The 144,179-nt window shown below is 41.3% G+C and overlaps 1 protein-coding gene across 1 annotated transcript; it reads left to right on the forward strand.

Annotated features, from left to right (window-relative positions):
• Positions 1-32,709: 32,709 nt before the first annotated feature.
• On the forward strand, positions 32,710-98,565 carry LOC148021304 (cystathionine gamma-synthase 1, chloroplastic-like). The gene is made up of 11 exons (XM_087699170.1): positions 32,710-33,521; positions 33,822-33,925; positions 34,587-34,660; positions 34,757-34,925; positions 57,413-57,472; positions 97,149-97,352; positions 97,436-97,522; positions 97,685-97,792; positions 97,912-98,007; positions 98,086-98,204; positions 98,291-98,565. Exons 1-11 carry the CDS (start codon positions 33,044-33,046, stop codon positions 98,412-98,414), a joined length of 1,623 nt encoding a protein of 540 aa, XP_087555296.1. The 5' UTR covers positions 32,710-33,043; the 3' UTR covers positions 98,415-98,565.
• The last annotated feature ends 45,614 nt before the right edge of the window (positions 98,566-144,179 follow it).

The following is a 144,179-nucleotide window of genomic DNA, read 5'->3' on the forward strand; positions in this document are numbered from 1 at the left end:
TTCAACCTATGAAAATCCTTTTGCAACTAATCTAGCTTTGTACTTTTCTAAGATGCCACACCATAAATACCCTTGTATTTTACCTTCTAGACCCACTTAGCGCCAATAATCCCCTCTTTTTTTGCCAATCCACTAGCTCCCAAGTGTCATTTTTCATGATGTTGTCCCAATTTATGCCAAAGGACACTGAGATTGATCCATTGTTTATTGATAAACACCATCTAGCTGAAATCCAAAAGCAAGAGAGTGCTAAAAGAGCTAGGCAATGTGCCGAGAGAGGGATTCCTCTCAACATAGTAGTCTAATATGCCTACAAGGGAGTGGATCTAATGATCCTAAAGCCACAAGTAGTCCATTGGGAGGAGGAAGCTCTAGTGCTCCCCTTCCCCCAGTAAGTCAGCCTACATTAAGTGCGGGTGTAAACGCACCTTCACCAAATCCTATTGCAAATCCAATCGTCGTTATGGCATAGCCTATCGCAATTCCTACTAGAACGGTGGATTTGGCAGCCTTAGGTTTCCCCCTACCCATCTTTAATGGGTTAGTGGAGGAAGACGCGGAGCTCCACATTAGGGAGTTTCAAAAGTTGATGTTCAACTATTGTATCCAAGATGAAGGACATTTAATGATATTCTTTAACATGACTCTCAAGGGAAGAGCTATAGTGTGGTATCATGGCCTAGAGGTCGGAACCATAATCACTATTGATTTATTTAATGCAACCTTTCAAAGGGAATTTTCCCCTGAAAGGGGTGGTCAATATTGGCTACATGTACTAAATGTGACATGTCAAGAGCCACATGAGGATATCCAAGCATATGGTCTTTCGTAAATTGCAAGCCTCTATCCCTATCCCAGCAACTGCCCACAACTGCAATATTTTTTGCATGGTTTGAACTTCAATATTCACATGTAGTTGAGTAGTGTCACCTTGCTAGATATAGACACTACTATTAGACAAACAAAGGAAGTAGAACCTCGACTACAAGTGGCCTACGTCTCTAGAACCAATCTTAATGCGGGTCTAGTTCTTGGAAATAGTTTGGCATTGACCAATGGAAGTCAAGGGATAGCTATGGCTAACCCGAATGGGGAAGAAAGCATAATACAAAATGTGGCATTGCTACCAGCTCCTCAGTGTGACCATGCCAATGGTTAGTCAGATGGTTTCACTAAATAATGGAAGTCAAATGATAAACCCTAATGTGGTTCCAATTAATCAGCAACAGCCAATTCCTAATCAAGTGGTTAGGCGGCCGATGGAACAGCAAGTAGATGATCGTGGTGGCTGAGTCTAGTGCATCAAATGTCCTTAGCAAAGTTAAGGATATGATGAAGCACAATACCAACATGATCACCGAACAATATAGGCAAATAGATGTTGATGTCAATTTTCCTAAAAAATAGCAGAATTTGATAGAAAGTCAATGCCATGAAGACGGTGCCCCCTCAAGATTCAATTGTAAGTAGTGTGGTGGTCAACATTTCCTCAAGAATTTTCCTAATGTTAAATGTGACATATGTGGGAAGTCTGGCCATCTAGCTAGTACCTCTTGGAGTAAGATTAGTTCTCTCCAAAAAGGGAGTAGGCAACCAAGTCCAATAAATCATCAAACGCAAGGGAATAATCTCCATCAAGATGATGGACCAAAGCAAATAGTGCAAAGAGGAAAAGATAATGTAGAAGATCTCTAGTGGTAGTGGTGTCAACCTTATTGAAGTTGTGAGTGTCAACAACATTGAAGCTTCTAATTTGCAAGCCATTACAAGAGGGAAAAAGGCTAAAGATGTAATAGGGATCATGTAAAACCTGCTAAGGTAAACCCTAAATAGGATGATAAAGGGACGTAAGTCCTTAACCCTAATGTAGAATCCCGGTCCTCTAAAAGTTGTTGATGGCAAAGCTGACCCTCAAAACAAGTTGCCAATGAAGGTAAAAGACAAGAAGGAGGCATCAAAGCCAATTCAAAGGCCAAAGGAGAGAATGGTCTGGAGGGAGATGAGAATCGTTGCTAAGTATCATGATTTTGATTTAGTGAGTTCTCTTTGTGATGTAAAACCTAATGTGAACCTCCTACAATTGATCAAGTTATCTCCAGGAGTGCGTAAAGAATTTAAAAAGATTCTTCGCACTTGAGCCCTTGGCAACAGCTCATGTGGGAGAGGATTGGTTTGAGCATGTTGAAAAGCGTTGCCCAAGGATAGCAGCGTTGTTGATGGAATATTAGTGGATCATGCTATTGTAGACATGGGATCCTCCGTCAACACCATGAGTTCAGAATTGATGGAAAGGCTAGGAATAGAAATTCGAAAGGATGCCTCCACAATTCTTCGAATGGGTGATGATAGTTTAAGACAACCTAAAGGCTGCATTACCAATGTCCATGTGACTGTTGCGAGTGTGGAATGCACTATAGACTTTAGGGTTATTCAGTTTGCAGGACAACCAAGCTATCAAGTATTGTTAGGAAGGCCATGGATCTTGCGATCCTATTGTCAAGTGGATATACCTACTGGTTGTTTGATTTTTAGCAGAGGTGCCAATCAGTCTACTCAAAGTGAGAGAGCTCCTTTATCCTTGTCAGAATTAGATGCATTAGAAGAACCATCTGGCAATGAGACTTCATCAAGTGATGAATCAAAAGAGGGATCCACTATAGAGGATATATACCGACTGACTCTAAATGAGCCAATTGAAGCTCAAGATAGAATAAGAGGTGCAGATGTGATTGAGCTAGATCTCAAAACGTTGAATGATCCACGACCTATTAAATTAGAGGCTATGCTCAATCTAGAAGGGAGGATGGACTGTGTGTCCCTAATCCAAGAATTACGTGACATCTGTGCTTAAGTGAGGGGTATTCCTCCCAGTTTGGCTGTGCATACTATTCCTTTGAAGAAAGGTAGCTGTCCTATGCGACAAAAAGTTAGGCGTATGCCTTTTGAGCTAAGGGACGGACTGTTTAAGGAGTTACAAAAATTGTGTAAGGCTAGCTTGATATTTCCTGTACAACACATGGTGGTGTTTGCCAATGGTTATCAGGAAAAAGAAGAATAATCAAATCCATGAAAGCTGAAAAGGATCGAAGCTTGCTTGCAAGAGGTATGGTGGGAGAGCAAGAGCAAGAAAGAGAGAGAGAGACCAAATGGAAACTCCAACAGTCACAATGTGTGACCGGGCCTTCCTTTATTCAAAATGGTCACTGAAAGAATAAAGAATAAAGTGATGCTGACGGGCACACGCCACCTGCAGTGTCCTGGCGGGTACTGTCAGTGTAGTAATACACAAGCGGCTAGGCAGAGCACCTTTACCCCCAACAACCTCCCACTTAAAGATGAATTAAACGTCATCTCATCCAACGCCCGTCAATCTCCTAAGGAAGGAAAAGTGCTCAATAGTGAGGCTTTTCCTGAGCAGATCTGAAGGATTTTCATTGGTGGAGATCTTGACAGGGTCAACAGACCTATCCTCCATGACCCCACGTATAAAGTGATACCTTACCTCAATGTGTTTCCTCTTCACATGGAAGACCGGATTCTTGGCTAGCTAAATAGCGCTCATAGAGTCTGAATGCAATGTAGGTATAGCATCAATCCCAAGGTCATGAATCAAATAGCCTAACCTTATGCCCTCCTTACAGGCCTCACTGGCTGCAACATACTCGGCCTCAGTGGTAGAGAGAGTCGTACACTTCTGAACCCTGGACATCCAAGAGACATTACCTCTAGCATAGGTGAATACATAGCCAGAAGTGGATTCCCTACTATCTACATGTCCTGCATAATCAGAGTCTATGTACCCCACAACTCCTGTATCCTAGCTACCATAGCAAATACACATGTCTGTTGTGCCCTTCAGGTATCTCATGATACCCTTTATGGCATCCCAATGCTTCTTGCTAGGTGTAGCCATATAGGGTGCCACAACACCAACTGCAAAGGCAATATCGAGTCGAGTGGCTATCATGGCATACATCAAACTACCCACGGCTAATGCATAAGGGGGATCTTGGCCATCTTGGCCCTCTACTCATCTGTCTACAGACTAATCGACCTATGAAACCTTCACATAAGAAGGTAATTGATAGCCAATAGGCTTCACGTCCTGCATGTGGAAACACTCAAGGACTTTATGAATGTAGTCCCTCTGTGACAGGTAGAGTAGTCCCTTATGCCTATCGTGCTTAATGCACATACCAAGAATGTGAGAGGCATGTCCCAAATCCTTCATCTCAAAGCTCTTTTTCTGCTAAGATTTAAGAGCATACAGCTCATCCTGAGCTTTCCTTGCTATCAGCATATCATCCACCTAAATTACAAAAATAATCAATGAGCCATCACAGGCTTTTTTCGTGTAAAGACACGAATCCATAGCACTCCTGATGTAGCCCTGTGACTGCATAAAGGCATCAAATTTACGATACCACTCCCTAGGTGCCTGCTTCAAGCCATAAAGACTTTTCTTCAACTTGCACACTAGGTCCCTCCAGGTTCAACAAAGCCCTTAGGCTGGTCCATGTAAATCTCATCATGCAAGAATGCAGTCTTGACATCCATCTGATACATGTCCAAGTCAAGCTCCGCGACTAAGGATAAAACCAATTGTAGTGTGGTCATCTTGACCACATGCGAAAAGACTTCATCAAAGTCAACTCCATGCTCTTGTTTAAAACCCTTAGCAACAAGTCTTTCCTTGTAAGCCAGCTTGGGGTACCCAGGGGTACTTTTCAGCTTGTACACCCACTTGCATGGCAAAGCTTTCTTGCCGTCGTTAGGCAATGCAACCAAATCACAAGTCATATTCTTATGTATGGAGTCCATCTCAAACTACATAGTCGTCTCTCCCAGGAGTGACTATCACCCCTACGCATAGCCTCATCATAGGTGAGAGGCTCTCATGCATCTATAACCAAGACATAATGCATTGAGGGCTCAAATTTGTCAGGTGGACGTCCTAGCTCTAGTAGACTATCTCGTTACAGGCTTTGCTGCATGTCTAGCACCCTGGCCATGTATACCAACTCCTACTGTAGGCTGACCATTTGGCTGTGCAGGAGCATGTGGCTCCTCTTGGAATACAACCTTGTGTATCTTTACCACCTTCTCAGGGTGCCTATGCATCTTGTCTTCATGGAAGACTACATCATGGTTGCGGATGACTTTCCACACTTGCGAATCCCACAGGCGGTAACCAATCTCGCTTGCATCTCCATAGCCAAGGAAAATGCATTTTACACTCTTAGGATCAACTTAGTCTACTTGTCCTTGGGCACATGGCAAAATGCCTCACATCCAAAGACATGTAGATGCATATAAGACAGAGGTTTTCCAGTCCATACCTCCTCTACAACCTGAAAATCCAAACCACTGGAAGGTGATCTATTGATGACATGCACAGATGTACTAACTACCTCAACCCAAAAGCTCTGTGGTAGGCCTGCATGGCTAAGCATACTACGTACACGCTCCTAGATGGTTCTATTCATCCGCTCAACCAAACCATTTTGGGGTGGGATATAGGGGCGGTCAACTGACACTTAATACCCCTCTCGTCACATAGCTGCTCAAAGGCACATGACACATATTCTCCCCCATTATTAGTCCTAAGGCATTTCACAGTCTAGTTCTCAACCAATGTAAGCCATCTCTGAAACATGACCAAGACATTTGACTTAAGTTTAATGGGGTAAGCCCAAACTTTACGTGAAAAATCATCAATAAACATCACAAAATACTTTGCACCACCCATAAATTGACAAGGCATGGGCCCATAGACATCCGAATGTACTAATGCTGCCAATGGCTCACCCATGCATGTCCGATTAGACTTCTTATGCATATTCCTAGTTTGTCTGCCATAAGGACAATGCTCACATGAATCAAAATGTGAATAGTCAAGGGGCAGTAAGTACTACAAACCAGAAAGAATTTTCATTCCCTTCAAAGACATGTGGCCCAAACAGGCATGCCAAAGAGGTACATGTGGGATGGAACCCACTAACAAAACATGGTCAATAGAGGACCCATCAACTACAAGAGGATATAGGCTGCCAGCCTTGGCACATCTAACAAGCACAAGTCTGCCACGGTAATCTTCCAGGCAGAATCCCCAAATGAAACATGAAATCCAACATCATCAAGCTATCATGTGGACATAAGACTACGTGTAAGCATAGGTACATGACGTACATCCTATAATAGAAAAGTAATGCTAGTAAAGAATCCCAACCGTATATCCTCAATGCCAACAATAGCAAGTGACCTATCATCACCCAAGCGAATTGAACCAGAGACAATGTGGTAGGAATGAAACCACTCATGGCATGGTGTAACATGAAATGAAGCACAAGAATCTAAAAGCCAGCACTTTGCATACATAGAATGAACCTCGGTCAACGGCGTAGCATCACAAGAACTAACTTCAAGTATGTACTCCCATCGAAATCATCAATCTCTGCATGACATTTATCTCCTTGATTTTCACACTGGATTTTGCAGGCATAATGCTGCAATCAGAGGACTTTCCCTGTACTTTGTCTTTCCCCTTCTCTCTTCTTTTCTCATTGTGCAACTCATGACACTGGGCATATATGACTCTTCTTGCCGCAATGATGACATGTCACATTAGCATTTCTCCCACAAGACTTGATGCGTGACTTACCACGTGACTTAGACCTAGAATTTTGCAGGTCTTTGCCACGTCCAAACCCACAGCCATTCTTTCCATTACCATCTCTGCCTCTAATAGTCAAAGCATACGACACACGAGAGGCATCCAAGTTCTTACGATTGATCTCTTCCTGCAAAAGAGCACTCTCTACATCAAGCAAGTTCAAAATAGTAGTAGGAGCACGTAAGGCAATGTGGAATACATCCCATGACTCACTCAAAGTCCCAAGCAAAAACAATGGAGTAACCTCATCATTAAAGGTAATGCCCTATGAATTCAAGTTCTTGAGAATAGCATGGAACTGGCTCAAATGAGCAGACATTGTCATATTCTCCTTCATGCGCAGGTCCATAAGCTCCTTCATCTAATACATCTGACTTGCTGGACTTTTCTTGTCATAGAGGTTCTTAATTTTATCCCAAAGCTGCCAAGCACTCTGTGCTTCCTCAACCACATTGTAATGCACATGTTCAGTGAGAGACAAGATGAGGGTGGACTTGCATAACTCATCAAGCTCATCCCATTTGTCATCAGTCATAGTTTCAAGCTACTCGTCATGCATCCTTAATGGCTTTACCTGCAATTTTTGCACCAATACCTACCAAACTTGGCTCTTCCAATAGACATAATTTGTACCATCAAGCTTAATGATGTTGAAGACAGCATTGTCAATGAAAGAAGATGCCATACTATAGTCCAAAATAGTGCATACAGTTCAAAACTGCTTTCTGTTTTCTGTTGTAAACAGTCAAAATTCCACCAAAACCAAGGCAAAAGACCATGAACTGATAGCTAATGATGCTACACACCAAGTACCATCAAAAGCACATAAAATCAAGATGATTCAACATGAAAATTCCACGTCAGTCCGTGCATAATTGCTTGCTATAATAAATTACAGCCAGGTACAATGAGAGCAAATTGTAGACAAAATGAATGCACCAAGTCAACCACTAACTGTCAAAGCATAACCAGCATCAAGTGGGCATAAATCAGCATGTGGCAGTCATACAGACATTGAGAAAAAATACCCAAGTATGTCAAATGAATTCGTTAGTAAGCCGGCACACCCCTTATGTAATAGGGCAAAGTGTACACAACACTAGCAAGACCTGACACAAAGAGGTGTATGCTCAGGGAGTGCAAAGCCCAAATCAGCCCAAGTACATCTATGAGGACCACCGCATATCAACCATGCAACATCCAAGTGAGGATCCCAATCTCAAGTATCCAAATGCTCAAGTAGCATAAATCGCCTGCTCAATGTCTATCAAGCATATCAAGATGCTCCCACTGGGATAAAAGTTGTAAATATCAAGCAAAGGAGCTCAACAAGGGCATACGATAGCACCATGCCAGAGGATCCAAGATCAAGCATCAATAAGACCTCATGAGCATATAGGCCATGTAGCATCCATACATAGCATCCATAGACATCAAGTACATCCAAACTGTAACTCTGGCAAGCCTAGAAATATCCAAAGTAAGCTTCGGGCAATCAAATGTCAAGTTAAAGTAAGGCTCAGTAGCATCCAACTCCAAACAATTTAACGGCCATGTAGTAGTAGCATAGGCCAAGCATGTCAAGACCGATCAGACATAAGCAAAATACATGCCATAAGTACATCAGAGATGAATATCCCAATACTATATGAAGCGAGCTCAAGCTCAAGCAATGAGTCGAGAGCAAATCCAAGCTCTATGTCGATCCCAGAGAGTCACTACATCAATGTATACATCCAAGACATAGCCCGAATGCAATAGGCATATCCAAACATAAGCAAAAGAGCTCCATCCCTGAATATTCCAACAGTAAATAAATGTCCAAAACTGAGTAAACAATGGCTCAATCCAAGCTCAAATCCATAGACAAACCATTGGCATACTTTCCCATATGTATAGGCACCAACTAGCCATAATCGGGCATCAAGTGACTATGTAGCATCAGCATAAAGTGTAATGACAGAGGGCCCCACCCTATTTTGGGTTGCCTATGGACTATGTAAAACAATCAATGACTAAGTAAATTCATCCCCAAAAACATCTCACATCATAGGCATACATTCCCCTAGCATTCCAAGCGCATTCAGGACCAACCGAGCAACCAATGTCAATGCCAACCAAGCAGAAACATAAAGTGCTGATGTAACACTGTTTGTGATTGCCTATGGACAGGAAGCTGAGGAGTGATTAGAGCTCAAGGAGTCAGATATGGCTGCCAGGAAGGAGACCCAATGAGTGTAGGTAATCAATAGGAAGCTGAAGATCCCACGAACCAAGCTCGAGTAGTCATGAATCCATGCTCTGATACCAGTTGAAAGGTGAGAAGGATCGAAGCTTGCTTGAAAGAGCTATGGTGGAAGAGCAAGAGCAAGAAAGAGAGAGAGACTAAATGGGAACTCCAACAATCACAATATGTGACCGTCGGGCCTTCCTTTATTCAAATTGTCACTAAAAGAATAAGGAATAAAGTGACGATGACGGGTGCCCGCCACCTGTAATGTGCAATGGCGGGTACTATCAGTGTAGTAATATATGGGCGGCTAGGCAGAGGCACCTTTACCCCCAACAATTTCGATTTGGGTAGATTTTAGGGATCTCAATAAACAGACGGTTAAAGATTACTATATGTTGCCATTCATTGATTAGATTCTAGATCAATTAGCAAGTAGGGATGTCTATTCATTTATGGACTGCTTTGCTAGATATAACAAAATGGCTATTACAGAGGAAGATCAGTTGAAAATGACATTTACTACTATATTTGGTACCTTTGCATATCATGTGATGGCATTTGGATTATGCAATGTGCTGGGTTCTTAGCAACATACTGCTGATAAGACTTTTGGTGATATTTCCCCCGAGGAGCTAAAAATCTTTATCGACAATCTGGGGGGCAGCCACCATAAGGGAAAGAATACTGATTATTTTAAGGAAGTGTTTTGAGAATTGCAAGCAGTTTTGCATTGCTCTTAACCCAAGAAAGTGGGTCTTTGGAGTGCCATTGGACTGCTATTGGGTCATGTGGTTAATTCAACCGGTATTGCAACTGATCCTAAAAAGATAAAGGTTATTGTCAGTATGAGTCCGCTACGTACTCCTAAAGAAGTGCATAGCTTTCTATCACATCAGTGGGATATCATCAATGATTTATTAATGCACTGGCAGAAAGAAGGTTGCCATTGATGAATCTATTATCTTTTAACTGTTTATTTGTTTGGAGTGATCCTTGTCAAGTATCCTTTGAGCATGTGAAGTAGGAATTGGTTGGCAAAAGTGCCAGTCCTGAAAGCACCCAAAAGGGATGAGGTTTTTTATATATTTTCAGCAGTCATAATGCATAACATTAGCTATTGTTTGGCCCAGATCTGGGAGAAGAAATGGTATAATCCAATATCATTTACTAGTCGTAAATTGGGGATATATGAACTTAATTACACATACATAGAGAAATTGAGCATTGGGATGGTGTTTGCGACCAAAAATTTCAGGCATTATATTCTCTATGAAAAGGTAGTATTTTATATTAAGACCGAAGGACTCAGATTATTGCTAAACAAGTTACAACCGCCTGATCGCCTAGCGAAATGGATGATCACTTTACAAGAGTTTGATTATGAAATTAGGAGTAAGCCACCAAAGTTACAAGGCATCATTGAATGTCTTGTGGATTTCGAGGAACCAAAGGAAATATTGGCTGAAGTTAGTGATATTGAGGGATTGTTTAAAATTGATACGGCTTTCATTCCATCTTGGTATGCTACTAACACACTATTTATCCACAAGAGAGACCGGAGTTGCTTTATCAAAATCAAAGAAGAGAAAAATTAAACAGCAGGCTTTGAAATTTGCCTTGATTGTAGGCATACTATATCGACAGGGGGTTGATGATGTTTATTGCCGATGTGTTATGCATGATGAGGTTCCATTTATCTTGGACGAGTGACATGACTCTACTTGTGGAGGGCACTTTGCTAGATGGTTGACTGCACAAAAAGCTTTAAGAGCTGGATATTGGTGGCCGTCCATTTTCTAAGATTCATTTAAGCTCATTAGGCCAAGAGGGCCATGTGATTATTTGGTGCGGGTGCTTTTAATTGGTTTCTATTTTAGTGTTGTACCAAACAGGTTCGATGGAGTGCTTGGAGAGAGCCTTTGTTGCATGGGAGCTTCTAGTACCCAATCCAGGTAGTGTCATTGCCTTTCTAAGCTTTTTCCCTTAAGTTGCTTATATATGTGTGTGTGTGTGTGTGTGTGTGTGTGTGTGTTGGGGGGGGGGGGGATTTTATTTTATTTTATTAGGGGCCACCAAGCCATGACATGAAGTCCCAGGGTTTAGTTAGGTATGTCTGGGGGGGACGTTCGAGTAGTTGGCCACCTCTTGTATGAAGCCATTGTCTAGCATTAAAAGAGCCATTTTGAGGAGTCCTGAGTGACCCTATCAGGAGCTTCTATTAGTGGTGAGGTAACTAGGAAAACCTACCCAAAACTATATGATCAAGAAAGAAAGATCTTAAGAAAAACCTATATACAAAGGTGTGTCAAAAAAAAAAGCTTATAAGAAAAAATCCTAGCAAATAAAAGCTAAAATAAAAAGGGGAAAAAAAATCCTAGAGCAGTTGTCTATCACCTTGCAAAGGCCTAGTAAGTTCCTAGGGATAAGTCAAGCTAGGATCGATGCCTTGCCCTTCCTTTTTGGGGTGACATCTTGCCCAAAAGAAAAGAAAAAGGAAGGTTGGAGCAAAAATAAAAGTGAGCGTTAAAAAAGATTAAGTGTCTCCTTACGAGGGCTTGGTAGATTCTTGGGTGCCAAGATAGGACCCAAGGTCGATGCTTTGTTCTCTTTGAGTCACTATGCTCAACTCCCTTCTTTTTACATGCTCGAGCATCAAGTTCTGAAGGAAAAGAAAGCTAAAAAGAAAGAATAATAATAATAAATAAATGAGATCAGGCTATAGGAGTCCTCCCCTAGTGGGAGCTCCTGGTTTTGGTATCCGCGGTTAGGTACGTAGGTCAGACAACCACTTAGGATGATCTCTTTGATAGTTCTTTTTAGCTATGCTATGTTGGAGCAATTGATTGAACAACTAACTCTTGATCTCTTGATCAGATACTACTTAGCTTCTCCCTCGTGGATTTTATGCCGTGATTTTTATCAAGGGGAAGGGCAAAAGCTGTGATATGTGTTGTTGTTTCTTTCTTACATTGCAATTGTATTCATGCATATGACCTACATTTGAGTATGTGATATATCCTAAGCTATAGGTTTAGACGATCAGTTTCCTTGGGGACTATTTAGTGAGGAAAATATCTATATCTCCTGGAATGTTTGAAGACAAGAGTGGAGTTTGTGACGTAAGTGCTATTTGTGTTAGTGGTCCATCGAGGGGCCAATCCTCGAGGTGTAGGAGAGCCGCAATGGGGCCATGGCATTCAGTCAAGAGGTGCCTCCTCTATATGTGCTTACATGGTGTTTTACACTGATATGTGTAGGGACTCCCTCTAAGGAGTGTGGGGAAGGCTTAACCATTGGATACAAACCAAAACAAACATGAAATTTACGATAGAAGTTAGGGCAGTGTGTCCCTTAGATGTGCCTGGCCACGAGGTCGAGAGGGTGTAAACTTTGAGTGTAGAGAGGCTCGACTAGTGCATAGAGAGTCAGTGTAGGGCCCATTTTGGGTCCTGACACTCGAACAACAATTGGCGGCCCAATACAGCATCACCATTTTGTTTGTTGGTTAGTGCTAAGCCTTTATAGCCTTAGTCTAAGGCATTGTAATGAACGATTGTTGCAGTGGGGGAGACATTATGAACGTTGAGAGATGGTTAAATAATGATTTCAAGGCTCATTTTTGACATAAGATTTTTAGAATTTGAGTTATCATTATATGGATGATTTCAATAATAATGACGGCGACAAGTTCAAGGAGATGATTGTGTTTGTTGGTCCCGATAACTAGTTGGTTTATTTTTCTTCTTTTATTTTATTAAAGTTTAAAAACCTTATTAATACCCCCTTTAACCTCCTCTTCATGTGCGATTTTTGGATCCTCACATCCTTCTCCCCTTAGAGGAATCGAGATGTCCTCATCTTGAGGGAACTTAGGGGTCATTGGTTTTAGCATAAGTGGGTATCATAGAGTTTGTGGGTTAGGACCCATCGATGCTTCTACTACACTATTCTGATTACATCTCACGAAGTTCTTTCTAAGATTTCTAGTCACATTCAAGATGTCATTGGGCTCTAGTTCTTCATTACGAAAGAAACTGGGGATATTGTTTATGTAGAATATCTTCATCTATCCAAGTAGCATCCTCTTCAGGATAGTCTTTCCACTAGATGAGATATTCCCTGATGGTTTTGCTTTGGAGGGTACATTCTTTTACATCAAGTATTCTGTCAAGTTGAAGCTCAAGGACTCCTTGGTTGGGCATTACAACTTGTTGATCATCAAGAACATGATCAAGATAAGGTACATAACCTTTTAGAAGGCTAGCATGAAATACATTGTGAAATTTCAAGTGTTCAAGAAGTCACAACTTGTAAGCATTGAGTCCCAGACAATTGAGAATCTCGTATGGCCCACAATATCTAGGGCTTAGCTTCTTGAATTGTGCCAAGGTTAAAGAACTCTTTTTAGGAAGGACACGAATGAAAACCGTGTCTCCTTCCTTGAAGATCCATTCTTATCTTCCTAGATCATCATATGCTTTCTTGGCAACATGGATATCTTGTATGATAGCCTTAACTTGTTCATCCATTTCCTCTAACATCTTCTTGGAAGCTTCCTCCTTTAAGGTAGGCTTAGAAAAGCTTAGTGAAGTTAAACATTCTTGTCTATATAAAGCTTGGAATGGGGCCATCTCGATGCTTTGATGATAGGATGCATTGTAAGCAAACTCCATCAAAGGTAGGTATTATATCAACCACTTAGGTTTCTTGTAGTAGTAAGCTCTAAGTATGTATTCAATGGCTTGGTTAACCCATTTAGTGTGCCATCAGTTTGTGGGTGATAGGTGGTTGGGTATCAATGGCCTCAAATAAGCTCTTTTAAATATCTCTTTCACAAATATCCTTGCAATATCTGAAGCTTTGTAGTTGGTTTTAACTAGCATAAGATGAGCAACCTTAGTTAGCATGTCCACAATAACTAGGATTGAATTGTATCCTCCTTGGGCATAGGGTAATATAACTATAAAATCCATGTTGATAAATTCTCACTTCATTTGCAATGTGTCAAAGTGGTTGTAGATTTCTTGGCATTTTAATGCACTTAGTTTTTACTCATTGGCAGCTTAGGCACTCGGGTGATATATTTAAGCGTATCTCCTTTGAGCATAATTCTTCTCATGAATTTTCAATTTCCTATAAGAATAGGCTATGGGATGGCCTTCTTGCATGAGTATACATCCTAATACAAGAGAACTTGCATCATGGCAACTTCAAATTTTTAGCTCAAGCTAGATAGTTTCAAAATAGGAGCTATGATCAAGCTTTGTTTAAGCTTCTCAAAGCTAGACTATTCAATGGGAGTCCACACAATACCAACCTGCTTCTGGAGTAAATCAGTCAAGGATGCGACTAACTAGGCATAGTCTTTGATAAAAATCCTATACCATCCTATCAAGCCTAAAAAAACTTCAAACTTCCTTAACTATTGTTGGGCGTCCCCATTCTTGCACATCTTTAAACTTGGTAGGATCTATCGAGATCCCTTTATCAGACACTATTCTTCTTCTTGGCATAAAGCTTGTGTGTCCTCATTCTTTCAAGGACAACTTGGAGTTGTGGTTCATGATCTTCATCCTTCTTTGAATAGGTTAGGATGTCATCAAAGAATACAAGGAAAAAGTCATCAAGATAGGGCTAAAAGATGTCTTACTATTAACCCCAGTGTAAGGCAAAGAAAAAAAAGGCACTATAAAACACAATAAAAATCTAAAACTATGGACACAATGGAAGAAATGGTGAAGAAGTGTAAGGACAGCCCCCAAAAATCCACGCAAGTGCAAAAGGCGAAAGGTGCATGTTTAAATGCAAGGCATCCCTGCATAGGTGAAGGGATAGGGTAGAATAGAAGGGAATAGGAAAAGAGGACCTTTGCAAGATGCCCAGTCATGTAAAAAGGGGATGGGTGCCCAAAAGTTTTAGGGCATGTATATAAACCCGAAAAGTGAATCAGAGGCTCATTCTTTAGTGTGTGGCTAAAGTGGTCTCTTATTCTCCTCTTGTCTTCTCTTCTTCTTGCTTGCTTGTGCTTGTGCTTGAGAGAAGGAGTGTGAGAGGGTGAGGGAGTGAGTGAGTGAGGGTGAGGGACCATGGTGGAGAAGCTCTCCATCTTCTTCTCTCTTCTTCTATTCTTCTCTTCTCTCATCTTGCATGTGCGACTATGGAGAATGGAGCAAGGTGGAGGATTGAGGATGCTTGAGCTTGCATCTCAAATCGTGGAGCTATCGGAGGGCTTGAGGGAGGAGGCTACTCCATCGAGCATCAAGGTAAGCTCACTACACTTGTAGGATCAAAGGCGTATCGGTTAGGTGAGAGATAGCCATTTGTGCTCACTTGAAATGCTTGAAAGAATAAGCAGTCCGTGGGTCTTGGTAGTTGAGCTTGAGCGTCGTCTCTACATTTTGGTTCTGTTGTTGGGACCAAGGGATTCAAGCTTGAGCACTTGCGCACTTCAAATGCAGCGTCAAAGTAGGGTTCATCCCCGAACCAGTGCTCTTTGTAGGTAGAATATTTGGGAGTTTAATCTTTGAAGCAAGTAAGTATTTTGTGTTTTAAATTATTTGGGAAGTAGGAGGAATCATTTCAATACTTTGATTGTGATTTTGTTGCATTTAGAGTAGCCTAGGATTTGGAAATCAAAGCATACTATTATAGGGTTGTGCTACTATAAATATGTCCAAAACAGGGGCAAAAGGTGGGTAAAAAATGAGCAAAAATATGCCGAAAAAGTAAGAGCAAGGACTGGGCAACCCTCAAGTGTTGGCCCAGGTGTATAAGACCCAAGAAAGGGGGGAGGAAGGCTCATTTTTAGTACAGTAGTGAGAGAGAGAGAGAGTGTGTGTGTGTGTGTGTCAGGTTTTGTGACAGGGCAGTATGGGAGTCGACTTCTTGATCCTCACATACGGGCATTTCCATCATCCCAGGTGAGCTAGACTTTTGACCCCTTGCCATCGTTTAACGTTCCTGTGAGGTTAAACAACAGGTGCTTGCTGCCTTGGATCAAATCAAATAAATTTATGCCTTGTCAATGAACTCATTTGGCCCATCTGATTCCCAGAATTGGACAATCGGCTCGGCTAATTGCCTTGGGGGCTAATCGGTTGTCTGATTGCCTTGGGGCACATTGGCCCATCCGATTCAAATGACTGAAAATTAGATGAGAAAATCGAACCATTCAATTGGCGAAATCGGCCTACCAAAAATCGACCATCAGCCCAAGAGAATCGGCCCGTCCGATTTGGCTGGTTCGATTATTCTGAGAATTGTACGAACCAGAATCGACCGAAGCCTCGAATCGACCGAGACTGTATCCAAAAAAACAAAAAATAAATAAATAATCACAACTAATTGACCCTGCCAAATCAACGCATTGACCATAGCCCAATCAAGTAGGATGATGTAGCAAAAATTCTAGCAGACCCAAGAGTGGCCAATAATCACACTTAGAGCCAAACTAGTTTAGGATGAAGAGAGCAGAGTGAAAGCGATAACTATTTCTTTGCATTCGCACACCACTCTGATATGAACACTTGAAGAGCACCGAAATGCATTGTGCATAGAAAAGACACCACACATGCAGTGAGTGAATATAAGTTGAGGATTGGTTGCAATAAAAAGGAATACACTCGGAGATAATAACAAAACGAACCCACCAATAGGAGACAACCCCAAACATAGAACGGAACCTCGGACCACAAGACCACCAAGAAGAGCAAGAAGCGAGTACCATTGGAACCACAACTGTCCCCAACCTGCTCAACCTCATAGGCAGCCTAGTGGACCAAGAAATGGCATGGTAGGAACAGGCACGAACTTCAAAAACGATGAGCGAGATCCAATAAACAATAGGGCAATATGACTTGCAAGCGAAGGTAGACCGTCAAGGTAGGCCAGCCCCCCAAGAGATCATTTCCGACCTTGAGGAAGAGAGAAAGCTAGCACGATAGGCGTTGAAGCACATGACAGCATAGAATCAAGAACATGAGTTAGGAACTTGCAGCAAGATGACATGGAGATCTAGCCAATAGGAACCAAACAGGACCAAACACAGAGAGGGAGAGAGCACTAGAAGTAGATCTTACATTGAGCGAGCTTCTCACGAAGCGACTCCTAGACAACACTGCTACAGAGCAAAGTGGAGCAGCTTTGGAAACCTCATTGCTAGCAAGATTAGGAATCAACCAAGGCTCTAGGAGACAGTCAAAAATCCATGTAGTCGCAAAGCAGCTAGATAAGTATCAGCCTAGTGACGACCCATATAGCTTTGTAGAGTAGTTCGAGCAAGTCTACGAGGCAAATGGCCTCACTGACCTCACTCAACACGCACAAACTTTTGGCTTATGCCTAGGCGATAAGGGTAGAATGCGGTATACTAGCTTAGACGCGGCGGATAGGACCAACTTCAACGACCTTAAGAGTCTCTTCATCAAGAGATTCTCTAAGGCGGGATATTCCGACAACCTCATAGTCAAACTGATGAATGTCAAGCAGAGGGACAAGGAGGACATTAGGGACTACGTTACTCACGTGCAGAGTCTCTTTAAGTGGATCCTGACCAATGAATGACCAAGAAAGAGAGATGTATCCACAGTGTTTAATTATCAATGGAATCCACAATGAAGAGCTCTATAAGGCCCTAGCAAGCAACTCAAGTTTGCATAGAGATGCGCTAGTTGCTAGAGTCTTTCAAGAAGCTATACGAGTGGATGATCAGCTACTAAAGCAGAGAAGCTCTAGGAGTACGAATCCAGATGAGGATAGATCTAGAACTTTAGAGAGAGCCACTATGTTTAGCAAATGATCAAGCTAGACCACGCAAATCAAGGGAAAGGCCATTGGCTAGAGCCAAGAGCTGGCTGAGATGAAAATGGAGCTAGCTAGGTTGCAAGAATTAGTGAGAAGGCCTACACGGCCTCATGTCCAGTGTGTGTATTGTGGTAGAAACTACCTTTCAGTTGAGTGTCAGGAACCTAGGTCTCGACCTTGTGCTAATTGCAGTAGGTTCGACCATGATGCCATGCATTGTAGAAGGCTACCAAGGAGAATCCCATACCCACAAGCCTACAACCAACCATACCTAGGGAACCAGTTGCTAAACTTCTTCAGGAGGGGAGTCCCATTGGCTCTTCCGACACCTAATGATGCTAAACCAGCCATTCCTAGGATGGAGATCAATCCCACAGGTATACCTAGGCCACCATGACCCTTCGTAACCCATCCACCCAATCCACTATGTGGAGGAGCCAAGTGAAGAGGAAGCCTACGTGAACCCTTACGTCTCATACAACTAAGAGGGCAACCCAATCCTTATGGATTATAGACAGGTGCCGGTGATGACATTAGGAAGAGCTAGGGGTAAAGGCTTGGGTTAGCAATCCCAAGACCCGCAATTACCTGTTGGACATGCGTACACCCAGGCCACATCTCTTCACGCTGCCCCGAGAGGGAGCCAGCTAACCTAGAAAAGGCAAACCTTAGGTGAGCGAAGTGTAAAATCATTCACTTGTTTGTAGATTTCCCTAAGCGAAGACCAACCACTAGCTCAACAATCATACCATCAGTACCATTGGGGTTGCTTGGAATCAAAACACTCGATGGGGAGGCTACGCCCATCCCATTGCATGTGATGACCCGAGCACAAACAAAATAGGCTGGCATATCCCTACCAGGACCACTCATGATATCCTTCATGGCATCTCAGTGTTTATTGCCAAGTATATCCATAAAACGTGCCACGACTCTCATTGCAAATGCTATGTTAGGGTGAGTGGCTATCATGGCATACATTAAAATTCCCCTTGTAGATACATACAAAACCTTGGCTATCTTTGCCTTCTCGTTATTTACGTACAAAAATCCACCTAACTAACCTTCACATGAGAAGGTAAAGGATAGCCTATAGGCTTATCATCCTAAATATGGAATTTCTCAAGTACTTCATGTATGTACTCTTTTTGGGACAACTAGAGAAGTTTCTTAGAGTGATTGTGTATAATGCGCATACCAAATATGTGTGAGACTTGTCCCATGTCCTTCATCTCAAAGGTCTCCTTGAGCTGAGTCTTTAAAGTATTCAGGTCAGCATGAGCACTCCTAACTATAAGCATATCATCAACACAAGGTACCAATATAATAAGGCTACCATCATGGGTCTTCTTTGTGTATACACATAGATCCATATTAGTGTAGGAATATCCCTATGAATACATGAAAGCATCAAACTTATGGTATCACTCTCTAGGTGTCTGGTTAAGCCCATAAAGACTCTTCTTCAATATATACACTAGGTGCAATGTCTAATGTGCAAAATGTTTATTGTTAAGATGAGGGCAACAATGTATCTCATAATTCTAATGGCTATTAGCAAATTATCAAATAAAATAAAGCACATGAATAAAAGGATTCAACAACTTAATCAGAGTATGGACTCAAAGCTTAACAAGCTACATTTACATTGCTTAATGACAAGTTTACTCCTACAATAGTTCCTAATTATTCTAATTCAGTTCCCATTGAGCATATTGTGCTAAGACAAACAAATGAGCATCATAAACCAAATTTTGAGATAGATGAGTAATCAAGGTTGATAAATTCTTATCAGCCACCTCAAATTCAAGCCAAGTATAAGGCAAGAGCTCAATTTACTCCAAGGAATGATTGTGCATGAAGGGGTTCACTTCAACTCTAAGTAAGATAATGATTACCAAAGATGTGATCCATTTTACAAATCTCTCTATCCAGACCCCTCATGTATGCCTAAGAGAGTTGAAGGCAACAATGAACCCATTCCTAAAGATAAGCACAATGAGAGAGGATCATCTCATGGTCAAGAAAATGTGAAGCATCACTCTTATGGACAATCATTAGCCCATGGAAATGGCCATAATCATATTGGATAGGAAACACATAGGCAACATTCATGAAATCAAGAACCACCTATGCAACCCTCTTTTGGATAACAAATCGATAGCTGACAGTCATATCACTTTGATAATAAGTACAAAGAGAAAATAAATACCCAAATTTCAAGGGTGATAACCCATCCCCTATCAAGTTGGAGGAGTGAGTCAACAAGCTAGAAATGTACTTCATCGTGTATCCCCATATGGAGAAGGCTAAAATTTGTTACACTGCACTTTATCTTGAGGGGCATGCATAAAGGGAGTGAGCCCGAAGTGGAAGCACATGAGCAAAAGCAAGAGCTATGGTGAAAGGAGCAAGAGAGAGAGAGAGAGAGAGAGAGAGAGAGAGAGAGAGAGAGAGAGAGAGAGAGAGAGAGAGAGAGAGAGAGAGAGAGAGAGAGAGAGAGAGAAGATATGGGAACTCCAACAGTCATAGTGTGTGGCTGGACTTTCCTTTATTCAAATGTCACTAAAAGAATAAAGAATGATGTGACAGTGATGGGCGCTTGCCACCTACAATGTATAGGACTATGGGGTATTGTTAGTGTAGTAATACATGGGCAGTAAGCGTCTTTAGCCCCAATAACCTCCCACTTAAAGGCAAATGTGTCCCTAGTGAGGAGAAAATAAGGAAAAAAAGTGACAAAGTACAAATGTACATAAGTACAATAAGATGTAGAAATATGTCATCTCAAACAACACCCATTGATGTCCTAAGGAAGGCAAAACACTCTGTTGAGAGACTTTTCATAAGTAGATCTGTAGGATTTTGATCGATTGAGATTTTAACAAGGTCAATAGACCTATCCTCAATGACCTCTTTGATGAAGACCGGATTCTTAGCTAACTAGATAGCATTCATAATTCATTCTCTTCCATTCTTTTTACTTTGGTTGGACTTCGTCAAAGGTTCCACCTCCTACATCTTCTTTCCCACCATCTCCATCTCCTACATCATCTTCAAATAGATCCCATAGGTCTTTGCGCATGAGATGATACATGGTCTTCTCTTTCCATGCATGGAAACCTTCGCCATTAAACTTGACTATTTGCTCAAGATCTGTCATTTTTAGATAAGGAGGTCTTATCGCAAATTTATGGTACACTCGGGTAGTGTTTATACTTTTACAACTAAGTTGAGAGTTTACAAAGGTTTAATCAATGGAGCATTCCACACATAAAAGGTTTCCACAAGAATGTGAATCGCTTTTGGGATCAAGATCAGTTACATGCAATTTGCGAGGAGGAAGAGAATTTAATTGGCAATGTGAACAAGGTTTTGAGTGTGAGGGAAAGAGTGTGAATGGGGTTTAAGCTGAATTGGATTGAGAAGTGAGTAAGTGTGAAAGAGGCTTGAATGAAAGGCTCAATTAGATAAGGCTTTGCCTTAGCTTAGGTAAAGAAACTCTTTTAGATATTTTCATGAGCTGAAAGGTGTGAACTTGATAGCACAAATTTCTGTCTCTTGGTATGAACTCATTGTACTTGATCCATGCAAGGACGTCCTCTTGGCAGCATGCAATGGATTTGTGGAGGCTACACAGGCTGATCAAACTCTCTTTCTTTCTCTCTATCTTTGTGTGTTTGAAACAAAAGCACACCCCTTGCTTAGCGCCTCCAATCTACAAGCTTTGAACCAAGCTTCTAGATTGAACTAGAAATCACTACATGTAGCTTGGGATATTGACATGGGGAGTAGATGTTTTAATGATTTGAGTAGAGAAGAGGATAAGAGAGGGAATGGTTGAGAGATTATGACCAATAGCTACGTAGCTCAGCTGGCTTTAATACCATGTTAAGAAACATGAATCTAAAGCTAGATTGCCTATGGTGGACAGAAGTCATAAATACGATATGTGATTGGAATGAGAGATTGTAACTCAAGTGAATTAGGTTCCAATATTGATTAGCTTGGACTCATAAACATAGTCTTGAGTTGACACAAAAGAGAAGTACGATATATTGCTTTGAAATGAGAGCCAAGTACATGTTTTTATAGCCTTTGGGTAGTTCCACTTTCCTCACTATGCTTATGGGATTCTGAGCCTTTCTCCTAGAGCATACATCATTTGTTCTATCTTCTAACATCTCACTACTCTAGTTGATCATACCACTACCAAGGCTAAAAGCATATCCACTAGTAGACCTTCTGTCATATGGACAACCTACCCAATTTGCATTAGTATGCCCCATGAGCTTTAAGTGCTTATCACTCTCATGGAAGAGTCCATAGTCTATTATAGCCTTGAGATAACACATAATTCTTCTCACTACATCCAAGTGATGTTTTCTAGGCTTCTGCATGAACTGACTAATAAGTCCAATTAAGTAGCTAAGATCAACCCTAGTAATGGTAAGGTAGATGAGACTTCCTACCATTTGCATGGGCATAGTAATATATAAAACTTCAGCTCCAATGTTAATGTTCCACTGAGTATCCAAAGGTTTGCAATCTGTCATACCATATTTCTTCAAAATCTCAAGTGCATGTTGTCTTTGCATCAATCAAAGTCCATGAGCTGAATTCACAACCTCAATGCCTAGAAATAATAACTCTCCCAAATCCTTGATATCAATTTCAGTTTTTAGCATGGCCATAACATTATGTATCTCAGTGTTATCATCCCTTGTAATGATTAGATCATCTACATAGATGACTAGTACCACAAGACCTACATTTGTTTTCTTAGTAAATAGACTATGATCAACCTTTCCAACTAAAAATCCAAGGCTCTACAAATAAGTACTAATTTGTGCATGTCATGCTCGTGGAGCCCATTTCAGCCCATAAAGTGTCTTTTTCTGTTTGCATACATTGTGCAGATACTGAGGGTGCACATATCCTTTCGACTGATCCATAAACACCTCTTCTACCAAGTCTCCATTCAAAAAAGCATTCTTAGCATCCATTTGCTGTAATTTCTAGCCCTTTGTTGTAGTCAATGCAATAACTGTGCTGATGGTTGCCATTTTGGCACTGAGGTTGAATGTCTCTTCATAATCTAGGCCATACTATTGTGCAAATTCTTTTGCCACTAACCTGGCTTTACACCTTTCAATGGTGCCATTTGACTTAGACTTAACCTTATAGACCCATTTATAGCTTATTGACTTATTACCATCAGGCAGTGCTACTAATTCCTAAGTCTCATTTTCAGCTAATGCATTCATCTCCGCATCCATTGCCTTACACCAATTTTTGTCCATGACAACTTCACTGAATGTAGCAAGCTCTCCGTGTTCCATGATTTTTGTCATATATGCATAATGCTTTGCTAAAAATCCATTATATGTAAGCCTGTTCAATAGGGTATCTCACCCGCTGTGACCTTCTGAATTGAGGTGAATTGCTTGACTCCCTCTTTGATGAGGCAGTACATATCTAATTTTCTTAACTCTAGGAGTATAAATGGATGGAATCCCAAATTCACTTTCCAAGTTGTCAGGTGAGTCATATCCTAAAGTCAACATCCCAAGAGCATCATCAAGAACTTTCTCGTTGCCTTTGCCTTATGCTTCATTTCTCCCCCTCATTGACATAGCATTCTCAGTGGATGGTAATGTTGCATGATTGCATAACCTACCAATCCAAAGAGAAACACTTGGATATACATCACATATAGGTCCAGACATAGTAGTACTATGATGCAGAATAACAATAGATACATGATCTAAAGACTGATCATCAGGAACAACAGATGAGAAACCATACCATGAAGCCAGCTCATCAAAGATGACATCTTTGCTAATCACAATTTCATATTGGGATCCACCAAGAGAAGCATTATGAGTTGGTCCCCAAGTATCTGAATGAACCAACTGCAATGGTTTATAGCTATTTTGAACATGCTTTATGGACAAAAATTGAGACTACTTGCCACAAACATGACCTAAATTCAAGTAGGCACAAGCTTGCAACCAATTGCTTCTTTCATATAGTATGCAACCTTTGGACATTGACATGTCGAATGCGCTTATGCCATATCTCAAGTTGTCTAATTATACCCTCTCTCCATGTTCAAACATAGCTGATTTTAGTTGTGCAATACTAGCATCCAAGGTGAATGTACAACCATGTCTTTTGCCTCTAGTGCTATCAGCTTACAACCACTTCCAAACTCCTCAATAAAACATCCATGTTTATTGAACTGAACTTGTAGATTCTACTCTACCATTCACCTAGCTAATAGCAGATTCTTAGTAATGGAGGGAACATGTAAGACATCATGCAAATTCTTCTTCTGACCACCATCATGTATAATCAAATGAACTACACCCTTATGCTCAATGTTATGCTATGCATCATTACCTGTCCACACATAACCAGGCTTGTTAGGAATCATCTCAATAAACATTCTCCATGCGGAGTCATGTGATTGGAGGCCCCTAAGTCAATGTATAATACATCATCTAACTTATAGTCCTTAGTGGCATTATTTTGAACATAGGTCATAGCAAATAACTTGTTAGCACTATCATCATCAACATGGCTAGATGAAGCATAATGACAATGTAGCTTGCCTTTAGTTTTCTGATTCTATTGTTTCTTCTAGCAATCCTTAGCAATATGCCCATATTACCACAATTGTGATAGTTCTTGTCCTTATTGCCCTACTCATGCATATTCTGAGATTGCCATGAACCTTTGCCTCTAAAGTTGGATCTTTCCCTTGCTCGCAAGTATCCACCACCACCTCTAGTATTCTACATGTACTGATTATTCACATTCTAATATGCATTTTGGTTAGTCCCTCAACCATGAGAGAACCCTCTACCATGGCTACCACGGCCTCTTTGATTTGAATAGAAGATTGTATCTCTACCCTTTGAGCTACTCAAGCCACTAGCTAATCCAAGTTTGATCTCTTCATGAACACGCAATAACACCAACTCATTGAAATCAAGCATCTCCTATCGCACTAATATAGATGTATCAAACAACTTATACTCAAGTCCAAGACTATTCAGAGCAATTGCAACCAAGTCTTCATCCTTTACTTTAGCTTTGATCAAAGCTAACTGAGTGGCAATGGTCTTGATCTCCGTGACATAGTCATGTATTGATTATCTTTTTCTATCCATAATATTAAACTTTTGTTTCAGCTAAATTTTTTGTGCACTAGTAGTAGTGCCATAATAACACATCAAGATGTCCCATGCATCTTTCAGCGGCTTGTAGTTCACGATCTACATGACCATTGCATCTGAAAGACACAGTGAGAGTCAATGCAAGAGGCTTAGCAAGCTCATTCAAGCCAAGCATGATGTGCTCTCTGCTGCTCAGCAATGGGATTTATTGGAAGTTTTGGTTCAGCCTCATCACCTGTAATAAGATCCCAATATCCTTTCCTAATCAAGAAATTCTCCATACAAAATTTCCATATTGCATAGTTGTTGTTATCTAGCTTATCACTAACAATTTTAGTGATGTTGTTTGACCCTCCTACATTAGCCATGTTTGCACCTATAAGTATTTACTATAGTATCCAAGTTGTTTGGGCTATCAATGGCATGACCCCCCTATAAACCAAGATGTATTTTTACTGACAAAATGCTTGCATAGCATTCAAATAACACATGTGCATTAACTAGCTACTTTGCATCTAGCTCAGTTCAGTCAAATAACATACATCAGTACTTTAATTAGAGTCCCCAAAATTTGAGTCACGTAATGAAAGGTGAGAAGGATCGAAGCTTGCACTCGAGAGCTATGGCGGGAGAGCAAGAGCAAGAAAGAGAGAGACAAGAAATAGGAACCCCAACAATCACAATGTGTGACCGGGCCTTCCTTTATTCAAACTGTCACTAAAAGAATAAAGAATAAAGTGATAGTGACGGGCATTTGCCACCTGCAGTGTGCAGTGGCAGTGACTGTCAGTGTAGTAATACACGGACGGCTAGGCGGAGGCACCTTTACCCCCAACAACCTCCCACTTAAAGGTGAATTTGCCCTAGTGAGGAGTGAAAAGAAAAAGAAAAAGTTAGTACAACATGTACACATGTACAACAGGATGAGGAAAGACGTCATCTCATCCCACACCCATCAACCTCCTAAGGAAGGCAAACCGCTCTGTAGAGAGGCTTTTCGTGAGCATATCTGCAGGATTCTGGTCAGTCGAGATCTTGACAAGATCAATAGACTTGTCCTCAACAACCCCATGTATGAAGTAATACCTCACCTCAATGTGTTTCGTCTTCGCATGGAAGACCGGATTCTTGGCTAACTGAATAGCACTCATAGAATCCAAATGCAGTGTAGGGATAGCATCAATACCAAGGTCAACAACCAAATGACCCAACCAAATGGCCTCCTTGCAAGCCTCAGTGGTGGCTGCAACATACTCGGCCTTTGTAGTAGAAAGGGCCGTGCATTTCTGCACCCTGGACATCCAAGAAACAGCACCTTCAGCATAGGTGAATACATAGCCGGAAGTGGACTTCCTACTATATGCATGTCCTACATAATCAGAGTCAGTGTACCCCATGACTCATGTATCCTGGCTGCCATAGCATATGCACATAACTGCAGTGCCCTTTAGGTACCTCATGATACCCTTCACGGCATCCCAATGCTTCTTGCCAGGTGTAGCCATATAGCGTGCCACAACACCAACTGCAAAGGCAATATCTGGACGAGTGGCGATCATGGCATACATAAGACTGCCCACTGCGGATGCATAGGGAATCTTGGCCATCTCGGCCCTCTGCTCATCTATCTGTGGACAATCAGCCTGTGATACCTTCACATAAGAAGGCAATGGACAGCCAATAGGCTTTACGTCCTGCACGCGAAAGCGCTCAAGGACTTTATGAATGTACTTCCTCTGTGACAAGTACAGGAGTCCCTGATTCCTGTTGCATCTAATGCGCATAACAAGTATGTGAGAGGCATGTCCCAGATCTTTCATCTCAAGGCTCTTCTTGAGCTGAGCCTTAAGAGCATCTAGCTCATCATGAGCTTTCCCTGCTATCAGCATATCATCCATATAGAGTACCAAAATCAATAAAGAACCATCATGGGCTTTCTTCGTGTAAAGACACGGATCCATAGCACTCCTGCTGTAGCCCTGTGATTGCATAAAGGCATCAAACTTATGATACCACTCCCTAGGTGCTTGCTTCAAGCCATAAAGACTTTTCTTCAATTTGCACACTAAGTGCTCCGTGCCAGGTTCTGCAAAGCCCTTAGGCTGCTCCATATAAATGTCATCATGCAAGTCCCCATGTAAGAAAGCCGTCTTGACATCCATCTGGTATAAATCCAAGTTAAGTTGAGCAACCAAAGCCAAGACTAAATGCAGGGTGGTCATCTTAACCACAGGAGAAAAGACCTCATCAAAGTCCACACCATGCTCCTGCTTAAAACCCTTTGCTACCAATCTAGCCTTGTATGCCGGCTTGGGGTGTCCAGGGGTACTTTTCAGCTTGTACACCCACTTGCATGGCAAAGCCTTCTTGCCCGTAGGCAAGGAAACCAAATCCCAAGTGTCATTCTTATGCAAGGAGTCTATCTCAGACTGCATAGCCCTCTCCCAGGAGTGACTATCACCCCTGCGCATAGCCTCATTATAAGTGAAAGGCTCTCCTGCATCTGTAACCAAGACATAATGCATCGAGGGCTGAAATCTATCAAGTGGATGTCTGTTTCTAGTAGACCGCCAAGCTCTGTTGCCTGCCCAGTTGCAGGCTGTCCAACTGGCTGTGCGGGAGCTCTCAGCTCCTTCTGAAATATGACCCTGCGGATCTCAACAACTCTCTCAGGCTACCGATGCATCTTGTCTTCATGGAAGCATGACTCTTGATGACTTTCCACGCCTGCGGATCCCAAAGATGGTAACCCATCTCGCCTGCATCCCCATAACCAAGGAAAATGCATTTGACACTTTTAGGATCCAGCTTACTTCTCTTGTCCCTCGGCACATGGCAAAATGCCTCACATCCAAAGATGCAAAGATGCACATAAGAGGGAGGTTTTCCAGTCCATACCTCCTCTACAACCTGAAAATCCAAACCACTAGAAGATGATCTGTTTATGACATGCATAGATGTACTAACTACCTCATCCCAAAAGCTCTGAGGTAGGCCTGCATGGCTAAGCATACTGCGTACACGCTCCTGGATGGTTCTATTCATCCGCTCAGCCAAACCATTCTGGGGAGGTGTAGGGGGCGGTCAACTGATGCTTAATACCCCTCTCATCACATAACTGCTCAAAAGCGTGTGAGACATACTCACTCCCATTATTTGTCCTTAGGCATTTTAGCCTATACCCAGACTAGTTCTCAACCAATGCAAGCCATCTCTAAAACACATCCAAGACATCGGATTTCAGCTTAATGGGATAAGCCCAAACTTTTCGTAAAAAATCATCTATGAAAGTAACAAAATACTTGGCACTACCCATAGACTGACAAGGCATGGGCCCACAGACATCCGAATGTACGAATGCCAAGGGCTCACTCATGTGTGGCCTACCAAACTTCTTATGCGTAGACCTAGTCTGCCTGCCATAAAGACAATGCTCACATGAATCAAAACATGCATAATCAAGGGACGGTAAGTACTACAAACCAGAAAGCATTTTCATTCCCTTCAAAGACATATGGCCCAAACGGGCATGCCAAAGAGATACATGTGGGATAGAACCCACAGACAAAACATGATCAAAGGAAGAAGCGGATACAATCAAGGGATAGAGGCTGCCAGTCTTGGCACCTCTTGCAATCACAAGTCTGCCACGAGTGATCTTCCATGCAGAGTCTCCAAAAGATACATGATAACCTGCCTCATCAAGCTATCCAGAGCTGACATGAGACTGCGTGTCAAAGCAGGTACATGACGTACATCCTGCATAACAAAACTGCTGCCAGAAGGAACTGGAGCCTAACATTACCAATGCCCACAATATCAAGAGAGTTGTCATCACCCAAGCACACAAAACCCGAAATAGTACGGTATGAATGAAACCACTCTCGGCAAGGTGTCACATGAAAGGATGCACCTGAGTCTAAGAGCCAACACTGTGCATACATAGAATGTATCTCTGTCATCTACGAAGCACTAGAAGAAGCTGCAAGGATATAATCATCATCAACATCCTCAGGCTGCATAACATTGATCTCTTCAATTTTAACACTGGACTTTGCAGGCACTATGCTGTGATCAAAAGACTTATCTTGCACTTTGTCTTTCCCCTTATCTTTGCACCTTTCATTGCGTAGTTCATGGCATTGTGGCCTAATATGGCCCTTTTCCCCACAATGGTGACAAGTAACATCTGCATTCTTGCCACGGGATTCGCTACGTGACTTCCCACGAGACTTGGACCGAGATTTCTGAGAATCCCGTCTACGGCCATTGCCACTGCCATGCTTTCCATATCCATCATTCCTGCTAACTGTCATACCATGCGACACACGAGAGGCATCCAAATTCTTACAGTTAACCTCTTCCTGCAGAAGAGCATTCTCAACATCAAATAATTTCAAGGTAGTAGTAGAGGCACATAATGCAATGCGGAATACATCCCATGACTCATTAAGAGTACCAATCAAGAAAAGAGGAGTGACATCCTCTGCAAAAGTGATGTCCTGCGAAGTCAAGTTCTTGAGTATAGCATGGAACTGGATCAAGTGAGCAGACATAGTCACATTCTCCTTCATGCGTAGATCCATAAGCTACTTCAGCCAATACATCTGACTCGCTGGACTTTTCTTGTCATAGAGATTCTTGATTTTATCCCACAACTGCCATGCACTCTATTCTTCCTCAAATACATTGTCATGAACCTGTTCTGTGAGAGATAATACAATAGTGGACTTGCATAACTCATCAAGCTCAAGCCATTCCTCATATGGCATAGTTGCAGGCGGATGCCTGCTCAACCTCAAAGGTTTGATCTGCGATTTCTGCATCAACACCTGCAAAGTCTCAAGTATCTGCAAAATGCTCAAAATAGCATAAACTTCCTGCTTAATGTCGGTCAAGCATACAAGATGCTCCCATTGGCACGAAAGGTGAATAAACGAGCTCAATAGCTCAATCAAACCAAGTCAGAGTACCAAAGATAGGTAACCAAGACAATGCCTCAATAGCATCCCAAGAGCATGACAGCTACAAAGCAACTATAGGTAGCATCCATGAGCAAGACATACATCCCAATAAATATATTTGACAACCAAAGTGACATCCAATACAAAATTCCGGAATAGCAAATGAGAATCCAAGCCAAGTCTTCAGAGAGCACTGAAGCTCAACAAGTACATGGTACACTATGCCAAGACAAATGCATCAAGTCGTAGGCATCGGGTAAGCATGTACCCAAAGAGCATGTAACTGTCAAAGCACTGACCACTGTCAAGCATAAACCAATGTCAATAAGTGCGGGCTGAAATAAGCTCAAGATTTCAAAAGCATCCGGATCCAATGATAAGCTCGAAGTCATCCGTCGATGATCAATATATCATAGCATAACCCAAGACATACATCCGGAACCAATAGGCATATGTCAAAGCATGAAAGATAGCTTTAGCCCATGAGTATTTAGCATGTATTTACTATTATAAACTAAGTATTTCCAGCCCACAATCAGGCCAAAATCATAGCATTACATGTAGCTTCAATCCCCCAATCAATCGACATCAGTAGAAGCATCACATAAACCATAGGCATACAAATACATGCTGTCTTAGACCTGAAATCTGTTGCAGAATATTCTGTCATCAGAATTTAGCAAATCTAACATCACCATCGCATCCAGAGTGTGCCAAAACCCTAACTTAGACTCTTACCTTGCCTGAATCGGGTTTCGAATGTTCGAGATATGACAAAAAGAGTGATTTTTGGGCTAGATTTTGAAACAGGCGCAAAAAAAACGTGAGCTGGCTGGGAGGGTCTGCTGTCCCACGTGTCAACAATGGGGCCCATAGGGGGCACAAATGGGGGCCAAAGAAGGCCTGCACCAAGCCTCAGCAAGCCTTGATAGGCTGGAAGCAAGATCCAGGTGAAGGAATCTCCAAGAGGTGTGAGCTATGGCTGCCCACAACCTGTGAAAACCCTGTTTACCTAGACCTATGGACTGAAGTAAAACTCTGAAATAATGAAGCAATACCTCAATGTCAATTCCCTGATGGTGCCTCAATAGGCTGTGAAGAAGCTCGGGAAGCGGGGGAGTGACGGGAGCTCAAGAGAATGAGCTATGGCTGCCGGGAAGGAGACCCAATGCAAGTGGAGAGTCGATGGGAAGCTGAGAATGCCACGAGCCAAGCTCAGAGTCACTGATACCGGTTGAAAGGTGAGAAGGATCAAAGCTTGCACTCGAGAGCTATGGCGGGAGAGCAAGAGCAAGAAAGAGAGAGACAAAAATGGGAATTCCAACAGTCACAATGTGTGACCGGGCCTTTCTTTATTCAAATTGTCACTAAAAGAATAAAGAATAAAGTGATGGGTGACGGGCGCCCACCACCTGTAGTGTGCAGTGGCGGTGACTGTCAGTGTAGTACTACACAAGCGGTTAGGCAGAGGCGCCTTTACCCCCAACAAGTAACATAGACATGCACCTTACCAGACATGATAGTTTTAGTTCTATAGTGAATAGTAGTAATATCTATGCAATAACCAAGGTATTTCAAGTCAACAACTTCTCAAAACATCTTAGAACATTTGCCATATCATATGGGAGTCAAAGCATATCCTTATAGGCATCATTGATTGCACGTACATCAAGTAACAATGAAGATGAGTCATTACACAAGTAGTCACTAGCCTACAGACCTGTTATACCAATAGTATGAGAGCTATGAGCTAAGCATTCAATGTTGTAAACGTCTCAAACCTAAGTTACTCAAATTATTATAGAAGCATGGTATTACATTACACATGGTTTCTTCTCATAGCTTTTGTGTGATCTAGAGTACTACTTTAAAACTGATTTAGCGTGTGAGCCATTATACCAAAATATGGTGCTTACGTGGGAACCCTCTTGCCATAGGAAGTGTATCTTGAATCACACCAGTGTGAAGGATCAAGAGTGCCTGGGTGTATAGTGCCTAGTAGGAATTAAAAACTACTTGAGATATAAAAAAAGCATTTGCAAGTAAGTAAAATCAAGCTTCTCCATTACAAGGGGAAAACAAGGGCATTGTTCTTGCATGCTATAGTGTACCCTTGTTACAAGGGGAAAAAAAAGGGCATTGTTCTCCATTACAAGGGGAAATAAAGGGCATTGTTCTTGCATACTATAGTGTACCCTTGTTACACTTAGTGCCAGTGTAATAATACATATGTGATGGGTGGTAAGTAGAGAGTCCTTTGAACTACAAATGAACTTACCATACTCCACTTTTTATTAGAAGTGGATGTATTATTTTGTCTTATTTAGTCGGTATTGCTCACTAGTAGCACATGTAATGGAGAGGTTCTTTTTTGAAATCTAATGAAGTAAGGGGTTCTTATTTATGTCAATGTCTTGACAATTCATGGTCTCTTGTCTACCAAATACATGATCATGGTGGCCTAATACTTAGATCAAGCCAATGAAGTCTATTTGGTTAAACATTTGACCTTCAATTGGATCCTTTCCCCTTCATGCTCCAATAATAATTTCACAAACTTTGGCTAGGATGACATGCCAAAGTTGGAGTCACTACTAGCATGGGCCCATAGTAGTGAGAAGTACACAAGAACAACTCTAGAAAGGATCATACCTAGGGACCTATCCAAAAAAGGCACAACTTGCAAAAGATATTTTGGGGGAATGATGTGTGTGAATATGCCTTCTGATAATCATCAAGGTTGGGTGTTGCTTGTGACGAGATTCCCCATATTTTTTTGAACTACAGTGTATATCTTTATTGTGGATGCTTTCCTTTTTCTGCATGATCCTTTGCCCTTTGGGGACACACAAGATTCAAGACGATCGACGGAGAGAGAGAGAGAGAGAGAGAGAGAGAGAGAGAGAGAGAGTGTGTGTGTGTGTGTGTGTGTGGGTGGGAGAGTGATAATTGTTCCTGCTTTTACCTGGGTCCATCTCTATCTGCCATGGCACACCCCAAATTAGGGCTTTGATCTTGTCATGCAAGGGAGGAGAGAATCATATTTCACGCTGATAGCATAGTCCCATCATCGCTTGATCGAGGTCTTGCATCTGATCGAGGATCGTCAGATCGTCTCCCAGAGAGAGAGAGAGAGAGAGAGAGAGTGTGTGTGTGTGTGTGTGTGTGATCTTCGAATTTCGTGGCTATGGCGGCCTCCCTCTGCACCTTCTGCTCTTCTGCCTCCAACATTCTCCCTCCCCAGCCCGGATGCGGTCGCTCAGAGCCCTTCTCCTCATGCCACCCCTTGCCCGACCCCTCCTCCCCTCCCCCGAGGCCCTCCCTTCCTGCACTAGGTGCTGTGCGCACATTTTCCTGGTCCTCGCCACCGCTCATTCTTCGGTTCCCTCCGAACTTCGTCCGGCAGCTTAGCATCAAGGCGCGGCGCAACTGCAGCAATATTGGAGTCGCCCAGGTGGTAGCGGCTTCTGCGACGAATTCTTCTGCTGTCGTGCCTGACAATGCAGCCGTGAAGGCTGCTGTGGGAGGTGCACCGGTGGTTGCCACAACCATCACAGAAGTTTTGTCTTCACCACCTCCCCCCTGTAACACTACTGTAAATGGGTTTCCTCAGACTCCTGCTGCTCAGAAGCCTCACTCTTCTTCTACTATAGCTGTCCATGCAGGTACCATTGCATTGGTTTTCTTAAGTTTTCACTAACCAGGATAGCCAGGGAGTGTATCAGTTTTTCTTGGTTCATAGAGCCAATACCATGCTATTGCTCCTATTTTAATTGTTGGAATGAGAAGCTCAGTCTGGATAAATTACGGTGTGCTGAACAGCTTCAGGAATGCATCAGCCTGCTTAGTGCTGAATAGTTTTTTGTCATTCGTACACCTCTTAATACTTCAATTGGCTGCAAATGGATAGGCTGAACAAACAATCATACTACAGTGTTTAAAGCATTTTGGAATTCACTTGGCAGGTGAACGGACGGGGCGGCCTAAAGTCTCCGATGCTTTAACAACTCCCATTGTTCAAACTTCAACGTATACGTTCACAAACACAGCAGAATTGATTGCATTCCAGGTGTGCTGAACCTTCAGAGTACATGACAGCTTACTTACTTCCAATTGCTGGCATTACACTTTATGTTTCTGGTTGCACCTCTTTGCAAGATGTGCACATATTCATAGTTTTTTGATCCTATGGATTAGGGGTTGTCCATTTATTGAAATTTGACTCTCACCTTGATTATGTTGATCACACATTTAAAGTCATGATCAAAATCTCTCTGTTAGTTCCCCTTATGTATCCTGATCTTCCATGCACGTATGGTTGTTATTTATGTAGTCACCATTAGTTGGTAGATGTTTTCTCAGCTACAAAAAATGATCCTCGAAATTTAATCATCTACCATAAGTGCTCATAGCTATTCTTGTTGTTTGCCTGAGTATCTTTCCTGAAATTTTACCATGGGCGCAGATGATTTTGCCATGGTCATGTTGTCATGCATGCATGCCGATTTTTTAAATATTGTGCATTATATGTGCTCATCAACTATGATCGTGGACTCTGTTAGGCAAGCTGCTTGTTTGTGTTCAGCTTGAAACAGGTTGCTTAGATGCATGGGTTAACTGTTACTAAGTGTAGGTGTCATGCATGCCTAATTTACTCGATTTGAATATTTTAACATCTTATCCATGTTGTAGATGCCAGTTATTAAGTCACTCTTGGTTTCCTGTAACAGGAAGGAAAGTACACCAGTTTTGAATATGGTCGATATGGAAATCCAACAACACACACTGCTGAGGAGAAAATAAGGTTTAAATTATATTGTTTCGGCACTAACCTCATTCATGCTGAGGTTTAAGAACCATGATGAAAATTTTGATTGTGTAAGTTATTTGTCTGGCGCAGTGCACTTGAGGGGGCAGAAGCTACTTTGCTGACGTCTTCAGGAATGAATGCAGCTACAACGATGTTACTGGCTTTGGTGCCTAGTGGTGGCCATATAGTTACTACGACTGATTGCTATCGCAGAACCCGACAGTTCATCCAAACTGTACTTCCAAAGATGGGTATTACGGTTAGTTTTCAAGCTATATATCACCTGTGTAAACAGACATTCTGAGTTGCTATAATATATTCTGATGATGTTGATGTTATGGAATTTTTGTTGCTGGGTCTGAATTAATTTCTCCTGCTTCCATTTATGCAGCCTGAATTAGGGGTTTGCAGGTTTCTGCAGTCAGTTCTTGTTATTGGAAGGAGATCACTGTTAAAGAAGCTTGGGAAATCTACCTTTAACTTGTGCTATTCAGCACTTTGAAATAGCTTTAGATTTGAAGTGGGTGTTCTGTGCATATAAACAACTAATGCAAGATCCTTTATACATGGGGGCAATCCTTTTTAGTCTTTGCTAAAGTAGATGCAGTCAAGTTTGGCATATCAGGCACTTGACATGGACACTTTGATATCAAACACTGGGATGTGATAACTGTAGTACGGTATCACAAACACTAGGAATGTGCTGTGAACAGCGACGCAAATGATGCTGGAGGAGCAAGTTGGGTAGATCTTCTAGGTCCCTCAAGAGTGGAATCCGGTGGTAAGATCCCCAAATCCCACATGGTTTGCTGGTACCAGCGAGGTAACGGGTCTCGCGGAGGGGGCCTAGGAGCTGAAGAATCTGTAGGAATGTTAGGAGCGGGAAGTAGACAAGGCTCAGTATGCACAATCTCCGATGATGTGGAAGGAGGAATCGGATTATAATGTGGTACAGAGGACTGCACGATATCCCTCTCGTAAAAAATGACGTCCCTTTAAACGATGACTTATTTGTCCGAGGATCAAACAAAGGATAAGCTTTCGCTTTAGAGGAATATCCAACAAAAATAAGGAGATCAGATCAGGGAGTGAGCTTTCCTATCTTATCATCAGGTGTGTGTGTGTGTGTAGGCATGACACCCGAAGACTCTGAAGTGGGAAATAACAGGCTGAGAACCATAGAATGCCTCATACGGGGTCTTTTGAGGAAGAGCTGCAGTCGGGCACCGGTTAAGGATGCATACCACAGTGTTAACAACCTTGACCCAAAGGCGCTCAGGGAGCTCTGCTGTAAACATCATAGAGCGTGCCATTTCCATGACTGTCTGGCTCCTACGCTCTACGACTCCATTTTGAGAGGGGGAGCCGGTAGAGGTGAGCTTGAGAGAGATGCCATGCTATTGTAGAAACTCGGAAAACTCGTGGGAGATAAACTCACCACTGCTATCACTCCTCATGCAACCAACATGACGTCCAGTCTAGTTATGAACCAATAGAACCAAGCAGAAAAATATATGAAAGCATCTCACTTATGCTTGAGGAAGTACATCCATATGTATCTAGAACGATCATCCACTATAAAAAAGAAGTACAACGTGCTGTTTAAGGTGGCAGTGGATGTCGGCCCACAAAGATCAACATGAATCAATCTAAGAGGCACCTCAGCATGATGTGTGGACTGTTGAGGGAAAGGGGTATGGTGTTGCTTCCCGAGTTGACAGGCTTTATAGACATCGCGAGCTAGCTGCAGGTGGGAAAGACCCTCAACCAACTCACGACGCGACAACTCATAAAGAGTCATAACCAAGATGCCTAAGTGAAAATGCCAAAGATGCTCATTGTTTGTAGGCTCCCGAGATGTGGCAAATGCGTGGAAGCTACGGAACACGGAGCCCTCAACTGTCGGCTTGGTCAAAAAGTGTATCATGTGGTATAGCCCATTAGGCTGTGCCTCACTGCGAGCAATCACTAAACTAGTCTGAGAGTCAAGGACCTGAAGTGTGGTGGTTGTAGAGAAAACTACTCACCCCAACCGGCAAAGCTACTGAATAGATACCAAGTTCACCCCAAGTTGAGAAACATGATATACATTGTCGAGTGAAGCTAGATTCAGACCCTTGTTAGTAGCAAAACTGATGCAACCTTGAGTTTGAATCTCGACCGAGGAGTTGTTTCCTACGCGGACCTGCCTGGTTGTAGGGGCTTGTATACGGAAGATGTCCTTTATAGGAGTCATGTGATGTGCAACTCCACTGTCCACAATCCAAAGAGGAGTTCAAGTGCTTGGCTATGACGAGTGGCCTCTGTGGAAACCTCGTCAGGAGGCAACTCACAGATATGGATGAGACTTGCATCTGATATCTCTACGGAGACGATGTGGGCCGTTGTAGACCAGTCAGACAAGCCCTCTGGAGTTGAAAACGTTGTCGATTGAGATGGCTGACCGGTGGTAGTGTGAGTCTTAGCTTTAAAATGCCTCTTGCCATCACCTTGCCTCTCCTGCTGGGGGTTGCTCGACTGAGGGGCTGGGTTCTTAGACTTAGGTTTTGGTGCTATGCCTCTTGCCTTTGATTGAGTTTCGTCGTTAAAGTGGCCAGCCTTTTGACAATGTTGACAATACCTATTTTTTTTAGGTACATTCTGCAACCCTGGTTTGAGTTGTGACTGGGAGTTTCCTTGTGATTCCCCAGATTGATTTTGTTTTTGATTTTGATTGGAAGTTCAAGTTTGTTTTCCTTTCTGTGCTACCCCTTCTGAGAATGAGCAACAAGAGCCCCCTTTGAGGGATTATTCATGTGAAATTGATCGAACAACTGTGCATAACACAACAACTGACACTCAAATTCATAGAAAGTAGGTATGGTAGGCTTTGAAACTATACCTTCCACAAAATTGAAGTATTTCTTGGGTAGTTTGTTTAGAAATAGTGTGACTTGATCATGAGAGGGCTTGGGAATCCCCGTAGTGGAGAATTTGGTAAGAAGACGCTAATACTCAGCCAACTTGACTTTCAAGTCATCCTGGTCAGAGATTTTGAAATTTTGAAGCTCATGGCTAAGATTGATATGGCGGGTCCTATCCCGAGCCGGATAGCGGTTAGTCAAGTGTGCCCATTGCTTTGATGCTAAGTCAAAATGATGAAGTTGAGAATGAAACTCAGCAATAAGCCTTGCATCAACTCGACAATAGTGAAGGCATTTCTAACCTTCCATGAGCGGTTGACCTCGTATGGAACAAGTGTGGGATCGGGTTGGGTTTCCAACCCTTGCACAAGATCCCATAGGTCCTGTGAGTAAATGACATGTCTCATTAAGTTCGATCAAGTGGTACAGTGTGACCCGTTGAAACGAGTCTTGTCATTGAATGCATGTTTGATTGAAGATGAGGTAGAACCATGAGATGTTGGGAAAGTGGGGTAAGATGGATGGGTGGAATAAAATGGTGGTGGTGGTGGAGGGGTCTAATAAGGAGGGGAAATAGGTGGATAGACAGAAATGGGCTGTGAATATCCAATGAGTGTCGATTGAGATGGAGGCACTGAAACATAATGTTTCCATAATGTGCCGGTGTAGGTGGAGGCACTGGGACAAAGAAGCCCTATCCAAAGTTCGGCTGGGGCATAGTAGGATGACCAGAAAGTCCACTAGGTAAGGCCATGGAGGCAAACTGTGGTACCAATTGATCCAAACTCCGGAGAAATTGGGAGGGATACCCAGGCTGTAATGATCCCGAAAGTGTATGAGAAGAAGGTGGAACACCACCTGGATGAGGCAAGGATGAGGTCCTAAAAGGTGTGCTTATGTTTTCATAAACCCCCGGTGTGATGTGCAGTGCAACATGAGGCGTTTGAAATGGAAATGTGAATGGTGTGAATGGAAGTGGAAAAGCAGGGAAGAAGATGGTGGGATGGGTGGGTTTTGAATTTGTGGAGTGAAAGGTGAAGATGCATTTTGTTTATTTTTTCCATTTAATGATTGAAAATGAAAAGATGATGATGAAGATGTACCATGTAATGAAGGAATAGGAGCACCAAATTCATTCTGATTTTGAGATATTAAGTGAAAAGAAGGGTAGAAAAAGAAGTACCTGACTTTTTCTTATAATCCCCATGGCGTGTGCTATCATATAAGAATTGATTCTCAAGATAACCTTTTCTGTAGTCAATAGACTATACTCTTTCTTCCTCATGATTTCTACCAGTATATTGCAAAATAGAAGAGGCAAAAGACGAAGGAACAAAAGACAAATCTAAAGTACCATGCACCGGAGTAGATGGAAGAGGATGAAATAATGGAATATACTCTAGATCTCTTTCTCCAATAGGGGGCCCCATTCCTGATGGAGGTCTCGATGGCCTTGCAACATCATTAGACTTACACACAAAATTTGAAGAGAGAATCATGTATACCTTCATTGAGTAGCTTTTCTTGAAGGGAAATCCTTCGGTCAAGCTCCTCAACCTTCTTTTGTCTGTAAGCCATGATCATGTGATATTCTTCATTGGACAATTTACGTAACTTTGTTTCTTCCTTGTGGTCAGAAGTGTCCTCTACCATGTCGGAACTTTGTGTAGCAAGCTGATCTGCTCACTCTTGCTCAATTCTCGACATAGATGTTTTTGGAGACTAAACTGGTGGTGTTGTTTTCGAAGTCATATGAACCTACTATTGTTCTTGCTTCTACGGAAAGCTTTCAGATCAAGGTGTAGGTTTCTATCAGAGAACCTTGCTTTGATACCATGTAAAGAAATACTCTAACATAGAAACACAAACAGAAACCGTATGACAGAGCTCAGACTGATAAAAGAACACAATTAGGGTTAGGGTAACTCAGAGACAATGAACACAAAATAAATAAAGTGATATGATTGCGGAATATACAATGCTCATGCAGCAAACACGCTATGCAATGAATGAATATTGAACTTTGAACTCCTGAATCTAAAGGATTAGGGCAGGGGTAATGAGTTGGAGAGTGTGTTGTACGTAGCAAGGCAGCCTCCCGATGTTGAACACTAGCAAACATAGCCAAGGAAGGCTGGATCTGATGCAGATGGCAATGAAGGAGAGAGAGAGAGACTAAAAACGCAGGTGAGGAGAGAGAAAATCTGTTGTGATAGGTTGAGGAGAGAGAAAAACAGTAGTGACAGTAGGGAGGAGAGAGAAAACTGAGCAAGCGGCAGCTAGAGAGTGATTAGCTATAGTCACTCTTCTGTATACACTTGCAAACTGTGGATGGAAGGTTGGAAACAGGCGCTAGACTGTAGATGACAACAAGGGACAGCTGAGACTGCAATGTCTTCCGCGAAAGGGGTGTGGGCAGCAAGCTGAAAACACTTGAAACCTGCAAAAACGAGATTATTAACTGAATGGAGGGTAGGATACCTATTTGTAGAAAGTTTGGGCCCTCCCAAGTGGGTTTGTGCTTATGGGACACAGACACTCTCTAGGAACACATTTCTTTTAAATAAACAAGGTTATTTCATTAATTAAGCATGTTTTGGGGCTGTTTAAGTAAAGCTAATGCATTTTTAGCTCAACATCTAGTATCCAACATTTTACATCACAAATTGGTACAACTCTCTTGTCAATATGTTGTGATGCTTCTTGAAGCTTGCTAGTGGAAGGTTGTCTTATTTTGTTTCATTATACATATCTTTTGCATGCTCTTTTGTTCTTTAATATTTATAGTAACGCCATTTTGTTTTTTAGTTGGTGGTGGTGATTGCACCCCTAGTTATTGCTTCTTTGTTAAGTCTCAATACACAGCTTTAGATTTCTCACATGGGTACTATGCTTGTGGTAGTGTACGCTTTATTGCGTAGTGTGGTGGAATCTAGCATAATTGAATTCTATAAATCTCAATTTGTAGGAGATGTCGAAGCTTGAGGGGGGTCAATAGTTCATATGTTCAAACGAGGTATTCAAAGTTCATGGGGGGAGCTATCTTGGATAGGTTGAAGATAGCTCCTTCATAGAAACATGGTATGGGGATGGGGATGGGGATGGCCAAAACCAGAGAACGGGGATGGGGGGGGAGGGGGAAACGACACATGAAAAAAAATACATTTTTACACATAAAACAATTTTGAGCTTATCATATTGGACTTTACTATACTAAAATACGTAAAGAAGCATAATTTAAGCTTTAAAAACACAAGTTTTCATTGTACTTATTAGCATGTTGCATAATGAACACAAGATGAGCAAATGACAAATGACAGACTGTATGGATAAACTTTGAAGTTCGATGTATTACAAAGGAGCATCCGTCCATTGACATGATTCATGTGACATGAAAACTCAAGAGTCCAAACTAAAAACAAAATTTAAAGGACAAATGTCAGAAAGACTAAACAGTAAACGCTACTATTGACAATAGATCATGACATTTGATATCAAAAGGCATTTGGTCATGAGGTTACAACCAACCATAAATCAACATACAAACAGAAACATCAACAAGGATCAAGACCAAATCTAGAGGGCATCATCATCATTAGTAGCAAAATGAGCATTTGTAGCTCTTGAAGTGCTAGCCTCATTATCATGGGTGCCAAGTATAGTCTTCATAAAATGAGCATGCTCCTCCTCCTGCTCCATCTCCCACTGGCATAGAAACAGGGAACGCCCGTTCCGGGCCTTAGGAACGGATTAACGCGTTCCCACTTGTGTCTACCAGCAAAACGCCCATGGAACGTTCCTGCCCATTCCCAGGCCTGTTCCTGCTCGTTCCGCACCGTTCCGGGCCTTTCCAACAGCCGTTCCCTGTTTGGAACGGCTGTTCCCTGGAACCCGCATGCTCCCGCCAGCTCCCACCTCTATCGCCTGCTCCGTCTCCCTCGCCCGCCTGCTCCCGCCTACCTCGCCTAGGCCCTACCGGCTCCTGCCTCTCCTGCCCGTCTGAGTGAGTGAGTGGGCGTGGTCCATTAGGTCACTAAATTGGCACGTCGAACATGACATTTTCAATGCCTACCATACTACTACCCATAATCTAGTTGTCCCATATTGTACCTAGCATATCATGCCACCCTTCTCACTTCCACCATACTACTAGATAAACCAATTTGCAATCTTCCAACTAACTTAATCTATGAGCTCTGTGTGTGTGTATTTATATATATATGCCGTTCCCTCCGTTCCCGTTAGCTAACTTTAGGCGTTCCCTCCGTTTCGGGGGGTCCCGTTTCCGTTCCCGTTCCCCGTTCCTGGTAACTATGCCCACTGGTCAAATAGGTTAGCTTGTGATGTAACACTTTTGCAAAGCATCCTCCATTTAGCACTAGCGAAGACTAAGTCATTTGCCTTTTCCACTCCAAGATGATTCCTCTTCTTTTAGGCAATATGATTGTAGGTGCTCCATAATTGCTCCAAGCAAGAGGAGCTCGTTGCTTGACTCAAGATGCGGATAACCAACTTTTGCAACTCTGGCCCGTTTGATCCAAAGTCCTTTCACCACAAAGGTGTCCCAATCTTGCATTGGTGCAATTGAGCATCATCACAACTATAAGAGTCTCGTCTTCTCCTGTACATAGTAAGTTGATCTTTGATCTTACGCTTGGTATCTACATCAGGCACCATGCGCTCTAGAATAAGCCTCTAGTGTAGATTCGCCTCAACATCATTTTCTTGATCTTTATCCTAAAACTCAGGGTCCACAACGAAAGCAACTGAATGGAAAGGTAAACTATATGCATTTCACCTCCCAATACATAGGTCATGTATCTCGTCATATTTCTCTGCGTAAGATACCGGATCTTTTAACTTCTTGATCATCCTATCCAATGCCTCATACACTTTGCTAATACATGGTTGCATGCCATCAATAAGTCTCACGAGTGTATGATAGGATGTACCATTGCATCAATTATTTCTACATCCTCCCAAAAGTCAATCCTGTTTGCCTTTTCCTTGCATAATATACTTATGGTAGTGGTGTGAAGACTTGCTAGGGTTTGCACTGAGAAAACACAACATGTACAATCAAGACTAAAACACAAAGACTTAGACAGAGACAAGCAAAAGTCAAACCCTAAACACAAAATGCAAAACATAAATGCAAAACTCAAAACTCAAATATAGAGACAAATACAAAGAGAAGAAAGTTTGAAGTGAATGAATGTTGTAAATGAATGTAAGAGTGTACAGAATGTCCAAGGGCAGAGCAATGGAGTGTTGGAGAGTGATGTCCATTGGAGATTGATCCCAAGTGCCATGACCACTAGTCGGAGTGCGGAAGTCGAGGAAAACACCAAATTTTGATCATCAGAGTGTCAGGGAACTAAGGTGATTGCTGAGGATGATGCTTGATGATGAGGGTGGCAATAGAAAGTTGCAAATGCAGCAATAGAAGGGCTAGTTGGAGGAGGAAGAACACAACTAGCTATCGCTTGTAGAAGGAAAGGCCAAAGTCAAGCTCCAGAAGGGCACTTGATGCTGAGGAAGGGCATTGCGAATTGTCGCCTGGTTGATGAGGGTCAAACGCAAGCAATAGGAGGTAGTCTAATTGCTGGCGATGGCTGATAGGACCAAACGTAGCAGGAGAGAAGGTGCCAAACAGTGGGCGACAGTTGTGGAAGAAGGCGCTAATAGGCATTGGCAGAGCTATGGAAAGAGTAAGGCTGAATGGTGGGCAGCCTATTTATTTATAGATGTTGAAGGGTTCCCCTAGAAAAGCAGGGTTTTGGGGGACCATTGAAACTCTCTTGAACCGTGCACCAAATTGTCCTGTGGTTGATGAGGGTCAAACGCAAGTAGTAGAAGGCAGTTTGATCGCTGGCAATGGTTGATGGGACCAAACGTAGGAGATAGGGCGTTAAACAATGGGCAATAGCTGTGGAAAAAGGCGCTAGGCAAGCACTAGAGGAGTTGTGGAAGGAGTGGCAGCAATTGCAAAGAGTAGATTGCCCCGTGAGTGATGGCTGATGGTTGAAATCTGCACTAAAAAGAATAAGGCTGAATGGTGGGCAGCCTGTCTATTTATAGATGTTGAAAGGCGCCCATGTTTTAAAGATGCTAATTAGTTGTAAAGCGTATTTTGGCTCAATAAGTGGTTGCTAATGGATAATTACTAAACTCATCATTGACAAATAACTGTCTCATTGTACCCATGCACTCTCTAAGGTGTCCCAACATTAAAAACTTATAGGCGAAGATTGTTTCAAAATGCTTTAACAATATCTTTCTTGACCTTTTTGTGAACTCATAGAGAAGGAATTGGTGATTCAAAATAATAGTCACCATTTGATTTGCATCCTGTATCACTTATTGAACCCAATCTAACTCACCAATATCCTTCAAAAGGTTGTTCAAATATAGTGTGCCATTCATTAAGAAAATGTAATGTGCTTGTAGCCCCCGTGAACAATGGCACTTGCTGCCTTGTTTGCGGGCTCACCATCAGCCACAAAATCAATCATGAAATGTCGCCCAACAATCTCAATGGTAGAGATCCACTCAGTTTCAAGCTGATGCGTAGACTTCCTAGTCCTTGAAGCATCATAAGATGACATAAATTACATCTCCCCTCGGGAGTAAGCCACAATGCTATGGATAGATCTCTTTCTTGTGTCACTTCATCCATTAGCAATGAATGTGATACCATTCTTATCCCAATCTCTCTTTATGTTTGCTGCAACTTGCTCCACAATACGCTTCTCCTTCTCAAGCGAGGTAGTGTGTAAAGTCTCAGAAAAGGGAGGCATGTAGTTAGACCTATACTCTCCAACCTCCTTTAACATTGCCCTAAAGTACTTAGACCTATGGGCATAAAATTATAAATGATAATACGATAAGTGTCATGATAACATGATAAATCAGTGAATACTAAAAACTCAAAATATCAATTTGTCAAAACCTGGTTGTATGAAAGGCAATGTGGTCGTGATAGAAGAAATGAACCATAGTTGCATTCGTCTCTTCTTTTTTCATTGGGTTCTCAACTTCCCTAAAGAGTAGTTTGGCTTCTACTGATCAAGGATGAAAGCACTAATGATGTAAGTGAATTGAATCCACACGGTGTGGATGCCACACTTGTTGCTGCAGATGAAGGTTTGGGATCCATCAGTTGCTGCTACAGTTGCCGCAAGTGTAGTTGGATCAATTGCCACTCATGTAGGCCTTGATGCAAATAGAGCCTCTTGACTAGCCACGCGGTCAAGAAGATTCCTTTTCTTCTCTGGCATGACATTGGACCTTCAATCTTGGCTCATGCAGTAAATGAGCCCTTACTTTATTTGCGTTGCTCGTATGTCGATAAGAACACAACTTGCATGACTAAGAGCTTGATTCGCCTCCACTTGATGGGCATTCCATATTTACCTCGTCCCACCATAACTACGTATTAGAGCGTCTGCCTCTCCCTTTGGCATGACGAGCTGGTCGTGAAGAAGCCATGTGGAAACAGGGGTGCTGTGTTGATTTTTAGGTATGGGTGCATCGGGTGGGCAAAACCAACAGGCAAGGGCAAGCGCAAGGTGTCGGGTAGAGCAAATACTTACTGTAGCTTGCAGAAAAGAAAAGCCCGTTGAATCATTGATGAAGAAGACGGGCTGGTGTAGCAAATGAGATGGCCTAAGGTGGCAGGCAGGGAGACATCGAAGGGGCGTAATGGGTGGTAGGTGGGTATGCAGGCGTGCAAGATTCTGAGTTGGCATGTGAGATGGGGGGTGTGAAGAGCAGCTGAAGATGGAGGATTTGGTGTGGGTGCGATTAGTAAGCAGGCGGGAAATGCGACGGCCAGCCTTCCATAGGTGGTCCGTCCTTGATAGTGCGTTCTGTCCCCAGAATGGAGGGATGACGTGCCCTTGTTGGGGAGGTGAACCAAGACGTCCCTTGACCCGCATTTGTGTTCTGTCGAACCTGATCGTGATAGGACGGTGTTCTAGTGTCCTAAGGGCTCGGGACGATTGTCCCCTGTTTCTATGAGCTCCCCAAATGGTTGGTTGTTGGAGTTTGTGATGGTGCCATCCTAAACTTATTCTCGTAGTTGTTGGCTAGAGGGGCAATCACACAATTGGAAGATGTAGTGTAGTGTGGCACGAGTTTCTAAAGTAGGACAATTGGAGCATTCTGTGTTAGCTTCCTTGACTAGCTTAGTGTCACATGAATGCATGGGGTCCTGCAAACTAGGGTTAATTAGTGGAACTCCACAAAAGTGTCAATACCAAAATGGAGTAATGATGTGTCTGGTAGGGAATCAGAAATAGAATTGGAAGGAAAGGATTTGGATGGTAGAGACAAAGGAACAAAACACTAGGTAGATTCAACCACTATGGGCTAACAGTTTGAGACATTTATTCCAAGTTTTGTTTATAGGCCGATTTATTGTGTGTCAGCCATCTAGGATTGTATTACATGTCTTGGGATCCATGGTTTTGACCTATCTACTTTAGAAGACATGAAGTTATCAAAGGTTGCATTGATGAGAGGAGGGTCTCTGATGAGAAGAAGCACAAGGTTTGGAATCCTTTGAACCCAATCGCTCTTTATATGATAGTCGAGAGTTGGCTTTGATACCAACTATTAGGCACTAGGTCCTAATTGCACAACTCAAGAATGGTATGAGAATCCAAATGCCAAAGCATTCTTTAAATCTTGTATTGCAACAATAATAGGATGTGAACAAGATATTGGCTATTGATAAGTTTGCATAAGTCTCGTATTCTATCTTGCACCTCCCACACTCCGCTTCCACAAGGAGCGGGCAGTAGATCTGGCTTAGAAGGCACTATCTTTGATGGAATAATCTAAGGAAAGGGTGTAGAATCCGATGTAAAAGATTGCATAATATCATTCTCATAAAAAACTCTCTCCTAACGATCACCTTGTTTGTCTGAGGATGAAGGACAAACGATAAGTCTTCGCTTCAGAGGAGTAACTTACAAAAATTAGGAGATTAGCTAGGGAGATGAGCTTTCCTATCTTATCATCAGGGGGGTGTGTGTACGCACAACTCTTGAAGACTCTAAAAGGAGAAACGACAAGTAGAGAGCCAAAAAATGCCTCATATGGATCCCTTTGAGGGACAACCACAGTAGGGCATTAGTTGAGGATATACACTGAAGTGTTAACGGCCTCGACGCAAAGGCGTTCATGAAGCTTTGCTGTGAATAGCATATAGCATGCCATATTTATGATTGTTTGGTTTCCATGCTCTATGATTCTATTTTGAGACGGAGAGTTGGTAGAGGTCTTGGAAAACTCATGGAAGCTAAACTTGCCACCACTATCACTTCTCATGCATCCTACACGATGATGAGTTTGGTTATGAACTAGTAGCACCCAAGTAGAAAAAATATGTAAATGCGTAGAATTATGCTCAAGAAAGTACACCCACATGTATCTTAAATAATCATTGACTGTCAAAAAGAAGTATAGTGCGTTGTTTAAGGCCGTTGCAATAACCTCATCGAGAGGCAACTTGCAAATCGCATCCTCAAATGTCTCTACGGAGACGATGAGGGCCTCTGCAGACCAATCTAACATGCCCGTTGGCGTTGAGAACGATATAGATTGTGATGACTGACCCGTGAGAGTGTGGGTTTGGGCTCACCATTGCTCCTATTAAGGGTTGCCACCACCCTACCTCTCCTGTTGGGGGTTGCCTGATTGAGGGATAGGGGGTTGAGTCTTGGATGTTGGTGGTGTGCTCCTGCCTTTTATCAATACTCATTGTCAAAGTGGCGAGCCTTTTGACAATACTGACAATAATTTGCTTTTTAGGTGCATTTTGCCACCCGGGTTTTAAGAGAAGACTAGGAGTTTCCTTCCGTCTCACTAGCTTGCTTGATTTTGCTTTTGCTTTTGCTTTTGATGTTGATTTGAGTTTTGATTTTGTTTACCCTTCCCTTGTTACCCTTCTGAGAGGAAGCAACGAGAGTCCACTTTGTAGAGGTCATTCTAAGAAATTGATTAAACAGTTAGAGCGTAACATAATAGTTGATAATTAAATTCATAGAATGTGGGCATGGTGGGTTGTGAGATCTCCTATTGGACAATAGGTGACAAAATGGAAGTATTTCCGCAACAACTTATTAAGGAACAAAGTGACCCAATCGTTTTAGGACTTAGGAACCTCAGTGGTAGAAAACTTGACAAGAAGTTGCCGATACTTAGCCAACTTGACTTTCAAGTCATCCCAATCAATGATTTAAGGTTTTGAAGCACATGGTCAAGATTTATACAATGTGTCCTATCTCAAGCCTAATATCGGTTAGTCAAGTGTGCCTAACACTTTGATACTAAATCAAAATGTTGAAGTTGAGAATGAAACTTTGGCAATAAGCCATGCATTAGCTTGATAATAGTGGAGGCATTCCTAGCCTTCCATGAGTGGACAATCTCCTATGGAACAAGTGTTAGAATTTGCCGATTCTATGGGCAGCACCCAATATAATTTGTGTGGTGTGGACACTTGTTAAAGTGTCAATGTAAGGTGTGTACACCTAGTGTCTTAGAAACTTAAAGTAGTGACACTAGGCTCTAGAGTAAAATAAACCTAACTCTAGTTAGTTGGTGGAAGGATGGTTAGGTCAACCCTTGACCTAAACATAAGTTGTACTTTCACTCACTCTTTCATTCTAGCAAGTACACTCTACTCTTTTTGCTTCAGCTCACTCTCTTGTTGTCATTGTCTCTCCTCTCTCTCTCTCCATAACTGGCTGCCATGTTCCAACATTTGGTATCAGAGCAACATCCTTGGTGTTCTCACTTAGGAGAAACTTGATGGCTCAAACTACCCACTGTGGAGTTTTATGGTCCGTAACCTTCTTGTAGCGAAGGACTTGTGGGACTATGTTACAGGTGATTTGCTATGACCGGGAGGTCTTGCATCTCAGACACCTCAGTGTAACGCTCGAGGACAGGTTGCTGGTGGTGCTGCTGGTGGTATTGGTGCTGCTATCGAGGATCAGAGGAAATGGGACTATGGGATGTTCTTGAGCATATACTTGCAGCATGCAATGAGGCCAGGATATCTTATCTCCATAGAGAGTTGGCCAATGTGACCATGGATGAAGGTGATAGCATGACAGAGCACCTTACTCGCATACAGGATTTGCATGAGCAGCTACTCAATGTTGATGAGGTCATTCAGGATGCTGAATTGGTAAACATCACACTGAACTCTCTTCCAGAGTCATATTTTGGTTTCCACACCTCTTTGATGTTGTCTTTGGAGGGGGGGGGGGGGGGGGGGGGGAAAACAACAGCCCCTAACATTTGTGGAGTTGGAAGGCCTCTCGCTGCAAGAGGAACAGACTCGGAAGAATGTGGCATTGTGTTCAGGTGATGTGGCTATGCTTTCCAAGTTCAAAGGCAAAGGCAAAGTCAAGCAAAATGTAAAAGATTAGCAAAAGGGTGATGTTGGACAGCCATCAAATAAGGTTGTCCAAGACACATAAAAGACTAAAAAGAAGGGGAAATGCCATTATTACAAGAAGCCTGGTCACTATATCGATGAATGCAGAAAGAGATTGGCCAAAGAGAAGAAAAAGAACTCCGGTTTGGCTGTCTAAGAAACATTAGCGAATAAATCTACTGATAATGATACTTCAGCCAACTTTGCAGAGGAGGACTATGCATTTCTCACATGCAGTTATGATTCTTCAATGACTGTTTCAGCATTTAATGCTGCTGAAACGCAACAAGCATGGTATTTTGATAGTGGGCGTCAAAGCACATCACTTCCAGGAAGTGTTTGTTTACCTCTTTGCATTCAGCCCCTGCTGGGAAGCGTGTTACATGTGCAAATAGTAGTAGTTATGTGTATGTGGCATTGGGACAGTCACTATTATTGCTGCAAATGGTTGTGATTTCATGCTTCTAGATGTCTTGTTTGTACCTAGCATTACAAAGAACTTGTTGTCTATCTTTGCTTTTAATAAGCATGGCTTTCAAGTCATCTTTGAGGATGACAAATGCATTGTTAGAGACAGAGAGATGGATTATGCACTTAGGCTGTCCGGCACCCTACATAAGGGTCTATTTTTGTTGGATACATATGACAGACAGTCTCATAATGCTTTAGCAGTCACTACTCTTTCGCCCGCTATGCAAAATGTGGAGCTATGGCATGCCCGCTATGGACACATGAGCTTTGGGAGTTTGATAACCCTTCAGAGGTGTCATATGGTAGATGCATTGCCTCTAGTGGAGACTCCACCTCCTTATGTATGTGAGGGATGTATTTTGGGCAAGATGCATAGGTTTTCCTTAAAAAAGGATGGTGCAGTGTGTGCTGTTCGAAAAATGCAGCTTATTCACTCTGATGTTTGTGGTCCCATGAGGACACATGCACTTGGAGGTCATCAGTATTTTGTTACATTTATTGATGACTACTCTCGGTATACATGGGTTTATGGGCTGAAGGCAAAATCCGATGTGTTCATGCATTTCAAACATCTTGTTTCAAAGCTTGAAGCTGAAACTAACTTAAGTGTGCAGATACTTTGCACAAATAGAGGGGGGAATACATGTTTCGTGCTTTTGAGACATATTTGCTTGATCATGGCATTATGCATCAAGCCACTGTTAGAATGACTCCTCAGCAAAATGGTATTGCTGCAAGGAAGAATCAGACTCTTATGGAGATGACTCGTTGTATGCCAAAAAGCAAGGCTCATAAATTTTGGGTAGAAGGCCTTCAGTGTGCAAATCATGTGTTGAATCGTGCACCCACTAAGGCATTGAAGACGATCACACCGTTCGAAGCTTGGCATGGCAAGAAACCCAAAGTAGACTACTTTCGGGTGTTTGGTTACATAGCCTATGCACATGTTCCGAAAAAGAGCTTCGTGGGAAGCTTGATGACAAGGCTGTAAAATGCATATTTATTGGCTACAGCTCGGAGAGCAAGGGCTATCTCTTGTATGACCCATGCATGAAGAAGGTCTTTGTAAGTAGGGATGTCCTATTTGCTGAAAATGCTGCATTTTCACATGATTAGTTTCAAATGTCTGCCACCTATAACATTGGTGATGTCTTTGAGGGACTTTTGCCACTTACTTTGGAGTTTGTGCCTGCTGTAAATGGCAGGACAGACTTAATACAACAAGCTGTTGCCGCAACATATACTCCCGAACAACAGGGCATCGATGATGGTTTGCCACATGCAATGGAAGAAGCAGTACAGCATGAAAGGGCTGCTGTAAATGCAGCCAAAACAATCCCAAGATGGTTGTTACAGACTCTCCAAGAGAGTAAAATGGATGCTCCTATACCTCAACGCACTAGAAGGGCTGCCAAAAATGCAGCAAATGATGCAGGGGGGGCACATTTGATTGATTTTATGGATGCTCCTATACCTCAATGCACTAGAAGGGCTGCCAAAAATGCAGCAAATGATGCAGGGGGGGCACATTTGATTGATTTTATGGAAGTAGATGATTGTGATGAGCATGTGTTTATGAGCTCACTATTGGATGATGATGAGCCTACTTCCTTGGATGAAGCTCAACAAGATGTACATTGGATGCAGGCCATGCAGGATGAGTTAGACTCTATTGCTACTAACTCTACATTGGATCTTGTGGATTTACCACTTGGCAAGAAGGCCATTGGCACTAACTCAAAGGCAAGGCTAACTCAAAGGCAAGAAGGCCATTGCTACTAACTCAAAGGCAAGGCTGATGGTACAATTGATAGGTACAAAGCACGGTTGGTAGCAAAAGGCTATGCACAGAAGAAGGGCATAGATTATGAAAAAACTTCTGTTCTTACATCCCGTATGAGTACGGTGAGATGTGTGATTGCTATGGCTGCAAATTATGGCTGGAAAGTACATCAGTTGGACATTAAGACATTGTTCTTGAATGGGGATTTGCAGGAGGATGTATATGTGTCACAACCTCCAGGGTTTGTGGTTAAAGGGAAAGAGCACATGGTATGCAAGTTGGATAAAGCTCTTTATGGTCTCAAATATGCTCCTTGTGCATGGTACTCCAAAATTGATGCTTATTTGGCTAGCAAAGGGTTAAAAAATAGTCAAATTGCTCCCACTCTATACATTAAGAATGAGGGGGGGGAGGGACTTTCTTATTATCATTCGCTATGTAGATGACATGTTGTTCACTGGACCTACAGAAGGAAAAATTACAGATTTTAAGACTGAATTAAAATATGCATTTGCTATGTCAGATATGGGCTGCCTACACTATTATTTAGGGATTCAATTCACCCAAAATCAGCATGGTATCATCATGTCACAGTTACAATATGTGGATAAGTTGTTATATAGGTTTAGTATACAAGATTGCAAACCTATGTGCACTCCTATGGAGCCAGATTGAAAGCTGTCTATGCATGATGGTGAAGAGATGTCTGATGTTGCAATTTACAGCTAGGCTGTTGGCTATCTTATTTATCTTTGCAACACACACCCTGATATTTAGTATGTAGCATCTTAGGTGAGAAGGTATATGCTTAGCCCACGGACCATACATTGGCAAGCTGTTAAGCGGATCTTCAGATATTTGCAAGGTACTCAGTCACATGCATTATTATTTCCTGGGGGAGAGACTTGCACTTACAGGCTTACAGTGATTCAGATTGGGTTGGTGATACAAACACTAGGTAGTCTAGTAGTGGACACTGCTTCTTTCTAGGCCGTTTATGCATTTCATGGCTAAGCAAGAAATAGTCTACAATGGCTATCTCGTCTTGTGAGGTTGAGTACAGGGCAGCCTTTACGACAACAATGGAATGTATATGGTTGCGCAGATTGTTGGCTGATCTACATTTACCATTGGAGGGTCCTACATCCATTCTTTTTGATAGTCAGAGTGCTATTGTAGTAGCACTAAATCCTATGTTTCATGCTCGCACGAAACACATAGAGGTGCATTACCATTATGTCAGAGAGGGATGCTATGCAGGAGAGATCAGCTTGATGTATGTACCCACAAAAAAAAATGTTCCAGACATTTTCACCAAGGTACTACCACACGAGAAGTTTTGAGGCTTTTCAAAAGTCCTTAAACTTGTTACCCTTTGGTGATTGATCATCCTTGTACTTCATCACATTGGCACTTCAGGGGGGTGTTAGAATTTGCCGATTCTATGGGCAGCGCCCAATGTAATTTGTGTGGTGTGGATACTTATAGTGTCAATGTAAGGTGTGTACACCTAGTGTCTTAGAAACTTAAAGTAGTGACACTAGGCTCTAGAGTAAAATAAATCTAACTCTAGTTAGTTGGTGAAAGGTTGGTTAGGTCAACCCTTGACCTAAACATAAGTTGTACTTTCACTCTATCTTTCATTCTAGCAAGTACACTCTACTCTTTTTGCTTCAGCTCACTCTCACGCTGTCATTCTCTTCTCTCTCTCTCCATAGTTGGTTGCCATTTTCCAACACAAGTTTGGTATCGGGTTGGGGTTGTAACCCTTGCACAATATCTTGTAGTTTGTCTCATTAGATTGGACCAAGCAGTGAAGTTCAACTTGTCGAGGCATGTTTGACTAATGAGGAGGAAGAACCATGAGGAATTTGATAGGTGGGATAAGATGGATAATGTGGATAAGGAGGTGGTGGAGGGGGATAAGTAGGAGGACGAGGTGGGTAGGCAAAAATAGATTGGAAGTGTCGAATGGGTATCGATTGATGTAGAGACCCTAGAACATGAATGTTTCCCTAGGGTGCTGGTGGAGATGGAGGCACCAAGACATGTGAGCCTTATCCAAATGTCAGTTGGGGTACAACAAAATGACGAGAAGGCCCACTAGGTAATGCCATGGTGGCAAATTGTGGAACCAACTGAACTACACTCAGTAATGGTTGGATTGCATTCCCCGGCTGCAAAGTGTGGGAAATGGAGGATGAACCTCCATTAGAGATATACCACCCGGTTGAGGAAAAGACGAGGTGCTGTACCTAAGGGTGAAAGACCATCCGGGGTGATGCGCGATGATGTACAAGGTTCACTTAATAGAGATAGAAAGAAAGTTGCAGCGGAAGTAGAGGGTGGGATGGGTGGGAGATTAAATGGATTGGTTGATGCAGTTGTTAGGAAATGATTTTGGTTTCTTTTGTCCATTAAATGCATTGAATTAAGATGGTTCACCTACTTCAAAATGACCTTGAGAAGGAAAAATTGAAGGAAAAAAGAGAGAGTAACTTACAAGCTGTTGAGTTATTCTTTTGTACTCATTACCATTCTTTGTGTTTTAAAACAAAAATCTATCTTATTTAGAACTTATGAACCAATAATGTGTTTGCGTAGTCCCTTCGTTGTGAGAATCACTTGCATCTTGCTAAAAAGAGGAAGTAAACTCAAAAGATGGAGAAGTTTTATTTTGCGTATTTGACATAGGAGTGAATGAAGGTGGAGATGTAAATAGAATAGATGAAAGAGGTAGAGATGGAGATGAAAGTGGTAAAGAGATGAAGGATTTGTACTCCATGCCAGTTTCCACTTCAGGATAACCAGTTCTTGTGGAGGTTTCGTCCTTTCTACAAAATCATTAGACATGTGCATTGAATCTAAAGGTGAAAAGTCAGGCTTACCTTCAATTTGTTGTTGAGACTGATACATGAGGATTAAGTTGTATTCAACTATTGAAACTTGGTACGATCATTGGATTCCATGGTAGTCCAATGTCTCTTCGGCCCTGTTGGAAGTTGGAGGAGCAAGCAGTGAGGTCCACTTTGTTTGGTTTCTCGATAGATTTGTCTCGGGAGAATGAAGCGGTGATGTTCGAAGTCGTCTCACTCTCTTCTTGTTCCTGCCTCTTGTGAAGGGCTTTTAGATCAAAGGCCTAGGTTTCTTTAGAGAGATCCTAACTTTGATACCATATAAAGAAATACCTTAATGCAGAAATACAAATACAATCATATGACAAAGCATAGACAGAACAAAACACTATTATGGCTAGGGTAACTCAAAGACAATGAACATAATGAAGAGTCTGAAATGAATGAATTTGAATAATACAATGCTCATGCTGTAAACACACTTTGAAGTAAATGAATACTATACCCCGAACTCGTGTCTTGAGGACCAAGGTAGAGGTGATGAGTTGGAGCGAGTGTTGTACTTCGATGGATCCTGAAACATAGCAAAGCAGCCTTCGAAGTCGTCTGGCAGTGGCACGGTAGATGCTGGACAGACGGAGTAAGGAGAGAAAATTGCAAAATGCAGCCTTCAATAGTCGGGCAACAAGTAGAAGAGCACGAGGAAGTGATAAACGCAGCAGGAAGTGTCAAACGTAGCCTTTTGGAGCAAAACACAGCTTGACGTTGAGGTGGCGAGCAGTTGGAGATGATGCAAGAGCAGCAAACATAGATGATGTAGGCACCAGGCTGAAATGTAGGGTCTTGGAGGGTAGGTGACGATAGTTCCTAGGGGAGAGAACCACGAAGGGAAGGCTGGGAACAGATGCTAGATGGGTGTAGGCAATGCTGGGCAGCTTCAGTTGAGATGTGCTTTGCGAACGGGGTGTGAGCAGTGAAGCTAGAGCACTTGAAACATGCAAAAACAAGATTGGACTGAATGGGAGGGCAGGCTGTCTATTTACAGAAAGTTTGGGGCCTCCCAAATTAGGGTTTACATGTGGGATATTGATACTCTCTCGAATTGCTCCCAATTTAAAAGAATGGTTAACATTCATTAATTACTTGAGTTTTGGGGATGTTAATTAAAGCTAATGGTAATTCAGCTCAACAATGGGCTCACCCGTGAGCCTGGCAGCTAGTAACATTGTGGGTCACGACCACATCCCAAGGGTTGGCATCCCATACCACCATCCCACACCATCCTTGTGTATGGACGCATTGGCCAATGTGCCAAGAGTCCAAGAGTGGTGATCACATCATGATGTGCACAATCGCCTTGAGTCCTATAAATAGGATTTGGCTGCCCTAGCCCGGAATTGCACTTTGTGCATTTGCACTAAGTCATTTCATAACCATTGTGACCAATGTTACTAGTGCCTATCTAACATCCAAGGATGTAACTTGAAGGGGGTGTGTGTGTAAAATTACACAATGCATTAAGTAGAATCAGAGCAAAGGATAGAGACTCACAACAAATTAGAGATGAATTGAAATTTCTTTATTAGCAAACAAAGTGATTAATGAAGGCTTTGTCCACTCGTGTGCTCCTGTAGCACAGCTTTGGATAGTTGTCTTTCTCCCACTAGCTTTGTCTTTCGAGGTTAAACAATTGGATATGACTCTTGAATTCACAAAAGAATAATTTTCTAGGTCAGAGGACCTTGAAATTGAAGATGGGTGTATTGCTGTAGGCCTACAACAAAGAAAAATAGATGCAAAAGCCAGTTGTGGTTTGTGTGCCTTTACATTTATGGTCTATCTTTCTACAGCACACTCTCTTTTGAATGCAGCGTATGGTTTGTCTATGTATGACAATGCATGCAATATAGTATGTGCCAGCCATGGTTCGAATTACTCGAACATTGATCATGTGCCTACTTTCTTTGCATCAAGGACCAATTCCACACAAAGTTGAAATGGAGTGTATCATACTTGTAGACAGTGCATGAATGAAATGCTTGTCAAATTACACAACGCATTAAATAGAATCAGATCAAAGGATAGAGACTCACAACAAACTGGAGATGAATTGAAATTTCTCTATTAGCAAACAAAGTGATTAATGAAGGCTTTGTCCACTTGTGTGCTTCTGTAGCACAGCTTTGGATAGTTATCTTTGTCCTGCTAGCTTTGTCTATCCATGTTAAACAATTGGATATGACTCTTGAACTCACAAAAGAAGAATTTTATAGCTCAGAGGACCTTGAAATTGAAGATGGGTGTATTGCTGTAGGCCTACAACAAAGAAAAATAGATACAAAAGCCAGTTGTGGCTTGTGTGCCTTTACATTTATGGTCTATCTTTCTACAGCAGTCCCTCTCTTTTGAATGCAGTGTACGGTTTGTCTATGTATGACAATGCATGCAATATAGTATGTGCCAGCCATGGTTCGTATTACTCAAACATTGATCATGTGCCTAATTTCTTTGCATCAGGGACCAATTCCACACAAAATTGAAATGGAGTGTATCATACTTTTAGGCAGTGCATGAATGAAATGCTTGTCAAATGACACAGTGCATTAAATAGAATCAGAGCAAAGGATAGAAACTCACAACAAATTAGTGATGAATTGAAATTTTGTTATTAGCAAACAAAGTGATTAATGAAGGCTTTGTCCACTTGTGTGCTCCTGTAGCAAAGCTTTGGATAGTTGTCTTTCTCCCGCTAGCTTTGTCTTTCCACGTTAAACAATTGGATATGACTCTTGAATTCACAAAAGAAGACTTTTCTAACTAAGAGGACCTTGAAATTGAAGATGGGTGTATCGCTGTAGGCCTACAACAATGAAAAATAGATACAAAAGCCAGTTGTGATTTGTGCACCTTTACATTTATGGTCTTTCTACAGCAGTCTCTCTCTTTTGAATGCAATGTATGGTTTGTCTATGTATGACAATGCATGCAATATAGTATGTGCCAGCCATGGTTCATATTACACAAACATTGATCATGTTTCTAATTTCTCTGCGTTAAGGACCAATTCCACACAAAATTGAAATGGAGTGTATCATACTTTTAGGCAGTGCATGAATGAAATGCTTGTCAAGAGGACACTTTTTGCATGATCTAAAAATTTTAGTGTGGTTACTAAAAACGAAAAAGAATGAGACACTCTGTTATCTTATACCAAGTCAATTGTATTTGCATCACTAAAGTTCTGTATAAAGGCTAAGTATGTATTTCTCTGGGAAACAGGCCACTGTCATTGATCCAGCTGATATGGCTTCTTTAGAGCGTGCCCTGGAGGAGCAAAAGGTACTATTCTTATATAGGCGATCACTCTTTGTTGGTGCACACACGCATGCAAGAAACCACTTCCTACTACTGAATTCTGTATATGGTTAAGGTAATTAGCATTTAGGCAAGCGTAATATAAGTAGGTGTTTTGTCATTGCCAAGTAACTTTATGATCAGTTGTAATTTGAAGCTAAATGTTTTCCTCAGAGATGTTGCTCTTTACACTGTTTCCTTTTGTAGTTGGCCTTTTTTGACTAGAGATTGTTTGAGCATTGCAGTTATTTGTGTTGGAGTTCACTTTCTCTGTCCACCTTATTGTATCTGTCTTTTGTTCCTATTCTGGGTGGCCCCATTCGTGTCTAGGACAGTCCACTGTTGTACCTAAAGTAGTGTGCAAGCCTCCCTTGTGTATACCTTTGGAGTCATATTAACTAATATTAGACTACTGTAACAACCTCATTGCATTTCTTTGTACACAATGCATCAGTCCTCTCATCTTGAGTTTCTTATGAAAGAGATTATTCACTATTCAAGTTCTTCAGTCACACTTCGAGCTCTTTCACAGTATTAGAGCATTTTCATTATAGTTTCATCATGGCAGTAGAGCCATGGTTTCTTTGAGCCCTTGAAGGGCTATAAGAAACCAGCCTTTGTTCTTGGCAAGGGTGTTAATAACCTGATTTAACTCAAATTACAGCAAGCATTAGAATATACAAATCTGAAAATACACACTTTACCACTTGATCTCGGATAGTCAACACTCGATTGGCCCCAACAACTTGCCCCTCTTGTGGTATTTCTTTATCTTGTATTGCTTTAAGGTTGAACTACATTGAGATGTGGGCTAATTCATTCAATCTTCAATACAACGGCTGTCATAAATGATCAACACTTCTTGGGCACAAATTTCCCCTTGATTGTATAACAATCCGAGCTCAATTTGGATCTTCGATCTCTTGCATGCAGGCCCCAATAATTTGAGAATGGGCTACCCCTCGGATTAGCTTAATGCCTTCAACTGGGACTGATCGATCCGTGTAGCATAAGGTGTCAATGAGGGCATCGGATAAGGTTGATGCTGGATGGCAAAATCAGAAGACGAAGAAGAGTCTTGAACGTCGCAGTGTGTTGAAACTTGCAAGATAGAATATGGTTTACCTCCAAAACCTGGTCACTCTAAATAGCCTAATCTCATCAAAACTGGCCGACTAGTCAAATAGGAGATGATAATATTGGCCAACATGCATTTGGGAAAGAAAGTGATGAAAATGCCGTGCCAAATGTGATCGCAGCTAGTATGCACAAATCGCTATGTGTCCCTTTTGAGAGGTCCTCCAGCCCATCGAGAAAGAAATACAAAGGCTGGAAATTGGTTGGAAACAGTGTGAACACACTTGATAGAAAATGAAATGCATGCTCTAAATAGAGCTACCTTCTCTGTCAAAACACATAATAGATTGAATGTTAGAGCAACTAATGTCCCATCCGACTTAGTCCGAGGCTCACAAGTAGGAGATGATTGTGCATGACAAAAAGGATTGCTAATATGTACTTCACATGTGCACCTCACATTAATATTGTCAAAGCCAAGCATTATAAGAACACATCCTTGTGACAATATCCTTAGGCTCGAATTGCAGTCTGGAGTTGACCATAGAGGTCATAATTGGCATGGTTGATGAAGCCTCTCATACAACGTATGTAATTTCTCCCACACTTTGGTAGTTGTCCTGCAAGAGGTAAATGTTGAAAGGACCTCTTTAGATATGCACTTGAGAAGAGCAAAATAAACACAAGCACCATCCAACTCCCATGTAAGATTTGCTTCCTTGTAGTTGTTGTGGTCCCAATCTTGAGGAATAGGATTTGGCATTTGGGGATGCATGATAACTCCTGACAATGTAGTGTGAAGATATGATAGGGTTTGCACTGAGGAAACACAACATGTATAACTAAGACTGAAACACAAAGACTTAGATAGTGACAAGCAAAACTCAAACCCTAAATGCAAAATGCAAAACTCAAACATAGAGACAAACATAAAGAAGAAACTTATAAGTGAATGAACGTTGTAAATGAATGTAAGAGTGTACAAAATGCCCAAGGGAAAAGCAATGGATTATTGGAGAGTGATGTCCACTGGAGACAGATCCCAATTGCTGTGACCACCAGTCGGAGTACGAGAGAGTGCTGAATAATGAAGGGTAGCAGGCTGGTTACCAAAACACAATAGTCGAAGGCTGAATTCTGGTAAATGCAGAGAACGGTTAAGCGACAACACGATGTCATGTTGCTACGCGCACACCGTGTAAAAAAATCTAGAGTGTGGCTTTTTTATTAATTTAGAGAGCCAATGCCATTTTAGACATTAGTGTTAGTGTCCATAGTTCAAAAATATTAGATTTTTGAATAAGTTTTAGCCAATTTTTGATATTCTAGATATTATCTCTTGTAAAAATCCATAAAACTATAGACAACTTCTAGATTAGGATGACATGTAAAAGAAAGCATGTAGCTTTCAACCAATTTGAGAAGATTTTATGTAAAAAAAAGGGATTGGCGAAATTGCACGACGCGCAATCGCTGTTTTCAGGCAATAAACAACACTCCAAAGTGAGAGATGGAGGAGTGACCAGGCAGAATTTTGGCTAGATGTGCTGGTATTTTACGTCCCTTTTGGAGCCAATGGAAGCATGAGATTGACGATCTGAGCAGCATAGAGGAATGTATTATTTTATATACGTTTTTGTCTATTAGAGTTATATCTTCTCATAATTTTGAAAGAAACTGACAGGCTTCATCTCTGTTAGTACTCTTCTACATTTTCTAATTCCTTTTGGGAGTATTCTTCTACGTCTTCAATTTCTTCGAACCCCTTTTCTTCCGTCTACTCCTCTCCTTGAATCTACCTTCACCCTACTGTCTCTTATCCTTATGGTGGACTCTCGACACGAAACGCTCCGACACCGTTTTAGGGGAAGTTTACGCTATCATCAGAGGTGAATTCCAGAAGATATTTGGGCTGATTTGGGTTGATATCTTCAGCCATATTCAGAGAATTAGCTATAGCAATATTCTTTTAATTCATTTCTTACTCTACAGAAGAAATCTTGTTAAAATATGTAATTATTATGTGCCCCTATGGCAAGGCAATGCTTGTAGATCATTCATAGATGCTGTGAGTTGAATTAACATGAGCTTTTTCTCTTATTTCTTGGCTGTGGTAACTTATCCTTATCAAGAACTCAATTTGAAGCTCTCTTGAAGCAAGTCTCTTTGCCCTACAAGCCTTGTAATTGACTCATAAGCTTTTGTCCCTAACAGCCTACATTGAATGTAATCATGCAAAGTTGATTCATGCTATGGTATCATGTATGAATGATGGGATGCAGAGTTGTTCATGACACATGACAACATATTATACTTGATTTTATAATTTATGATTGCTTTTACAGTCAAGAAAATAACCTTGATTTGAGTTAGAACTTATGAGATAATACTCTTGTGATCTTTGCTAAGAACATGTAGTTGGAAGCTCTATCAACATCTTCAAGAACTTGGCTTGAAATCTTCAACCCTTCTCTTATCTCTACCATCTCCAAAGTCTAAGCTCTTGAACCCCCATACACTCTTTTCTCTCAAACCCTTGTGATCGACCACGATGTACCTCTTGAACCTTTAAGCATTCATTGTAATCTACTTATCTCTTGATGACACATCTCCATCTATCTCGTTCAGTTTTCTTACCAAACCCTTGTGGTGACCTTCAACCCTTCGCGCTGTAACATTGGTGAATTCAACGTGAAAGGTCGGTGTAAGAGAACTCCAAGATGGGGGATTTTTCAGGAGATACTCTACAACAGTTGTTGCGCATACTGTAGCAGACTCAACAATGACAAATCCAAATGTTATAACAACAACAAAAAAGGCAAGATGAAGAGAAGATTGATTCCACAGTTATCAAGGCCGAAGTTGGGCGGGAATTGAAACAATTTAATGGTTAAAATGTCTCTGTTTTCATTCGCTTGTATGTTGAGAAAATGCTCTTCTTTGATGTACCGCAACATGCATGGAGTTGCTATTTTGCCAGACTAGCCAAGCATGGTTTTCAAGAAAGAATCCATGGTCTTTTTCAGTGAGATGCGGATTGGGCTACATTCAAAAAAGCCCTATGCGAAGAATTATTCTTAGAAGACTCTGGCCTAATGACGAAGAAAAGTTTCACTGATTGGGTTGAGAAACCCAACAAAGGTTTAGCTGCAATAGCTTTATACCATGAGTTTGAAAGTAAATTTGGACAATGCTAAAGACCAACAAAGTATGGAAGGTCAAAAGATTGAATTATTCCTTAAGACTGCAGATCCCATTCTGCAAGAGAAGCTTGCTAATCGCCTAGAAGATGCTACCTCCGAATTAGGAGTCAAGACTGTATGGACAGATGTTACTGATGGAGTTAACATGATTGCTCGAAGAGAGCGGACGTGACTAAGATTGGGCTCTACTTCAACTTCAACAACTCCATTGGTGGAGCTTGTTCCACCTTTAAAATCCCCTATTCCTTTGACTAATCAACCGACTCTTTCTTCTTCTGTTCCTTCTAAAAATGATGTCATGGATGAACTCATTAAAAGCATGGGTGACCTTCATCTGAATCTTATAGAAATTAGTTCCAAGGTGGAGAAGCTGGATGTGAAAGTTGAAGAACGAGGATGTTCATCAACTCAAAGATCCATGAGAGAAGGCTTTAAGAGGCGCTGTATTTGGTGTGATAGCCAATAACATGACAAGAGGGAGAGTTCTGCCTTCCGTGAGGCTGAAGTACAAAAGCTTGTCTTTTGGAAAGACGGAAAAATTCATGCGGCTGAAATTGGTCTTCCACTGGAGCCAAATTTTGGCAATGGTGGAATGAAGAAAAGTTCAGAAGATTTAGCTGTAAAGAATGCCTATGCAGCAATTGATACAGCTATCTATGGGCTGCAAATTGAACCAACTAAATGAAATTTGAAAGCATGTAAAGCTAATGTGCAATCTTAAGTATGGATGCAGGCACTAGATCAAATGGAACGTGGTAAAGCAGCCAAAGAAGATTTGGCTAATGCTAGTTAATGCATTCGAGGAATAATTGGTTGAAAAGAACCAGTAGATTATTTTTCCGCCTTTGGATATTTGGCTGACGTCAATCATAAAGAAGTTTTGATTGAAGAAAGGAGAAGAAGAGAAGATGAACTAGGGCCTTCTTCTTCTGGCCCTTCGAAACGGGTAACTAGAAGAACGCGTGAACAACCAAAGCTTGCTGAAAATATAACCCCAGATCAAGAGGTGGAAGATGTGCCACAAACAAAGAAGACCGAAGAAAAGAAGAAAGGCAAGCAGCCAGGCTACAAATTGCAGTTTGACATAGAATCTGTAACTGATCTTAAATGAGTCCTAGAAGAACGAATTCTGGGAAGCAAAATTGAATTCATCTTAGGCAAAATTCTTGGAATTGCCAAACGTGAATTCCATGATGTAATAATTAATGTAATCAAAAGGAAAAGACAATATGTTGGTGATAAAGCTGAAGAGACAATGCATGCTTTTTTGCAAGCTCTTCGAGTTTTTGTGCAGGATGAAGAGAAGCTGACTTCACAAGGAATTCATCTTGAAGCAATTAAAGAATTAATTGCAGCAATTGAAGCTGAAGATAAAGAAAGGATTAAAGAAGTGAAAGCTGAAAATGTAATGGTCGGCTGGTCTTAACCAGTTGGGCAACCCACCTCTCAAAAAGAAGGCTGTCTACAGCATATGCATGAGGAGGAAGAGGCTCGGTTCATTCCAAGCAGTCACTACTCCCGTACGCATTGGGCAAGAGCAATAACGGAGACAATTGTCAAAATTGGAGAAAAAGAAACACCATGTATTGCACTGTTAGACCATGGCTCAGAGCTAAACGTCATGGCAAGGAGTCTCTATGAAAGTGGCAGATGGTCCATAGATGTTGATTCAGGTTGGCGAATGAGAGCTGCAAACAACTCTTCTGGAGAGTTATATGCGGTATGTCCTAATGTGCAGGTAACTATTGGAGATATAAAAGACAATTTTCACTTTTTTGTTCAAGACTCTTGTTATTACCCTATCATTCTTGGGCAACCTTACATTTCTGAAGGCCGCTTGGAAACAAAAGCTCTTAATGATGGTTTTTCCTATCCTTGAATCCGAAGCAAGGACAATGAACGAGTTGTCCAATTTCTTACTGTGTGTGTTAACCATCATCGAAACAGAGATCGACTGCGTGATTATCTTGTGTCTTCTAATGCCTGAGAGTTCAAGGGTTTTCGGGCTGCATTGCTATAAAAGGAGGCTATGGCAGTGCATTATGTAAAAAGATTGTACCTCCTTATGCTACACAAATTGTCTCTCTAGCAAATCTGTATGTATATACAACCAATAGTATGGGTTGTTATAAGTCTCTTCCAACAATGACTAAAGCTAAAAGAAAATATTTATGTCATGTAAAAAGGATTTTTATCAAACAATTCAAGAATTTGTTGAGTAGGAAGACATTGGTTTACTCAACAAGGCTGAAGCGCAAGTGGAGATAAAATACAAGGCGGTGGAGAAGAAAGTTAAGCTTGTGGCAGTCCCATTGCCTCCTGAAAGTGAAGGGCTGGTCGATAGGGCAGCAAATCAACCAAGTCTTCGTGATCCTTTCAACATTGGCCACAAGTTCACATTTGAAAGTATAAAAGAGTTCAAAATAAGTGAATTTTTTTTTCTTTCGCCGGCTAAAAAACACTCTTTTATGCAAATGATAATGAAACATGGAAAAGCTTTTGCATTTTCACCAAGTGAAATAGGCTGTGTGGATCCAAATATTGTGGCTCCTATGGCCATTTTTATGTTTCCACACGTGCCTTGGAACCTCAAGCCCATTTTCGTTCCAAGGGCGTATTTGCCCAAATTATTGGAATTTCTAAATGAGAAGATCAGAATGAAGATTTTAGAACCTTCTTCAGCACCTTACTTAAATCGATGGTTTAACCTACCCAAGAAAAATGGATCTTTATGATTAATCCAAGATCTATAGCCTGTTAATCGTGTCACAATCCGAAATGTTGGTTCGGGTCCAATTGTTGACGGGTTTGTTGAAGATTTTGCAGGTAGAGTAATTTATTCTATGGGCGATCTATATTCAAGATATGATCAATTTCAGCTTTCATTAGAAAGCCGAGATATTGCCACAATGAAGACACCTCTTGGATTGGTCCGCATGTGCACTCTATCACAAGGTGCAACAAACTCCGTAGCCCATATGATGAATGCCATGTACAAAGTCTCAAGAGACTTTATTCTACAACTTACTCTTCCATTTCTTGATGGTGTACCTATCAAGGGATGTGAAGTCAATGTAAAGAATAAGGAGCTTGATAAAGCATGCAGGACATTTGTAGTTAATCATATTCATGATTGTGATAGGATTTTGACAAGGCTAGAAGAAGTACATCTTACTCTTTCTGGAGCTAAGTCGATTTTTTGGAGTAGAAGAAGTCCTAGTGGTTGGACATCTGTGTGGCTCCTACGGACGTAAACCTTCACCAATCAAGATAGATGCCATCAGCAGAATGCAAGAAAAATGCACAAATATCTCAGAGGTGAGAAGATTTCTTGGCACATGTGTATTCTATCTCATATGGATACCACATTTTGCTCATGTCGCCGAAAATCTTTATCAATTATTAAGAAAAGGCCAAAAATTCTCGTGGGGGGAAGAGCATACTCTCACTGTACGCAAACTAAAGAAGTTGTTAATTTCAGCCCCTACTCTCAAAAGGGCTGATTATTCAAATGGTCAACCCATCATCCTTACTGTGGATACAAGTCCCATTGGGATAGGATGGGCTGTTGGCCAAGAAGACCTTGAAGGTAACAGGTATGCAATTCGTTTTGGAATAAAGGTTCTCAATGAACGTCAAAGAAGGTATGCACAAGTAAAAAGGGAATTGTGGGGAGTTGTAACAGTATTAAAGTGTGATCATGAATACTTTATAGGTGCTTCCGTTGTGGTAGAAATTGATTGTCTTCCACTCTTGGGCATGATTGCCAACTCCTCTACACCCGACATTGCTATGCCAAGATGGATTGCATATATTAAATCTCTCAATCCCGAATTAAAGCATATTGCAGGAAAGGCGAATCCAGTTGCTGACATGCTATCAAGTGCAAGATATGACAATGAAGAAGAGTTGATGGAAGAAGATGAAGCTGAAGAATCTATACTTGCTGAATTTCATTCCATAGCTGTTGAAAGTACCTTTTCAGTTGCTGCATATACAAACCCAAAGTTGAATCTTACAAGTGAAGCTGATCTTTTTAATGGTATAGCATTAAGTACAGTAAGAACAAGAAAAGGTATTGCTGTAAATTAGCATACAGCAACAAAGATCAAAGATTTATCTATGGAAGAAGGGTGGTCAACTAGAAGCCAGCATGCTCATTGCATTGCTCAAGTTCTAGTTCATTTCCTTGAAGAAGATTACGAAAAAGATTGGTTGAAGCATAATGGAGGAGGAGTCTTGGACTGATGAAGAGTTCAAGCATATTAAGAGGAAAGCTTATGGCTTTTTTCTTAAAGAAGGGCATCTATGGAAGCACGCAAAGAAGAAGAAAGGAGCGCCTGTTCGAGTTTTAGGTAACAAAAGATTGCAACAACAGGTAATGAAGGAATTTCATGAAAGCTTATGGGCTGGCCATAGAGGCATATGGGAAACCTTTAGTAAAGTCCAAGAAAAATATTGGTGGCAAAACATGTATCGGAACATAGCACATTTTGTTGAAACATGTTATGTGTGTCAGATGTATTCTATGGTCAAGCATCGAGATGGGTTACAACCGGCTTATCCCTTGTCTATACATTATAGATGGGTTATTGATCTTGTAACAAAAAAGGATGAGGTTGAATGGTGGGCAATTGTTAGAAGTAGTGTAGCAATGGAAGTATAGACAAGTGCTGAAATAAATTGTTGAACACAAGACAGAGGAGAAAGAAAACAAAGGAACAATGCAAAGGAAGAGAACTCAGAGATGTGCTCAGGAAATGAAATCCATACACCAGACATGAGAATGACTCGTACAATAGTGAGTCATTGGCTACGTGGGCATTGGCACTGGCTCCTCTCTCCAATGGAAGATGAACTGAAGGATGATAATTATTTTATGGGGAGGAGGAGGAGCCCGTGAATAAGTATGCCCAAAATATGCCAAATATGACAGTTGGTTGGCCAACATTTAATGTTGGATGATTGGCATAAAATGCTACAAATGCCACACAAAAATCACTAAAATAATGCCTAAAATGCGGACTAAAATATCCAATTTCGTTAGAATACCTCGAGGTGGTAGATTATGACCTAGCGGGACTTGCTCATCCTTGCACCATACCACTATTTGGAGTAGAGCTAGCTTTAGAGTTGCAAGCACCAGGGGAGATAGCTTGCTAATACCTTCTCTCAGATCATGGGTGATCTGACACAATACAATGATACAATGATAATGAGTCATCATAGTCCTTACAACATAGAACCACTAGAGTAGAACCATGGATACCCTAGTAGTGGGTGATCAAGCTACCACCAAGGTGCCGCGGAGAGAACCTAATGTCGATGTTAATCGTTACAGCATAATAGATCTTTGTGTTTGTCAACAATGTGGCTTAGTAATATACAAGACCATCTTGTCAAAAATGCCTTTGAACATATGTGACCATGGATTTCCTGCCTTTGGTGAAGACCACCAAAGTGTGTCCTTGTGTGAGCTCAGACTGGGAGCCAATCCTGCTCTTTGTCAAAGAAACAACCCATCATGAATTTGGATGTTAATCCCAACTCTAAGATTTGAATTTGCCAACTAGGGACTTCGGTTGATGCATCAAGAATGTCTCTCTCTAAAACGTGTGAACCTGTATACTTGTATAGATGACTCTCAATTGCCCCATTCTCACCATCCTCTTAGACTCCCTCTTTAGCCCTGGAGAGTCGTGAGGGATGACCGCATCACCTGGACTTGGAAGCAACAGAGGACGGGGCAGTCAAGTCCTTTTCTTGGTATGAAGAAGTGGATTCCGGCTGCGCCTTGGACTTCCCCTTGTTGGGAAACCCTTCATCTGCGTTTTGCGTTTTGCGTTTAGGGTTTCAGAGTGGAGAGTCCTAAAAAGGGGTTAGGCGCTCACATTGGGGCACCACCCTAGATAGCCGACGTCGCCCTCCCTTCGGGCGCCACCCTAGATAGTCTCTTGATTATAAATAGGATGCCTTTGTCATTGATTCTTTATGGTTGATTCATTCAGTCTGTCACCTCTTCTCTCTAGCCTCTCCACTATCCTCACACCCCTTCAGGAGGACATAGCGGTTCGTGGTTTTTGGCTGTCTTCATCATCTTCCTTGTGCTACGACACCCTTGTTTCCTTGTATCACATTCACTCCATGATTCAGAACTTCATCATTTCATTCATCATAGTTTCTTCTCTCTTCTCTTCTCTTCTCTTTTTAGTGTTTGCCGAACTCACTCTGTGTTTCTCTCCGCAAACCCTACTCTCTCCTTGGTATGTCGTCTTTTGACATGGTATCAGAGATCTGCTCAAACAACGATAAAGATCCTTCACTCCAGTGAAGGAAAAGACCAGTGGCGGGTTCGGCATCCACTTCTCTTCTTCTTTTGCTACATCCATACCTTACTTGGTGGTTGCTTCCCCTTGCACCTGCTGTTTTCAGCCTGCTGACAAGTGATATACTACTGAATATACAATATTCATGCAGTAAACACACTATGCAGTGAATTAATACTGAACCTCAAACTCTTGTATCTAAAGGATCAGGGTAGGGGTAATGAGCTGGAGAGAGTGTTGTATTTCGTGTTTACCGAGTTCACTCTGTGTTCGTCCCTGCAAACCCTACTGTTTCGCTGGTGCGTCATCTTTTGACACCCCTTGGCCGGAGGATTAGAGTCGAAGTCTGAGGAAGAGGATGACTTGTCGGAGGAGTCTGCATCTTGCTTCTTTTGCTTCTCCTTCTTCTTCCATGAGGCTAGTAACTCCTTGCAATCCTTCCGTAAGTGTCCCTTCTTACCATAGTGATAACATTGGGCCTTCAACTTCTTCTTCCCGTCACTCCTCCTTGAAGCTAAAAAGACCTCACTGGAACCTCCATAATGAGATGAGAGCCTCCCTTATAAATGCAAAGATGCCTCATGCTCAAGCAGCATTGAGGACATGTGTAAAGCTCACATGTATAGAGGATGTTTGTGCTTACAAAGCATTGGCCACTCCATCAAACTTCGGGGGGAGCTTGTAGAGTACCGTTCCTACGTGCCTTTGGAAGGGCAGTCTGCATGTGTCGAAATTGGTCATGTACCTATGTAACGCGAAGCAAAAATGATTGAATGGTGTCCTTTGGTTTAAACTTCATTTGCTGAAGCTGTCCGTAAAGGGTCATGGCACGTGTGGGGAAAGGTGTCTCGTACAACATTTGAAGCTTCGACCATATTTTTGGTGATGTTTTATAGGAGGTAACTGTACACAGAATCAGTGCAGAATATGCATGTGCATTATCCGAATCCCATATAAGCACAACTTCCTCATGGTTGTCCTCATCAAAATCTTTTGGAAGAGGAAAAGGATGTTGAGGCCGAGGAATAGCTCTCATCACAGCACTCCATGTAAGATAGTTAGGGCCATGTAACTTATCATTTGTAGAAGCGCATGGAGGAGCCATCTTGAGAAGAGAAGATAGAGGAAGGAGGGTATATGGAGAGGGAATACAGCCAAACCAACAGCAAAATGAGAGTTCACATTTAGTGTAACCAAAAATCTGATTAGAAATAAAGGCCAATTGCTGCAAAACGAAGAAAAATCAGTCAAAAATTACAAGAAAGAGGAAAAACGACCTATACAGACAATTGTCCAGTCACGGTAAGGGACAAAAGATGAAAAATGCAGGCTGGTTGGGCATTTAATGCAGCAAATTGACGATTGTAGGCTTGGAATCCAAGCGTAGGCTGAAAACACAGGTTGTTGGATTGAAAAACGTAGGTGTGATCAGCAAGGGGGAGAAAGACTGGTAATGAGCAGAAAAATCGCAGAAGGAACCTAGATCTTGCAATCTGATACCATGTTAGAAGTGTGCAGTAATGGAAGCATAGACAAGTGCTGAAATAAATTGTTGAACACAAGACAAAAGAGAGAAAACAAAAGGACATTGCAAAGGAAGAGAACTTAGAGATGTGCTTGGGAAATGGAATCCATATAGCAAACACGAGAATGATGTGTACAATAGTGAGTCACTGGCTATGTGGACACTGGCATCAGCTCCTCTCTCCAATGGAAGATCACCTGAAGAATGATGACGATTGCATGGGGAGGAGGAGGAGCCCCTAAATAAATAGGCCCAAAATATGCGAAATATGGCAATTGGTCGGCCATGCTGACTAATTGACATAAAATGCCATAAATGCCACACAGAAAGCACTAAAATAATGCCTAAAATACGAACTAAAATACCCAACCTATTTGGCATACACACACTCACACATGAATTGACAATCTTGCTAACAACAGCTTGTTTATTTATAGATGTTGAAGGGTGTGCTAGAAAATCAGGGTTTTGGGAGACCACTGAAACTCTCTTGAACCATGCACCAGTTTTGCATTTTACATTGATTGAGCGTGTTTTGGGGCTGTTTAAAGATGCTAATGAGTTGTAAAGCCTATTTTAGCCCAACATGTACCACATGCGCTTTTTGCGCTTTTGCACAAACCATGCTTTATAGTTAGGACCGTGAACCTTATCATTGATGGAACAACAAGAGGTGCCATCAGACTCTAGAGAGGATAGGAAGGGAAGATGAAGCAAAGAAGGGATGCAGAGAGAGAGAGAGTACAGCCAAAATAGAGGAGAACTTGTCAAGAGTTTGCAAACAGTGTAGAAGAACTGATCACAAAACCACTGTTGCAAATAGATCAAATAGGTGAATACAATATATAAAACTCAGCCAAATGGGAATCAGGCAGTGAGATTGTTGTTGCCAAAGGCAGGAAGCAGGCTAAAAATAGTGTTGCTCAGCTTGTAGACATTAGTGATCCTCCTTAGCATGCATCCTCAATATTTTAACACTCCCAAAGAAACTTAGCCATGGTCCTAGCATCATTCTTCCTCGTGGCCTGAGCTTTGGGCCATTTTGTGAGATAATCTGTCGCTACATTGATGTACTTTGCTTGTGAGTACTATGTTGCATACCTGATTGGCCCAATAAAGTCAATCCCCCACTTTTCAAAGGGTTGTCGTGCTATTACCGGGGTCAACTCCATCTTGTCCTTACTACGGATGGGTACTTTAGTCCTTTGATATTCATCGTAGTGCTTGATGAACTTAGCAGTATCACGGAATAGGGTGCGCCACCACATCTGAGATTGTAGCACCTTGCATATTGTAGTGTCTCCACTAAAGTGTCCTCCAAAAATTCCACCATGTGCTTCAGCAAGCACCTCATGCATTTCGTGTTCATACATGCATCTTCGCAATAACCCGTCTCGTGTCCTAGTCTATAGAGCTAGCCGGCAATTAACTGATAGGGTTGAATCTTAAGGATAAGGTACTTTAGCCTAGCCTTCTCTATAGGTCCCTCAGGCAATCCGTGCCTTAGGACTTGGACTATGTCATCGGCCTAATACAGCATTAGATCAGCCACATGCTGAATATCAGAATACTGCAAAGGCAGCAGTGAATGCAGTCCTACAGCCTGGAAACTGGTTATCTCAGCCAAATGAAAGCTGCCACTGCTGTCAAATATCATCAGCACTTCATAGAATCAATTTGCACCTTGATTGCACCTCTATTTGGGCACAATCGTGTCTTCAATCTCTCATATGCAAGGTACAATGAATTTAGGATGGGCTGCCCCTTGGTTAGGCTGCAACTTTCTTGCCTTTGGCTGCTATACCAAGCATTGGGTCTTCAGTAATTGGGCACAGATCCAGAGGTGCCTTGATTTTTGCTGTAAATTAAGATTTGAGCAGTAATTTCTTCAATTGCTCCTCACCCAATCTAGAAATGGCTGAGAACTGCTGAGGGATTGTCTATGGATGAGCAAAAAAGTTTTTGAGAGAGAGAGTCCACAAATCTGTTGCGAGAAAGTGTCTAGTTTTGCTGCTGCCTTGACTTAGGACAGCTTAAATGCTCTTGCCTGCAGATATGTGGGCTTCAAATGGTGTGGCCTGCCCTTGTAGGCAGCCACAGCTGTTGATCACCTTCCGGGAATAGTCACCTGATGTAGAAACCTCTTCGGCTGGCTGGAAATGCTCACAAACTGCTGGCGCCTATACACAAGTGTGTGTGTCTCCATAATGCATTGAATGGCTGGAATGACCCTCAGACAGCCCCGAAACAGTCTTCATTCAGTTTGCATGGGTAATCTTGACAAGTGGCAACCTATTTTATCAGTTGACAGACTTTCAATTTAACTTTCATAATTAATTAGTTAATTTTTAGAATTTAATTTCTAAAAATTCATTAATTATTTCTTTGATCTTGCCCAAGATTTGGCAAATGCCCATTCACAATTAATGTGCTAACTCCCATGGGACATTTATTTTCCTCAATATGAATTGGCCTTGGACTAGCATTTTTAAAAAATTAATGCCTAGCAACTTATATACAACTTTTGCCAATGTCAACCATTGATTATTTGGAATTCGTAGGTCATCAATGTCACTTAGCTAACTTCCACTTTAGATATCCACCTCACATGTGCACAACTTAATAATGCCAAAGCTAAGCATTAATTATACACGCCCTTGTGACGAGAGATGCTCGAGAAATGAAATCCACGCACCAAGACATGAGATAGTATAGAACCGTCAGAATGTAGCAAATGTGGGAAGGGTATGGACAAGACTGAAAGACAATGAACACGAGAGAAAGAGAGAGAGAGAAAAGAGATAGTAGAACATAGAAATTTGCTGTTAACGAATGTTTAAATGAAGGTAGTAGATGTAGAAATAGGTTGTCAAAGTACCTTCGGGAGCCGATCTCTCTCTCCACTTGCAAACTGACAAGTTTGGTGACCTATGCAAGCTGCCTATAAATAGGCATAAAGAAATACGATAAAATAATCAAGGCAACCAATTTCAAACTGACCAACTATTGCAAAATTGCAACCGCTGAATAAAACAGTGAGAAAAATGCTGTGCAATACTGTCAGCTACCACATGGCATCCTGCGCAACATGATGAGTCTATTCGACTGCCTTGTGAAGCTGACAAATGCCTACAGATTGCATAGAATTGTTTGACTTGATAAAAGGGAAATGTGTAATTGTGCCCGAGAGAACTAACTGTATGATAGTAGCCCGACAAAACTTGTCCAGGGGATGAATAAATCTCTAGTACCCCCTCTCAGATCTAGAGTGCTATCGAAGAACGGCTTGAGGAAGAGCCTGCTTAAATACATTTGCAAAGTTGTTCTCTGTCTTGCAGTAAATCACATCAATGGTCTCATCCAAGATCTTCTCTCGAAAGAAATGGTAACGTATCCCAATGTGCTTTGACGTAGCATGGAATACAGGATTCTGTGCCAAAGCATTGCAGCTTTCATTGTTGCAACGTAGTGTAGTAGGACCTATTTGAGGACAGTGAAGCTTTCTTAAAAATCATCGAAGCCATGCTATCTCACATGTGGTAGAAGACACCACTCATTACTTTGCCTCTGTAGATGATACACCAATAGTGGGTTGCTTCTTGCTATTGCAATAGATAGCACCTACACCCAACGTGAGGCAATATCGTGTTGTTGATTGCCATTGATCAACATCTCTAGCCCAATTTGAATCTGTTTAGCCTTGTAGAACCAAGGCTGAAACTCTTGTACATGTTGGATAATAAGTACTTGGGGCAAGGGTTTGCCTTAGGAAGCACAAAATCCTCATAGTAGCATGCCAATAAACCAGCTTGGATTCACTCATGAACCTTGCAAGCAAACCTATAGAAAAATACAAATCAATCTGAGTGTAAACGATCCATATCAACGACCCAATCAATTGCTTGTAGCAAGTAGGATCTACCGCTGGTGAATTTGTATATTCCATAGCCTTCCAATTTAGATCCATAGGATTAGAAATAGCCTTACACCCCTCATCTCAAACGTAGTCAAAGGCTCTTGCACATATTGTTATTGGGAGATCTGCTCATAGGAAGGTGATTGGAGCCAAATGGGTCTTTAAGACCAACTCTATAGTGATGGCACTCTAGATGAGTACAAGGTGCGGCTCGTTGCAAAGACATTCACACAGCAACTAAGGGTGGATTTTCATGACACCTTTGCACCTACAGCGTTGATGGCTACCATTAGGGTTATTCTTGCCTTTTGCCAACCATAGGAGATAGCAAGTCTATCAACTTGATGTGAAGTCTCCCTTCCTTAATGGAGTTTTGAAGAAGGAGATCTATGTTGAGCAGCCTCCTAGCTTTTCTTCATCCAATGGCAAGGCGTATAAGTTGAATAAAACCCTTATGGCCTCAAACAGGCTCAGTGTGCTTGGAACAAGAAGATAGACTAGTTCCTCCAAGGGAAGTTAGCGCATTGGTATTCCACTTCCAATTCCCAATAGTATATCCACACCTCAGTTAGAGGGTGCACACATTGTTCGTACTTTATGTGGATGCAAGTGAGAAAAACGTTTTTAAGGGTTAGTGGAAGTCTATTTTAGCCATTGTGAGAGAGAAGGCTGTTAGACAGCAAGGAGAGGTTGAGGATGTGATTTTCAGCCACCAGGAATCAGTCGTATAGCATGAGATAGAAGTTTGGAGCCCTGCAGGAGTAGGTGAGAGCAGCCCAAGGTCCTTTTGGTGCAGATGTCTGTTTCCTTTTGGTGCAGATGGCAATAGACAGGAGGGGGCAACAGTCTTTTTGGTGGTGTTAAGTTGTAGACAGTTTCCATGGCTGTTTGATCAGGGTAGCAGTAGCTTTTCAGCGTTTCTCGTGATGAAACTCTAAAATTTCTCTCTCTACAACATTCTCTCTCATCCCCTAGCCATCTTTGAAGTTATCTCAACATTGCTTGGTAGTTTGAGCCATCAGAGGAAGAGATTTCAGTCAATCTTTGCCCTAGAAATTAGGGTTTTGATAGCCGCTTTGGGATTTGTGCTCACAATTGAGGGCTTGGGACTTGAATTCCAACAGTTGAAATTGAGGAATTTCAGGGAGATTCAAGAGGCCAGCTGGCCAATATCAGATTTGGGACTGAATTTGTCTTTCAAGGAGCAAGGTGAAGGCCAATCCCCAAGCAAACGAAGGGGAAAATTGGTTTGGAGGCTCATTAGCCAGTTCTAATAGCAAGAGGGACTTGGATTAGCGGAGGAGGTCAAAGAGTCTTAGTTGTACTTGATCCATCTGCAATAAAAGTTAAAGAAATACCGCAAGGGGCGCCAGTTTTAGGGCCAATAGGTTGTCCAATGTCCAAGATTGTTTGGTAAAGTGTGCATTTCAGTTTTGTGAATTTATTAATTGCTGTAATTATGTGCTTAATTAGGTTATTTACCACCCTATTCGAGCAGGAAGGTTGGTTTCACTTGGTGGAGAGTGCTTGGTTTCTTTGAGATTGTCGTGGGCCATCTTGCGGTTGCCACGCCTCAAGAACTTCTTGAACCCCTGAATCATGGAGTATATCATGTGCTCAATGAGGAGGTTGATACTCTTCTTGCCGCTTTGTCTTTGCCGAGGTCTTTGGAATATCCATTGGGAGTGGCGGAACAGGTGAATCTCGTGGTGAAGCAATCTTCTGCTCCACTAATGGTGCATCCTCAATAGATAGAGGCTGCAAAGGCACTGGATTAGGTGCCCAAGTGTCACATGAATCTCCAAGTACAGGATGCTTAACACCCCTCTTTGCACAGTTGGAAACTCCATGAACAGAAGATCTCAACTTGTGTATATCTCCTGTGAATTGGGATCATAAGGACTGTATCCTTGGGACTATGAGCTATAACCTACAAACACTTGTCTTGTGAAAGCCGGTTCAAACTTATTCCTCTTTCTCTTCGGGATGCAAACATAAGCATCACAGTCGAACATCTTGAAATAAGACACATCTAGCTTTTGACCAAAATAAGCTTTCAAAGATGTCATACCAATGATGGCCGATGTAGGGGATCGATTAAGGATGTGGACAGTGGTGGCCATTGCCTTGGCACATAGACATTGAGGTGTTTGCCGATGCTTCATCATTGTCTGTGCTATCTCAATCATATTGCGATTCCTCCTTTCCAATATGCCATTCTCTTGAGGTGTGTTCGTATGGGCAAGCTCCTAGTCTATGCCATGATCGGCATAAAACTGAGCTAGCTTGTTGAAGACAAACTCCCCTCCCTTGTTAGAATGTAGGATCTTGAGTTTCTTGCTGGACTTGTTTTCCTTAAAGATCATTTAGTCTCAGTTAGATGAGGACATTACAAGCTCTAACATTGTATTTGTTTGTCATTTTATGTTTAGACACATCAGATAGAGGGTACATTAGTGCATTTTTTGGAGCACTTTTGGCCCTTTTTAGGGTTTTAATCCTATTTAGGGTTTTGCCACTTTTTTGCCTATATATACATGTGGTATGGTTGTTGGGAATAAAGGGCCATCGTGCCTTTTATATGTGCATGGGTGTGAACACACCTTAGCACATTTGTACTTTCTTATATATCTATCTAAAACCTAAAGAGGTACACTAGTCATTGTACCCAAGAACATTGTGTCGTGGTCACACTCTCCTCTCTACTTTGCACTCTCTCTCTCACTCTGTGCTGTGAGAAAGCATTGCGTGTCTCGATCCTCGTGCTCTTTGTCTTGACAAACTGGTATCAGAGCAAGCAAGGAGTGCACGCTTCTCGAGACGAAGTAGGTCTACAGGCTATAGGAGACATGGTTGAGGCGACCAATAGGCTCAGGCCACATGCTGCAAGAAACAGTCGAAGGCCAATAGGTAGGTTGTGAGGCCGTGGGCTGTAGAAGGCGGGCTGTTGGAGAGTAGGCGACAGTAGTTGTAGGTTGACGGGACAACAGTCGTGATGGCTAGGCGACAGGCGACAGTTGCTGTTGGAGAGCTGGCGACCCGCGTGACGGGTCCTTCGACAAGCGATTGGGCGACAGTGGCGACAGTTGACAGGCGACTGGACGGGTGTATGGTGACCTGCATGATGGGTCCGCGACCTCGTTACGTCACCCTTCAAAGGACCACAAATTCATTTTTTTTTTCTTCAAAAATCTCCTTGAATTTTTCCTTGGCCTGACGGGTGTTCGTGCGTGTAAGCATAGTTCAGGATTTTGGGCACACTTGTGCCAGAAATTTGGGGATTTATCCAGATTTGATGTGAGCAAGACACAACAGTGATATTTGTCAAATTGCAAGAATTTTTGACATTTTGCCTTCGACTTTTGGGGCTTTTCATGTACATGCAAGAATTGGGCTGAAATTTACCCAATTTCTCGACATTGAGCACATTGGACCCCGTGTAGTTTGGGGCCTTTGCCGTTTGGGCGAAATTTGTGTGCCATTTGGTCATTTTATGTACATGCAGGTTTAATTCCATGCAATTTGGACATCTAGCACTCGGAAAAATTTGGGGGTTTTGCTGAAATTGCTCTATTTTGGCAAAATTGACCTATTCTATGCATGTTAGAGATAGTGCAGATGTATGGTTGAGCACAAAAATTTTGGAGTTTTTGACTGTGCGTGTCAAATTTTGTACCCATGGGTACATGTACAACAGAAATGCAGCTAAAATTTGGGACTTCTCATGTAATGTGATGTATTTGTCCTTGGAACAGCTGTAATCAGTTGTGGAGTGCTGTATCACAAGGTTTAGTGCTTTTGAAAATTTATCTGCCGATGTGAAATTTCTGCTTTTACGTGGTTATTTATTACTGGTTGGTACTTTTTATACCTTGGTCACTTGTGTGATAGACTGGGCTTGCATTTGCTGAATTTGTTGGTCACATTTGGGCTGAAAATCATGGCCGGCAGCAGCGATAGCAGTCATCTCATGCACATAAAGAAGCTTGAAGGAGCACATAACTTTGCAGTCTGGCAAAAATAGTGCTATAATATCCTGTTGTAGAAGAAGCAGGCAAGGCCGATTAAGACCAAAGGGGCAAAGCCCGCAGATATGGAACAGGAAGACTGGAATGAGTTAAATGAGCTTGCACGCTCAACCATCAAGCTATCAACTTCTGATGCCTTGCTGCTTAACATTGAAGGTTTGGATTCTGCCTATGCTATTTGGACTCAACTGGAAGAACTATATGCATAGAAGAGTGCCGCAAGCAAAGTTTATTGGTTGAAAAAGCTTATGGATTTGCGTATGAAAGAGGGTACAACAATGTCTACTCACTTGAGTGAGTTTAACTCCATTTTCAGCCAATTGGTTGCCTTGAAGTTTATGATTGATGAAGAATTTAAAGCTACGTTCTTGCTTTGCACTCTATCAAAGAGTTGGGATACATTCAAGACTGCTATGAGCAATTCTAATGCGATCCTTTTGTATACTGATGTAGAGAGTGCTTTACTCATGGAAGAAATGAATCGACATAACAATGCATCCAATAAGTCTTCCAGTGCTTTGCATACTAGGGGCAGATCATAACAGAAAGGCAAATCTGATAGCAAGGGACGCAATAAATCACGTGGTAAGGATGTTGAATCCATCATTGTGGCAAGAAGGGTCACTTTAAACGTGATTGCTACAAATGGAAGAAAGAGAAAGGAAAGGGCAAGAAGACAGATGATAGCAAGGAGGAGAAGAAAGAGATTTAGCCTAAGAAGAGCAGTGTTAAAATTGAAGAGGTGAATGTAGTCACTCATGACAGTGACAGTGGGAAGGACGTACTCTTTGTTTCTTCACACTTTAGTACACATGCTTTACTTGCAGATATGGATGAGGACATGTATACTTGGATTCTAGATTCAGGTGCTTCCTTTCATGTCACCCTTCATGGAGAGTGGTTTTCTGATTATACAGGGGGTCGACATGGTGTTGTCCATCTTGCGGACAACTATGCATGTGATATTGCAGGTATTGACAGTGTGCAGTTGCAGTTTTAGCATGGTTCTGTCTTTACGCTTTAGCATGTATGGCATGCACCTCAGCTCAAGAAGATATTGATTAGACAGAGGAGCTAGATGACGATGGATTCCATACCACCTTTGGTGATGGGAAATGGAAGATCTGTAAGGGATCTAGAGTGATTGCCAAAGGTTGTAAAAGTAATACCTTGTATTCTCTCCATGTATCTAGTGTGCATGATCATGTTGTTGCCGTGACCGAGCAACCAAGTGTTTCTTTGTGGCATATCCGGTTGGGACACATGAGTCAAACTAGAATGATAGTGCTTTCTTGTTTGGGTTACTTGCCTTGTCTTTGCTATGCCGATTTTGAGCATTGCGATCATTGTGTTTATGGTAAACATGCACAGATGTCTCATAAGAAGTCTCTTTTGTTGAAATCTTCTCCTCTAGAGTTAGTACGTTTTGATGTATGTCAGATGCCAGGGTTATCTTTAGGGGGAAAGAAATACTTTGTCACCTTTGTCGATGATGCTACACAGAAGGTATGGGTTTACCCTATTTGTATAAAAAGCGAAGTGCTTGACAAGTTTTAAATATTCTAGATTATGGGATCCCGAGAAAAGAAAAGTAGTATGCAGCAATGATGTTATCTTCTGGGAAGAGTCGCATGCATAAACAGCTCGAAAAGACTGAGGAGGTCCGTAGGGTTGTATTCCAAAAAGAAATACCTTTTGGATAGCAAAATGTGCCCGCTGTACAATAGCAAATACCTGTTGTAAATGAACTTGCAAATGTAGAAAATAATGCTGGATATGATCAGCCAGCCATTGCCCATAATGACGAGCCACTGGATGTGCAGGAACATCCAGGACAACAAGCTGTTAATGCTGGTTTGTAGGCTGAAATGCTAGGACAGCAAGCTGAAAATGGAAATTTGTAGGCTCAACAACCAACAAACAGTGATCATTGGGTTAGGAGATCGTCTAGGGCTACTAGACAACTTGATAGATTCACTCCTGGTGCAAACAATGTGGCTGATTATGTCATGTTGATAGACTGTGGTGAACTATCTTGCTTTAATGAAGCAATGGATAAACAGGACAGCAAGAAATGGTATAAAGCCATGTTGTCATCAGAGATGGAATCTCTTGAGAAAAATGGCACTTGGGACTTGGTGTAGTTGCCTAAAGGACAGAAAATCCTTCCATGCAAATGGGTCTACAAGATGGTCACTTTTGGTTCCTTGCCAAAGTAGAAAGCAAGATTGGTTGCAAAGGGGTACAAACAGGAACATGGAGTTGACTTTGATGAAATCTTCTCTCCTGTAGTCAAGATGACTACATTGAGAATCATTTTGGGCTTGGTTGCAGCTGAAGATATGGAACTCATACAGATGGATGTAAAGACTGCATTCTTATATGGTGATCTGCATGAAGACATATATATACAGCAGCCTAAAGAGTTTGTGGCAAAAGGGAAAGAGAAGATGGTATGTAAACTCAAAAGGAGTTTGTATGGGCTGAAACAAGCACCAAGAGAATGGTATCATAAGTTTGATACATTTATGCAGTCTCAAGGTTTTCATAGAAGTTAAGTGGATCACTGCTTGTACACCAAGAAGGCAGTAGATGGCAACCTGATTATCTTGGTTCTGTATATTGATGACATGCTGATTGCTGACAGAGATACTCATGCCTTGAACTCACTAAAGTAAAGTCTTTATGGTAGCTTTGACATGAAGGATCTTGGTGATGCAAATCACATTATGGGCATGCGAATACTCAGAGTTAGGTAAAAAAGATTACTCTATCTATCTCAGCAGGAGTACATCTCCAAGGTTTTGCAGCGTTTCAATATGGAGGGAGGGGGAAAACAATTAGGGTTCCATTGTCTCCATATGTGAAACTCAGTGCAGAGGACAACTCTACATCTGATAATGAGAAGGCTGAAATGGCCAAGATACCATATGCTTCAGCTGTTGGCAGTTTGATATATGCTATGGTTGCTACATGTCTTGACATTGCCTTTGCAGTGGGAGTGGTTAGCAGATACATGGCAAACCCTGGTAAAAAGCATTGGGAAGTAGTGAAAGGTATTATGAGATACCTCAAAGGCACAAAGGATTTGTGCATCTGCTTTGGAAAGCAGAAGGCATCTGTCGTTGGCTTTAGGGATGCAGACTATGCTGGTCATGTGGACTACAGAAAGTCCACTTTTGGGTATGTGTTTACCTTCACAGGACGAGCTGTCTCTTGGATTTCTAGGCTACAAAAGTGTGTTGCATTGTCTACTACAGAGGCAGAGTATGTGGCTACCACTGAGGCATGCAAGGAGGCTTTATGGCTTTCATGTTTGGTGGGAGAGCTTGGCATCGCAGAGTTACCTGTTCTCCATTGTGATAGTCAGAGTGCTATCGTGCTAGCACAGAATCCCGTCTTTCATGCAAAGACAAAGCACATACAGGTGAAGTATTACTTCATTAGAGATGTACTTGACAGCAAGAGTATTGAGCTTGTCAAAGTGCATACAGATGATAATCTTGCAGATCTTCTCACAAAGGGTCTTTTAGTAGAGCGGTTTGCTCATTGTTGACAGATGATGGAAGTTGGATAGATATACGTATTTCAGCTTTGTACATACCTAGACTTAGCTGATTCTTTTCTCCTCTTAAGGCAGATTGCCTTTAGGTGGGAGGTTGTTGGGAATAAAGGGCCATTGTGCCTTTTATATGTGCACAGGTGTGAGCACACCCTTAGCACATTTGTACTTTCTTATATATCTATCTAAAACCTAAAGCGGTATACTAGTCATTGTACCCAAGAACATTGTGTCGTGTTGAAACCAGCCTTCCTTCTCGGTTAGGGTTGTTTAACCTGATTGAGCACTTAATTACAGCAATTAGCAAATGAACATAAACTGAAATGCTCACTTTACCTTCATAAACTTGGAGAGTGTACACCTTGTTGGCTCCAAAACTAGTGCCCCTTTCGGTATTTCTTTAATTTGTATTGCTGATGGATAAATTACAAGTCGAGATTTCACAATCTCCTTGGCTGATTCAAAAGCCCCTTGTTGTTCCAATAATCAGCAAAGCATTTGGGCAAATTGCCCCTTGATTTTCACCCAGGACTTGCTCTAATGGAACCCCAACTTGTCAAATGCTGCCCCAAATTCACAATAGATGGGCTAGCATCTGAAATCCTCACAATTCCACGAATTTCCAGTGCTGATTTCAGTGTACAATGCCTTTGATTGATGACACGGGTCCCAAGGTGACTGCTAAACCCTAATTACTGCTGTAATTTAGGGTTTACAGCAGTAAACTCTTTGCTGTCCACCAAATTTGGCTGTACTTTGCTACCCATGGTTGAGAATTGCTGAGAATACTTGAGCATAGACTGGAGGAGATGAGAGAATGCTGTAGAAAGAGAGAAAATCAGCTGAAATGTATCTTCTGATTCGTAGCTTTGATGACAAATCTGATGGCACTAACAACTTCTAAAGGGGGGTAAAACATTAGCTCGGTTGGCGAGCCCTCCTCTCCTACTGCCGCCTCTCTTGAGGCGGAAGAGAAAACCTGCTGCCCCCTGTCCTGTCGCGGCGCGCGATCAGTCGTCGTCGCCTCTCAGAGCCAAATTTGATCACCTCCTCTCCCTCCTCCAAGCTCCGAATGGCTGCCATTCAGCTTCCACCACCCTCCAACAGCCTTCTCCCTAGTTGCATGGGAAAGTTTTGCTAAGTGGCAGCCTTCCTAAAGCATTTTCAGCCATTAAATTAATTTTTCAAAATTAATTAATTCTGAAAATTAATTTCAGCCCTTTTGACCCTGCCCAAAATTAAACATGCCCATCTGGAATGGAATAGGCTAGGCCATTTGCAACTTGGAGTGGTTCCCAACCTTTGTTGACCCTTAGACTAGCATTAATTAATTAATTAATGCTAGTCCCTAGTGTCACCACTGACACTTAATGGCCAAACAATTGTCCTAGGGTCCAACCTGGCACCAACTGACCACCAAAACCCAGTTGGCATAACTTAACACAACTTTTGCCTTTAACACCCATTGCATCCTCGGGGTCCTTGGCCCGTTCCCATGAAATAATTGCCATGTGCATCACATGTGCTAAACAACCTTGTACATTTGATTAGTAACTTAATCAAATGTTACTAGCAAGATTAAAGCATCTTAATTTTTCACATCCCCGTGACACGTGCTCACACTCTCCTCTCTACTCTGCACACACACACACACTCTCTCTCTCTGTGTGTGCTGTGAGAAAGCATTGCGGCTCGATCTTCGCGCTCTCTGTCCTTACAATGGCCTCCCACTTTCATTTTCCATCATTGATCCTTCGTGATCAGCCAAGCCTCCTCATCCTCTCATCCCCTTGCTATTGTTTGGCGCCCACAGTGATGTGTAGAGCTGCGTGTTGGGGTTGACTTGTTGAAGCTTTGTACCTTCAGCCATTGTAATCACATTGTTCCTTCTCTCTCATGCATTCTCTCTCTATCTCATCCTCTTCATGTTCACTTTCTTCTTTCTATTGCGCACTCTCGCATGGTCATAGTTACCAACGGTTTTTGAAAGGAGAGGTATGAAATGGGTTTCATAGGTTTTATATGAATTTCGTAAAATGTTAGAAATGGGTTTCATTCGAGAGTAAAAAAAAGGTATGGAAGTTTTGTGTGTGTGTGTGTGTGTGTGTGTGTATGTGTATACATATATATATATATGTAACCCATGTGATGTAGAAAATATAGATTGACATTATTTATCACTATGCTATATACTGCAAATGAACATGCGATAAAACATCGATATTTGGATGCATCATGGTGCACTAGATATGCTCAATATAAAGTTGAGAAAAAAGGAGCCATCGATTTATGTAATCATCATGGATAACAACTCAAAACAAAACTCCGGTAATCAATGCTAATACCCATGTCAACTTGTTAAATAAATCCATTATAAACGATGCTTACAAAAGACATTTATGGTATGACATTTGTGAAGCTTTAAAATATGTATTTCATATATTTATGAAATGCCTAAGTATAAAACGAGTATCCTAATCTTATGAAATGGGTTTCTTGGCAACTATGCATATAGTATTAGAGCCATGCGTAGGAGCTTGAGATCTTGAAGAGGAGTGTATTGTTTGCAATGAAATTTGCAAGGAGCCATCCACCTTGCATTTGAAGTCAAACAAGTCAGGGCGGCTTGTTTCCAGCCCTTTTAGGCTGCATTTACTAGAGCAGATTTGCGTTTTGCACTTGAGCTGCCTTGTATAGGCTGGGTGGTTTCTATTTGCACCTGGGCGGTCATTCTATTGGCTAGATGGCACCAAACAAGCTTGCATTTTCTATAGGTAGCCCCTGCACACTTGTTGCAAAACCAAGCCTTGCATTGCTTGCGTTTTTTGCAGGTAGCCCCCCTTTGCATTTGCGTTTTACAGCATGGTGCCCTCCTTCAGCTGGGCGACACATTAGCAGACTGGGTGGCACCTATGCTTCTTTGTTGTGTTTCAAATTGGGTGGTCTTTTTTGGCTAGGCAACTCTTTTCAGTGTTGGGCGGCCTCCTTGTCAAGCTTGACGGTAGGTTTGCGTTTACTGCAGGCATTGTACTTTCGGGCACTCTTGGTATGATACCAGCGCTTGGATTCGTTGTGTTTACATGTTGTATTCATCTGTGTTTACATTGTTGTTCATCAATCCTCTCTGATTAGCATACTAATGGACATTGTACAGGTGGAAGCTATCCTAGTTGTAGCATCTTCTTTGTTTTCTTGCGGGTATTTCTTGAAGGACATCTATGTTGATGGGTATGCTATGGGGGACCATGTGGTTCATGATGATTTAGACCGACCACCATCTTATCTCTTTTTCCCAATAACTTCTTTCGGGGTTCCAATCCCGAATTGGCATTGATGGCATCTCCTGAGTAGGTGCCAATCCTACCCTTTCTATCCACATCTGACAAGTTGGATGGAACGAACTACTCTCTATGCTTTTGCCACATGGAGTGTCTCCTTGACATTTGTGACCTTTAGGATTTTGTTACTCTTTCTATACCTTGTCCTACTGTGGATTCTCATGATGGCGTGATTGTGGATTTGATAACTTTATGTGATTAGTTGAATGCCAGAGCCCACTCTTTTCTCCTTTTGAGTTGTACTGATTCTGTGCTTATGCATGGTAAATGTATCCACACCATTATAGAGCATTTGGCAAAGATTGGTGTTATATTAATAAGGTAAATTACGGGAAATAGGCACGAGGGACGACCGTCCGGGGGCCTTGGGCGCCCGAACGGGTTTAAGGGGAGACTAGAATAAACTAGAGTCTAAGAATAGTAGGACTCACTAAAGGTTGACGGCTGGTAGTCGGATTACGAGGGAGTTGCCAGCAACTATCTAGGCAAGGCTGGGAGGTGAAACGGGACTCCTGCCATTAATCATCAAAAATCAACTCTTGGAGAGTTAGGTTTTACTTGTTTCCATATTTTCATTGACGCTGAGCGTATCATTGGTATCAGAGCCGCCATCGTGTTCTGCTTCAGTTGCTGGAGCCGTTGGGTCCTGTTTCAGCCATCGGGTCCTGCTTTCGTCACTTTCTCACGAAGGCTTTCTTCGGCGTCTTACAGCGTGAGGGTCAGGCGACTAAGGCGATTTGACGGTATCCTATATGTTACAGGGAGTCATACAGCGTGAGACGGTACTCCACACGTCACACGTCATACACGACTATTTTCGGAGCGCAGTAATAGAACGACAGTCAAACCCATCGCCAGCAGCTGATCGAAGTCAGTTGCGGACCTGTCTCATATATAGAAGGTGTACTGATGGTTCACGTGACCATTAAGAAGGGGTATATTTAGTCCCCTCCTTACTAGCTGTTTCTGCCAATAAGCTACATTTCCAGCATGACCGGCTGAGTTTGGGAAGATAAATTATCCCTCACTCTTCGGGCTTATTATTAAAACCAGCAACAGTTGCCCTGTCATTATAACCAGGGAAGTACTTTACTTTGTATGCAAATTTCTTATCTTTGCTTTCCAATTCCAGTGTATTAATGGCAGAAAAAGAGAAAGAGGGAGTAATGGAAGGTTCTAGTTCTGGGGACCACCCTATGGTAGATTCCCATGAAACGGAGATACAAGAAGAATAGTGGGAAGAATTTTTTGTCACACGAGAACAATTTGATGATCTAACTGCTCGTGTGCAAGCATAGGGGGTTCAAATGGAATTTTTAACTCAAACACTCAACGAAATAAAATCTCAATTAACTTTATTACTAGAAAGGGATAAAAATAAGATAGAAACCTCGGATATCCCATCTTCATCGAAAGATTTAGATGTGACTATGCGAGATCCTAAGGAACCCCACCACAAGTTGAGGGATAATCCAGTTCTAAAAGATATGAAGAAAAAGATAGAAATAAAGACACTATCTTTAATTTTCTCCAAAAATGGGAAGATTTACACAAACTTAAAAATACTCCACCACATCTCCAAGCGCTGGAGGCCAATTTAACTTTGGGGCCAAAGGCGTATAAATGGTGGCGAACTTTAAAGGAGGCAAATAAAATACTGAAACTTGGGCTCAATTTGAATCCGTCTTTTTGAAAGAATTCCTTCCTGAAAATGAAATGGAAAGAAATTGGGAAGATTGGGATTATGTCAGACAAAAGGGAAGACCCCTGCTGACATATCTGGAGGAATATCGTAAGATAATCCTCAAATTGGAAGGCATAGATGAATTTCAAAAGACAAGAGGATTCATTAGGGGACTAGATAAGATCTGTAAAAAGGAAGTTAAAAGGAGTTCACCTAAGACGCTTGAAGAGGCAATTAAATTTGCATTAATCAATGAAGATAGTACGCGTCCAGGTACACTCACTAGTCTCATTGATACGGAGCCCAAGACTAAGGAATTGGAAACCTCAAAATTTGTAGGCAAATTTAAAAGGAAAATGCCATTTTTTAAGGGCAAGAAACAACCTTTTGAAAAGAAACAATATGTAAGGCCAAAGTTAAGTCTAGATGACTTTGATAAGGCCAAAAAAGAAAAGCTGTGTTTCAATTGCCTATCCCCTAACCATGCTGCCTGGAATTGCCCTCAAAGGAAAAAGGGGGAAGACAAAGGAAGGATAAGGACAAGGGCAAGGGAAAAGAAAAACAAATCCATGTAGTGCAGACTCTAGAATTAAAGGGGCATGAAAGGTATAAATCTTTAGAGGTCTTGCACAAGGATGTACAACACAGGTGTTGTATATCAATTTCTATGTGGCAGCCTACCTTTGGGCCACATGATTTAGTTAGAGTGCCTGGATTGATAGCTGGAAAGAGGGTTAGAGTCATGATTGATGACTATGCTACCCACAATTTCATAAATTATGCACTTGTCAAAAAATTGAAACTTCCCCAACAAAAGAGTGGGCATCAATATGTTGTTCGTATGATGCAAGATCAAGATAATAAAATATGGGATACAATGGTATCCAATTTGGAAATTGAGATCCAAGGATATAAAGATAAACTTGATTTCCAAATTATGAATATGGAAAGAGCCGATATTGCTTTAGGGAGGGAGTGGCTATGGGGATTGGAACCATTCTTAAAACGTAGTTATCATCATAATACACTGAAATTTGAAAGGGATGGTAAGACTTTTGTGATTCAAGGTGAACATGAAGTATCTGATAATCCTTTGTTGTGTTCCACTGAGGTTCAAAAGCTGATAAAGAAGGAAGCTTGTGAGGTATATATGTTATGGTCTCTTCTTGTACAAAACACTTTTACTTTCTGTAATATAAAGCAACAATTTTCTTATGTCTGTGAGTTGAATGTAAATAATGAATTAAGTAGTTTGTTAGATGAATTTAAAGATGTGTTTTCTTCTGATTTACCAAGTGGCTTTCCACCAGATAGGGGTGATATAAATCACCCAATTGACACAAATAAGGATACACACCCTATTTCTAAACCACCGTATAAATTAAGTGAAACACAGCACCAAGAAGTTGAAAGACAAATTAAGGATTACCTTGATAAAGGGTTTATACAACCCAGTAATTCACCTTGGGCTTCGCCAATTTTATTAGTAAAGAAAAAAGATGATTCTATGCGACTTTGTGTTGATTATAGAGCACTTAATAAAATAACGGTGAAGAATAAATTTCCTATGCTCAGAATGGAAGATCTTTTTGATCAATTACAAGGGGCAAAATTCTTCACAAAGATAGATTTAAGATCAGGCTATCACCAAGTAAGAATTAAGGCACAAGATGTTCCTAAGACAGCATTTCGTACTAGATACGTGCATTATGATTTTTTGGTGATGCCTTTTGGCCTCACTAATGCACCAGCTACCTTTATGAAGCTGATGAATAGTGTGTTACGGCTCTATCTAGGACATTTTGTAGTAGTCTTCTTGGATGATATCTTGATCTTTAGTAAATCAAGAGAAGAACATTTGGAACACTTACAATTGGTATTCCAACTGTTAAGAACACATTCCCTTTATGCGAAGAAAACTAAATGTGAATTCTTCGCACAAGAGGTCAAATATTTGGGGCATATTATCTCGAAAGAGGGAATCAAGATGAATTTTATCGTAGATTCATTCGAGATTATGCCAAAATAGCTGTTCCAATGACAGACCAACGTAAAGGGAAAGGAAAGAGTTTTAATTGGAGAACAGACCAAATGAAAATTTTCAAAAACTTAAGGTAGCTATTGCTACAGCTCCAGTACTATTAATTGTGGATCCCAATAAACCATTTGTGGTTGAAGCCGATGCCAGTGATAAGGCGATAGGCGCGGTCTTATTACAAGAAGGTCGACCAGTTGCTTTTGAAAGCAAGAAATTAGACCGTGCAAAACAGAAATATTATGTTTATGAGAGGGAGCTGTATGCAATAGTACATGCAATGAAGAAATGGAGGCACTATTTGTACGGTACCAAACTTTTGATCTTGTCGGATCATGAAAGCATTAAGTGGCTTAATGACCAACCGGATCTATAAGGGCGTAAAGCCAGATGGGCCGAACTCCTCCAAGAGTTCGACTATGAGATAAGGTATAGAAAAGGAAAGTATAATATAGTGGCTGATGCACTCAGCAGAATGCCCATCATAAATGAATTGAGTTCTACTCAGTTCACTTCCGATTTGCTTGAATCTTTAAAAGGGAAATGCCAGGTTGATCCGGCATATTCCAACATATGGGAAGCAATAGAAAACGGGGATCCAAATGAAAGAGCCTCCACTGAGGAAGGAATATCTGAGGATGTTCAACAAGGAAATGGAGCATCTGGGGTTGCTCAAACCGGATTCAAGTGGAAGAATTTTACCATTGATAATGATTATTTACTCTACAAGGGTAGGGTATGTGTCCCGAAAGATAAAGAAATAAGGCGCCAGATACTCTTTTGAGTGTCATGATACCCCTAGCGCGGGACATCCAGGAGTTAATAAGAGGCAGTTCTATTGGCCTGGAATGAATAAGGACGCCCTTGACTATGTGGTCAAATGTAATAAATGCCAGGTTAATAAAGCTGAAAGATTGAAAATGAGAGGACTTCTCCATCCATTAGAGATTCCTTCAGGAAAATGGGAGAGTATCTCCATGGATTTTATTGTTGCATTACCGAGAACACAGAGGGGGCACGACTCTGTGTGGGTGATTGTGGATAGGTTAACCAAAATGACTAGGTTCATTCCAACTTCAACTGATGTTAAAACACCAGAATTGGCTAGATTGTTCGTAGAGAACATATACCGATTGTATGGCCTTCCGGCAAATATAGTTTCTTATCGGGATAGAAAATTTGATAGTCAATTTTGCCGTGCGGTATTTAAGAAGTTGGATACTAAACTTAGCATGAGTACAGCGGACCACCCGCAAACAGATGGGCAAACTGAAAGGGTTAACCAAATCCTTGAAGATATGCTCAGGGCATATGTAAGTAAAAGGCAAACTAATTGGGAAGAGTATCTACCGATAGCAGAGTTTGCATATAATAGTGCCAAGCACTCTTCCACTGGGTATAGTCCATTTATGTTAATGTATGGGTTTTAGCCCAGAGCTCCTCATGCAGTAGGACTGCATAAGGAAAAGGTTAAGGCAGCCAAGGACTTTTTGGAGGATATGAATAGTATGTTTAAATTTGCATAAGAAAATATTAAGAAAGCTCAAAATCGAGCTAGAGCTTATGCAGATCCTCACCGAAGAGACGTCTCCTTTGAAGAAGGAGAATTGGTCTATCTTAAAGTGCCTGAACAAACTAAAACCATGAAAACGAGACAATGTCCAAAGCTTTCACCCAGGTATTATGGTCCTTTCACAATACTTAAAAAGGTGGGAGAACAGGCTTACAAGCTCCAACTACCTACTGGTAGTAAAATACATCCAGTTTTTCATGTGAGTAAGTTAAGGAAGAAGCTTGGTGATTTGGATAATTTAATCTTAAATGATAACATTGAGGAGCTATTAGATGACCAATCTAATCCACATGAACTAGAAAGAATATTAAATGTTCATAACAGACGAACAAGGAATACTATTTATCAAGAATGTTTGGTTAAGTGGAAAGATTGTTCAGAAGAAAGCTCAACATGGGAGTGAGTAAGTACCCTAAGAAAAAGGTTTCCCAATTTATAGTTAGACCTTCCAAGTATCATTTTCGAGGACGAAACTGATTCTTAAGGGGAAGGAAATGTTATATTAATATGGTAAATTACGGGAAACAGGTGCGGGGAATGACCGTCTGGGGGCCGTGGGCGCCTGAACGGGGTTAAGGGGAGCCTAGAATAAACTAGAGTCTAAGAATAGTAGGACTCACTAAAGGTTGACGGCTGGCAGTCGGATTACGAGGGAGTTGCCAGCAACTATCCAGGCAAGGCTGGGAGGTGAAACGGGACTCGTGCCATTAATCATCAAAAATCAACTCTTGGAGAGTTAGGTTTTACCTGTTTCCACGTTTTCATTGACGCTGAGCGTATCAATTGGCATCTCTTTTTCGGATTGAGACATTTAGGTATTGATTATCTCTTGAGTTGAGATACAATAACTTTTTGTTAATCGTAGATTCTCTTACGATGAGGGATCATATCCGCATGATGGAGGAGCTTCGGGATGAGCTTGCATCACTTGGTACGGACATCTCTTTGTAAAACCCACCTATGACATTTCTCTCACATCTTCCGTCACCGACATATGATGTGTTCTACAACGACCTTCTCATTTCTTGTAGTGGAGAAACTCTCACTTGGGAGGAGCTTGTTCTATTGGAGCTTGAGCAAGATGTATGTCACACTGAGACAGAGTCTTGTGGAGCGTGTGCACATGGGCATGGTTATGCGGCCTTATCTTCAGGGATAGGACAAGCCAAGTAGAAGAAAGGGAAGAGGAAGAAGTTGGAGTCATCTTTCAACTTTGATACATATTTTGTGAGGAAGCATAGAGGATATCCCATTGTCCTCATTGTGGGAAGACCTCACATCCTGAGGAGAAGTATTGGAGGAAACACCTTCATCTTCGTTTGGGAGCGAAGGGCGTATCTACATTAGAGCGTTCATCTACCTCTTCTTTGTCACTCGCTATTGCCATCGAGGCAATGTTTCTACACACTTATTAGGTGGAAGAGCCTTCTTCCATTCTCTCGTCTTTTGAGTAGCCTTGGCTCATCAACAGTGGTGCATCGAGTCATACGACTCCCCAAGGTGATTCATTGTAGGATCTCTATTCGCCAAATGGTATTGTCATTGCTAGTGACATCTTTTTGGTGCCTATTAGTAGTGTTGGCACTTTGCCTCTATTGTCTGACCACTATCCATCAAGCTCCATTCTAGAGGCCCTCCATGTTCCAGACTTAGGCTTCCCTCTTCTCTCAATTTGTGGCCTTTCTAGATATGGGACCGCGTTGTCTTCCCCGAGCCGGCTATCTTTGTTGAGGATTCTTCAACAAGAGCCACTTCTGTGATAGGTTGACCAGAGCGGAGGCTATCTATGCTCCCTTTCCCTTCCCTTCTATAGGGCTCTCGAAGGTAGCTTTTTATAGCCACACTCGTTCCCAGTTGTGCACCGTTTATCCCATAGGTTTCATCCCATCCCCCAACATCTCCTCTAGTGGTTTCCTCATATCTTCCATCTCTTTCAAAGGGGAATGATATTGGTAATGTGGTTGTGGATTTCCAAGCCCTTTGTGTTTTAGAGAGGGCTTTCTAGGATTGTGAGGAGTTCCTTCAAGGCTTCTAGTCTACTTTGGGCCTTTCTTTCATACTATGATCTCTTTTTTTCGTCATGGAGCTACCATTCCCTACCACTGGTCCTTGGTCCTTGGTCCTTGTTGTTTCTATGTAGCTTATGGTGTCTTCAATAGTTCCATGATATTATCTCATAGCTGGGTTAGAGGCTTAGCCCACCCATTTCCGATTGGACTTTTCAGAAGTGATTTGTTCAAGGCCTCTTTGTTTCCCTTGCCCTTAGGTGGCCTTCTGTTGGATTGGATTTATATGTATTACAGAGGGGGTCTTCCTTGGTTGGCATTCTCAATTAACTGACTTCATCAACCTTGGCACTCTTCCTACCACCCTCGGATCCGCATCTCCTTTGGCCCTTTGCCACATCCAAGATGTGAGAGGAGGTGTTAGCAGCCATGTGTGTCTTGTGTGTTCATCTCTTGCTTGTGAGCCTCAGCCTCACTTAGACGAGGACATTAGGAGCTCTGACATTGTGTTTGTGTCATTTTATGTGTTTTAGACATTTTAGATGGAGAGCACATTAGTGCATTTTTTTTGGGGATATTTGGCCATTTTTAGGGTTTTGCCACTTTTTTGCTTATATATAGGTGGCGTGCCCTTCCACTTTGATAATTCATCATTGGTTCTTCATGATTAGGTAGCCCTCCTCATCCTTTCATCCCCTTGCTACTGTCTGGCCCTGCATTGATGGGTAGAGCTGCATGTTGGGATTGATTGTTGTAGCCTTGTACTTTCAGCCATTTTTAGTTCCATTGTTCCTTCTCTCTCTTGCATTCTCTATTGTCTCCTCCTCTCCGTGTTCACTTTCCTCTTTTCCATTGTGCACTTTCACAGTAATACGCCTAAGTCATCGTGCTAAAATAATATTCTAGTAGCATAAAGTGTAAACTCCCCTTGAGGGATTCTGTCCACATTGGCGGGTAGCTCATTCCAATCTCTTACAATCCATGCACAAGTTGACCATGAGTTGCCTTCTGAAGGTACTCATAGTTGAGGTGGCCAAAAGCATGCCATAGTTGAGTCTAAGTTTGAGAAGAAAGAAGAAAAGAAAAGGTTGGTGAAGTCCGCATATTGTAGACTCCATTCTCCTCATGACTTGTAGAAAGAACCTATAGAGAAGCGCCATCAAGAACTTGGAAGGAGTTCTTATCAAACTCGACTGTAAGGCTAAGAGCACAAATCTTGCTCATGATACCCTAAACCTAGCACCTAATTGATGTGTGGACAATACCTTTTCCATCTGGAATCAACTACATATCACCTTTGCCTTTGATAGGGACCGAAGAGTTGTCACCTATGGGAATTGGCCCATGCATCAGACGTGTATGTGCAATACCATATGCAGGAGTCATGTGGTGGGAAGCGCCACTATCAACAATCTACTCACAAGATTGGGGGGCCAAAATCGTTGCATCAGTGGCCGTGGGAAGATCATCCTTAATCATCTCCAAATGCAGGAAGGGGGCCTATGGAGGAGCAACCACCACTCGTGAGTCCTTTGTAGGCTTCCCCTCTGTGGTATCCTTGTCTTTATTGAGGTGATTCTTCTTTCAATGACTTGTCTTGCTACAAATGTGACAGTAGACTCCTTGGCTTTATCTTGCTTTGGTCTTCTTGTCCTTCTTGTTGTTGTTGTTGTTCCTCCCCTTCTGTTTGGAGGATTGACTTGTCAACACCTCCAACTTGGGAGTGTTTGGACCTGTGTGTTGTTCCTCTTGGTCCAAGAGCATCAGAACCAACCCCCCACTTAAGGGTATCTGTTTGCCCTGAAGCCATCAAGGCAGAATAGAAGGCACTAAATTGGGGTGGTAGTTGTGAAAGAAAAGTTATCACCATTTTCTCCAAGGTAATCACCTTCCTTGTGTCCTGGACGTGCATTTGCAATTACCAAAGCTTATTGACACAATCTCGTATAGAAGAAGACTTGTTGGGACTTAAAGTCCTCATCTTATAGAGTGTAAGAGAGAAAGAGGAAAGAATTGATGCACGCGTTTAGTTTATCTCAATGTGCTTGTACTTGGAGCAACTCAGCTTTCTCATCAGCAAAAATCTTTGAAGGATCATGAGTTGTAGGACGGTCTATAGCCTCGGTCACAAGCTCCGTCAAATCATAGGACTCCACAAAGGCAAGCATCATTACCTGCTAGTTGTGGTGATTCTCCCCACCGAGCTTTTGATTTGAAGGAAGAGCCAGTAACATGGAAACCTTACAGTCCATAATAGCCTAAAACTCCGCGTCGATCTCGGAAGACATTGTCACTTGAATAACCTGCAAAAAATCAAGAGCAGCCCCCTTATACTTTACAAAGGGTGCTTGTTAGGGCTTCCTCCACTTGTTCCAAATGTGTTTCAACTGATAGAGGCGATGAAAACTCAAAATCTGCTCCAAAAGGCTGGAAATGCAGCCTTTTCTCCTTCACAAACAGCAAAAACCTGCAAAAACCAGCAACTTTGCTCCTTTCCTATGCTTCACTTATTTGCCTCAGCCTCCAAATGCTGAAATCACAAACTTTCGTCACGTTGAAATCTCTTGTTCAAGTATGCTCATGATCAATCAGCCCTTCAACGTTGCTTAGAACACATAAATCTATTGTAGATGAATGTTGAAATGAAGAAGGCAGATGTACAAATGGGCTGAAGTATCTCCGCAAGCCGATCTCCCTATCCACCTGCAAACTGACAAGCTTGATGACCTATGCAGGCTGCCTTTTATCGGCATAAAGAAATACAATAAAATAATCAGTTCGGCTAGTTTTAAACTGGCCTACGGCTGCAAAACTGCAATCGCTGAATAAAATAATGAGAAAAATGCTGTGCAGCACTGTCAACCGCCATGTGACAACGTGTGCAACAAGTTGAGCTTACCCTTGATTGCCCAATGAAGCTGATTAATGCATGTAGACTGCATAGAATTGTCCGACCTTATAAAAAGAAAATGCGTAACTGTGCCCGGGAGAACTAACTGTACAACAATAGCTTCACAATGCATGTCTAGGGATGAATAAATCTCTAACAAGAACAACAGTGAGTCATTGATTGTGTGGGCATTGGCATGAGCTCCCTCTCTTGAATAGAACTTGCAAATGTAGGTGTCTACTTAAGTGCATGAGGAGTGCTTGGCCATAAATAGGCCAAAAGTATGAATGGGTGAGCCAACATCTAGGGCCAACAAAAATTAAGTTGGCCAGCAATAAATTAATTAGGTGTTCTCAAATTGGCACCCAAAGCTAGGTGATCTCACTATTCTCTAGTGGAATATGCTCAACATACTGGAACACACACAGAGTCACTCATGAACTAACAATATCCACACATAGAGTCACTCATGAACTAACGATATCCACTAATTGAGAATACATCACCATCTCTCTCAACCAATCACAACCGTATAGCCAGTTAAGTGTTTGACAAAAATGAAAGTGCATAGTTGTCAAGAATTAAGACCAATTGCAAAAAAAGTATTATTTTCACTAGTGAAGTATCCAATCCATAAAGGCTATAGTAAAGTATCTCTACCATCATTGTCAAAATATTAGCACCATAGCACGTTGTACCAGTAGATCATGTATATGGCATGGGTAATATAAAATCCATAGTGTATGTCCCCTCGTAGCAGCAAAGAAATGTGTTTCATTGGTTTAGAAGCTTGAAAACTTTTCTAGAAGCAAGAAATGTTTTTGAGAGTAAAAAAGGTGGGGTTTTTTTCTTTTCTTAAAAAGTGAGGTTGGGCTTCATTGAAACGTTGCGTGTTGCTTTGGGACCTTGATTTGCGCTTCAAGAAAAAAAAAAATTCCACGCTTTTGTGCTCCTATTTTTTTGTACATGCACAAACAACAATCTGCTTCTCTCTCCCTCTAAGTTGCAGCCTTCATCTTCTGTTCTGATTTCTCCTCTCTCTTCTTTCCTCTCCTTTCAAGTTCTCCCCTCTTCGGTCTCCTATTTTCGTCCTTCTTTTCATCCCTCTTCTTCTCTCAGAATCTTTTTGTTTTTCACTTTCCCCCCCTTGAGCCCCTTTTCTAGCTTGATTCATTGCACATTCCACATGATCTTTTGGAATGAGAATCATGATGTTGCAGCTTGACCCATACCACATTGCACATGGGCTATATAGCATGTTTGTTTATATTTTTATTTGTGTGGTATGTAGGAATCATGATGGCTAAGGTCTGAATCATATTATAGCTTGTCTTAAGACTAAAGTTTGACATAAGTCAATAATGGGTGTGTAGCATATTATCCACACTTTACTCTCATGTATTATCACTGATGCTCAATTGGCCTTTTTTGTTTAAAAGAAAGTTTCATAGAGGTTTAAAACCTCTTTCCCTAGTTTAAAGCTATTTGAAAGAAACTAATGAAACACATTTCTAACATTTCGTTTTTAAACATTTCTGATGTTTCTGGCCACTATATGTCCCCTAGTACATCTATGAAGTCAACTGCTATCCAGAAGGAGAACTGATAGCACAAAGCATTGTGAAACACTTCGACATGCAAATCACTTTGCTTGCAAATCTGCCACACACAAGCAGTGAGTTTAGCACACTATGCACTCCACAGAGGTGGTTAATGTTTTCCATCCATGTCAAAGTCAAAGGTGTTAGGTTGGTAGCTGTGAGAAAGAGTTGCTCATGACACCTAAGCCATAGAACCACTCTCTACAGAGTTTCCCATATTAAAGTCCGGGCTCTAGATCATATAGAAATGTGGACTATCCAAGTTCTACACCCTCAACTATGGTGTTCCAAGCCTCTTTGTTCCGCTGACCTAGCTATCTGTTCAATGTTGCAACTTGCAAATGGCAAAGTTTTGTTAAGAAAATGTTTCTGTATGAGAACCTCTATATACAGCTCAGTACCGCTCTGAAATAAGATGCTGCAAATCTGTGGAATTTTTGTAGACAATCTGTTCAATGTTGCAACTTGCAAATGGCAAAGTTCTGTTAAGAAAATGTTTCCATATGAGAGCCTCTATATACAGCTGAGTACCGCTCAGAAGGGAGATGCTGCAAATCTGTGGAATTTTTGTAGACAGATGCCATAGTGTGAATGCAGCCAGACAACTGGTGTTGTTGAGAGAAGAGGAAAGATTGTAGAAATTTCAGATCTTTTACATGCATGGAGGATTATTTGGATGTGATCATGCTCACTCGTAAATGTTAATATTGCTCAATGCTTAATCATTTAATGTTTTGTCATTGGAATGTAGGACCTAATGTGTTCATTAGCTAATCTACTCATAGTAAGTCTTAGGCTACCTGTAAGGTGGTTAACACTCCTTTCACTAACTCAAAGATAAGGTTTTCTTGTCGGATGTTTTGACATTCTTAATGTGTGATTCATTTGATTTGCCAGGTTTCCTTTTTTTTCTCAGAGTCGCCAACTAATCCTTATCTGAGATGCATTGATATTGAACGGGTTTGTAAGCTTTGCCACAGCAAGGGTGCTCTGGTTTGCATTGATGGGACTTTTGCCACTCCAGTGAATCAGAGGGCATTGGCACTAGGAGCAGATATTGTGCTACATTCTGCAACCAAGTACCTGGCTGGTCATAATGATGTGTGTTTCTGTTTTTTCTGTTTTCTGATACGGTGCCAGTCCAGTTTCTTGAATTGGTATTTATATTTCTCCGAATGGACCAGGTCCTAGCAGGGAGCCTAAGTGGCTCAAAGACGGTCATTGGGACAGTTCGGGCTTTGCATAATATTTTGGGTGGTGTTATAGACCCAGTAAGTGATGATTTTCTCGTTGTTCTCTTCATTCTCTATAAAAATGTTTCCATTTCTCAAATTTTCATATAGACTGAGGCAGTTTTCCATTTAGTTCTCAGATAAACGAGAGCTGTAGTGAGACTTTTAGCACAATATTCACGAAATTATATCCTGAAACAGAATTCTGCATATTTGATCATTCGAGGCATAAAGACGCTGCACCTGCGTGTCAAGCAACAGAATGAGACAGCTTTGAGGCTTGCTCGAGTGCTTAATGTTCATCCTAAGGTTTGTATGTATGACTAGTTATTTTCTTTCAAGGTGTAAGCCAGTGTGCACTCAATTCTTTTAACAACAGAGAGTCTTTGTTGTGATGTTCAATCTCAAGCAAAATAAATCTGCGTCAGGTTGCACGGGTACATTATCCTGGCCTTGAAAGTCACCCTGACCATTACATTGCCAAGCACCAAATGTCTGACTTCGGTGGTGTTGTCAGTTTTGAGGTGTGAATTCATTTATGTTTATTTTTTGAGCCAAAAACAAAACACATTGGTGTTATGATTTAACTCAATGAACTGCAGATTGCAGGAGACATGGAAGCAACTTCGAAATTTATTGACACATTAAAGATTCCATACATTGCTCCCTCCCTCGGAGGTTGTGAGACCTTAGTTGAACAGCCTACAATAATATCTTACTGGTATGGTGTTTGAGAATGTGTAGTGCTGTACCATGTAGACTTTCTTTTATTTGCTGCTTACCTTTACCTTTTGGGTGGAATAACAGGGATCAGGGTCCAGCTGAGCGGGCGAGGTTAGGAATTAAAGATAACCTTGTTCGGTTTAGTTGTGGAATTGAAGATTTTCAAGATATATACGGGGATGTTTTGCAAGCTTTGAAGGCCATCTAGAGCAGTCAAAATCCTGTATGGATGTTCTATCAAGGGTTATCCAATACTTTGGATAAACTGCAAGCCATTTTGCAATTGTCGTGCCCTCTGTTATTTGAATGCCGCAGTTGTATCCCTTTCTAATTTTTAGAGCATTGGAACTCTCTTTGCAGATTTGCATGTCCTTGGTAGCATTATATGTGTTGTTTTGTGAATTAGCAGCTAACTGTTTGCACATCTTGAGTAGGGAGGTAAGCAATAACCCAAATTGAGACAGTGGGCATGGCCACTAAAAATTTTGCTGCTAGTTTGATACCATGCATGGTCTTGCCACCCATATGTTTGAAGGAACTACATGCATTGTTTTGTGGCTGCTAGTTGACATACCATTGATTGTGTTGCCACATATTTGCCATTTGCATTAAAGACTCTGCTAACTGTCGCCTCTGGGTCTTTTTGGCTGATCTTCTTAGGACAAATAGAAAATCAAAGCTTCATCCCATGATTGTCTTTGACATCCAAATTATAGCACATTTATATTGACACAGTGGTTCATCTGCATTATTATGACACATGCCAACCATTGGAATGGAGCAGTTCAGTTACATGTATAGTGCACTATGCATGAAGCTTCATAAGCTGATTTTGTGACAGTGAATGTATTTATGCAGAAGTCTCATGAGGTTGAGAGAGTGGTGCTCTATGGTTTGAAAATATTAATTTGCCTCAGATTTTACTCTAGTCCCAATAATTGCCTCAGATTTACTTTAACGTGTTGATGGCCTTGTGTAAAATGTGTTGATGTTAAAACATAGGGGCAGAACAACTTTCACTTAAAATCAGTTTCTGCTACATCAAAGCACAGTCTACAGTCTGCTAAGTACTGCAGTCAATACTGTTTTTGGTCGGTAGATCAATCAGTTCAAACCACTTTAATTGAGATATGGGGAGAAAGTGCAGATGTATTTATGGTACCAAGAATGCCACAATTGTGCTGACGATTCCTTCATTGAGACTGAGACATGGTGTACTTTTTAATTTGTTGACACATCATCAAGTTGAGCTTTGCAGAGGTTTTTGCTATCTAGTTTGAGTAGGAGGCAAACATTCAAGGGAGGCTTCTTGGGGAGACCTATGATATCATGGAATGTGCGGTGGACCTCCAGTTCCATGAGATGTGTGGTAGACGTGTACTGTGAAATGGTTGATTGACAATGTAATTGTTGTTGTTACCTTAATGCTATACTTGGGTGGGTTAGATTCGCTTCTTGGTCGCTTTGTTTGGTAGAGAACAGTGCAGCGAGTCCTTGTCCAAAGTTATGGTGGTTGTTTCCTACAGCAGGTTTCGAATATTGCAGGGTTGCCCTAGCACTTTGAATTGATGATTACAAGATTGAATGGCAAGCAGTGTAGTCTTTTGACACTTTGTGCAACATATTTTGAACATTACATTTTTGGACCAAGTAAATCATCTGCATAGTTGCTTTATAGGTGAGGAGTTTCATAAAATGAGAGGTAAGATGGTTTTCTGCTTACAGAATAAAAAGGATGAAAATGTCACGAATGAACAAAGCTGAGATCAAATTGTTTCTAACATACTACGAGGTGCCAGGATTGGGCGTACTTCTGGATAGTGCAAACAAGTATTATCAACGCTGTGGGCATATGCTTTAAAAATATTGACAATGGCATGGTGGAATGTGAGTTGAAAATTACTTTTAGTTGAGTGATTTAAAAACAACATTTTCTAAAAACTGAAGTTCACTATAAGACGAGAAACTTGGTTTGACAAAAGCTATTCTCTTGTTGCTTTGTAACTAAAGTTTAAGCTTAAGCAAGTGTGTGCAAAGGTTCCCATTGTTATGGCAATAGAGAAATTTTCATGTAGCAGCCTTTGAAATGGGTGTTTTAGAACAATGGATCCAAACCCCCTCCACAACAATACCATACAAATGTTATGGCTTTTGTCCCCCCCCTTTCTCTATTTTAGCCACCTTAGCATGCCTAGCACTTGTAATTGTTCTTGGCATTGTACACTCTCCACTACCTTCTCCCTTGGTCATTGCCCTTGACTTTTGGATTTGCAATAATATCTTTAAAAGTTTGATTGTGTAAAATTGGTGGGGTTGTTTCATTCTTGGTTTATCTCAAACTCACCTTAGGGTCCATTTTTGAACTTCCAATGGCAATACAAGTTGCTATAGACCATGGAAAATTGGCATCATGCAATCATTTTGAAGCAAACACACCATGTAAGCATCTTTCCTTTTTCATCCCTTTTGATTGTGATTTTTAAAGGGAGGGCCACAAGCAAACATGGAGGATTATTGTAGCAGATGTTGGAACCAAGAGGCTAGAAACAAGAACAAAAAAGGATGTAGTCTTTTGTACCCATAAAATGATCTTTGTTGACCCAAATATGTGGACCCATGAAAAGGAAACACATTTGGGTGCTCTTGGCAATGTGTAACAACCCTTGGAACCATTGTAGCTACACCATTACAAGAGATCCTTAGGTGAGTGTAGGATATAATTATTGAAAATCACAATGGATTGATAAACGTTTGACCAACCCAACATCAACTTTTATTGTACTCTTCAAGTTCAAATGGAACAATCGAGTAAATATTATTGAATATCACATTTAAGAATAGCAAATATTTGAAAGGCTTGACTAGAAAGGTACAACACAAAGGGGTTGAAAAGTGCATGAGTCGAATGGTTTGTGTTAAGGGTGTGAATTTTGTAGTTGGGATTTAGGAATGCGTATAACATGACATCTAATGTCTTAAGAGCATCATTTAAGTAGCCAATAAAGACATACATTGTTTCACATCTCATGCTAATGCTTGTTTTCCTTCCATTTTGGGAGAAGGTGCACATAAGTGTTTCAATTACCTTCTCTTGCACTTTTAACTTGTAAACTTCTCTTTAGATCAATCATATTTTACCTATAGTAAAATCATATTTGAAAAATGTCTTTCCTTGTCAAGAAACAATGGAGCACAACCTCAAGATATAACTTCTTTCTCTCGAAGGTAGAAGAGATTCATTGTCATTTTTAAAGCATACAATACATAATCTTGAGTCTATTTGGGTAGGCAACTTTGTTATAAATTTTGACACTTTTATATGTAAGGAGTGGTAAAGCTTCAAGAAAATATTGTGGTGGCTCACCTCCCATCTACAAATGGCAGTTTGAGAGGTTATTCGGCAAGTTCACTTTGCAACTTGGAAAAGGCCCTGGGAAGCTTACTAGTATGAGCTACATGCTCACTAGAATTACAATTACTATTATTGTTTTATTATTAGCATTATTCAAGCTACTTGGGTGACTTGCTTGCATTGTTAGCATTATTCAAGCATTATTATCTATAAGGGCCCTTCAAAGGGCACCCGTGGAGTTATTGTTGGGTTACTCATCACAGGCTAAGGATTGATAGATATGCCATATATCATACCTAGTGCCTTCCCTTGTCGTTTTGTGGGAAGGAGATCTTGTGACTTTAAACATGTACATGTGGCCCACTCTTGCCTTGTCTTGGACGATTGATGCTAGTGATCTATGAAGACTTGTCGATGATGGGGGCTAAACTAGTAATCTAAGAGTTGGACCACATCATATTAAAACTATAATAGTAATGATTGGTGCAACTTATTTTGGGAACTTTAATAGTGAAGCAATATTAGAACTATAATTAAATTAGTAATATTCCAACTGGTAGGAGTTAACATTACCTTCAAGAAATAGGGGTATAGTGTCAATTGGTTGAAGTTTATATACATGCCATCACATGAATAGTCAATAGATTCTCTTTCTTGCCTCTGCACAATCTCTCTCCTATTTAGAACACACTCTCCTAAATGCATTCTCTCTCCTCGATCAAAAGTAGGCTTTGCAAGTTGACGTACGTGTGGAAGATAAACTAACTTTAGTTAGAGATCACATACACACGTCTATGCCTTAGGTGTATCCTAGCTCTAATATAATTAGAAAATTTGAGGCTAATGGTATCTTGGCATTAATTGATGTGGTGGTATATATTTTAGGACTAGTAGCCACCAACTCACATGTTCTACATCTCTATATTATTACCACGAAGCGGTCTAGCATTTTGTGAACGTGAAGCATGCATGGAATGGTCGTAGATACTTATTTTACTAGTTATAGCTTCACATCTATCTAGTAAAATTTTAAACCTAGCTCCAATTTAAAAAACCCTAGTTACCAACTAGAAATAATTATTTAGAGCGTTTTTAGGTATGGATTGTCACAAATTATATGGTGGGGGGACTTTCTTGAGCCGCTATGTCAAGCACACACCATACACACAAGAGAAAGCTCACTCAAAAACACAAGAAAAGAGATGGAGGCAAAAATGTTTTCTTGTTGGTTTCTTCTTCTTTCACACAATACAATGTACACAAATTATAGATAAGATATAACATAAAGGAGAGTGGTCTACTAAGCCAAACAATGCATAACTGACTATCCTAATTGATTGGTGCTATAACTATGCTAGTTGTCGGTAGGTGCAACAAACCAAATATAATAAATGATAAGTCAGTGGCCATGTGAGGATCATAATGACCAGTGACATGCTAAGTATAGACGTGCGGACCCATCTAACTAGGCGGTCCATCATCAATGTCCACAGATGTTGAGCTTGCTATCTCAACACTCCCCCTCAAGCTCAACTATATCTCTGCAACATCAAGTAAGATTCGAAATTTTTGAAGCTTCTTCGTACCCTATGCCTTGGTGAAAATGTCAGCTATCTCATCCCGTGTGTTGATATATACCAAGTCAATCTCTCTTGTAAGTACATTCTCTCTCATAAAGTGGTAGTGCACCTCAATGTGTTTTGTCATAGCATGGAACACTAGGTTCCTAGCTAATTGTATGCTGCTCATGTTATCACAGTAAATGACAAATGAACCATCTCTCTGCACATTCAAAGCACCCAATAAATTTTGCAGCCATACCACCTCACATTCTGCCATAGCAGCACCTCTATACTCAGTCTATGTATTCAATAAAGCAACTATAGGTTGCTTTTTGTTGCTCCACGTAATTTCTTGCACCACCAAGGAAAAGCATGAATTCGTTGGCAGATCTTCTGTCAATAGACATGCTACTAGCCTAATTTGCATATGTATATCCAAATACATGTATATCCTTACCTGCCTCATAAAAAAGTCCATAATGCAAAGCTGACTTCACATACCTCAATATGCGTTTAACTGTATCCAAATGAGACTTTCCAGGCATCTACATAAACTGACTAACGAGACGAACAACATAGCTCAAGTCTGGCTTGTGATAGTCATGTAAATCAAACTTCCTACTATCCTCTTGAAGATAGTAGGGGTCTCTATCACATCCCAATAGTAGCATTCAACTTCACATTTTGCTCCAATGGTACTGAAAGACACTTGCATGTTGTCATATCATACTTAGACAACCTATCCAAGCTATACTGTCTTTAGGATGGCCATATATCATCATCACATCTGATTGCCTCAATGCCAAGAAAGTACCTTAGCTCACCCAAATCCTTCATCTCAAACTTCTTCAAAAGGTCCTTAACTTTAGCACTTCCATTGTCATTGTTACTTGTAATAATCAAGTCATCCATATAGATAACTATGATGAGCAAACCTACATCTTTCTTTCTCACATAAAGTAAGTAATTAATATTAGAAACATAAAAGGCAACGTTGGCAAGATACTCTCTAATCTTGTTAGACCATGTTCTAGGTGCTTGCTTCAGTCCATAAAGCGCCTTCTTTAACTTATACACATATGTGGGATACTCTAAATCCTCATAATGTGATCTCTACTCTATATATACCTCTTCTTACAATCTATCATGAAAGAAGGCATTCTTTATGTCCATTTGTTACAAACTCCAACCTTTGGTTGTTGCCAAAGTGATCACACATCTAAAAATTGCCATGCTAGCAACTGGACTAAATGTCTCTTCATGATCTATGCCATACGTTTGAGTATAGTCTTTTGCAACCAACCTAGCCTTATACTTGCTAACATAACCATTTGGATTATGCTTGATTTTGAAGACCCACTTATAATCAATATCTTTCTTGCTTTTAGGTCATGGTACTAGATCCCAAGTCTTATTGGCCTCTAATAATGCAGCCATCTCCTTATCCATTGTTGCATCCCAATGAGCATGACCAACAACATCCTCAAAACAAGTGGGCATAGCATCCTCAACCACCTTTATCAAATAAGCATAATAGTGAGCTACATAACCTTCAAAACCAAATCCTTTTAATAGGGTATCTAATCTTGCTATACATGCATATCACTGGATCACTCAGTGGAGCCTTTACACTACTATGTGCTCTCTATACATATAGTGTCATGACTGAAGAAATACCAAGCTCATCATCCAAATTGTTTGAACCACTAGAATATTCATTAAACCCCAAATGACTAGCAAATGTATCATTACTATTTCCCACTTTCTTTTTTCTTTGTATTTACCTGCAACACTTGTAGGTGCATCTAAAGATGTGGGATTGCTCCTTAGTCTCCCAATCCAAGGAGGTTGACTGTAGATGTAGTAGGAGATAATGTTTCTGGTCCATAAGGCCCCGTGATTCTTTCTTTTCTTTTTGCACATAACTATCACGATCATCATCATCATCATCATCTAATGCACCACCATTAGATACATATCGATTGCTCATCTCATAACAAATAACATCCTCACTTACTTTGAAATCACCTATGATAGGGTTATAACAACGATACTCTTTTTGTTATAAAGAGTATCCAATGAAAATACATTTTTGAGCCTTTGGATCAAGCTTCTTTTGCAACTCATCTGGCACATGAACGTATATAATACAACCAAACACTTTCAAGTGTGACCCACACAAAAATGTAGTGAGCTTACATTTGAATCTAATCGAGTTGCCTCCTCCCAGGAATTCGTTTGGTAGCTCCATGCTCTAAGATGCAGTTTCAAGCAAACTCCATCTCCAAGCTCGAAGCTTCGAGCTCCATAGCCACGTGCAGAAGAAAAGAGAATAGAAGAAGAAGGAGATGAAGAGAGGAGAAGAAGAGCTTCTCCAAGGTCCCTCACCCTCTCATGCACTCTCCCTCTTTCACACTATCTTTCTCATACACAAAAATGAAGCAAGAGCAAGAAGCAAGAAGCAAGAAGAGAGCAAGTTTGGCTACACACTAAGAATGAGTTTTTTCATTCACTTTTTTGACTTTTATACATGCCCTATCTCCTCCTTGGGCGGCCATCTCCCTTTTGGTCCGCATTCTTCCACTCCTTTTCCTCTTCCTTTCTATTTAGTATTAGCCTTAATATGTGCCTCTTATTCTTTACAACTTGCACAGGAGAGAGCCTAGTACTCTTTTACAAAATAAATTACAATGTACCTAGCGCTCTTCTTGCAAAAATATTAAGGTGTGCTTATTCTTGTGCGCTTTCCTCTCACATTTAGAATGTTTCCTATGCTTCATGTCTTCAAATTTTCCTAAGTGCACCTTTATCCTCTATCTTCCTCTTGCCTTGGGACTGTCTTCCACTTTCGATTTTCTAGATTTTTTTCCATTTTGGTCTTCTGAGGGTTAACTCTTACTATGGGCTAGGGTTAGGGTTTTCCCTACCTTCCAATTCATTCACACCTCACCTTTCCTCATGCACTCTTGGTTACTTAGGGTTTCCATGCTACACTTCTAACACCCCCCCCCTCAATGCCAAGGTGGAATTAGATTACATAGCATGTAAATGGTTCCCCTCTATATGAATTAATGGGATGCCTTTATAAAATAGGCTACAAGGATGTTTATGGAAAGACGGTACAATGGGGACTAGAAAAGTTAGTCATTAGGTGCTTTAGAGACATAGTTGGTCTCCAATTCTTTGGAAACTTCAAGAGATTTTGGAGATTTACTAGTGATATGTCTTGTTTGTTTTCATTTGTTGCACTTTATCTTGTTGGGGTATTTTTTTCTAGTAGTTGCACTCACAATATACCCCTTTTTATTGCAAAAGGAACATTTAGTAGTCATAGTATGGACGAATGTCGAGGAAGATGCTAAGCTAGTGTTGCCTTCTTTTTGGTTTCTTTTCTCCTCATCTAAATAAGACTAAATGATACCTTCAAGTATAAGATTTGGTAAATTTGTTAGGGTAGTGACAAGAGTTGAAAAGACTTTCAAGCTTTTAAAAGTATTACAATGGCATCTTCTTTAGCAACCAAAGCTTGGTGGACTGAAGCTAATTGAGCCATTAGACCCTTCACATGGGAAATGAACTTTCTGAGGTGTTCTCATTGTTTGTATGCCAAGCTCAAGAACTCTATTTTGAGGAAGATTTTGAAATTTGTCCCTCTTACACCATAGAGTTTCTTGAGCTCATCCCATTTCTCTTTTGCAATTGCAAGCTGGCCAATATGGTGAATTAAGCATTCATCCATGTGCAATATTATTATGGCTTGGGCTCTTTCATCATCTTTAATATCCATAGGATTGGATGGATTAATGGATTTTGTCCCTTTGATGAATTAACAATAGTATGTCTCCATCATTTTATATTTTACTGATAGGTGGAAGTCTCTCCCATCAAACTTGTGGATTTGAGGCTACACATCAACATAGACCATGATAGGAAGATATTACCGATCGCACAATGGCAATGGTAGTGTCTATTCCTTTACAATTTTGGCACTACAAGTGGAAGCAATCAAGTTGAAAACAATTGATGTGAAATTGGATAAATTAATTAGATAAAGAGAAGAAAATGGTCTATGTGTTTATACTTCACACATAGCCTTACAATGATCAATACTAGGAGTTAATGTTGAGATGGAAAGCTCAACACGTGCAAACATTGATGATGGACCGCCTAGCTAGATGGGTCCGCATGTCTACACTTAGCACATTGGTGGTCATTATGATACTAACATGGCCACTGACTTATCATTTATATATTTAGTTTGTTACACTTACCTATAGCTAGTAAAGATATAGCGCCAGTCAATTAGTATAGTCTGTTATGCACTATTTGACTTAGTACACCACTTTCCTTTATGGTGTATCTTATCTATCCTTTGTATACATTGTATAGTGTGTGGAAGAAGAAGAATAAATCAGCAAGAAAACGTTTTGGACTCCATCTCTCTTCTTGTGTTCTTAAGTGAGCTTCCTCTTATATATACAGTGTGTGCTTGGCGTAACAGCTCAAGCAAGTCCCCCCATCACGCGATTCTTGACATGGTATCAGATCCATGCCACTGAGAGAGGCTGATTTTAAAGGCTAAAGTGAAGGAAAAGAAAAAAGTTTCGAGCAAATAGGCAACAGGTAAGAAGCTCTCCCATTCTTCCACTCTTTCTCTTAGATAGTACATGTGGAGCTACCATAAGCAAGGTAGAGTGAAAATCTCATATTGCTGTTAGATTTGGTGTGCGATCAAAGCACTGTATATTCTATAGATAAGTCCTTTAGGGATATCCCATAGTTTTTTTGGGCATTTAAGGCTGTTTCAGTCCCCGTTTTAGAGCCGGAAGGTTGCGGATAATAATTTCAAGGTACGTTATGATTTCGGCTTATTGACCAAACGTGGATGCACGTGTTACAAATTTCAAATCTGTAATTTTTGAGATGTTTTCCAAGAAGCAAAATTAAGGTTGATCTGCAAACAGGTTGCAGATTACATGTATTATTGAGCAATCAGTGAAAAAGGTTACTTGGTGTATTACTGTGTAGTTGTTGTGAATGGATGCAGAAGACTAGCTTGTTGTGTTGTATTCTTTTTTGTGATAATGGCAAAGAACAATGGAAATCCCATTATTGAGAAGCTTGACAAGAACAACTGCCCTTCATGGAAGTTCTATGTGACGAACTTCCTCATTGGAAAGAGCCTTTATGAGTTTGTTTCAGGTGAAGAAAAGGAGCCAGAGCTGGGTATACGTATGGAAGCCATTTCTAGATTTTGATGAGCCAGTCTCTCTTATGATTACTAAAGAGATCAATATATAGGGTGACTCATCCGAAAGAAATGGTAAATAGGTCCAAGCATTTTACTCAAGTTCAGGAAGGGGACGTAGTAGATCCAGTTCGAGAGGCCATGGTATGGGACCTATTGGTGATAACCAACAAAACAGGTTCAATCAGCAATTTGGTGAAATGCAAGTTTCAAGAGGCTGAGGAAACTTTAGAGGCAGGGGGAGCTCTAGAGGAAGAGGTGGATGGCAAAACAGAGGTTCTGGAAATTCTAATATCGTTTGCCATTACTGTGGCAAAATAGGTCATATTGTAACCCATTATTATGCAAAGAAGGATGATATTCACAGTGATAAATTGCAGCAAGGAAACTATGCATTGTCTTCACGACAGAATGAAGACAAAAATGAGTGTTTGTTTGTTATGTAGCATATGATGAATGCAGTTACAGGAAAGGAGACATATGATGATGTATGGTATGTGGATTTAGGTGAATCTAATCATATGACCAGTCATATTGAATGGTTTGGAGAAATGCAAGACTTACAAAATCCATGTTATGTGCAGACAGGTGATGATTCATGCCACCCAATTTCACATATTGAAAAGGTTCCTTTGTCCTTACATGATGGCTAGACAAAGAGTTTGACAAATGTATTACATGTGCCTTCAATCACAAAGAATCTAGTGTCTATTGACCAAATGGTAGAGCAAGGGTTGTAGGTCCGATTCAATGCAAAAGGTTGTTTTGTAGAAGGCTTTAATGATAAGTTTAGGTTGGTCGCAAAAGGAAGTAGAGTCGGTCGCATATTCACTTTAGATGCTGAAATTCCTACAATGGATACTACTATGTATGCTAAAGGAAAATGAGTGGTTGCAGACATTGAAATATGGCATAAACATATTGGACATGCAAATGTGCAAAGCCTGAAATTAATGTAGTCTAGAGGATTGGTTACAAGGTTGCCTTCCTTTAGAGTTGCAGAATTTCATAAAGTCTGTGAAGCATGCCAGTTTGGTAAGTTGGCAACACCCTTCTTGCATAATAGAGAAGTGAACAAAAAAATACTTGATGTAGTGTATACAGATATTTGGGGGCCTACACAAAATGTATCTCTTAGTTGTAGCAAATACTACTTGATGTAGTGTATACAGATATTTGGGGGCCTACACAAAATGTATCTCTTAGTGGTAGCAAATACTACTTGATGTAGTGTATACACATATTTGGGGGCCTACACAAAATGTATCTCTTAGTGGTAGCAAATACTTTGTCACATTTATTGATGATTATTCAAGAATCTAGTGTATGTTGACCAAATGGTAGAGCAAGGGTTGCAAGTCTGATTAAATGCAAAAGGTTGTTTTGTAGAAGGCTTTAATGATAAGTTTAGGTTGGTCGCAAAAGGAAGTAGAGTCTGTCGCATGTTCACTTTAGATGCTGAAATTCCTACAATGGATGCTGTTATGTATGCTAAAGGAAAATGAGTGGTTGCAGACATTGAAATATGGCATAAACATATTGGACATGCAAATGTGCAAAGGCTGAAATTAATGCAGTCTAGAGGATTGGTTACAGGGTTGCCTTCCTTTAGAGTTGCAGAATTTCATAAAGTCTGTGAAGCATGCCAGTTTGGTAAGTAGGCAATACCCTTCTTGCATAATAGAGAAGTGAGCAAAAAAATACTTGATGTAGTGTATACATATATTTGGGGGCCTACACAAAATGTATCTCTTAGTGGCAGCAAATACTTTGTCACATTTATTTATGATTATTCAAGGAAGCTATGGGTATGTTTCATGAAGGAAAAGAGTGTTGTATTTGAGCACTTCAAATCTTTCAAGGCAACTGTTGAAACAAAAACAAGCTTGAAAGTGAAGTGCTTGATATCAAATGGAGGGGGAGAGTACCTCTCTAATGAGTTTAGTGGCTTCTTGAGGACTCATGGGATAAAGAGGCAATTTACTTGCAGGTATACCCCACAGCAAAATGGGGTTGCAGAAAGAAAAAATAGGCATATTGTAGAAGTTGCACATGCATTAATGGCTGAAAAGAATATGCCAAAATATTTTTTGTCTGAAGCTCCATACTGTTCTGTATATTATGAATAGAACCCCCACGATTGCAATTCATGGGATGACTCCCGAAGAATGATTTACTAGTAAGAAGCCCGATATATTGCACTTGAAGGTATTTGGTTGCATTGCATATGTTCATGTGTCATATGAGCTGCAGAAGAATCTTGGTCCAAAGGCTAAACAATGTATGTTTATTGGATACTCTTTAGAGCAAAAAGGGTATCTTTGTTATAACCCTGTCGTCACAAGTGAGTTCAAAGTGAGTAGGGATGTTATTTTTTATGAGATGAGTAGTTGGTATGCACCTATTAGTTATGTATTAGATGATGATAATGATCATGATAGCTATGTGCAGAAAGAAAAGCAAGAATCACGGAGTCTTAGTGGACTAGAAACATCATCTGGTACTACACCTACATTGAGCCCTTGGTTTGGGAGACTAAGAAGTAAACCCACTTCTTCAGGTGGATCTATAATTGTTGCAGGCAAAGACAAAGGAAAGAAGAAAGTTTTGGATGGTAATGATGCATCTACTAGTCATTTGGGATTTGATGGAGATTCTAGTGGCTTAGAGAGTTTGGATGATGAGCTTGGTATTCCTTCAGTTAGGACACCAGATGTACAGAGAACTCATAATAATGTAAAGGCTCCATTGAGTGATCCAGTGGTAGGCAAGTCTAGCAGGGTTAGATACTGTGTTAAAAGATTTGGTTTTGAAGGTTATGCAGCTCACCATTATGCTTATATGGTGAAACTAGTTGAGGATGCTATTGGTCATGCTCATTGGGATGGAGCAATGGATGAGGAGATGATTGCATTAGAAGCCAATAAGACTTGGGATTTAGTACCCTTGCCTAAGGATAAGAAAGCTATTGGTTATAAGTGGGTTTACAAAGTCAAACATAATGCAGATGGTTCCATTAGCAGGTATAAGTCTAGGCTGGTTGCGAAAGGCTATGCTCAGACATATGGCATAGATTATGAAAAGACATTCAATCTAGTTGCTAGGATGGCAATTGTTAGATGCGTGATTACTTTGGCACCAGCAAATGGATGTTAAGAATGCTTTCTTTCATGGTGAATTGCAAGAACAAGTGTATATGGAGCAGCTAGCAGGTTATGAGGATTTAGAGCATCCCACATATGTGTGAAGGGTAAAGAAGGCGCTCTATGGACTGAAGCAACACCTAGAGCATGGTCAGACAAGATTGAAGAGTATCTTGTCAATATTTAATTTTGTATTTTCGATGTTGATCACTCACTTTATGTGAAAAGGGAGACTTACCAATATTGTGCTAGTAGAGAGGCAACTAGTAGATGTATTTGATAAAAGTGTATGAAAGTTTTCTAGAGCTATCTAGGGTTGTGACTAATGTGAGAAAAAGCAAGCTTATTTATCTAAGATTGAATGAGTTAGCAAAGTTGCTAAGGGATCTAGGCTTCCAAGTAGCAAAATTGGAGCTATAGGTCATCATAGTCATTTATGTGGAGGACTTGATTATTACAGGTGACAATGACAATGGGATTGCTGAAGTTAAGAACTTCTTGAAGAAGAAGCTTGAGATGAAGGATTTGGGTGAGCTGAGATACTTTCTTGGTATTGAGGTGATCAAATGTGATGATGGTAGATGGCTATCCCAAAGGCAATATGGCTTGGATATGTTATCCAAGTATGGTATGACAACATGTAAACCTCTTTCAGTACCATTGGAGCAGAATGTGAAGTTGAGTGCCGATGTTGGGGATGAGATAGAAGACCCTACTATGTTCAAGAGGATAGTAGGGAGTTTGATTTGCATGACTATCACAAGGCCAAACTTGAGCTATGCTTTTGGCCTTGTCAGTCAGTTTATGCAGATGCCTAGAAAGCCTCATTTGGATGTAGTTAGATGTATATTGAGATATGTAAAGTCCACTTTACATTATGGACTTTTTTATGAGGCAAGTAAGGATGTACATGTCTTTGGATACACATATGCAGATTGGGCTAGTAGCATGTCAAACAAAAGATCTGCTAGTGGATTCATGTTTTTCCTTGGTAGTGCAGTAATTACATGGAGCAACAAAAAGCAACCTACATCTGCTTTATCGAGTACAGAGGCTGAGTGTAGAGGTGCTACTATGGCAACATGTAAGGTGGTATTGTTGCAAAAGTTATTAGGTGATTTGGATGTGCAGGGAGATGATCCAATTATCATTCATTGTGATAACATGAGCAGCATACAGCTAGCTAGGAATCCAGTGTTCCATGCCAGGACAAAACACATTGAGGTACACTACCACTTTGTGAGAGAGAAGATACTTGCAGAAGAGATTTTTTTGGTATATGTCAGCACATAGGATCAAATAGCTAACATCTTCACAAAGGCGTTGGGTGCAAAGAAGCTTAGAAAGTTCCAAAGCTTACTTGGAGTTGCAGAGATAGAGTTAAGCTTGAGAGGGGCAGTGTTAAGACATCAAGCTCAACACTTGTAGACATTAATAATAGACTGCCCGGCTAGATGGGTCCGTACGTCTACACTTAGCACATTGGTGGTCATTATGATACTCACATGGCCACTGACTTATCACTTATTATATTCATTTTTTTATACCTACCAGTTAGTAAAGATATAGCACCAGTCAATTAGTGTAGTCTGTTATGCACTGTTTGACTTAGTAGGCCACTTTTCTTTATGTTTTATCTTATCTATACTTTGTGTACATCATATAGTGTGTGGAAGAAGAAGAAGAAATCAGCAATAAAACGTTTTGGACTCCATCTCTCTTCTTGTGTTCTTGAGTGAGCTTCCTCTTGTGTATATAGTGTGTGTTTGGCACAGTAGCTCAAGCAAGTCCCCCCACCACGTGATTTTTGACAATTAAACTTTTAGGAAGTATACTTAGGATAATCCACTTAATCCCCTAAAGGCATAGAACACCTTTCACAACTGAGTTTGTTATGGACCATCATGACCATAACACGAAATGCAGGAAATTAGCACTGCAGGGAACTTCCTAACACAATTTATAGCCATTACACATACCTAATCTTCAGGAATACCATGCAAACATGATCTACATATCGTAAACATCAATGCTGAACCACTGTCCTGAAAACTATCACACAGTTTGTCATCATCATATTCACTCTTGATCAAATAACTTGAAACAGACAACGCAAATATTTAGGATACAGATACACAATGTTAGAGCCAAACATAAGCGACCAGAATCTGGCGCTGTCCTGAAGAAAATCTCATTTCTCATCACACACGAATACAAAAGACACAAACTCCTGACTATCAGGAAGGCACCTGAATGTCAAGTAAAAACCTGAATGCTTCATATGACATCTTAGGTCACTTTCCATATGCTGGTTCTACATGTATGCTAGTACTAAGGTATAAAAGTACTAATATAGTGCAATTCGAGCCTCAACACCTGGCACAGCCCAGTGGATGAGTGGGACAGTCAAGACTCAAACCCACAAGTATGTAGCTATATAACGGAAAGCATAAAAAGTAAGAAATAACCCAGAGAATACAATTTGCCCTGCCAAAGGCCTTGCACCCCTTGACAAGCCACACTGAGCAACCATGAGTAGAGCCCCTCTAGGATACTCATAGTCCTCTTGTGCAGTTGCATAATTGATCCTAAGTGTTAGCAGAGGTCATTACATCATGTCATGAGCAAAAAGAAGATATATATCAAAGTCAAGTAGTAAACAAACTAGGAGTGTACAGAATAATATCTGTGCAAGTAAAATCTGACACTCCGAACGTGCAGCAACATAGTCTTCAACAGATCCACTACTAGTAACCTTAATCTCTTCATGCACCTCATACAAAACTTGCTGCACAGTAGCATCCTTATCTTCCAACTTAAAATCCTTCTGCTGCAAAAGAGATGCTACATAGTCATCACTTTTTCTCTTCTCATCCAAAGCATACTGCAACTTCGCAGTAAGATCCACTTTGACAGCTTGCAAATCTGCAACTTGCTGAAGCAATGCATCCTTTTCTTGAATTAATGCATCAAACTCAGCTGGAACAAAAGCATTTTTAAGCATATTATAAGGTCTAGAAACCACAGTGTCAAATTTTCCCATCACCAACTGCCAAGTGTTTCTAACATCACCAATCAAAGCTTGCTGCATCTCAGAAAATTCAGACTTCAATACAACCGAGGCATCCACATCTACTTCCAAATTCTTTAAAATCTGCTCTTCAACATGTTTAAGAGGCTGAAACCTCTCCAACAACAATTGATGCTCAACCTGCAATTTAGCATGCATACCAACAAAACTTTGCAACTCGTGTATACACTTATCTTGCAACTCTTGAGTCCATTTCTCAAACAAAGCAGTTGACATTTTTCTATTATCCACTAACTGTTGTAAAGCTGCAATTTTGCCAAGAGACTCTGTTTGCAAAGCATCATACTCATCTTGCTTAATCTTCAACTGTTTAACCAAGGCATCATACTGCTTCTGCTGAAAATCTAGCTGGAACTTGACCTGTTTACATTCAGCTGCAGTTTGAGCACTATTCTTGTCAGCCTGCTCAAAAAATGACATCACCTTTTTCATGACAATCCAAGCATCTGACACACTACTGATAGCAATTTCATCCACCCAAGAGCAATCTGGAACAAAGGGAACACTGGGCTGAACAACATCCACCTACTCTTTAACATCCAAAGATGCTGCAGATACCAAAGGGTCTTCAAAAAAATTCTACTGCTGAACCTGAGGCTCCTGCATGCTTCTCAACCAAATCTTACCGATTCTAGGTTTCTTTTTAGCATGCCCATGACCTGCAGACTTAAGAAAATCTTCATTGCCCTGATTTTCATGAATTGCTGCATCATCCAAAGAGATAGAATCCTTTGGAACAAAATCCAAGGCAACTTTCCGAGCATAGGCTTCATCATAACCGACCTACACCAAGTCCCTATATATACCCTTCTATTGCTCATGGCCGGCAAAAACATTATCACTGTCAGCATCCTTTTGATGAGAATCAAACTCTATATGTTGATTATCAACATGCACTGCATTATCCACTGAAGAGAATGGCTTCGAGTCAGACACATTCCCCAAAACAACATCAGGAAATTTGGACTGTGCATACTCATAAAGAGCAGTCAAATAGCTTCCCATACGCGACTTCTGAAAAACCTTCTTGGGCTTAGAGATATTAATCTCAGCCATAAGCCTGTCAAACATCAAACCTGCCCAATTTGGCATACCCACATTCTCAACATAATAAATAACACCATAAGTCTCCCTTGCTATGCTGTCAGTTTTGATGAATAGCATGAAACGCTCAATAAACCATCGGAGCTGCAATTTTCGGACAGCATCAACTCTCTTCAAAATGTAAATATGCCGAGGACCAGCAGGCTCCCCAAAGGCCTGATACATCTGCTCATCACTACATTTCCACAAAGTTGGATTTTCATTCATGGGTAATGCAAATACCCGTGCAACCACTGTAGCAGTCAATTCCAAACGGCCTGCAATCATGCCTTGACTTTGCCTCATCATGTCCAATTGGGTGGATGCATTAACATTGGCAGCCCACCGAGACCATGGCAAATACGCAAACGCATATAATCCAATGCGCTGCAGCCAAGCGCTATGAACTGCATCATCCACGTCAAGGACCAGGGAAGAATCAACAAACGGTGTACTCATAGCACTCGGGCTTGACAGCTGAGAAACCGACATCGGTGTTGACGTGTCCTCCTTGTGTCGACCAGGCCGATCATCTTCCGACAGCTCATACTCCTCATCGTCCTCCTCCTCTTGGCGAGCACACTTTGGAAGAGCCAGCTTCTAGGCAAAGCTTTGGCCTGTATGTGTCATGGCGGCACGAACAAGGCGCACAGCACACGGCGATGGAGAAAGAGGAGAATCACCAAGAATGCCTGCTTCCTTCTCCATTTGAAAAGTAAAGTCCAAGTCTTCTGCAAGTGAACTTTGTTGTGTGCCAAATGTCATGTCAGCATCATGCACAAGTGACCCTTCACACATGTAACCTTCACAATTTGATTCCCTTACATTAACAGGAAAAATTAAATTAACAGGTGAATAATAAGGTTGCAGTAGTCTTTTAAGCCAAAAACCATTGACCGCAGGCTTCAGGATATTGCCCTGCAAATTTTTTAGCAGAAATGTACCTTGCCCAATATCTTTATGAATAATAAATGGTCCAGCATATCTAAGCTTCAATTTGCCAGGAATTTTTTCCAATCGGGAATTATAAACAACTACCCAATCCCCCTCTTCAAAAATTTTCTTGCGGATGTGTCAATTTACCCAAGCCTGTCTCCTTTGCTGCGTGATTCCTGACACATAAGCAGCTAACACTCTGTCTTCCTCCAACTTCAGGAGCTGTTCCATCCGATGCTGCACTAACTGTTCCGAATCCAACTTATGTTCAACAGCAACTCTTAAACTAGGAACCACAAATTCCATAGGGACAACAGCTTCCAATCCATACACTAACCTGAAAGGTGTTAATCCAGTTGTCACCTTGTATGCAGTCCGGAAAGCCCACAAAGCAGAATCCAACTTGACATCCCAATCCTTCCTGTTATCTTCAATGATCTTCTTCAAGATACGGAGTAGGATCTTGTTGGAACTCTCAGCTTGCCCATTAGCCTGAGGATGGTATGGAGTTGACTTCTTGTGAAGAATCATATGCTTGACAGTCAGGTCCCGAATAACTTGATTCAAAAAATGTTTACCCTTGTCTCATTGACTAGCTCAATAGGACATCCAAACCTAGTCATAATGTTAGTATACAAAAATTTGGCCACACTAACTGCTTTATTATCCTTGAGGACTTGTGCTTCCACCCACTTTGTGGCATAGTCTGTGCAAACCAAAAATGTATTTGTTAGATGTGCCTTTAGCTGCTGGTTTGATAGGTCCAACAAAATCAATTCCCCATTTCTGAAATGGTTCAAGTGGTAATACAGGATGATCCGGCATTCTATCCCTGTCAAGAGGTTGACCTTCCTTCAAGCATTGCAAACACTCCTTAGCATATTGATGAGCATCCTTCAACACAGTAGGCCACCATAAACCTGCTTGCAGTATTTTCCTACCTGTAATTTCTCCAGAAAAGTGACCCCCTGATAGTCCGGAATGTGCTTCATGAAGAACTGCGGGTTGCTCAAATTCAGGAACACGCCTCCTCAACACATTATCAACTCCTCTTTTGTACAAAAGATTCAGAATAACCTGAAAGGATCGACTCTTCAAAGCTAATCTCCTTCTCTGATCTACTGTAAGGTGTGCAGGCATCACTCCTTCCTGTAAGAAATGCAGTAACTGATCATAATAAGAGTCAAGATCTATAGCCTGAACTTCAAAAAGTTCAGCATTAGAAAGCTGATCAGAAACTCCTGCTTCCATATCATCATTGTCCAATCTGCTAAGATAATCAGCTACAACATGCTCTTTCCCAAGAGTATGAATAACCCTGAAATCAAATTCCTACAATAGCAACATCCATCTAGCAAGTCTGCCTGTTTAACTAAGGTTTATTGATCAGGAACAATAGTGCCTGATGATCCACATGAAATATAACCTGATTCCCAAGCAAGTAATGTCTAAATTTTTGAACTAAGTACACCATACCAAGTGCTTCTCTTTCCGTTACTGAATAATTCTTTTCAGCAGTACTCAATCTTCGACTTGCATAGTAAATAGGTCTATACCATCCGGGCACCTTATCTTGCATCAAAACAGCTCCCACAGCAAGATCAGAAGCATCAACAAAAATATGGAAAGGTAAATCCCATGCAGGAGGCTGCAATATAGGAGCTACAACAAGCATTTTCTTGAGAATACCAAAGGCCTTATCATGATCTTCCCTCCAGACAAACTGCATCCCCTTTTTGGTTAAATTAGTAAGAGTAGCACATATATGAGATAGATACCTCAAGTACCTGCTATGCCACTTCACTTGCCCGACAAATCTCATAACTTCCTGCACATTAGATGGAGCTTTAGCTTTCTGAACACTGCAATCTTTCTTGGATCTATGCTCATACCCTCCTTAGAGAGAATATGGCCTAACAGCGCTCCTTTTTTTTGCTGCAAATACTGATTTGAATGGATTTAAGGACATGCCAAATTTTCTGCATCTCTCAAAACATAACCTAAGATGTTGAAGATGATCTTTAGTGCTGCCAAAAACAAAGAAATCATCAATAAACACCCTCATAAAAGTTGTCAAATACGGCCCAAAGGTCTTACGAGCAGCTCCCTGAAACTCAGGAGGCCCATTCTTCAATCCAAAATTCATGACCGTACTAACATATGCTCCCCATTCAGTAATGAAGGCTGTCTTATCCATATCTTCCGGATGCATCCTTATTTGATTGTAGCCTGAAAAACCATCCAGAAAACTATACATTTCATGACCAACCACATCATCAAGAAGAGAATCAGTAAAAGGAATAGGAAAAGGATTAGTAATAGTAGCTGCATTCAATTTCCTATAATCCACACAAACCCGAATCTTTCCATTCTTTTTAGGTACCACCACTACAGGGGATAACCAAGTGACCTCATTGACTGGTTTGATGAATCCCACCCTCAAAAGCTTGTCAATTTCATCCTTGACCTGCTTGGCATAATTGGGATTCATCCTATATCTTTTCTGAACAATTGGCTTGGCATCTTTTTTAAGATTTATTCTATGTTGACAAATAGCTGGATCAAAACCCTTCATATCTATGTAATCCCAAGCAAAGATATCCTGAAACTCTTTGCACAACTGAACAAGGTTTTGCTTGAACTCTTGCTCCACAAAGATACTGACCTTAATGAGTTTAACCTTCCCTTCAAGATCCAAATTGACTTCCTGCACCTCATCTTCTACCAACCTTGCAGATGTTCTCACGGTGTGCTCATATCTCAACTCAGCCTGAATGATTGCTTTTTGTCCCTCTTCATCAAGTACTTCAGGATTGTCCCTACATTTATCCACATCCTTAGGCTGATTTCCAAGTTGCTCTGGCTGAAATTCTTCGGGATAACTACTGCCCTGATCCTGAATCCTGTTATAAGTTTCATTTCCTGAGTTCTCCTGAACATCAGGCTGTTCCTCACTTTCAGGAAATGCTTCAGGTTGCTGTCCTGACTGGTTTCCTCCTGCATGTTGAACCACTGAATGGTCCCGAACTTCATAGCTCGTAGATATTGAAGAATCTTGATACTTCTGAATAATATTATCCACATCAATTTCAAACACTAGAACTACAGAAGGATTTGCTTGAAGAAACATTTCCTCCTCATCATCTTCCACTTCATCAGCCAAATTAATAGTCTGAGCTACCACAAGTTGAGAAGAACTCTTCAAGATTACCTTATTAATGGTTGATAATATGATCTCTTTCAATCCCCTTGGTATACAGACATAATCATTCCCCCAATCCTGCTTCAATTTAGCCAACTTAAACCATGGTCTTCCCAACGGCATCTTGTAAGAATCTCCAATCTCTGGCATTCTAAATACCACAAAGCTTACCCTAAACTTCATACCAGCAACTTGAATTTCTTGCTTCCTGAGAATTCCCAGAGGTTGTAACCTCCTCTAGTTTGCCATCCTGACCTGAAATGGGGCTGGTAGCAACTCTTCTTGCTTAGTTGATAAATATGTATGTTCAGGAAGGATATTAACTCCAGAACCCCCATCCAACAGGACATCATCAAACTTCTTCCCTTGATATTCAACTTGAATAGTGGGCACATGATAATCTACCACCTCCTTTTGAGTTGGTATAACTGCTTGACAGTCAAGAAGTACTTGATCCTGAACTGATGTACTTTCAATAACCTCCTGCTGCTTTTCCCTGATCTTCGGGAGTAACTTCTCCTTGAACCCTAGGATCAAATCCAAGATCTGCTCCAATGTTAATTGCAAGGAACACTTTGCTAGAGCCTGAAATAGCTCTATTGAACCTCCCTCCTGAAATTTTCCTGATTCTATATCTTCAGGAGACTGATCCTAATCATCAAGAAATAGTGTTCCTAACTGCCTGATCCTCAAGCTCTTTAAATCAATCTTTCTTTGCAATTTTCTGCAGTCTTTTGACCTGCTTTGTCACCTTTCTCTTGGCTTCCTCTTGTTCCTGCCAATCAAGCTTCTGGCCTGCTTGGCTTCTAGTAACCGCTAATACCATAGCTTCATCAGGACAATCCTCAACTTTAATGCAATTAAAACAATCACACTGAATATGCATACTTGTAGCATTTAAGTTACCTGACACCCTCTCCTGACCTTCTTGAACCTCTTCTTGTTGTATTTCCCTACCACTAACAGTTCCTGTATCAGCAGGGACTTGCCATTCCTCATCATGATCAAGTAACTCTATTAGGACTGCTGCAACTGGGGCAGGTGGATGCTGTAGATGAGATGCTCCTGCAGGTCTCCCGTCATTGCGGTTCCTTGCTATTGGCATTCCTCTCTCAGTCCTATGCCTTGCCCAAAGTTCACAGTTTGGTCCCACAAAGTGTCCTTGACCTCCACAATAATGGCATGCTCCCATTTGAGTAGTTTGCTGCTGTGTTCTTAAATTTCCCCAAGACTGTCTTGCATGTATTCTTCCAGATCCCCTGAAAGGTCTTTGAGGCATTGTGTCAGTCATAACCTGATTTACTGCAACTGACTGCAAAGGCCTCAGCCTAGGCTACCCCATTGGCATCTGCTGTGGCATCCTAACATTAGGATTGTACAAGCATGTCCTTGTTTCATGGCCATTTCTTTGGCATATCTCACAATACTTTGCTTTCCTCTTAGTGTCTGAAAGACCTAAATCCTTCAGCTTCTGCTTGATCTTTCTATCTAGTTTAGTCTCCTCTGCTTTTCTTTCATTCCTGTCTTTGGTTTTCTTCCTTTTGGACTTTATTGATCCTAACTTTTTCTTCCTCTTCTTGTGTTTCTTCCTACTAGAAGTCTCACTATCAGAATCACTGGCATCATTTTCTGTTTTCACTGTCATCATCACTAGTATCACTTTCAGATTCTGAATCTGAAACTGTGTCAAACTCTGATCCTGAAGAATCATCCTCTTTATGTCTTTTTGAACGAGAAGTACCCAGCCTTCTCTCCACTCTTATAGCAACCCTAATCATGGTATCCAGTAAACCATTCTGTCCCAATTCTACATTAGCAATTGGATTCCTAATCTTGCTTTGCAAACCCTTAATGAAATAAGTAATTTGCATTTCCACTGATGGTGCATCAGCATTATTCAACCTATTCAATAGGTTCCTGAACTTTTGAGCATAATCTTCCACCAACATCCTCTTTTGCATAATTCTCTTTATCTTCCTCAAAATATCTCCTGGTGTTTTATCTTTCCGGAACCTGCCCAAAAATGCATTCTTCAATTCATCATAGGTGTTAAATGCTGCCATGCCATAACTGGAAAACCAGTCCATGGCTTTTCCTTGCAAAGTGACTGCGAACTATTGCTCTTTAACCTGATCTCCATACAATTGATTAAATCCACTTGCTATCCACCTTGTTTCAAACTGAGCTACATGACAATTTGGATCTTCCTTCTTCCTGCCTGAAAATTTAGATGCCCTCACCTTTGGGTTTAACAATTGATTTTGATTCATATTATGTTTCTTCTTAGGTTTCCTATGAGGTGGTAAAGGATTAAAATTCAAAGATTTATTAACTAAAACCCCTGCATTCCTTAATAGGAATGTTCTCCCTAGAACTGCATGTTGCAGTCTTTCAAGTGCCTGTTTTGGGGGAGTACCTTGATAGTCAGGAGGTAATACTGGTTCTTCATTTGGTATGTTGGAAGGGGTTGGAGGTGTAGGGATGGACTCTATAGAGGTGGCAGGAGAATGATATACTGTTGAAGTGCCCTCAGCAGAACCCACCCCAAAAGATTATGTCCAACATCTGTGAACTCCTCTTCATCCAGCCTGCATAATTGCACCACTTCATCTATATCATTAGACCTTACATATTGATGTTGATGTCTTGACAATGCCTCCCTCAATGCTCGAGATCTGCTCCTTGTGAAAATAAGATTGGAGGAATGAGGATAATTCTCTAACATAAAGACTCCCCATGCAAGGCACCTTGTACATCTTCAATGCCATTAGCATCCTAAATTCCTGCAGCCAAATTGTGTAAGTATTTCTTCCAAGCCATATACCTAAATCATGAGAAATATCCTCATGAAACTGGGCAGGATCGCCAAAGTGTTATAGACCATCAGGACCATAACAAGAAATGCAAGAAATTAGCACTGCAGGGAACTTCCTGACACAATTTACAGCCATTACACATACCTAATCTTCAAGAATACCATGCAAACATGATCTACATATCGTAAACATCAATGTTGAACCACTGTCCTGAAAACTATCACACAGTTTATCATCATCATATTCACTCCTGATCAAATAACTTGAAATAGACAGCGCAAATATTCAGGACACAGATACACAGTGTTAGAACCAGACATAAGCAACCAGAATCTGGCGTTGTCCTGAAGAAAATCTCATTTCTCATCATGCAGGAATACAAAAGACACGAACTCCTGACTGTCAGGAAGGCGCCTGAATGTCAGGTAAAAACCTGAATGCTTCATATGACATCTTAGGTCACTTTCCATATGCTGGTTCTACATGTATGCTAGTACTAAGGTATAAAAGTACTAATATAGTGCAATTCGAGCCTCAACAGAGTTAAATCAAGACTATGATTGAGAAGTGGAGCATTAGTGCTTCCAAGCACTGATCTCAAGTTCATGCCTTACTTGGGATGTGATATGTCGATCTTCTAATGGACTTAATGATGTCCATTGAGTGTGTGCAACCTGAGGTGTAGCTTCTAGATCTACGATGAGCTCCAAAGAAGGTTAATCAGTTATTAGAATCATTGTTAGAGTTGAAATAATGATTGGATTTAGGAAAATGCTAAAGCTTGCAATGAAGCTTTCAAGGGTACTAGGATCCACAGTTAGGGTTTGGCTCAGAGCGAGTAGCAGGGATAGAATTTCTAGAAACCCTTTGAGTTGGAGATACCCACTTAGGGGGCTAAAAATTCCCAATGGAGGTTTGGATGATTGTGTCCCCTATTGCTAGGGAACCATGCTAATCTTTGTGATATCAAAACTACACTTGTTTTTGCATTTGCTACAATGATGACTTCTATTGTGACAATGTCGGGCTCTATCATGCCATATTGTTGTGTCCTGAGTAGAAGGAAAGATCTCTATAAGAAACCAAGTAGAAAGATTTCCTCCTTTCCTCTCCCTAGGTCCTTCACTAACTGGTGGTCAAGGCCAGCTATGGTGGAGAAGAAGGTAAAGTAAGAAGAATGAGTTCTTCTTATGCACTTGGGTCAAGATGGAGTTGGAGGGTGTAACGTATCCGCCTTGATTATGTGATGAGTAACGTTTTAGTAGTCACCCAAATTCTATCTTCTAGCCATCGTCATCCGTACTCTAACTAGAATGATCGATGGCTAGTTAACCCTAGGTCTGCCCCGCAGGGGAAGCACCCTGTCATTACCCACGGAGGACCGACCTGAAGGTTCCTAACTGATCTAACAGTCACCTATCAACAACTAGCTCACATCCGGAGGTGTCCTTCGAGAGACTTCTTGTTCGGAAGGAGCGACTGCCATTACCCTTAGTTCATGGAGTACAACACTTTTTTCTAGTAGCAGACTAAGGATTTATGAAATCCCTCACAGTGCTCTAGCACAGCTGCCATACCTTTCCTCTAATATAATTTACAGTTCAGGTTCTAAGACCAAACCCTAGGTGAGTTAGCAAATTGGCCATTCCTAATGTTTGTATTTTGGGAAACCTCTCATGTAACCGAGACCACCCTGCCATAGGACTAGATTCATTCGAGAATCCATCCACCCGCTTCCCTCTATGGAAGTTCTTAGTTATCTAATTACCTACCACATTACATGAAACATATAAAAATAACTTCATTAATTAAAATCCCTTTATGCACAATTGTTCATTTATGTAATTTACTCACGGACATACAATCACGAATAAAACAAATTCATTGATTATGTTCCATAATGTGTGTTCTCCGGCCCATATAGGAGAAAAATTACAATTTCACATGCTGCCTCATCTGGCGCATCTGCATGTCATCAAGATCAAATCCACCTATAGCTAGTGTTTATAGGTGTCCCAAGTAGAACTCGGGCCATACAAGGGACCAAGTAGTTCCTAGGTGCGAAAAGGATTTACTAGCCAGAGCCCCCCAGCACCCTAACCACCTCCTACTTAATATAATCCCTACTAGGAGACCTCTTGTCATCGGAGCCGGTCCATGCTTCCGCGGCGTTAAAAACATCCCCTCTTGGTATGGGGATTCAACACCTACCCTTGGGGGAGGTATAGGGCTCCTCAATTTTTATCTATTATTATACTTAATTCAATCAGGATCTAATCTAGAAAATCATAAACAAGATTGATGTCTTCAAGCAATTATGACTTCAATCAATCGTGCAACTTTCAGAAAAACATGTGGTGTCACGATTGATAAAGGGTTGTCATCTGCACCCATGACTCCGTTAGTGACTCCGGTGCTCACAACTCCAACTATTGCTTCCACATTAGTAGGGTCCCATTCACAATTTCTGCTTTTGAATTCTTTTTCTTCGAGGTCATGACGAAAATATGATTCGTAAAAGAAGAAAAACATGACAGTAATACCAGCTAGCAAAGGTGTAAGGGTCACGATGATGATGATGGTTATTGCGGGATTCGATGATGTAGGCCTTGTGGTCGGATGGTTCTTCTTGCTTTGTGGAGAGCAATACTTCTCTCTCTCTTTCACCTTGGCCAGCAAGGGTAAGAACAAGGGTAGTTCTTTCTCTAGTACACAGCAAGAGTGAGAGAATAGGTATGATTTCTCTCTCTCTAGTAGATAGAATAGGGACGAGAGTAGAGGTATGACTTCTAACTGGATTGATAGAATAGGATAAGATTCTTCAGTGTCTTCTCTTCTCGGATTAGAGTAGAAGAGGATGAGACATCTTCAACGTATCCCCTTCCTTGGGTTGAATGGCATGATGTCTCCTCATCTTGTGGAATAGAGTCTCCTCCTTCTCGATCAGTGTCTCATCCTTGTCAAGATTGCTCTTGTTGCTCCCTCTTGGTATGGAGCTAGATGTCACAAGGAATTTGTGTGGGGGTCTTGAAGCCGCAGGGATAGGAATTTGTTGTTAATCTTCAAAAATAGGTGAAAATCTTTAAGCTCAACTCAAGCCAATCTCCATAGCAACTCGCAATGTTGGAACTTTGATATAGATGAGGGGCTTGAAGCACATCCTCAAACCTTCTCTCCAAAATTCGATGGCAAGATCGAAGAAGGTGAGGGATAAAATCTCAACCTCAAGCCTTACACACACTTGTGATTTTTTTAATGGAACTTCTCCCCTCCTTGTCCTCCCTTTTATAGTTTTTCTCCACTCCCTCTCATGTGTGTTTTTTCTTTGCTTTTTCATAAAAGATTAAGGCGTTTAGCTTTAAAGCTTATGCTTTTTTCACTATTTTGTTTTTTTTGCCATGTGCATGTCTGCAACTTGTATGGATCATAACTTCATCATATGAACTCTGAATATAGTCATCCGAATACTCAACGATTGGAATGCATCTGGTTGACAAGGCATCGCGAACAGAATTGCAAAAATCCATCAAAAATAGGTAAAATGATGATTTTTGTAAATCACATCATTTTTCTCCATCTTTTGTCTTGGATGACTCATTCCCTTCAAAATAAGTCACAGTATATGTTTGGATCCATCTAAAGTGGGAATTAAGTTATCTAAACATAATACTACAGATTTCAAACTATTCTAGTAATCTAGTCCTGCTTCCTGTAAATCTTGTAGAGATTCTACAGTTTTTCTATGTGTGGCCATGTAACACCACATATACGCACATTAAAATAAACTAAGTAATGGGGACATTACAAGGGAGCTTGTTGGATCAAAGATGGCACTGATACCATGTTGAAAAGTAGAGTGAGAGCCAAAAGATGTGTGCACAACAGGGAGAGAGAGCTCAAGTATAAGAATGAAATCTTGGTTAATGAGTTGCTCACAAGTACAATTGGTGCACTCTCTTTACCATTGAGAGTGACCTATAGGTTGTTTATATAAACCCACTATAGGAGGCTAGGGTTAGGGTTTCCCCTACCCTCCGGTTTTTTCACACCTCACCTTCCCTTGTGCACCCTTGCTTACTCAAGGTTCCCATACCATGCTTCTAATAGATTCATGTATGGTTCTTCTTCTAGAGGCTCTTCCACAATGCATGGGAGCATCACTAGGTCGATAGGTGAGAATGGGTCTAGGCGGTCTAGCTATTCTTGTTGGATTGATAATTTCTCTAGGATCTATAGGTCTTTGTTTGTTAGGTGCCAGTAGTGTAAGTGAGGCTCCTCTTCCATAGTTAAATTTCCTATTCATGGGATAAAATGGTTCTGGATAGGGTTGTGAATATGACAACCTCCTCGAAAATTGGCAATATATTGCTTTATATCCAACCTATCCACAATTCATGTAGTTGTGTGGTCATGAGTCTAAACTTTCTGAGAGGAAATGATTGTCATTGCAATGGACACACTGAACATGTGGCCTCATTGGGCATCATAATGTGTCTTGGATTTTCAAGGTTGAGGTCTTTGGCCCTTTGTGTGATTGGGTTGCAACTTGATGGAGTATTATGGTTGATTGAGAATTATTTGATGATGGTTTGAGTTGTAAGGGGAGACTTGGAGAGGCTCCTATTAATGTTGTTGATTGTTGCGATCATAATGTTGATGGTAATATTGATAGTGATTGCTACTGATTTTGTTGATGTTTTGAGTGGCTAAGGGGTTGTTTGATAACCTTGAGATTTCTTTTGAGTGGTTGACTTTGAATCTTCAATGCATACATTATTTTCCATGGAACATAGAGTGTTTTGTTGTATAGTATTGATCAAGAGTCACATTTTCTACAAGAGCCATATTCTTTGAGCATGAATTATAATTTTATAAGCATGATTTTTAAAGGAAGAACAACACCAAAAAAGTAGATACAAGTGAAGAGAAACACATTTGAAGACCCAAAGATGCTAGAGGTTATGGAGTTCTTCTCAAAGGATTATTTATGTGCTTGCTTCTTGAAGACAAGAGGGCCAAGATTCATGCTACTTAAACTTATTTTGAATTCATAATTATAGATCCAGTCAAGATTTTGCTTACCTTTGCAAAGGACAAAAAGATCTACATCAAGTCAACTTTTAGTTTACAATGTTTATGGAGGAGAGGCTTCCACACCTTGTAATTGGATCCAAGCACCACCACCACAAAGTAGAGTGCAGTTGTACATACTCAAAGCTAACACGGGTGGGTGCCAACATTCTACTCTATAGTTAACATCTGGTGTATAGAGTTTGACATAGACAAAACAATGAGAATAGATATCAAGATTCTCAACCAAGGAAATCCCCGGATGTATATTGCCATATGAAATAGGTACAAGAGTCTCAACAAACATGGAAAGTGATAGTGACAAAATACTAAGGAGGGACAACATAATCTCATAGACTCAAATACAACCAGTGATACAAGATGAGGGCAGTATTAGTTGTAACTCATACAAAAGAGACAACTTTGCTATAGTTGTAGCACTCAAGATGCTAGTCAAAAGGACTGGACGAAGGGATACACACAAAATCTAACAACCAATCCTTGATCCCTTAGTCCCTTCTTGAACCTTCTGCTTGGGCAGGTCTCTTCCTTATATAGCATGTTGCTTGTTGTGATATTCTCTCCATCCATGTGCGGTGCCAATGATCTTAACTGCTCCTGCACTCATTGGTTCATAAATGCATTGTTCCAAGATGGAGGAAGGGATGGTGGAGTGTGAGAAAGGAGTTGCCCCAAGATGGATGGACAGTGTGCCAGGGTAAACTAGGGTAGTGCTCCATGTTAAGTTCATGAAGTTGGTAAGTTGCAGGGAGTCGATCCAAAGTTGTGCATCAGTGATGAGGGCCTCAGGGCTAGGAGGGCAAACTTTCTCAGTTGTAAGTTGGAAGGTAGCCATGGAAGTAAGAGCCAATAAGGGCAATACACAGATAATGCAAAAGAAGTGAAAGTAGATTTGAGAAACACAATGATAGGCACAAGTCTTAAATGACAAATAAGGGCGTTGAAAGGGAAAATATTTCTTAAAAAGTTGTTGAGTGAATGCGAATGGGTTGCAGCCAATGCATGTGCACCACGTTAGTAAAATAGGCCATAATACGGAATGATGAAAATCAGCTTTTTGAGGTACCATGCCGCTGTCAAGGGTGTCCACAAATGAGTGGGGTATGTGTGTTAGCTCTAGTGAATAGGAATCAAACAAGACCTAACATAGAGAGAGAGAGAGAGAGAGAGAGCACTAGAGGTAGACTTAACGCTGAGCGAGCTTCTCATGAAGCGGCTCATTGACAATGCATTAGTAGAGCAGAGCATGGAAGCCTTGGCAACCTCATTGCTTGTAGGATTAGGAGTCACCCAGGGCTCTAAGAGCCAATTAAAGATCCTTGCAGTCACAAAGCAACTAGACAAATACTAGTTGGGAAATGTTCCATATAGTTTGGTAGAGCAATTCGAGCAAGTCTGCAAGTCTAATTGCCTCACCGATCTTGCCCAATGCTCACGAGCTTTCAGCCTATGCCTAGGCGATAAGGATAGGACATGATACATGAGCTTAGACACTATAGGAGTGCAACAACTTCAACAACCTCAAGTATCTCTTCATCAAGAGATTCTCTAAGGCTGGGTACTCTGATAATCTCATAGTTCAGCTAATGAATGTCAAGCAGAAGGACAAAGAGGACATTAGGAACTATGTTACCCAAGTACAGAGTCTCTACAAGAGGATCCCAACTAACAAATGACTCACCGAGAGAGCAATCTCCATAGTCTTTATCAACGAAATACGTAGTAAGGAACTCACAAGGCCTTGGCAAGAAACTCAAGCTTATAGAGAAACACACTAGCTAGGGTTTTTGAAGAGTCCATACGAGTGGATGACCACCTCAAGGAGAGAAGCTCCAAGAGCTCTACTTAGGATGAAGCTAACCCTAGATCCCCAGAAAGGGCCACAACATCTAGCAAATGGTTAGTCCCAAGCACCTAAGATAAAGGAAAAATCACTGACCAGAGTCAAGAGTTGGTAGAAATGAAGATGGAGCTGACTAGACTCTACAAGAAATGGTAAGGAGACCTACACACCTACATGTCCAATGTGTGCATTGCGGCAGAAACCACCTCCTAGAGCAAAGTGTCAAGACCCTCAGTCTCGACCTTGTGCCAACTGCGGTAGATTTGGTCATGATGCCATGCATTGTAGACTTTCAAGAAGTCTTTCATACTCGTAGCCTTACAACCAGCCGTACCTAGGGAGTAGGCCACCAAATTTCTTTGGGAGGGGAGCCTCGTTGGCTCTTCCAACACCTAATGATGCAAAACCAGCCATCCCTAGGATAGAAAGTAACCCCACAAGAATACCTAGGCCACTCAAACCTTTCGTAATCCACCCACTGAGCAATGCTCCAGTCCACTAAGTGGAGGAGCCAAATGACGAAGAGACATATGTAAACCCTTACATCTCATATGACAAAGAGGGCAATCGGATCCTTATGGACTATCGATCAATGTCAATGATGGCATTAGGCAGAGGTAGAGGTAGAGGCCTAGGAGGAGGGAAGACCCAAGAGTCGATTGCTTATTGGACTTGTGGTCACCCAAGGCACATGTCTTTGCGCTGTCCTGAGAGAGAGAGCAAGCCAACCGAGAAAAGGCTGACCTCAGATGTGCAGAGTGTGGAATCACCCATTTATTTGCCAATTTCCCTAAGATGAAAACCATCCTCTAGCTCGACAATCATGCCATTAGTACAATTGGGGTTGCTTAGAGTTGACACACTTGACGGAGAGGCTATGCCCATCTTGTTGCACATTATGACCCGAGCATGGATGAAGCAAGATGACATATTATTGCTAGGGCCTAGCAACATAGACACAGCCTCAATAGAAAAGAAGAGCCATAGGTAAAGGAAGAAGAAAAGAGAAGCAAAGGTCGCTCTTAAAACTGAGGGTGCCACAACACTACCTGTCACAAGAGGGAAGAAAGTCACGAATGCAAAGGCAAAAACATCTGCTTTTTGAAGATTACAGAAAAAGGGAGTCCTAAGGTCAAGCAGTACCCCTTCCGAAGCACCAACTCGAAGCCATAGATAAAGTCAAGGAGTGGGTGAGAGAAGCCCATAAATACTTAAAGGACATTGAGCCCATCTTGGAGGATGAAATCGATGATCTCTCTAGTGTGAGCACACCGATTTCACCTATGCGACCGAAGTCGAGAGACATTATTGCACCTCAAGCAGTGTCAAATAGATAGAGCTTGAATGCCATGGGCTAGCAAGCAAGCTAGGGCCATTGCCTAAGGAGTGCAAAATCAGGAGATAATTAAGCAACTAGCAATCTTCTTACAATGCCAGTAACCACCCCAATAACTTTGAGCTTAAGAGACATGCTGAGGTAGCATTCGATGTTGTGGTAAGAGTTGAAACGGTGGGTGGAAGGACTGCTTCACCAAGGGGCAGCCGACTTGCATGACTACGACATACCGATGCAAATACCAAGTAGCTTGATGCTACACTCAGTGCCCAAGACCTTACATGTCAACACTTTCTAGGAAGGCACGAAGATGCATGCAGTCTTGCTAGTCCTAGCACTAGGAGACACAATAAGGAAAGGAATCGTAGACATGAGTGTAGGAGTCAGTGTGCTTAGCTACGTGATGCTCTAGGCCTAGGGTGACCTGCTTGTTGAGAATGCTAGGTTTAATGTCACACTAGCCAATGGGATGAAGGTCAAACCATTCGGAGTGCTAAAAAATTATCCATTGAAGATCCTAGCAATCCAGTTCTTCTCAGTAGACTTCATCCTCATGAATGGAGTTAACTATGATATCCTACTAGGCCGACCTTGGATGCAGAATGCACGAGTCATAGAAGACTTGGGCAATGGTTTGATCTTCTTAGGCAATTGAACAGAAGTAGTGAGGGTAGAAATGGACACCTAGAAGACTATGCCAGTCGACATTGACACCATCTCGGCTCTACTGAAGGGTGAAACTTAGATTAGAGAATCTTACAGGCTGCTAACAAAGTATATCCCCTGCTCTAAAGGACAAGTGCGATTGGATGCACGTGTTAGCCACAATCGATTGCCATTCTTGGACAATGAGGAATACATACAGGCTATTAACACAATTGGTGAGCCTAAGGACAAACCCTCAATGCCACTATGCATGATGGCCAAAAGCCCTAGTGAACGGTCCACCTTCTTATCACATTCCATATCCCAAATGACAAGTGAGAGCTCCATGAAATCTTAGAGTGCTTGATGGATGAGCTAGTTGGCAACCCAACTGCTAACCTCAAACCCCTCAAGGATCTCTTGGACAAACCCAAGTGGAGGTCAACCAAGATGCGCAATCTGAACTTGATGTAAAATTGGCCCCTAGTCACCAATGAGAAAGAAATGGAGCATCGAGGCTTAGGAGATGACAAGCAATCGGATGAGGACAGTTCAGATGATGAGTATGAAGATTGTTATTCTATGAACAAAAATAGTAAAGAGGAGACCAATACAATAGAATACGACATGGATGGTCAAGTAATCGACCAGATCAGAGTAGAATTAAAGCCGCAGAGTGCCAATGCATTTAGAATCAAAAGGAGAGTTCTCAGTACCGAATGTGATCGCACTTGGCTAGACTCTTTAGGGGTGATGGACTATGGGCATGCAGGGTTAGTTCAGCCACTTGCCATACCTCTATTGAGAATGGAATAACAGTTAGAGCCACGACTGTTAGGAGAGACTCCCTCTTCTAGCAACAAAGAGTTCGATTCTAAATCGAAAGTGAGCTCAGACATCAACCCTGAGATACCTCGACCTCCTAATACAAAACACACCAAGGGAGACCTACCAGTCCACCTAAGGCATCGATGGAAGGAGGAAAGAAAGAGATAGTCTAGGGAGTCGAAAGCTAGAGAACAAAAAATACCGCAAGAACTACCAAAACAATTCATGAAGTTCAAGAGAGGTGATAGGGTAGTGATCTTGCTAGGAGCCAAATGACAAGGACAAGCAAATGGGCCTATAAAAGGACTTGTCAAAGTGAAAGAGGTTAATTTGGCTAAGGAAGGGGAGATGTCTCGACTTGTCTTTGTCACCGAAGACTTGGGCGAGCAAGAAGAAGCAAGTCTCATTACTCCTATGAGAGTACATGGACGTCTTCACTTGGTCACTTAACAAGTTGAAAAGAGTGGGTCAGAGTATAGTGACTCATAACATCCCTATGACACCTGATGCAATGTCGGTCAAGCAGTGATCGTATCTGATGAATCCCAAGCATGCTCATGTGGTCAAGGAAGAGATACACAAACTCTTAAGAGCAATTATGAAATTGAGCACACGGACTGGGTCTCGCCCATTGTAATTGTCCTTAATAAGAATGAAAAAATTAGAGTGTGCATTAATTATAAGAAAGTCTACTCTGCAATGAGGAGAGACAACTATCCACTGTTGTACATTGAGTATATGCTGGAGAGAGTGGCTAGCAAGGAAGCCTACAATTTCCTAGACGGTTTCTCAGGTTACAATCATGTGCAAGTGCATCTTGATGACATGCATAAGATTGCATTCGCTACCGAGTGGGGTGTCTTTGCCTACATAGTCATGCCTTTTGGGCTGACAAACATACCAGCCACATTCTAATGGCTCATGTGCACTATCTTTAAGGACATGCTTTGGCTAACACTCAATCAAAAGGTGGTTTCCACCACAATATACACATTGGATATGTGGGTGTGTAGGTCTTCTCATCATCTCTTGCAGTCTGGTTAGCTCCATTTTCATCTCCACTTGCTCTTGACTTTGGTGAACACTTTTTTCCTTATCCTCCTGAGTGCTTGGAGTTGATCATTTGCTAGATGTCATTGCCCTTTCTAAGGTTCTAGAGTTGGCCTCGTGTCAATTTGATGTCCTGGAGCTCCTCTCCTTGAGCTGGTCATCCACTCATATGGCCTCTTGGAAGACCCTAGTTAGTGCATCTCTCTGCAAGCTTGAGTTGCCTGCAAAGGCCTTGTAGAGTTCCTCGCTACGAATTCCATTGATGAAGACTGTGGACACCACTCTCAGAGAAGCTCTTAATGAAGAGACTCTTGAGGTTGTTGAATCTTTTATGCTCCACAACATCTAGGCTTATGTACCAAGTCCTACCCTTATCGCCTAGGCATAGGCCAAAAGCTTGTGAGCATTGAGTGAGATCACTGAGTCCATTGGCCTTGAAGACCTGCTCAAATTGCTCCACGAAGCTATAAGGTGTCATTGTTGGACTGGTATTTATCTAATTACTTCACAACTACAAGGATTTTTTATTGGTTCTTAGAGCCCTAGGCAACTCCTAATCCTACAAGCAATGAGGTTGTTAGTGTTGATGCGCTTTGTTCTGCCAATGTATTGTCTATGAGTTGCTTTGTGAGAAGCTCACTCAGCATTAGGTCTACCTCCTAGCACACACACACACACACACACACACACACACACACACACACTCTCTCTCTCTCTCTCTCTCTCTCTCTCTCTCTCTCTCTCTCTCTCTCTCTCTCTCTCTCTCTCTCTCTCTCTCTATGTTCGGTCCTATTCGGTTCATATTCGCTAGTCCTGCATCTCTATTCCTGGCATAATTTCCTAGCTTGCTGCTTCTTGTTATATGCCGCTATGTTTTGCAAGGCTTTTTGCACTAGTTTCCTCTCCTCTTTGAGATCCACTATGATATCCTTTCATGGCCTACCATGGGTCAATCCTAGTATGCGCATTGTATTTATTCACCATCTGCTTGAGTTTGATTGGGAAATCTCCCAAGTTCAAGCTCTTCATTTCAGTTGTTCATACTGGTTTCTGCCATATCTGGGGTCTCTTGTCCCACCAAGTTGCCAATGAGGTTGATTAAGTCGACGGGCAGTGTTGCGCCTCCAATGTTGTCGCTCCTTCTATGCGTCTAGCTTTCTATGTTAGGTCTCTTTCCTGGTCCTACAAATTGGGATTCTCGATCACCCGTCTAGGTCTGAGGGTGGTCTCCTATTGGTGGGTTTGTTCTACTTCTTAAGTTTGAGTGGGTTCCTTCTTATTTAAAGACAACCCTCAATTTACGTTCATTCAGTGTGTGCGTGGTGCTCTTTTCATGCAGAGTGCAAATCAGGCTTTTTATTTTTATTTTTTAAAGTGCACTTCAAGTGTCAAAAAACGTGGGATGCAATGTAGAATGGTAAATGCAGCTTTCACACTCCTGTCTATGTTCTTGGCCAAATATAGCTTTAGGCTCAGTTATTAGCTGCTCTCACTGGCCTTTAGGGTCTGTCCTGCATCTTCTTTCAGCTCAAGCAAGGTCTAGTTGGGGTCTGCAAGTCAGCTTACAGCTCTAAGAGGGGTTAAAAGTTGATGTGACTATTAGTGGCCATCTCTAGTTGCCCATTTGCAATTTCTAAGGTCAAATGTGCCTGTAAGGCTTTCGGAGGATTCCCCTATTGTTGCGGAAGGTGTTCTGCTTCACATGGGATGCATAGATCTGTCAATTTTTTTATTATTTGAATTTTTGATTGATTTTGCAGTGTTCGATTCTCAGAATTGAACGCCCGAGTGGGGATGGTCCGATTTGTTGGGGGTAAAGGCGCCTCCACCTAGCCGCTCATGTATTACTACATTGACAGTACCCGTGCCTACACATTGTAGGTGGTGGTGTTGGAAGAGAGGAAGGGAGACAGAGTGGAGTGGAAGATGAGCCTCATCTCATTGTTGTTCTTATTCCATTATTCTTCCATCATACTAACTGAAAGAGACTTACACACATAGGTATGACTAACCAAGACTAAATGTGGTTATGTTGCTGACTACACTGACTTATTGAATGTCACACACGTGTATAGTTGTATCCAACTAATGTCGATCACACACATAAAGATAGACTGACTAAAGAGTAATGGGAGCTTGATATTCTAACACTCCCTCTCAAGCTCAAACCATCTAATAAACTCCAAGTAACTGTCTGAAGTATATGAACTTTTCTTTACCAAGAGACTTGGTAAATATATCTGCTACATGTTCTTCAGTCTTCACATAAATCAAATCAATCTGCCTTGTAAGAACCATTTCTCTGATGAAATGGTAGTGAACCTCAATATGTTTAGAGCTGTAATATTCCGCGTTAAAAAAATGAATTCGATTTATGGAAAAGAAAAATCCCCCCCCTTATCCCTCCAGCTCGTCAGTCGAGCTGGAGGGGGAGGGGAATAGAAGGAGCTATTAAGCTCCTTGGTGGAGCCTTATGGAGGGAGGGGGACCATGTGTGATGACACGCCGGGAGGAAAGATCCCCCTCCCCTCCACTATTTAAATGAGGGGGGGGCTGCTGGTAAAAAAAGGAGGGAAGCTGGAGCCGTGAGAGAAAAAAAAGAAGGCTGCTGCCGCCGCTTTGCCATCAGGTGATGCCATCGTTTAGAGGGAGGGAGAAGGTCGTGTAGTGCTGCATGGAGGTAAGGAGCCGAAGGTTGGATCTTCTGCGCCTTCGCCAACATCCGAAGCCGACTTGATAGCGCCGTGAAGCGAGAGGGACAAAAAAAAAACTGGCCGCCAACAAGCTTCGCCAAACCCTCTTCTTCCTCCAAGTGTTAAAAATCACGACCCGATTTGAATACCTTGCGACTGAGTGCATACTGCTGTCGAGAGCCGAAGAGGTGGATTCAATACTTGCCATTAGTTGAATTTGCCTACAATGCTTCTTACCAGCAGAGCATTCAAATGACCCCTTTCCAGGCATTGTATGGTCATCATTGTCGAAGTCCCCTAAACTTTTCTGATCCAACCCTAAGAGTTGAAGCTTCAAGACAAATGTTGGAGGACATGGATGATCAAATAAGGTTAATAAGACAAGACATACAAGCGGCCAAGGATAGGCAAAAGGCATACGCAAATTTGAAACGTCAAGATAGAGTCTTCGAAGAAGGAGACATGGTCTTCATTCGGGTATGCCCTAAAAAGAGTTCTCTATCCCTAGGAGAATGCAAGAAGCTAAGTCCAAGGTATTGTGGGCCATATAAAATCCTCAAAAGCCTAGGACCCAATGCTTATAGACTGCAACTCCCTGAGAACCTAAAGGTTCACAATGTATTCCATATCAGCCTATTGAAAAAATATGTACCCAATCCTAGTCATGTACTTGATGGCCAACAAATTGTAATGCCTAGTCAAGGAGTCCTTGAACTAAGGCCAGAAAGGATCTTAGATGTTAGGGAAAGATAGTTAAGATCTAGAACCTTGAAAGAATGCCTTGTCCAGTGGAAAGATTATCCCGAAGAGGATGCCACTTGGATAGATGAAAGCTCTCTCAACCATCAATATCCCCAGTTTATCTCGAGATGAGGACATCTCGATTCCTCCAAGGGGGAGAGAATGTAATATTCCGCGTTAAAAAAATGAATTCGATTTATGGAAATTTTTCTTTTTCCCCCCTTATCCCTCCAGCCGACTGACGAGCTGGAGGGGGAGGGGAATAGAAGGAGCTATAGCTCCTTGGTGGAGCCTTATGGAGGGAGGGGGACCATGCGTGATGACACGCCGGGAGGAAAGATCCCCCTCCCCTCCACTATTTAAACGAGGGGGGGGCCGCTAGTAAAAAAAAGGAGGGAGGCTGGAGCCATGAGAGAAAAAAAAGAAGGCTGCTGCCACCGCTTTGCCATCAGGTGATGCCATCGTTTAGAGGGAGGGAGAAGGTCGTGTAGTGCTGCGTGGAGGTAAGGCGCCGAAGGTTGGATCTGCTGCGCCTTCGCCAACATCCGAAGCCGACTTGACAGCGCCGTGAAGCGAGAGGGACAAAAAAAAAAACTGGCCGCCAACAAGCTTCGCCAAACCCTCTTCTTCCTCCACGTGTTAAAAATCACGAGACCAGAAGACTTTAGAAGCTTCTTTGGAAGCTTCTAAAGCCCCCTTAGGTAGCCCCTCTTCCTGTGGGCTCCCATAAGCCCTTCCAAGGTTTATAATCCCCTCCCCCCCCCCCCCCCCCCCCCCCCCCCCCCCCTCGATTTAAGCCCCTATTTCTAAAGGTTCCATCTAAGCCCCTTTGGTTAATCCCTCTAAAGTCTTTTTTTTCCTTTTCCCCCCCCCCCGGTTTTAAACCCCCCCCTAGGATTAGTAAATTCCCTTTTCCCCTTAAGCCCTTCCCTTAGACTTTGGGAACCTACCCCTGGTTTTAATTCCCCTAAGACCTTTTCCACTCCCTTATAACCCTTTTTAACCCTTCTTCAACCCCCTCATAACTCTCATTTTCCCACAACTCCCTAAGCTTTCTTCCTAATCCCCCGTATCCCCATTATTATTTTCCCCCCGAACCTAACCATCATCATGGCCTCGGATGGTACCCCGTAAGGGAAAAATAGCTGTGAGATAAAAGACAGGGAGGGAAAGAAAAGGGAGTGAAAAGAAGGAGTGAAGGAGGAAGAGTGGGAAAAAGACAAAAGAAAGGGAAAGAAGGAGAAGACGGTGGAATTCCAGAAGAAAGAGGAAAAGGCTATCTCACATTCGAACTACGATGCCGCCGAAGAAAGTCCAAGTTGTAGCTGCGGGAGGGTCATCCCCCGGTATCCATGTGGATATCTCACCTCAAAGCCAGGTTTTTCTTCTTGGCGTTAATTCGGTTTTAAGTCGAACATGCAAAGAAAAATTATTAAGGATAGGATATATTTGTTCGAGTTATTTGTAACGAAGGAGTTTAGCTTATGAATGACAATGTATACAACTTAGCTTTCTTCAAATTGCATCAGCATTATAAAATTACGAGCAAGATTAACCATTTACTATAGTAATATATTCCTAAGGTGTAGAAATTATATCTTGCACCATTAGTCTTATTCCTTTCGCAACGAATCATGGTAAATGGCTAAATTCATGAAAGGTTTCTTTCGATGCTCAAATTACTAGGGAGTTATCTTTGCTAATTGCACATCTTAGCAAGGCAATTGTTGTTATTTGGCATGAGTTCATCTTTAAAGAAAACGGAAGTTAAATGTTAGGAATTAACAAGTATAAAAATTAGATATACGAACTCATTTGGAAAGAAAATGTAATGGGGAATTGCTGGATGACACTCTATTAATACTTTTCCCTTGCTATTTGAGGACTTGGGGACTAATAAAGTGTGTATACACCAATTTCACAGCTAGGCCTTTTTGTCCCAAGGAGTATTGTCGCTCTTTGTATCATCTTGGCATTAGGCTATATGCCAAATTAAACTGTATTGATTGGGAGAGTAAATTGTCACAAGGATAGTAAAACCGTGACAAGACGATTAATATTACCTTCCAAAAGATAACTGAACCAATCTAAACATAGAAACATTCATATCCTAAACACTTGACTACTTTCCTTACTGTAGGGACAATCAAATCGTAAAGATAAGGAACTAGGGTTTGTCCCTAAGGTTCTTAAAAGAAGAAACCCTAGGCCTGACATACGTCAGCTTAAAGGATCTAAACAGATTATTCTATCGCAGGACTTGCGCAACAAGTATGAAATCACTTAGACTTGTGATTGATTCACAAGGAGAAAGGGGTAAAAGAAGGGTAAAAACCCTCATCAAGGACGGCAGATCCCTACGTAGGTTATCTTGCAAAAAGACGTATTTTTGGATATCCTTCTAAATAAGGAGAGTTGTAAATCGAAAACTAGCATATCTAAGGCACTTAGGGTTAACCAAATTGGGTATGCCCTACACCGGAATATAAAAGATCTTGCCAATTTACAAGACACCTTGGGAACGAGTGCGGTTACACTCAAAAGGAAAGAACACTTCCTTAGCAGTTTGCCAAACAACTCGGTTGATTAACAGAAATGTTTGTGCTTGCTAGAGATTTTAGAGCTCTGTTTGAATTATGAATTACAAATTAAATGAGTACCTATACTTCAGGTTAAAGGCCTGAAGGGAGAGGCAGCTTCAGTTACCCCCGACTGCCTGCCTGACCCTAACCAAGGTGGTTGTTGACCACGCCGGGAACGTGGACCGAACCCGCCGCGAGAGGTCTCTCCGTTGAGTTCTACTTGGAGCAGGAGGACGCTTGGGTGCCAGGGGGGCTCTGGCCGTAAATCCCTCGCCTTTCGGGTCCTGCACAAGAGGCTAACGTGACTCGGGATTGGATCTCGAGGCCGGCATACTAGTTGACGGAAGCTTGGAATAGTGATCCCTAAGGATTACTAGATAGCCTTCGGGCGGATTATGGACAAGCCTACGAGCAGAACTCCTTGTATTTCAAAGATAAAATGATGAAATGTAAAGAAATAACTTGCTTGATATTGTTTTTCTATGTCACGTGATAAGATTACGTGAAGGAACCAATGCTTAACGGGGTTAATTAAAGAAGCTGATTGTTATATGTCAAATTAATGTGTTAGATAATTACATAACTAAAACAAACTGAGGAAAGTGCGGAGGATGGGCCATGGGTCTGTCCTATGGTTGGGTGGTCCCGGTTAGCCGGGAACTTTTCTCAAAAATCTCGAAGAACAGCGGAATGATCATCATCATCAAAACGAATAACGAGAAAGATGACCTAAAGTTACGTCTTACCCGATTTACGCTGTTTTAGGGGAACGGAATGGGACTATGCCTTATGGCAGAGAGGTTGAGCTTTGCATCCCTCTCGTTTCCCATTCTCCTTGAACCAAGTGCAGCGTGAATCCGCTTCGGACCTGGAGTTTCTGCGTAAAGTAGTTCGCTCGGGTTTGACGCTAGTTGCTGATAGCTAATGACCCATCAGGAAAACCCTAATTCCGGTCGATCCTAAGTGGGAACGGCTAGGATACTTCCGCTACGTGGCAGACGCGGAAAGACCTAGATCGCAAAACTCGTAACATTCCACGGGAGTGCCGGGCGGAGCTTTCTAGACATCCTTTCCGATGGACTGCTAAGACGTGTCTTGGATGATACAAACGGACACATTACAAGAGCTAGCATGGTAGACAGGATTGCTAGCCAGCATAACATTGCTGAGGTTATCACAATGCAATCTCACTCTGCTTTAAGCTGTATTCCCAAGTCTTTCAGCAGTTTCATCAACCAAATTGCTTCGCAAGCCGCTAAGGCAGCTCCCTTGTTCTCGACTTTCGTACTAGACAATGCAACATTAGGCTTTTTCTTACTTTGCCAACTGATCATACTGTTGCCCAATCCAAATGCATAACCACTGGTTGACCTCCTGTCATAGGCACAACCAGCCCAATCAACATCAGTAAACCCTATCAAGTCAAGGGATTTTCCATATGCATAAAATAGCCCATAACCTGTAGGAACCCTTTACATATCTCATGATCCTCTTGACTGCATCTAAATGTGGTCTGCGAGGATTCTGCATAAACTGACTAATTAACCCCACTGCATAACATAAGTCAAGATGGGTAATAGTCAAGTATATCAAGCTACCCACCATCTGTCGATACATGGTCACATTCTCTATGTCATTCCCAACATTAATCTGCAGCTTGACATTTTGATCAAGAGGTGTCTCCATAGGCTTGCATTTAGCCATACCACACTTCTGTAACATGTCATGAGCATACTGCTTTTGTAGCAGCCATACACCTTGAGGCATAGATACTACCTCAATCCCAAGAAAATACTTTAGTTCACCAAGGTCTTTGACTCTAAATTCAGCCTGTAAACATGATTTAATTTCAGCAATGACCTCTTCATCATCTCTAATGATGATAAGACCATCTACATAAACCACTAGAAACACATATCCATGATCTGTCTTCTTTGTGAACAAACTGTGATCTGCATCACCCAATCTAAATCCATGTTGCTGTAAATAACTGCTAGTCCGAGCATTCCATGCTCCAGGTGCCTGTTCAATCCATATAAAGCCTTTTTCAGCTTACATACATGTGTAGGAAAGTCCAGGTGAACACAGCCTTCAGGGTGCTCCATATATACTTCCTCAACCAAATCACTGTTTGAGAAAGTATTCTTGACATCCATTTGCCATAATTTCCAGCCTTTGCAAGCTGCCAAAGCAATGACAGTTCTAACTATTGCCATTTTAGCCACTGGGCTGAAAGTCTCATCATAGCCAAGGCCATATTGTTGCACATACCCTTTTGCAACCAGTCTAGCCTTATAGCATTTTAACAAACCATCTAACTTGCATTTAACCTTGTACACCCATTTGTAGCCAATGGGGACTTTGCCTTCAGGAAACTCAACCAATTCCCATGTCTCATTTTCAGCCAAGGTTGCATACTCCTCATCCATGGCAGCACACCAATTATCATGTGCAACTTCATCATAAAACTTTGTAGGTTCTTTATAACATGTCACACTAGCTATATATGCATAATGGCGGGCTGAATAACCAGTGTATGTAAACCTATCAACTAGTTTTCTGACTCTCTCAAATCTCTGTAACTGTGGCTCACTCTAAGCTTGCCTCTCATGAGGCGGTACATAATGACTCCGCCTTGCTCCTGGCGTCATAATCAACAAAATGCCCAACTCACTATCCAAACTGTCACTGTTAGATGACTCATAACCTGTTGTAAGTGGACCTGTCACATCCTCAATCATCTTTTCTTTTTCCTTATCCAAGCTCCCCCTCATTAACATATCCGTGTCAGTGGACGTAGGAGTACGACTCCGCAAGTGTCCTGACTAAGGACTTACTGTAGGTGACCCATCACCTGTAGGACCACTCATAGATGTACTTACTATAGGTGTATTTTTAGCATTGCTAGTGCTGGCTGATCCATCAGTAGCCACTACAATAGGATTCTCTTGACAACTTTAGGATCCAATTTCTTCTTCTTTTCATCGGGAACATGCACATATGCAATGCTGCCAAATACCTTCAAGTGTGAAATGTTAGGCTTATGACCATACAACCTCTCATATGGAGTTACATCATGAATCCCTGTTGTAGGGGTTCTCTTTAGCCAATAGACACAAGTCACTACAGCTTCAGCCCAATAACCTTTTGGCAAACTCTTCTCATTCAGCATAGCTCTTGTCGATTCCATCAGTACCCTATTTTTTCTTTCTGCTACACCATTTTGTTGCGGTGTATAGCTACAAGTTAGCTATCTTCTGATCCCATGTTTAGCAAGGTACCTGTCAAAGTAATTAGAGACATGTTCTCCACCTCCATCTGATCTAAGGTATGAATTTTTACAGCTCAACTCATTTTTAGCAAGCTTCTTGAAGTCCTTGAATGCATCAAACGCGTCATCCTTATGTTTCAGTATGTAAAGCCAAGTATACTTGCTAAAATCATCAATGAAGGATACATAGTAACGAGCACCACCAAAGAAGCATTATGAGACACGGACCCCATACATCTAAATGTACCAATTGCAAGGGTCATGAACTATTCTGTACATGTCTCATAAACTGACATGCATCACATACATGTCCAAAGTCATGATACTTAAACTTAGACACTCCAAGCACAATCTCCTTCTGCTGCATAGATTTCAGCTTTTGTACATTCACACGGCCAATCCGCTTATGCCATATCTCAATATCCTATATAGCACCATCATCATGTGCAAGAATGGCTGCTTTCAATTCTAGAATTGACGCATCAAGAGTAAAAATTCTGCCATCTCTTCAGCCTCTAGAATCAATTTGCAGCCATTACTATATTCTTCAACAAAGCATCCATCTTTATTAAATCTCACGTGCAGATTCTATTCTTCCATCTGTCCAATTGACAAAAGATTCTTGGTTATTGTAGGCACATGTAGTACATCATACAAGCTCTTTTTCTTGCCATCAGGCATCAACAACGGAACAATTTCTATGTACTCAATGTCATGTTGGGTATCATCCCCAGTACACACATAACCATGTGAACCTCCAACCATCTCATCAAACCATTCTCCATGGGGTGTCATATGATTTGAAGCCCCTGAATCAATGTACCATCTTTCATCTCAGTTCTGCCCAGATACATTCTTAGTTACATGCTGCATGGCAAACAATCTGTCAACCAACTCATCATGAGCACCACTAGAAGATGCAGAATGCCCATGTTGTTTACCCTTTGTCTTCATATCTCCCTGCTTCTTGTAACAATCCTTTGCAATGTGTCCATATCTACCGCAGTAATGACTGTCCTTATCTTTGTTTGACTCATCATTTGACCGCCATGAACCAGATCCACCACCTCTACCATGGGGTGATCTCCCCCTACCTCTAAAGCCACTAGATCTATGCTAATCCTGTGTATTTGTGCCATGCCAGGCATTCTGTTTTATTCTTTTAGTGACAGATGAATAAAGGAAAGGCTGGTCACACATTGTCACTGTTGGAGTTCCCACATTGTGTGTCTCTCTCTCTTGCTCTTGCTCTCCCATGCAAGCTTTGATCCTTCTCACATTTTGTGATTCCTATGGTCTGATTCCCAATTTTCTGATTTGGACTAGTCCCATCCAATTTTCATGTCCAATTGTAGGTGGTTTGATCGTAGGTTGTCCAATTGTAGGTGGTCTAGGTTGTCCGATTTTCAAAATCGAACGGGTCAAGTGTCTTATCGGACATGCAAGATGTATTCGAGTGT

The sequence above is a fragment of the Lygodium microphyllum genome, chromosome 18 (assembly GCF_053477565.2).
Source record: "Lygodium microphyllum isolate KBCC chromosome 18, Lygodium_microphyllum_v1.1.10, whole genome shotgun sequence".
Classification (NCBI taxonomy): domain Eukaryota; kingdom Viridiplantae; phylum Streptophyta; class Polypodiopsida; order Schizaeales; family Lygodiaceae; genus Lygodium; species Lygodium microphyllum.

Excerpts from the sequence above, each read along its gene's own strand:
- LOC148021304 (XM_087699170.1), top strand. The coding sequence starts at position 33,044 with ATGGCGGCCTCCCTCTGCACCTTCTGCTCTTCTGCCTCCAACATTCTC. Across the intron at positions 57,473-97,148 it reads GTGCCCTGGAGGAGCAAAAG|GTTTCCTTTTTTTTCTCAGA; the intron begins GTACTATTCTTA and ends TTGATTTGCCAG. Across the intron at positions 97,523-97,684 it reads TGGGTGGTGTTATAGACCCA|AATTCTGCATATTTGATCAT; the intron begins GTAAGTGATGAT and ends ATCCTGAAACAG.